At 48.4% G+C, this 144,179-nt stretch overlaps 1 protein-coding gene and 1 non-coding gene across 2 annotated transcripts; one reads left to right on the top strand and one right to left on the bottom strand.

Annotated features, from left to right (window-relative positions):
- Positions 1–48,088: 48,088 nt before the first annotated feature.
- On the bottom strand, positions 48,089–102,913 carry LRFN2 (leucine rich repeat and fibronectin type III domain containing 2). Its single transcript, XM_075554109.1, has 2 exons — positions 101,514–102,913; positions 48,089–49,061 (listed from the first exon to the last, which is right to left on the bottom strand). Exons 1-2 carry the CDS (start codon positions 102,911–102,913, stop codon positions 48,089–48,091), a joined length of 2,373 nt encoding a protein of 790 aa, XP_075410224.1.
- LOC142454095 (small nucleolar RNA SNORA18) lies at positions 85,956–86,089 on the top strand. The gene has a single exon (XR_012785622.1). It is a non-coding gene; the product is annotated as a small nucleolar RNA SNORA18 (small nucleolar RNA).
- Positions 102,914–144,179: the final 41,266 nt, after the last annotated feature.

Here is a 144,179-nt window from a genome sequence, read left to right as displayed (position 1 = left end):
CCCCATCTGTGGCAGCCAAGAACACAGAACGCCACCCCATAGGCCCTCGTTGGAGGGCTTTCTTCCCAAGAGGAGAGGATGGGAGCTTCTTTCTTCCTGCCCTGACGACTTGTTTCTATGGCTGAGTCCCGAGCAGGGTTTGTTAAGAGGAGACAGGGCTCTCAGCTACCTAGGCCCACTCAAGGACTCAGGTTCTGAACACCATTGTCCTTCCTCCTGAGGTGGAGACTCCACACCACAGTGTGAAAGCCAGGAGGTCTTAGGTTGCTGTCCACCTGACCTGCAGCTCAGCTCCTACAGCAGGAATGACCCCCAGAAAGAATCCTACCATTGTCCCCATACCCACCTCCAGAGCTTTGGGTCCAAAGTGTTGCCTTTGTGGGCAAAAATATTCCCTATTTCCTCCCAAAGTACGTGACTGCACTGGCAACAGGGTGAAGAAATGTAACCCTAAGGGTATGCTCAAGAAAAGCAAAGGGCGTCGTGAACGAGAATTGGGAGGAGAGTCCAGATGTGGGCTGGCCCGAGGGCCACGAGTTTATAGAAGATGATTAAGGGACTGAGACAGGTGGGAAGCATGTACCTCCTGGGGTTGGAATACACGTATCAAATACTGATTTCAGAAACTATGCCTGCCAGGAAGGTACGTTTGATTGGGCTTGCTTGTTGAGTGATATGTGTCCCCGGGGAACTGTTGGAAACAGTTGAGCCGTCATCTAGAAATTGCTGTTATTTTGTGCTCTGCAAGTGCTAGCAACCCTGTGTACAAAAGAACAAAGCACTGCCCATCTAGCCATCGAAGGTCTTTGTCCTTGGTCAGGCCCTCCACTTTCCCAGACACCGATGACCTTTGCCAACAATGGCCGTGAAGAGGCATTGAGTCGGTTTCTGACTCACAGCGACCCTTTGTAGCACTGAATGAAACACTGCCTAGTTTAGAGCGCCACCCTCACGATTGTTGTTGAGCTGGAGCCTGTTGTTGCAGCCATTGTGTGAGACCATCTCCTTGAGCATCTTCCTCTTCTCTGCTGCCCCACCCCATTACCAGGTATGATGCTCTCCTCTAGTCAGGAGTGGGGTTGAAAGGATGGAGTGATCAGGAGAAAACAAAACAAAAACTAGTGTGTTACACAAGGCACTTTGTAACACTGGGGGAGAGAGGGACAGGCTTGTGCCTGCCTGAGGGGCAATGGCAGATACAATTACCTGACTCAAATTATCCCATTGGTTACTAAACAGATAATAATAAGCTCACAGTTGGGGTGGGGGTGGGGGGCAGAAAGAGGAAGTTTTCCTTAAAGCTATTCCTCAGATAGCAACTCTTTAGTGTCCTTGTGACCTCCTATCCTCAATGTTAGGTTTCTCTTCAAGAAATGGAGTTTAGATTGCATGCTATTCCCTGGGAGAGCTGACCTGCGCTAACAAAACGAACTCCAATCCCAAACCCATTGTCATCCAGGGGATTTTGAAACATAGATAATCTGAGAAACATCTTCCAAATGCAAACAATCATGGACACACGTATTGTGCAGATAGACAGGTGATAGATAGATCTGGGTGTATATGTGTATATATTTTCATACTCTGCATATCTCTGCTCTCTAGTGATGGATTTTATAGCTGTTTCTTCTCATTTTGAGTCATGATCCAAAAGAAATCAGGTCTCAGGAGCTTTATTCCATGTGCTGTATTATGGTCAACTCTACTTCGAAAAGGTGGTCCTCTTCCATTATAGTTTAAGTGTCTTCCTGGTGGAGTAGTGGTTACAAGTTAGGCTATGATACTAAAGGTCGGCGGTTTGAAACTACCAGCTGCTCTGTGGGCGAAAGACAAGGCTCCCTGCTTTCACAGTTAAAGACTCAGAAACTCACAGGGGCAGTTCTACCCTGCCTATAGGGTGGCTGTGAGTTGGCATCAACCCAACCGCGAGTTATAGACGGCCAGAAGCACAAACAGATCTGTCTTAGAAGAGGAACAGCCAGAAGAATCCTTAGAAGCATGATGGTGAGACTTCAGCTCAGGTTCTTTGGACAGGCTATCAGGGAACCAGTCCTTGGAGAAGGACATCCTGCTTACTAAAGCAGGGGGATCAGTGAAAAAGGAGTCATGGAGGAGATGGATCGTCACAGGGGCTGCAGCAATGGGCTCAACGGTAACGACGTTTGCGAGCGTGGAGAAGGACTGGGCATTGTTGGTTTCTGTGGTACCCAGGGTCCCTATGTGTTACAACGGGCTGAACACGCCTAATAACATGTTCTTTCGTGGTTGCTCTATAGGTAACAAAGAACATACCTAATGCTTTCGTGACCATAGTATGTTCTGCTTTGAATCTGTTTGGCCTTACCACATGTTTACAGTGATGAAAGGCATGCTGAAACCAACAAAAAATTTTTTGAGACTCTCTGGATTTTAAAGGCACCTTGGTGGCTTAGTGGGTGTGCACTGGACTGCTAACCGCGAGGTCAGCAGTGAGAAGCCACTAGGCGCTCTGAGTGAGAAAGACAAGGCTTTCTACTCCCATGGTGGGTCTTAGGAACCCACTGGGGCAGTTCTCCCCTGTCCTGCAGGGTTGCGGATATATGAAATACTAATCGAGGGGTGTGAATGTTACATAATTTTATGTCAACTTGAAGATGTATCAACGCGTAGGGGTGGAGTCCAACCTGCCAATCATCACAAGCCTGATGCTCTCTCCTTGGGGGTGTGGCCTTCCTATAAGGAGGACCCTAGGACCCTAGGACCCTGCCGCTCTCTCTGCCTTTCCCTTTCCAGTGATGAAAGGCATTCCTCCTTCTAGTCCCCCTGAGAGCTGCTAGAGGCCTGTCATGTTGCCACTGACCTTGGAACCACACGGCCCTGCACCCACTGACCTGTGAATTTCCTGCAGTCTTCATCATTGCATGTGGCTGTGTGAGTCTGAAGATGGAATTATGGACTAGGATCAGACTTATACGCTTGAGTTTAAACTGGACTGGCATATATATATATATATATATATATATATATATATGGCGTATATATATACATACATACATACATACATATACCAAGATTTTATATATCATTATTTCTTGATATAAAGCTCTTTCTTCCACATATATATAGTGTCCCTGGACTTGTTTCTCTGTCAACCCGGCCTAACACAAGGGGATCGGTCAGCTCAGCGCTATCTCCCTGTCTAGAGTGACAGAGGCCAAGACTACAACTATCAGAGGCTGCAGCACAAAGCCTGTGGAACAGAGCAAATGAACCCTGCTGAGACCAGAGGCCAAGTCAAGGAGATCATGAAGCTTGAGGTGGATGGCAGGGAGCCTTCCTGGCCCAAGGAGGCAGATACCAAGGGCTTAGGTGGCTGAGCGGCGGATGACCGAAGAGAAAGACTTGGCTATTGGTTGAGGGAAAGCACGGCTGTGGCCCAATGACTGTCTCCTTACTGTTCACGGATTCTGACGCGTGGGAACCAGGCAACTTCCCTAATAAGTCCCCATACTTGTGAGTTGTGCCTCTGAGTTCTATGTGGCCCTGGTAACAAACTATGGAACCCAGCAGAAAGGTCAAGTGTCATGGGAGAGATAGCTGGCATTAGAGGAGGCACAGAAAGGAGGCAGATGTGAGACATGCCTGCACTCTGTCTCGGGGCAGTTGGCCGTGGGCAGCTGAGGGCATGGATCCCCCTTGTGCCCTGTGTAGCCACAGGAGGTCTGGTAGGACCCCTGGGAGTTTCACAGTCAGAAAAGGGTTACTTTTCACAGTGCATTTAGGATCCGTCATTTTCTCCTTCACTCGAAGGTAGAAATCTTACCAGCACACAGGTCCTCTTTTATGCTAAGCTCGTCTTACTTATTACACCAGCAGACATTGAACATCCCTTTAAACAATGATATCTAAGACAGCACCAAAGATTCCTATTATAGTCTATTATAGAAAGTCTATTATAGCAAGGATAATCTGCTATATTAAGCCAATTTTTCGCCTCTTCTATTTCCTCTTGCTTCATTTTTGATGTTCCAAGTTTCCTTCTGGTACGGTTTCCCTTTGTCTGGCCAACTCTCTTTAGAAATGTTTTTAGAGCCTATCTGCTAGCTATGCACCCTCTCAGTTTTTCTTCGCCTCCATTTCTGAAGGTTATTTTCATTGGAGAGAGAATTCTGAGTTGGTCCTTCTTACCCTTTAATCCTATTAAGATAGTATGCGAGCCCAGATAGCTCAGTTGGCAGAACATCAGGTGTTTCATCTGAGGAACCAGCGTTCAATTCCCTATTAGGACCCTGCCATTTCATTTAATTTTAGATAGAAAAATGTGTTTATTATGGCTACCATGGATAGAAGTGAGGGCAGTGGGAGGAGTGAATGAAGATAGAAATATCACTTTGATTAGGAGCAAAAGGTACAGTCAATGATTATAATTGTTTTTGATATGCCGTAAACCTCTAAAAGGCTGAATTGACAAAAGTTGGGTAACAGGTATATCTTCAAGAGCAAACAAACAAAGGAGCAGCTGCCTAGGCTGCTTATGTACAGACGAATACCTGAAGATATTTGCTTCTTTGGTTTAGAGGTTTAGGATCATGTTTCCATGGGACATGCAAACAGCAATTGATCTTGCTCCTAGGCCATGTTCTTTGTAGAGTGGTTCTATTTTACCTCCTAGGTCACTGCATAAAGCTTGGGGTCTTAATATCTTGTGAGTGGACATTCAAGGCATAATTGGTCTCTATTGGTTTAGAACAACAGAGGAAGAAGGAGAGTTCAGAAAAGGAGGCATGTGTGGTTAATCGTCCCCATGAACAGGTTTGTGGCCAGAAAAACCGGATAGTGCCCAACTACCATGACCAAATATTTTGGTCCCAGATTCCACAGAAAGATCCATATCAAGAGAGAAAAATGTAGACTAAAATTTTTAATTCATATACATATATATGAATTTAAAATTTTAGTATATATATATAGGCTGTTTTCCTTAAACCCATCCTCATTCCAAGTAGAAATCTACAGAAGTTAGAAGCATTGCTCGAACAGTAAATTATTGTTTGGCTTGGGGTGCTATGAAGATTATTTTGTCTATCTTGAATTGAACAAAAAGTTTGATTATGACGTGTCTGCATGTGGGGTTCTTTGAGTTTATCCCGGTGTCATTAAATTTGAATGAACCCCTGAAAATACTGCTGTGAGGTCATCTATAAACCTCACATCAAAAATATCTCCAAAAACCCATCTTAAATCCAAATAATTTAACATGTAAAAAAATGTCTGCCTTAAGCCTTATGTGCTTTTGAGACCTACCTATGCAGGATCAAATCCACAAGAGCAACTTGGGAGTGGCAAGGAGCCTTGGAGAACAGTGGATCTGTTAACGAGGGGAGGGGAGTGGGGAGGGGAGGGACAACTGACAATAGATGTGTGAGAATGATCACACAGTTTGAAGAATGCAGTCAAGAAGTGACGCCCTTTGAAGCCTGTCCTCGGCAGTATCATTAAGCAGTGCATGTAGAATTGGTGCCTGCTTTTGTTAGATGTATCCATCCTCAACAACCACACAGCAAATGACATGGTATTCTTTCATCAAAGCACTTTCTTCTGGCCTTTATGATTTCTAAGCATCTACCATTACTTGAATAGTTGTTCCCTTAGAGTAGGGTCTTGTTGGTCTTCACATATTTTCCATATCTTTGTTTGTTTGCATTGGGTTTTCAACAGTTTCTTTTATGGGGTGTCTATATGGCTTTCAATACTGGAGTCCTGATGGTATAATACTGTTTACACATCGGACTGCGATCGCCATGGTTGGCAGTTCGAAACCACCAGCAACTTCATGGGATAAAGATGGAGCTTTCTACTCCTGTAAATAGTTACCGTCTTGGAAACCCACAGGGGTCGCTAGGAGTCTGCATTGACTAGATGGCAGTGAACTTGGAGTTTTGAGATATGGATTTCATTGAGTTTATTCGGGGCTTGCTGAGTTTCTTGAAGTTAGATATTTCTTTGGCCAAACTTGGGACATTTTCAACTGCTGGTTCTTGACTCTTGGTTCTCTCTTTCAGATGCTCTGATGACTTACACAGGAGCCACTGAGGTCATGCAAAAGGTCTTTGGAGTTCTGTTTATTATTTTTAATCATTTTTCTTTCTGTTGTTCAGACTGGATAATTTCCATCTATCTTCAAGTTTATGCATCCTCCTGTTGTCTCCAGTCTGCTACTGAGTCAATCCAGTAGGCTCCTCATTCTTTTGTTCTTAGCTCTAAAATTTACATGTGGTAATTCTTTACAGTGTCTCTTTCCTTGCCAAGATTTGATTTATTATTTTTTAATCTATTCCAAGGATGTTCCCAATTATTTGTTCAAGTCCTTTAAAAATATTTGCTTTTGTCTTTGTCAGGCAATCCCAACATTGTCGTTGAAGGTATTCTCCCGTGTGAGCTGAGACTGTTATGGCTCTTTGTATGTCAGGTAATTTTAGAATGCACCGTGAACATTTAAAATGTACGTTGTGATACTCTTGAGTCTTGTTTAAATCTTAAGCAGAAGGTGGATATTTTTAAATTGGCAGGCACCTGACCTGGTTACATTCAGGCTGCAAAGTCTAACCTACTTTCTGAGGCTAGGGGTCCACAGGAGCTCTTGGGGAAGCCTTTGCAGGGATGGCGTGGTGGTGGTTGGGCGGGGGTAGGGTGGGGGTCGCTGTTCTCAGATCTGTCCCACATGTGCCCCATCTAGTGGTCAATCTGGGACCTGGGCTGATGGCTACCGAGGAACACCATGTTCAAGGTCTCTGGCATTCTAATGAAGGAGTCCTGGTGGGTGATGCAATCCTTACAGGTTAGCTGCTAATCACAAGGTCAGAAGTTTGATACCACCAGCTGCTTTTCAGGAGAAAGAAGAGGCTGTCTACTCCCATAACGAGTTAGAGTCTCAGAAACCCATAGGGGCAGTATTATCAGGTCCTACAAGGTCACTACGAGTTGTATTAGACTGCATGGCAGTGTTTGACTTTGGGGTTTTGGGGACTGCCAAGTAGGTTCACTCCAGCTGAGATCAAGGGGTAATTCCAGGAGTTCAAGAATGATTTTTGTGGGCTCGCTATCTTCCTTGGTATCTCCCTGGCACCTTCAGGTACCCTGTAAATTTCCTTTCTGAAGTTCTGGCAGGAAGTACCCACTGCTTAGCTTGGGAGACAGAAAGGGGGAAGGGGGACTCATGTGGTTTGCCCCCCACCCCTCCTTTTGGAGCCCTGACTCCTCGAAGTGGACAGGAAGGATGGCCTTTCTCAGAGGTTTGGCCCCTGCGTTGTGTGGCTGGTGTTACTGCAACCACTTTGCTTCTCTTGTGGGTTCCCTTGTGGCCGTGGCCTCAGAAGTGGACATAAATGGAGACGGGAAATGACACACACACACAAGGTCACCTGGATGTTTACCCTATCTGAACTTCAGAGCCTTCTTACCAGAGGTGGAGAGAGTTTCTCTCTCTCTGTCTCTACCGTAGGGTTTTCTTCTGGGTCAGAATACAGAGTTTAGTTTAAGTGAAAAAAAAATAGTAATAAGGTAAACCTACTACCAGTTTGGAATTCTAATTTTCTCTCCCAGTCTAGTATTTACTCTTTAGACACCTCAAAGAGGTGGACATGCATTCGTCTCAATTTCATAGTGGCCAATGATGTACTTAAAAAAAAAACATCGCTCATTGACAAACTTACGGAGTACTGCTCTAGTCTGACAGGTGCAGCGTGGCCATGGGCTGAAATCAACCTTGTGGCAGCTGGTTTATCAGTGGGAAGCAGAGGTCAGCATGCCTTTATGATGTCGTATCTAGAGCTCTAATGTAAGAAGGCTTCAAAGCACTCTGAAATTCTAGTACTTGATCTTTCTCTTCGGCAGGCAGAAGGAGGCCAGCCCTGAATGATTGTCATATTCTCCTATAGTCCCACACAATCCCAATCTTATCTAGTCATTCAGTCATTTTACAACTCGGTCTTGACCACCTGTTTGGTGCTAGCCTCTTTCTAGACACCAGGGATGAAGAGGAAAACAGACAATGTCACTATCAGGCAGGACAGCCCGAATATAAACTCACACACATGTAATCTGTAAATGACTACTGCTACTGTACAGGTCACTTTTTGTGTCTCTCTGTGTGGCAACTGCTTTGAGAATGAAGACCATTCTCAGTCGCCAGACTGTCTACGTTCCAGAGAATGTTGACATTTCCCTGAAGGGGCGCACACTTACTGTGAGGAACCCTGCCAAGGGGCTTCAAGCTCATCCACTTAGAACTCAATCTCCTTGGAAAGAAAAGGAAGTGGCTTTGAGTTGGCAGTCAGTGGAGAGATAGAATGGAATTGACTACAGTCTGCACTATCTGTCATCATGAACAGAACGCGATCGGGGTATTACACTAGGCTTGAGATCCAAGATAAGGTCTGGGTAGGCTCACTTCCTCAAAGTTGCTCTTCAGGAGAAAGGGTTTCTTGTTGAAATCCATAATTTCTTGGGTGCAAAGTCATATATCCAGGGGGACAGATGAAGACTAATGTTGCTCATTCTATGTCTCAAGCCCTGAAAGAGGAGTTAATGCTTGAAGGAAATGACATTGGACTTGTAACAAATTAAGCAGCTTTTATTCAGCAAGCCACAGCCGCTAAATCAAGGGCATCTGGACATTCCTGGGTGTTTCAGTTCATCGGGCTGATGAGTAAGATCTAAGTGGTGTCCTGTGATGCTTTGATACAAAAAACCATATATCTAATAAAATTTTAATAAATAAAAAATGGACAGGTAGAGTCCCTTTAGATGGATTCTCAAAGAATGGTATCTGAGCAGAAAGGAGAAAAAAGTGGACAATGGTCAAGTGCTGGATTTCTAACTAGAAGATCGGCAGTGGAAGCCCACACAGTGCCTCTGAAGTAGGAAAACCTGGTGTTTTGTTTCCATAGAGATTGCAGCCAAGGAAAGCTCATGGGGCAATTCTACTTGGTCACAAGTTGCTGTAAGTCTGAATTGACTCACGGGCACCCAGCAACAGAAATAACCGTGTCAAAGGCATTCCAGGAGAAAGAAAGTGCACAGGCCCGAGAAAGACTACCTGATGTGCGTGAGGAACAGCCAAGAGGTCAGACAGGACTATAGGAAGAGGTGCCCTTCCAGCGCAGCTGAGAATGAGGTCGGAGAGAATGGCACGGGACCTAATGGGTCACGTGTGCCTGTGTAAGCCTATACAATGGTGTGGAGTAAGCACTGGACCTCCTCTAACTTCACCAGGGGATAAAGAATGAAGCCCAGAGCCAGTCCGAGGCTGACTCCTAGGAAGCCGGGGTTAGGCATTCCTCCTCTGAGATAGTGATAAGTTTATTGTGCCAACCTGGCCGCTAATCACATGTGGGGTTAATTGAAGGGCGGAGGGATAAATGACTCGGTGAGCCTCACCTTTCTAGTTCTCGGGTTTCTTGCTTTGTGATGGTCAGACCATGGTGCAGCTGCCTTAGCCAGTTCCCTGCTTCAGCTGACAAGGCTCACTTCCTGCAAGACATCCCCAAGGACAAGCCACATGAACCTACCACGATGCAGTCCTGGGTGCTGGAGCAGCCGTGTGGAGACCCCTGCCAGCCCTGAGATGTTGACACATACACTGACTCAGCTTTCCTCCTGCAGTTGGCGTCACTGTGTGTTTTGTAAGATGAAGGAGGACTTTGTGGATTGGTGTCGGACATATGGGTGAATGTTGGACTTGTGGGCTTGGACAGCACTGGGTTGGGATGCTTTCTTGATGTGCACTTACCCTTTATATAAAACTCTCTCTTATGCATGAGTTTCTGTGGATTTGTTTCTCTAAAGTCCCCAGACTAACACATCTTCTTTGCAACATTTTAAAACCAATTCTGACTCCAGTTGTCCTCCCACAACAGTCTCTACTTCTCTGCTGGATTTGAGATCTCATTGCAATAGCTACCTAAAACTCGGGCAATGCAGACAATTATGGGTTTATTAAGGAAGTAACAAGTTATAGTTCGGGTTAGAAATGACCCAGGATGCAGTTCCTCAATCAGGAGAGTCTCTCATAACTCTTGGGCCTGTTAGCCTGACCTCTGCCTTTCTCAGAAGGGTGTTACGAAGCTCTTTCACTCAGCCCCTATGGGCCTGGAGGCCCCCCACTGTGTCAGTAAGCCACAGCCTGAAGGTGCTCATGTTCACTCCCCAGGCAGGAAAACCCACTGAGACATCTCTTACCAGTCTCCAGGTTCTGTTTCTTCTTCTGCCCCTGTTTCTCAGCCACTGTTTCTGGCAGCCTCTCACTGTCACTGGTATTTCAGCTGTATCCTGGGTGTCAGAGGTTCCCAGCAGGGACCCATTCCCCAAGGATATTCTTTCCTCCTCCCTCTTTTGGGTAGTAGTCATGCCCCCGCCTTATCTATGAGATGACTCATTTTAAGCCTTGCAGGATAGTGACATTGACCAATCTCTTCATTAGGGTCCCCTAGGCCTGATTTACATGCCCCCACTCTCTCAGGATCCTATGCACCTGTTTGCATTGTTATCGAGCTGTCTACTGCCTTTGGTGAGTCAGAAGCACTTCATTTACATAACCCCACCCAATCATTGGAGTTGCAAGAGCTTAACTGGCCAAGGGCATATAAAAGTGACCTATTTTACTACAAGGTCATGGTTAGGCTTTTACTCCCAGTATTTGGTGAATGAGTCCCCCATGGAGCTCTGGCAGATCACTCATCTCCAGCCTTCTCTTCGGGTGGGAGGAGTTTAAGAGTTCGCTTACATTGAGCCTTCAGATCACTAAGAAAACCAGAGGAAGGAAAAAAGCTCAGCACCCACCTCCACGTCTCCTTGCCTCTCAGCCTCCTTACCGACACCATCTGCTTTCCTGATGGTTATGCTGCAGGAACTATGTGGGCTTCTTCCTGAAATTAGTCCCTCCACTGGTGCGCTCCATTCCCTGCCTTCTCCCATCGTCAACAACATCAGTGTCCTGAAAAGTCTGCAGGTGAAACAATGAAGGGGCTTTTGTTTTTAAAGTGTCCTTTGAATTCAAGTGTGCTTTCTAGAAGTAAGAGGAAACCTAAATGTATACAGGGGCCATGAAGATGCCTGTGAAAAATGACTTCGAAGGATCCACGTTGCAACCTAGAATGTACAGCCGTTAGATTTCCAAGACAAAGCAGCCTTTCTCAAGGCTTCAACAAACGCGGCCCATGATACCTACAAAGAAATTTAAATTTTATATTGGTATCAGAATTTTCAAGGCAAACATGCAAAGCAAAGCACGACTAAAGCACCATTTTCAAGGAACAAGATAGAAGGAAATCAATTGTGAGTCAAGGACTTTATATGCAGCAGTCATCATTCAACGGAAAATGTATTCAATAAATAAATTTTGTATGCAAAGAGAAAGCGAATTCTGTACACACGAATTCTTCTTAGAAGATAAACTTTACACAACAGAGGCGACTGGGGAAATTGGGGCAAAACAGGTGAGAGGAATGTGCGGCATCTTGGCATATACCACCAAGACTTAGCCAAGATGAGAAAACCTGGAAAATGGTTAGCCAGGGGTATAGGTTCTGACAAAATGAAAGTCTACAGCTCAGCCTGTCAGAGCAGGACAGAAACAGAAAGAGGAAATAGGTGGGAACCAAATGATATCCATTCAAGTGGACAATCCAGACAGTAAAGTGCTAAGAAAAGTGGTGGGGGATGGGAGATTTAAACGCACAGGTGCAAAGATAACCATCTGAACAAAACAATACATTTTTATGAATTTCAAAATAGATTTTTTTGAAAGAGCAAAGAAAACACTAGACGAAAAATCACAGGGAGGTAGCATATGTGGTAGCTACACAATTCATGTCAACTTGATACAGTAATGGAGGGGTGGAGTCTAGCCTGTCAATCAGGTCACAGCCTGATGGTCCCTCCCTGTGGGCGTGGCCTTCTAAAGATTCTGGGCGCTCACTCTCTCTTGATTCTGCCATCAGAAGAGGGAGGCCACTCTCTCTCTGCTAAACCTTCCTGTTATCCAGTCACATGAAGCTATGCCGATGGCAGCCAGAGCTCTGGAGATGCTTCCACCACCACTGAATCCATAGTCCATTAGTATGATGTTAGCCCATATGCCTGATACTAATCTATAAATTCCTCTTCAGACTCACAAAACACATGCAATGATGCCAAATGCAGGAAGATCCCAGGTCAGTGGGTGGAAAGTCTTGTGTATCCAGTGGTGGTGGAAGCATCTCAGTACTTCCAGGGGTCTCCATGTGGCTTCTCCAGCTCCAAGTCTTTGGCTGCCATCAACCTGTCTCCATGTGGCTTGTCAACAAGAATGTCTCACAGGGACTGAGCATGTATCCCACCTCCAGCAAGCTATTTATCTCCTTAGCACCCCCAAAGGAGGTCTTTAAGCTGTGATGGAATAGACAGGCTAGACTACACCCCTTCACTCTGAATCCTCAAATTGACACCAGATTATGTAACCACCACAGGAACATTCCATGGCTTGGATCAGACACACCTTAGTCCTCAAAGTAACATCCTTGCTCTTCAATACTGTAAAGAGGTCTTGTGCAGCAGATTTACCTAATGAAATGTGTCTTTTGCTCTCTTGACTGCTACTTCCATGAGTGTTGATTATAGATCCAAGCAAGACAAAATCCTTGACAACTTCAACCTTTTCTCCATTTATCATGATGTTGCCTATTGGTCCAGTTTTGAGGATTTTGGTCTTCTTGACATTGAGTTGCAATCCAAACTGAAGGCTGAAATCCTTGGTCTTCATCGGCAAGTACTACAAGTCTTCCTCACTGTCAGCAGGTAAAGTTGTGTCATCTGCCCACCACAGGTTGATGATAATCCTTCCTCCAATCCTGATGCCACGTTCCCAATCATATAATCCAGCTTCTCTGATGATGTGTTCAGCATATGGATTGAACAAGTATGGTGAGAGGATACAACCCCGATGTATGATGTCATTCTCCGGGAACTGCTCTCTGCTGACATGTCCAAAGATGTGAGGCAATGTCTCTCCATCCTTGCTGACTCTACTTCTTCCAAAACAGGCTTGTTTGTTCTTCTTGCAGTTCACGTCGCTTTCTCCCTCTCTCCTTTACCAGCATTGTAACCCCAATACATTGACTGTTCTCTGGTCTCCCTTATTCAATATCCAATTTCACATGGATATGAGGCAATTTAAAATACCATAGCTTGGATCAGGGGCATCTTAGCCCTGAAAGTAACACCTTTGCCCTTGAACACTCTAAAGAGGTCTTTGCAGCAGATTTACTCAGTGAAATATGTCATTTGATTTCTTGACTGCTGCTTCTATGAGCATTGATTGGGGAGTCAAGTAAGATGAAGTCTTTTGACAATTTCAATATTTTCTTCATTTATCATAATGTTGTTTTCTGGTCCAGTTGTGAGGATTTGGGGGTTTTTTTTGTTTGATTGTTTGTTTGTTTTTTACATTGAGTTGTAATCCAAACTAAAGGCTGCAATCCCTGATCTTTATCAACAAATGCTTCAAATCCTCCTCATTCTTAGCAAGCAAGGTCCGGTCATCTGGATATCATCGGTGGTCAATAAGCTTTGCTTCAATTTGGATGTTATGTTTCTCCTCGTAGAGACCAGCTTCTCTGATGATGTGCTCAGTATACAGATTGAGTGAATGTGGTGAAAGGATGCATCCCTGACACGCACTTTTCCTGATTTTAAACGATACAGCATTCCCTCCTTCTGTTCACACAACTAACTGCCTCTGGCTCCATGTACAGGTTCCACGTGAGCACAATGAAATACATCGGAATTCACAGCCTTCTCAATGTTATCCACAGTTTGTTATAATACACACAGTTGAATGCCTTTGCATAATAAATAAGTGAACATCGTTCTGGTTTCTCTGCTTTTAGCCAAAACCCATGCCCTGTCAGCAATGAAGGACCTGTTTCACATCCTCTTCTGAATCTGGCCTGAACATGTGGCAGCTCCCTATCAATGTATAGCTGAATTTTTGTTGAAAGATCGTCAATACAATTTTACTTGCGTTTGATATTAATGCTATCGTTCAATAATTCCCACAGTGTGTAGGGTCACCTTTCTGTAGAATGGACACAAATATGCATTGCTTTCCATCATTTGGTTGAGCTGCTACTTCGAAATTTCCTGACATAGATGAGTAAGTACTTCCAGTGCTTCCTTAGCTTGTTGAAACCTTTCAAATGGTTCTAGCAATTCCCAGAGAGGTTTCGCAATAATGGCTTCAGTGAAATTTGAACTTCTCCCTTCAAGACCATTGGTCCTTGATCATATGCTACCCCTTGACATGGTTAGACATTGACTAGTTCTTTTGGGTACAGCATCTCTGTGTCTTTCTTCCATCTACTTCTGATGCGTCCTGCATCATTCAATATTTTGCCTGCAGAATATTTTCATACTATCTATACCTCAGGGCTTGATCGTTTCCCCCTTCGGTCCTTCAGCTTAAGATATGCTGAGCATGTTCTTCTGTTTGGTCTTCTACCTCTAGGTCTTTGCACATTCCATTACAATACCTTACTTTGTCTTCCGGAGTGGTACCTTGAAATGCACTGTTCAATTCATTTACGTCATCGTTTCTTCCACTTGATTTAGCTACTCGATCCTTGGCCACGCAGGTTCTAGGCAAGCTAATTGATCTGGATATTCTGGTTCTCTCGGGCTACCCAAAGGATTCTGGGTTGCACAGTAGTTAAAGTGCTTGGCTGCTCACTGAAAGGTCAGCTGGTCCTGGGAGAAAAATAAAAAAACAACCAGGGAACCCACTTCTGTAAATATTTTCAACCTAGGATATCCGGTGAAGTAATCTTTACTCTTTCCAATGAGGAGCCAATGAGGCAAGTTTTCTCTGTCCTCTGTGAAGCCCCTGGTGATCTGATGGGCTCAATGCTGGGCTGGGAACTGAAAAGCTGATTGTTAGCACCCACGAACTGCTCTAGAGGAAAAAGATGAGGCAGTCTATTCTGTAAGGATGGGTAGCCTCAGAAACCCGGTGGACCAGTTCTACCCTGTCCTCGTCCTATATGATCACTCTGAGCCAGGCTCAACTGTTTTCTTCGTGTGTATGAAATGAACTTGTTAGTCATGAAAGACTCCAAGTCCACTTCAGTTTTGCTTTTCCTCACTTGTTGGTTTGTTTATTTTTTAGCCACTCAGACCAATATTTAGGTCAGAGGGATAAGGAATCTGGAGGCGTTTGTTTGTTTGTTTGTTTGTGTTTTGAAGTCAACATGCTCTATATAGTTCAATAGCTCATCTCAGCAGATGAAATAAATAACAATATTCCATTAACCCCTGCTCTAAGTGCAGCTCTCTTTTTCCCCACCCCTATCCTTCCTCCCTCCCTCTTCATACTGCTATCCTTTCTCTCTCCCCGCCCACTCCCTCCCTTCTCCATACCCATCGTCCCTGGCCTCCTAGTAGCCATCAAAGTCTTTCCTTTTGGTGCAAAAACACATTTATTTTTCTTTATGATAATGGGGTTATTAAATATTCATCTTTGTAAGATTGACTAAGTTTGCTCAGCGTAATGTTTTCTGGTTTTGCCCATGTTCTCTGGTGTTTAAGAGAGTTGTCATTGTCTTTTATTGATGCATAATATTCCATTATATGAATGTACCAGAGTTTGTTTATCCATTCCTCTATAATCTGAGCCAGAATCAGCTTGGCCACACATAACAATAACATAAAGTAGAGGTAGCAATCTTGATAGAAGCCAATGTAGAATTGAGGCCAAAAAGCATTACATAAGACAAAACAAAACAGTGCATAAACACAATGTAAGATTAAATAAATCAGTTACTAGTATCTATGGACTAGGTTACACAGAAACTGTACAGATAAAATTGCAGCAATGCAAGGATAATTTAAATAGAAACAATAATGATAAGAGTTTTATGCACTGGTCTCAGGAAAACAGAAGAAAATATATCTTCTCCAGTAGACATGAAACAGTCATTGAAGTTTTTCAGATATTAGATCACACACATACAAAAAAATACTAGGAATGTTACAGATATAATTCTTGGATCACAGTGCAATAAAACTACAAATATAAAGTTTTAAAATTCTTTCTAAATGTGGAGACAGAGGGTCCAGATTCACTTGAACAACAGAAAATCTGAGCAAACAACTATTGCTGTTAGGTTCCCTGGGGTCAGTTCTGGCTCATAGAGACCATATGTAGACATGAACAAAACACTGCCCTATGCCACACTCACAGGTATTGCTATGTTTGAGCCCAGGTTGAAGCCACTGTATCGATCACCTTAATGGACCCTATCAAACATGCCCTCATCCAGGTCCTAGTTAGCCCATCCTGATGAAATGCCCAAAGTTCATGAGATGTGGTGGTATCATATTTGCTTCTCAGGAGCATTGGTGGCTGTACTTCTTTCAAAACCACCCGTGCATCCTTCTGGCAGTCTATAGTATTCAACATTTTTCACCAGCATCGTCATTCAAAGGGGACAATTCATCTCCAGTCTTCCTATTCATCATCCAGCTTTTGCATGTCTATGAGATGCTTGAAATGACCATGGCTTTGTGTCAGGTGACCTTAGTCCTCTTTGCTTTGTAGCATATCAAAGAGATCTTGGGCAGCACATTTCCCCAGGGAAATATGTCCTTAGATTTCTTGACTGCTGTTTTCATGGGTATTGTTTATAGATCCAAGTAAACTGAAATAATTGACATCTTCAGTCTTTTCTCAATCTACCATAATACTGCTTATTAGTCAAATTCTGAGGATTTTTTTTCTTTATGTTGAGGAGTAATCTATACCGAAACCTTTGATCTTTATCAGTAAGTGCTTTACATCCTCTTCATTCTCAGGAAGCAAGATTGTTAATGGCTCTTCCTTCTATCCTGATAGTGTATTCTTCTTAAAGATCGAATAAATATGGTGAAAGAATACAATATTGAAGCACACTGTGTTAGTCCGGGTAGACAAGAGAAACACATCCATAGAAACTTGTATGTGTATAAGAGACAGTTTTATATAAAGGGTAATTGTACATTACAAAAGCATCCCAACTCAGTCCAGTCCAAGCCCATAAGTTTGATAATAGTCTATATGTCTCATACCAATCTATAAAGTTCTCTTTAGACTCATGAAACACATGCAATGACGCCGAATGCAGGAAGATCACAGGCCAGTGGGTAGAAATTCTTTGGATCCCGTGGCATTGTAAGCATCTCAGCACTGGAACGGGCCTCCACATGGCTTCTCCAGCTGCCAGGGCAGCATCAGGGTTGGTCCATGTGGCTTCTCCAGCACCCAGGGCAGCATCAGGGTAGGTCCATGTCTTGCAGGGAGTCAGTCTTGTCAGTAGAGAGTCTCCAAGGGAGTGAGTAGAGTGAGATGTGTCCTGCCTCCAAGCAGGAAAAATAGGAGTTCCCAGAATTCTCAGGAGAAGACCATGCCCACAAAGAGGCCTCATTGGTTACATCTTGATTGATGGGTCAGATTCCACCCCTTCACTTGTAACCCTCTCAAAGTAACACCAGATTATGTAACTACCACAGACACCTTTTCTTATTTTAAATAACACGGATCCTCTTGTTCTTTTCAAATGGTCTTTGCATGCGTTCTGCGTGAGGACAATGAACTGTTCCTGAAGTCTCATTCTTCACCGTATTATCCATAATTTGTTATGATCCATAAAGTTAAATGCCTTTATGATCCATAAATTTAAATTCACAGTCAAGAAAGCACAGGTAAACATCTTTCTGGTATTCTCTGCTTTCAATCAAGATGAATTTGAAATCAACAACGATTATTATTCCATATCCTCCTCTGAGTCTTGAATTTCAGATGGTTCTCTCTCCACATATTACTGCAAACATTTTTGAATTAAAGTTACTAAAATTTTACTTTTGTGTGATATTATTGATATTATTAGCTACTTTTTATTATATTCCGTTCGCTCAACTTTCTTTAAAATGGGCACATATATGGATCTCTTCTGCTTGGTTGGCCAGGTTGGTTGCTGCCTTCCAAATGCGCTGACAGAGCAGTGAACACTTCAAGCACAGCCTCCATTTATTGAAGCATCTCAATTGGCATCTCATCAATTTCTGGAGTCCTATTTTTCTTCATTGCCTGAGACATTTTCCTTCAGTGTCATCAATTCTTTATTCCTTCCATTGAAAAAAAAGGTCCCATTTCTTAAACCTTCTACCCATAAACCCTGAGCCATCAGGACAGTTTAAACTCAATGCGACCCCATAGGAAAAAGTAAAATTGCCCCTTTGGCTTTTCCGAGCTGGATGGTTTTACAGGAGCTGCATTTTTCTCCCATGGAGTGACTGGTGGGTTTGAACTTGGCTGTTAGGAGGGACACTCATAACCCGTGATCCCATGGAGGCTCCTTTATTTAACACATCGAGTCTCAAAGGCTGCATTTTACTCATGCTGTTTTGGGGTGCTATCGAGTCAGCTCCGACTCATAGTGACCCTTTGTACCACAGAATGCAACACTACGATTGGTATCCCATCCCCTTCCCCTTTAATCACTACATGACCTCCTTCTCTGGCAGAGGGTGCCAACTGATACTGGATGCCCTGTCTCTACAGATTTCTCCTCCCTAGGCCCTGTCCCCTCTCCCAGTTGCCTCCTGCTCTTTCTCATTTTCCTCTTCTTTCTCTCCTCTTGTTTTTCCCTTTATATCTCTACGTTTCCTTTTGCTTTTTTCTATTCCTCTATTTTCCTCTTATTTTTCTTTCTTTTTTGTTGCTTTTTTCTATTCTCTTTATACATTCTCTTCTCTGTGGCTATTGTGGCTGCTAGGTGCTATCAGAGCATTTCAGGTTCAAGTGCGGCCTTATGTACAATAAAAGGAAACGCTGCTTGGTTCAGCACCATCCTATACTTCTTGTTATCTTGAGGTCGTTGTTGCAGCCACTGTGCCAAGCCATCTCCTTGAGTATTTTTCTTTTCTTTGTCCGATCCTTCTATTTATCATTTTTTGTTTTTATTTTCCTAATTTTTTAGTAATTGAATTATTTTATCACCATTTTTGCTAATTTTCCTTTGCCCTTTTACAAGTATTATTAATTTGTACTTTTCTAGTTTTTGTGTTTTACTTGTCTCACACAGAAGGAGACAGGCACTGTGCCCACATGCACTGTGCTTCAAGGGCCCCTACTCACTCCTGTGCCAACTAATCAGTGACAGACAGTGCCTGGCACCAGCCAGCATCTCCATGCACTGCGATACAGGAATAGCAAAGAGAGAACCAGCTATACACACACTCACCCTCTGTCACACCCACCAGAAGACAGGTGGCGAGTTCCCAACAACCCAACAGCATACATGCATTGAGTACAAATACAAAAACACCACAGTACCTCGAATGACAGATTATTTTATTTCATAAAGAGAAACAACAAACACCAGAAACACTTTCTGAGGAAGAAAGGGGATTGAAGCTACCTTAAAGAAATTCAAAATATTGGTATTTAGGTACTTCAAGCCGTTTCAGTGAAAGATGAAGAAAGTTGTAAGTGAAAAGAAGGAAAATGAGGACAATATTTTAGAATAATGTAGGTAAACACCAGGGGGAAACTGACAAAAATGAAAATTTAGGAATCATAGAAAAATAGCCAATAGAAATCTGCAAGATTAATGCTAAGATTTGAGAAATACATAATGCACTGAAAGGGGAAAAGGAATAGAAATGAACAAATAGAAGACTGATTTAGTGAGATTGCAAACACTTATTTAAAGACTAGTCTGCTAAAGGACCATCATTCAGGATAAAAAGAAGAACGTTTAAGAGGAGTGGCATGTGTAACTGGAATTCCAGAACAGGAAAAGAAACACACACACACACACACACACACACACACACCACAAAGGGAAAAATTTCAAAAAGTCATTGAAATAACACTTTCCTATTACCAGGAAATATGAGGAAAAATTCATTAAAGAAGCTCAACAAACCCCAAATAGGATTTACTCGAAAAGAAAATTACCACAATATGTTATAATCAAACTTCCCAAGCCAAAGACAAGGAAAAACTACTGAAGGGAGTTCAGGACAAAGGGAAAGTTACCTATAAAGCAGAACCAATAATGCTAAGCACTGATTTCTCAGAAGAAACCATATGAGCAAGAAGGCAACAGGGTAATATATATAAAGTTGTGGGGGGAAAATAAAACAAACAGCCAAGAACTATCTAGCCAGCAAAATTACCCCCTAAAGACGATGGGAAAATGAGGATATATCCATATAAGTAGAAATTAAGTAAATTAAAAAACAAAATGAAAAACAGGCAACCCCTACAAGAAATCCTTGGGGATTCTTCAGGCAGAGATTCAACATCAGCAGTCTACAAGCTAAGATGAAAATACAACTGAGAAGTCAACCCAGATATACAAGTATCCAAAGCGAAACAAGCCTACAAGATGGAAATAGGAAGCTAGACATATAATTTTTTAAAGAAGTTTACTAATAAAATAAAAAGAGAATAAACAAAGTTATAGATTTTCAAATGAAGAAGAAGGTAAGTACATTCTATGTAAGAATAGACTTTTTAAAACTTGGAAAGTAATTAATAAATTACAGGGTAACTGCAAAGATATTATTAAATCTTATCATCATAACAAAGAGGAAAATCATAAAGATTTTATCAACCCTAAAACAAAAACAAAGACAAGAAAACCTACAAACAAAACTAACTCAGCATAGAAATTTATGAGTGACAAGGAAACTATCAGCAACATACACACACACACACACACACACACCATAGAACGACAGCAATAAATTCAAACTTATCAATAACTACACTGAATGCAAAGGATTAAATATACCAGTCAAGCAACCACAAAGAGTAAGAGAATGTATAAAAAAGTCCAAATAGACTAAAAACAAAATGATGTAAAAATATATTCAACTAATGGTAATTAGCTGGTAATATTTCTTATAAAATGGACTTTAAGACAAACAACAGATTTTGAAACCAAGAAGGATATTATGTAAAAATTATTAAAGGGTCAATTGAATAAAAGGGTGTAGTAATGCTAAATGCCTGTGCACCCAATGCAAGAATCTTAAAAATACATAAATCAAACTCTAACAGAATTGAAGAGAGAAATAGATAACTCTCAATAATAATAAGACTTAATAATACCACTTTTGACATTCTAGAAAAAATTCAGCAAAAATATAGAATTAAACAACATAATCAATTTGACTCCATCGTCATATGTAGTCGTCTACCCACCAACAACATATACATTCTTTTCCAGCACACATGAAACATTGTGTGTTGCTGACCATAAGATGTCCATAGAGTGAGTTTCAATAAATTTAAAAGCATTGAAACACTACAGAATATCTTCTCCAATAACAATGCTATTACAAGTGGAAAACAAAACTAGGAAGATTGGTGTGTGTGGGGGATTGTAAACATAGAAATTGAAAGCAGCCTTCTTAAAAACTATTGGGTAATAGAAGAATATGAATTAATTCTTTGAGTCAAATGAAAACACAAAATAGCAAAACCTTTGAGATGCAGCAAAAGCAGTTACAGCTCTAAATGACACATAAAAAATGACAGTACAAGCCAATACCCTAATCCAACATCTCCATCTATTAGAAAATGAGTAGAAAACCAAGCCTGCGCACCATAAGAAGACAAGTAATAAGATTAGTGCAGAAATAAATAAAACAAAACCTAGAGAATCAATAGAAAGCCTCAATAGGGCTAGAAGTTTTTTAAAAAATATTTTAAAATCAATCAACTGCTAGCAAATCTAACAGAAGAATATGCAAATAGCATAAATAAGAAATGAAGTATGTAATGCCACAACCACAACAGAGCCAACTGAAATTAAAGTGTTATTGGAATACTATAAAGAACTGCACTTCAACACATTTAAAGAACTAAAATATACAATTTTTCAAAATACACTACCTACATAGATTGGAGTCGAAAATTTGAACGGATTCACAGCGAAACAAGACATTTCACAGGTCATTTAGTAAGTCCCCACAACAGCAAACAATAGAAATTCCTGGGCTCAGTTGACATAACTGGTGAATCCTACAAAATATACATAGAAGAACTGATATCAAGTTCACTCAACGACTTTGAGTGTAGAAAATAGTAGAATACTGAATCAATGTGATGAAGCAACCGTGACTCCAGAACTAGGCAGAGACATCACTCAAAAAGAATATTATACATCAATAGCTCTCATAAACAAAGAAGTAAATCTTCTCAACAAAATGCTAGCCGATGGAGTCCAGTAGCATATTTGAAACATAGTAACGTCATGACCTAGTTGGATTCATAGTCGGCACTCAAAAATAGTCAGTATTAGAAAAAAATCGATGTAATCCACTACCTAAAGAAAACAGATGAAAAGAATAACATGATCATATCAGTTGATACAGAAAAAGACTTGACAAATGCCATTTCTAATAATAAAAAACACTCAACAAAATAGGAATATAAGGGAAATTCCTCCACATAATCAAGGACAGACATACACAACCAATGGCCAAAATTACTCTCAATGGAGAGAAATTAATTGAAAGTCTTCCTTTGCAAATGGGAGCAGGACAAGGATGTCCTTTATCGTGGTCACCTCTTACTCACAAATACTTTTGTCAACAACACAAATGGCAGTGATGCACACGAACTTCTCCAGATTAAATCCACAGAAATCAAATTGAATACATCTATGGGAAGAGACAATGGAAAAGTTCAATATCAGCAGCTAAAACCAGAACAGGGGTTGATTGTGGAACAGACCACCAATTGCTCATATTTAAATTCAAGTTGAAGCTGAAGAAAATTAAAATAAGTCCATGAGAGCCGCCTGAACCTCCAGAACATCTTAATAAAAGATTTGTTGCATTGAATACTAATGACGGAAGATCTGATGAGCTGTGGGAGGACATCAAGAAACTCAGGCATGGAGAAAGCAAAAGGTAATTTAAAAGCCAGGAAAGAAAGAAAAGATAAAATTGGATGTCAGATGAGACTGAAACTTGCTCTTAATCATAGAGTAGCTATGGAAGAAATGATGGAGTCAAATAGCGGAACAGAAATTTTCAAAAGGCAGCTTCAGAAGAAAAATTATTATAATAACGTTTGCAAAGACCTAGATTTAGAAAACCAAAAAGGGAGAACACACTCAGCATACCTTAAACTGAAAAACCTTAAGGAAAATTCAAGCCTGGAGTTGCAATATTGAAAGTTTCTGTTGACAATTTATTGAATGTGGGAAGCATCGAAGAAGATGGAAAGAATACACACCGTTACTGTACTACAAAGAATTAGACAACACTCACCCATTCCAAGAGATAGTACATACTCAAGACCCGATGATACTGAAGAAAGATGCCCACACTACATTGAAGGCACTAGCAATAAGCAGACTCCTGGAACTGACAAAATGTCAATAGAAATGTTTCAACAGCTGATGTAGCACTGGAAGGATGTTGTGTTAGGTAGGATTCTTTAGAGAAACAAAACCTGGACACTTACGATTATATATATATATATATATATATATATGAATAGGTTTATACAGCGAGAAGGAATATACCATCTAATTAGTCCACACAGCAGTGCAGAGGGCTAGGTTCAACTCACTTTCGTGGAAATATACTAAAGGGCCTTCAACTCACTCCAGTTGCTCATCTAGGGTCCAGGAAGCAGATGGCAGAATCTGTCCTCAGACAAGACAAGCATGGTCAGCCAAAGGCAAGCAGGTGGCAGGGTGAGGCAGCAATAGCCAATAGATTGGGGACATAGCAAAGCAGGCCCTGACGGAGTCTCAAGCTCTAGTTATGCACCAAGGCTACACGATCCATGGGTTGGCTCTCCCCATAGGTATTGCAGCACACAGTTGAGGCAAAGGGCTAGCTCAAGCAGCAACATGCTGGTCTAATCACCAGGGAGAAAGAGAGATGGAAGGTCAGCCTTGGAAAGCATTTACCTCAGTCATCCTCCTGTGAAGCAGCAACCTGATTAAACTCCAACCACATGTTCCTATGGAGGCCTAGTAGGCACAATAAACCTATCACATATGTCTATGCTAAGAAATTTGGAAGACAGCTACCCAGTCAACTGACTGCAAGAGATCCATATTTGTACCCATTCCAAAGAAAGGTGACCCAACAGAAAGCACAAATTATTCAATATCATAATTTAACATGTAAGTACATTTGTGAAGAAGATAATTCAACAATGATTATAGTGCTAAGTCAACAAGGGTGTGGCAGTTACATAATCTGTCAACTTGTGAGTGGTGAAGTCTAGACTATCAATCAGTCATAGCCAATGAGGTCTCTGTGTGGGCATGGCTTTCTCCTGAGGTTTCTGAGAACTCCTGTCTTCCTCCCTAGAGGTGGGACACACACACACTGGTTGTCTTCTTACTGACAAGCCACATGGAGACCCTGGATGGAGACAGAGCCCTGGAGCTGGAGGAATCACATGGAGACCCATACCAGTGCTGAGATACTTCCACCAGTACTGGATCCACAAGACTTTTCCCCCACTGGCCTGTGATCTTTCTTCCTGCATTTGGTGTCATTGCATGGGCTGCATGAGTCTGAAGAAGCTTTTATAGACTGCTAACAGACATATGGGGGCTAATATCAGATTTATAGACTTGCTCTAGTCTGGGCTGGGATGTTTCCTTACTGTACAATTGCTCTTTGATATAAAGTTCTCCCTTACACACATAAGTGTCTGAATTTATTTCTCTAGTCAACCCTGACTAATACAAAGGGGCTGCCAGCAATTCAAGCCAGATGGAGAAAAGGGATGTCATTGCTGACATCAGATGGATCTTGGCTGAAAGCAGAGAATACCAGAAAGATTTTTGTGTTTTATTGACTATGCATAGTCATTCAACTGTGTGGATCATAACAAACTGCGGAAAGCCTTGAGCAGATGTGAATTCCAGAACATTTCATTGTGGAGTCTGTACATGGATTGAGAGGCAGTTTTGCACACAGAACAAGGGCGTACTACATGGTTTAAAATTCGGAAAGATGTGTCTCAGCATGTATCCTCTCACCATACCTGCTCAGTCTGTGTGCTAACCAAGAAATCAGAGAAGCTGAGCTACCTGAGGAAGAATAGAGCATCAAGTTTGAGGATGGTATTATAACAATTCATGATATGCAGATGACACAACCTTGTTTGCTGAAAGGAAGGCAGACTTGAAGGACGTGTTGATAAAGATCAAGGATTGCAGCCTTCACTTTGGATAACAACTCAATTTAAAGAAGACCAAAATCCTCACATCTAAACCATTAGGAAACATCATGATAGGCTGAGAAGAGATGGATGTTGTCAAGGATTTCATCTTGCTTGGATCCGCAATCAATACTCGTGGAAACCATAGTCAAGAGATTGAAGAAGGTGCTATATTGGATCAATTGGGTGCACAAGACCTCTTTCAAGCATTGAAAAGCAAGTAGTCTCCTTTGGGGATGAAAGTGAGCCTGACCCCAAGCCATGGTATTTTTAATCTCCTAATTTTCTTGTGAAAGTTAGGCATTGAATACAGAAGGTTGAAGAAGAATTTATGCTTTTTAAATTGTGGTGCTATCCTGGCCCACCAGGCCTTGAGGACAATGACCCCAATTAGAGCAGCCAGTCCACAGAGAAGACCACATGGCCAGCCCCACTATGAGACATGACGCCCCTCACTGACCCATGGCCCTGCGGGGGACAGCACTGAAGACACAGTGTGGGAATTGCACCTGATCTGATCCTGCCACACCGAGGCAAAGCACTGGGGGAGTGCAGTGGAACAGGAAGGGAATGGAGCAGTAAGGTCCTTAGGGAATGCTAAAGGTGGACTTTGGGGCCAGGGTGTGGTGTCCCAACAGACTGGACTGGAAAATACACCTAAAGGCCAGCAAATGATCCTTGAACTAACTACAAGCTTTTCTTTCTTTCTTGTGTTTTGTTTTGTTGTTTTTTTTCCATTGGTTTGTTGTTGCTGTTATTTTGTTGTATATTGTTGCTTGGTTTTGCTCTGTCTTGTTTTTGTGCATGCTATTATCTCCGCAGGTGTGTAAATAAGATAGGCTGGATGAACAATCTCGAGGAGAAAACAACGGGACCAACAGTTCTGGGGGGAAATCGGAGAGGGGGAGGTGGGGCATAAAGAAGTGGTGTTAACAAACCCAGGAACAAGGGAACAACAAGTGATCCAAATTGGTGGTGAGGTGGGTGTGGGAGACCTGGTAGGGCATGATCAAGGGTAATGTAACGAAGAGGTGTTGCTAAAACCCAGGTGGGGACTGAGCATGATAGTGGGACAGGAGGAAAGTCCAGGGAAATAGAGGAAAGAGCTGGGGCGCAAAGGACATTTATAGAGGTCTAGATAAAGACATGTATATATGCAAATATATTTATATATGAAGATGGTGAAATAGATCTACGTGCCTATATTTATAGGTTTATTATTAAGTTAGCAGAAGGATATTGGGCCTCCACTCAAGTATTCCCTCAATGCAAGAATACTCTCTTCTGTTAAATTGGCATTCTATGATGCTCACCTTTCCAACACAACCACTGAAGACAAAGCGGGTACATAAGCAAATGTGGTGAAGAAAGCTGATGGTGTCCAGGTATCAAAAGATATAGAGTCTGGGGTCTTAAAGGCTTGAAGCTAAACAAGCAGCCATCTAGCTCAGAAGAAACAAAGCCCACATGGAAGAAGCACACCAGCCTGTGTGATCACGAGGTGTTGAAGGGATCAGGGATCAGGCATTATTGGAACAAAAAAATCTTACCATAGTGAATGATGGGGGGGTGTGCGGAGTGGAGACCCAAAGACCATTTTTAGGCCACTAAAGATCCCCTTGCAGAGGGGTCTCAGGGAGGAGATGAGCCAATCAAGGTGCAAAGGAGCAATGATGAAAAATACAACTTTCCTCTAGTTCCTAAATGCTTCCTACTCCCCCACTATCATGATCCCAATTCTACCTTGCATGTCTGGCTAGACCAGAGGATGGACACTGAAACAGAAAGTAACCAGAAACACAGGGAATCCAGGACAGATGATCCCTTCAGGACCAGTGGTGTGAGTGGTGACACTGGGAACATAGAGGGAGGGTGAGTTGGAAAGGGGGACCCGATTATAAGGATCTACATGTGACCTCCTCTCTGGGGGATGGACAGCAGAAAAGTGGATGAAGGGAGATGTCAGATAGGGCAAGATATGCCAAAATAATAATTTATAAATTATCAAGTGTTCATGAGGGAGGGAGCAGGAGGCGAGAGAGGGGGAAAATTGAGGACCTGATGCCAGAGTCTTAAATGAGAGCAAATGTTTTGAGAATGATGAGGGCAATGAATGTACAAATGTTCTTTACAAAAATGATGTATGTATGGATTGTGATAAGATTTGTATGAACCCCTAATAAAATTATTAAAAATAATAACAATAAAAGACTTTTTTGAAAAAAATAAAATGTGGTGTTGGTGAATAATATTTAAAGTGCCGTGAACTTACCTACCAACACACATCTGTCCTGGAAGAAGTACAGCCAGAATGCTCCTCAGAGGCAAGGATGGTGAGACCTTACCTCATAAACGTTGGACATGTTGTCAGGAGAGGCCAGTCCCAGGAAAAGGACATCAGATTTGATAAGGCAGAGGGACAGTGATAAAGAGAAAAGTCCTCAATGAGAAGGAGTGGCACAGCGGCTGCAACAATAACTGTGAAGATGGCCCAGGACCGGACAGTGTTTTGTTCTGCTGTGCATTGAGTGACTACGAGTTGTAACTGACTAGATAGCACTTAACAACAAGAAGAAATGGCAAACAAAGTTGTCAATATTTCATCTTGCTTGGGTCCACAGGCAATGCTCATGCAAGCAGCAGTCAAGAGATCAAATGATGCATCTAAAATGTCTAAAATCAGGGAGGTTACTTTGAGGTCTAAAGTATGCTAATCCAAGCCATGGTGTTTTTATTGGCCTCGTGTGCATGTGGAAGTGGGATATTGAGTAAGGAAGACTGAAGAAGAATTGATGCGATTGAATTGTGCTACTGGTGAAAAATATTGACAGCACTACAGGCTGCCGAAAGAACAAACAAATCTGTCCTAAAAGACGTACAGCCAGAATGCTCCTTCAAAGCAAGAATGGAGAGACTTTGTGCCACGTACTTTGGACATGTTGTCAGGAGAGTCATGGTTCTTGAGAAATAGAGGGGCAGTGAAAAGAGGAAGACCCTCAGCGGGATGGATTGGCATACAGGCTGCATTAATGGCCTCAAAAATAACAACTGTGAGGGTGGTGTAGGGGTGAGCAGTGTTTTGTTGTACACAAGGTGCTGTGAGTTGGAACTCACTGGATGGCACTTGGCAACAACAGCAAATTAACTGATAAAGTAGAAAATTAAGAAGAGATGATTTTTGACAATACAGTAAACAACTTTGACTAATACTCCATTTGCTCTTAAGTGTAAATGGTACATAAACTAGATTATTCTGGGACATAAGACAAATCTCAAGGTATTTGAAATCGTTCAAATCAAAGTACATTCTCTGAACACAATGGCACTATAGTAGAAATCAGTAACAGAAAGATCATTAAAAATCTCCATATATTTGAAAACCAAATCCCAGACTTAAGAATGATGGATGGCTTAAAGAATAAATTTAAAAGAAAATTAGAAAGTGTTTGATCTCAATGAAAGAGGAGCAAAAAGTAAAAATTTAGGAATGCTTCTAAAGTATTTCTCAAAAGAAAAATTGTAGTTGTAGAGGTAGCTCTCTTTATATAAAAACAACAACAACAACAAAAATGCCCTTAAATCGATAAAACTTACCAGACTGAGAGGAGAAATAATAGAGAAAATACATTACTAATGGCAGAAATAATAGCAGTGACATCACTGTCGATTCTATGTATATGAAAAGGATAATGATGGACTATTTTGAGCACATTTATGTCATTAAATCTGACAGCTTAGATGGCATGGATAAATTTATTGAAAAATTCAAACTTCCAAACTTTAGGCAAGAAGAAAAAGCCAATCCAGAATAATCTACATCAATTAAACAAATTTAACTTGTAACATCAACATTTAATTAAAATCACTTTTTGCCTGAAACCTTCAAAGAAGCCACTGTGGTTCTGTACCAAAAGCACCTGGCTGCTATCCAAAGGTGGGCATTTCGGATCCATCGGCTACAGATGAGAAAGATGTGATAGTGTATGTCCATAAAGATTGCAGTCTTGCAAACCCTGTGGACCAGTTCTACTCTGTCTTATAGGGTCACTGGGTTGTAATGGACTAAGCAGTTATTGTTTTATTTATTTTAATCTTCAATAAAATAAAAGATTTTCAAAAGTAGCTGTTTTCACTAGTAAATTATACTATTTTAAAACAAACAGTACCATATTGAAATGACAAATATTTTCTTATATTTTTATCACAATTCGAAAAAGAAAGGATGCTAATCCAACACTTTTCCAGAAAATTGAAGAGAAACCAATTTCCAACACATGTTGGAAGCCAGCATTACCTATAATTTCACCATGTTTATTCAACCTGTCTGATGAACTATATGAAACTGGTCTATATGAAGAACAACACAGTGTCAGCTTTGGGTGAGTGGGGGAGGGGCACACTAATTTAAGGCCTGTAGTAGATTGATGACACAATCTTGCTTGCTCAAAGTGACGCTGACTTGAAGCACTTACAGATGAAGATCAAGGACTGTAGCCTTCGGTAGAGTTACATCTCAACATAAAATAAAATCCTCACACAATAAACAACATCATGATAAATTGCATAAAGATTTAAGTAGGCAAGGATTGAATTTTGCTTTGGTTTCACAATCAATGCTCATGGAAGCAGCAGTCAAGAAATCATATAACACATCTCATATGGGCAAATCTGCTGTAAAAGGCTTCTTGGAGGTGTTGAAAAGCAAAGCATTGAGAAAGAGTGTTGGCTTGAGACAAGCCATGGTAATTTCAAAAAGCTGGACAATGAATAAGGGAGATAAAAGAATGGATGAATCTGAATTATGGTGTTGCTGAAGAAGATTGAATATAGTACGTTGTTCTTGTTGTTAGGTGCCATCCAGTCAGGTCCAACCCATAGCAACCTTATGCAAAACCTAACAACACATTGCCCAGTCCTGCACATCCTCTAAGGGGTTCCTTTGCTGCAGTCCATTGTCGCGGCCACTGTGTCAATTCATCTCACTAAGGCCTTCTTCTCTGATGTCCGTCTACTTTATCAAGCATGATGTCCTTCTCCAGGGACCGGTCTCTCCGGACAACTTATCCAAAGCATGTGAGGCGAAGCCTTGCCATCCTTGCCTTTAAGAAGGATACCGTGCTAAGGAACATACCATAGATGATCAGAAAGAAGAATACATCTATTTTGGGAAAAGTTGGCAGGACTTCATCTCATCTACTTTGGATATGTTATCAGGAGGGACCAATCCCTAAAGAAGGACACCAGGCTTGGAAGGGAGTGAGTAAAACAGAGGAAGACGCTCTAGGAGATTGACACAGTGGCTACAATGGGATCAAGCATAGCAACATTGACTTTAGTGGTTGGCGTATAATTTGAATAATATTTTGTCTGATATTCATTGCAAATGTACAGATATTATTTTATTATAGTCAGCGTTAACCTCGAAGGTAAACTTGGGAATACTATTTTTGACAATGAAGTCAAGGTCATTCCTCTTCAATATGTCATTCCTGGCATGATAGACCACATGATTATACCATTTACCATTGCCAGTACCAATCCATTTTAGCTCATGTGTTCCATTTCACTTTGTGTTGACTTCTAATTTTTCTATATTCATGCTTCGTGTGTTCCATGTTTGATTATAAATGGATGTTTTTAGCTTTGTTTTCTCATTTTTGAGTTAGACCTCATTGTGATACTAAAATTTTGTGTTAACGTGGCTGGGTCAGGATCCTCAGTAGTTTGACACTAAATCCTTCCCCATAATGTGATCCACTCAACTCCTTACTAAGGTCACCGCCCGATGATGTCTCCTTGGGAATGTGGTCTCTTTCATATACATAAATAGATGAAATGTCTCTGTCTCCCTGTCTCTGTTTCTCTCTCTCTTGCTGGTGTGCATCCTGAGTCTGTTGCATTGATCTTTGGACTTGGGTTGGTGGCCGCCATGCTGACTGACAGCCCGGGGAGCTGTTACAGCCTGCCATGTTGCCTGTCATCCTTGGAGTCACTCAGCTCTGTCTCCATTAGCTAATAGTCTTCCAGCTTCCTGGTTTGTCTCCCAACTTCTAAATTATTGGTGCCAGCACCTGTGTAAGTCAAAGGGCTTCCATCTAACCACAGACGTGAGCCAGCCTGGGCTTGCCTTGTCTGCAGCTATGTGGGCGACTCTCGATATGAATTTCATTCATATACATGTATATGACTGATTTTGTTTCTCTAGAGAACCTAGCCGAACACACCCATTAACAAATGAAGATCTCATAAGCTTTTCTCCGTCCCCGTCATTAAGGTCAACTCTACTTTGAGGAGGCAGCTCTTCCCCAGTCATATTTTAAATGTCTTCCATCTCCAGGGGCTAAACTACTGGAACTGAGTGTTCTGCTCTAGTCATAATGTCCCCAGTAATCGCTCCCTCAGAAGTGAATAGGCTAGTCCTTCCTCCTAGTGTGGGCTTAGTTTGGAAGCTCCACCGAAACCTATCCACCATGCCAGTATTCAAATTACCAGTGGCCCAGCTTCCAGCGTCACAGCAAGACAAAAGCCACCAGAGTATGACAAACTGACAGGCGAGTGGAGAAAGATTACCTTATTTCCCATACTGGTCATCAGGTTGCAGAAGGGAGCAAGAGAGAAAGCAGTACCCCTTGAAGGACATGGGTTCCCCTGGGCTTTCTGAGCCTTTTCAAGCCTTTCAGAGATGTCTTTTGTTGATGGGAAACAGAAGCTAAGATGTTGACATTCAGACGGTCTGAATTGCCACCCAGCTGCCAATTCCTGTGTAGTCTCAGGCCACGTGTCTAGATGACACCTTCTTCAGTCAACAGGAAGATGGGCCTAAAGAATCACATGTACCCTGTGCTTATTAATAGGCACCATCAAGTCTGTTCCTACTCAAAGTGACCCCATGTACAACAGATTGTAGCACTGCCCAGCCCGGACGCCATCCTCACAATTATTGTGTTGAAGCCCCTCGCTTCAGCCACTGTCCATCCATCTCCTTCAGGGGCTTCCCCTTTTTCACGGACTTTACCAAGCATGATGTGCTTTCCCATGGACCGGTCTCTCCTGGTAACATGGCCAAAACATGTACGATGGTATCACCATGCTAGCTTCTAAGGAATATTCTACTGCACTTCTCCAAGACACATTTGGTCCACAGGAATGTCAATATTCTTCACTAACCTATGTTTCAAGTAAAGCATAACTCCCTAGAGTGGTGTCACATGTACAAAGGGGAGGGGCTGCAATCACAGCCGACACGCAGGCCTCTCCTCTTAGAGGTCAGACCATGACTGAAACCTACTCTGAAGATATAAACCCACACTGCAGGATCAACCCCACATCCTCACTGACTTCTCCAACAGGTCAGGGCTTGGTTTATCGATCTCTACTGCCATCTGAGGAGCTTCTGCCTTTGAGCGACTATCAACGTCAGTACATTTCCCAATACTACATGTCTTCTCCCCCTCCAGAATCTCGTTGATGATTATTAGAAACTGTGAAAATTTCTCGTAGGTTCAGGGTTCCTGCCCTCCAGTTAAAGCTACAGGGTCCGTGCACAGAACTGGGTCTGAGTGGAGGAGGCTGGCTTGGTGGGCGGGGCCAACCACAAGCATGACAGTTATATTGGCAGTTCATTTACTCCCTCATTAAAGTAATTTTTTTTTTGAAAGATGGGGTCAACCTGACTTCCTAGACAGCACACCACCAGAGGCTCAGTTTGTGAGGACCTGCCAGGCCATCCCTCTTCCCTGAGACTACTTGTGGAAGAAGCTTCTAGATCATGTTCCAGTACCACTGTCCTGCCCTGGCCATCTTGCTGTGGAGTGTGGGCCTCCCTGCCCAGGCAGTGGGTCAGGCTTTGTACAGGAGCCCCACCGCCCCCACCAAACCACTTGTCTCCTCCTTTCAAGCTTTCTCCTTCCACCGCTTTATGTTTTTCTCTTGTAAAGAGAACTCCCTTCTCCCATCCCAAGAATGACAGGCTCCTGAGGGTTGTGAAGGAGGCCCTGATCTCAGGGAACAAGTATGTGCCTTGACTCTCCTTGTGTTTGTGTGTATTTTCCTCTGAGATGCCTCTCTCACTCCCCTCAGTTCTCACCTCTGCTCAGCTCTGACCCAGAGGGTTTTCCATTTGCCATCAACATGGAAATGTGGCTCTGTACATGAACCTGTTTCCCCGCTTTTGTGTATCATCTTGCTCCTCCAAATGGTCCTGTGCCGGGGACCTGTCGGACTCAAAGACCTGCTCTTTCTGTTACCCCGGCCCCAGTGAAGGCCCTTATATTCCAGGATTCGGTGGAAAATTTGCTTTAATAAAGATTTCACTCCATTATTACTGCATGGATTTATGATTGGTGTGGTGACTCAGAAATAAATGCCCAAGGCCCTGTTTTCCTTCCCACCTAAAGTTGGTGGCTTTAGTTGGTTCTCCAGGGAAATGGGCAATGCAGGGGATGGCAGGGCTGGTATAGGTACTTCTTCCAGGTCCTCCGCCTCTTCCTTTGAGTGATGCTCACTACCATCTACAGGAGGGGCCTCTGATCTACATCCTGTCAGCAGTCAATTTACCAGCCACCTGGAAGCTCCTTCCGAGCATGTCCATTACTATAGGATAAAAACAAGGAACAAGTGTGTCCACTGGAAGGTCAGCTCACTCTGAAGTATGTGGGAGGGGATAGTCACACTGCGGGACTGTTACTTTAATTGCTATATCTTCATGACTCGAGCGTTCTACTCTGACACACCAGGGGTCGCTGTGAGTCAGAATGAACCCCATGGCAACTGGTGGGAGGTTCTCAGTGGTACAAATGGTTAACTCAGCTCCTGAATCAAAGGCTGGAAATAGATTTGAGTCCATCTACTGGTCCCTTGGAAGAAAAGCCAGATACTCTGCTTTCACGTTAGGCAACGTTGACAATCCAAAGGAGCAGCGCTAGTCTGAGCCACATGGGGCCACCATGAGTTGGAATCAACTCGATGGCAATTAGAATGTTTTTATAACTTAGTGCATCCATACTTTGGACGAGGGCAATAGGAGACGCTGGTGGTTACATAAACTGGTGTCAATTTGGGACTTGAGTGGATTAAGAGTGAAGGAGTGGAGTCTAGTCTATCAATCCAGTCATAGCTATTGAGGCCTCTGTGTGGGCATGGCCTTCTCCTGAGGATTCTGGGAACTGCTGAATTTTCTCTTATAAGGCAGGAGACATTTCTCTCTCTCTCTCTGTTCATTCCCTGAGCGATGCTCTACTGACAGAACACATGGTGTTACACCCTGGGAACTGGAGAAGCCACATAGACTTACCCTGATGCAACCAGACCTCTGGAGCCAGAGAAGCCACATAGAGGCCCCTGCTGTCACTGAGATGCTTATAATGCCACCCTATCCACAAGACTTCCAACCCACTGGCATGTAATCCTCTGCATTCAGCATCATTGTATGTATTTCATGAGTCTGAAGAGGACTTTATAGATTGGTATCAGACATATGATCTAATATTGGACTTATGAACTTGATCTGGACTGGGTTGGGACATTTTCTAAATAGTCTACCCAGACTAACACAGAGACTTATTAGGAAACACATTACTCATGGGAGGGAGTTGCTTTCATTACAATGTGCAGGAAAGAGTGCTGGTGTCCCATTGGCCTGAGCTGGGAAACTGGGAGGTACTGAGTGACTCTCTGAGACCTCCCAGTTGGTAGTGAAAGAGTAGAACTCAAAGCATCCACTTAGGAGGACTTCGGCGGTTGCCCAGTGACCTTGTCACCCTTTCACTTTTTTGCTTCTTTTTTTAATGTCGTGGTCAACATAATTGGTTTGTCAAGAGAATAAGAGGCATCCCTAAGATTTCCAAGACTCCCCAGGGTGCTCACAGAAGAGCCAGGGAGTTGCCTTTTGCCATGGCTCTGTGGTCTTCAAAGTAGCAGTAATGGTGGCATTGGTGGCAGAAACGTAGGTCCACAGTCCATAATAGCCTCAAAGCGCTCCCTTCTTCAGAGGGATGGTGAATTCAAGCAAGAGAATCATGCGTGATCAGAATAATACCATTTGACTGGGCTATGGATGCTTATTTGGAGATCACGGATCTATTTCCATCCCTGAGACTCCATGGGTATAACACATGTATAATAAGCATTAATGCCCTGTCATTTTTAACAGCGCTATCATTGATTCATTACACGAATTACCATGAGTCAATGAATTCTCAAATCCACAGTCTCAAATCCTATGAGTTATTTGTGGAGCGAGAGCGAGAGCGAGAGCGAGAGCGAGAGCACCGGAATCAGGGAAAGATTTTCAGCTCTTGTGAAGGAGAGGCTATATGGAACGGTGGCCTTGGCTGAGGAGGGAATTCCCATTCTGTGCAGCTGTATTTCTGCTCCCACTGTCCTCTCCTCCCGCCAACCTCTGCGTTGAAAAGCAAACCATGACCCCGAACTATGTATTGCCCAGTTTGTCAGAACACATTTACAGGATCTCATCACACGAGGAACCGCAGCAGACAGAGGGATACCATTAAATATTTGCTCAATGTGTTTCTTCCTTCTTCTTTGCTTATGGTAGGCTGGATCTTTTATCGTCGTTCACCTCACGGGCTGTGATTCCTTCCACAAAACTCACTGACATCTCACTCTCCTGGACAATTCGTTAGGGAACTTCAGGACAATGCCAGTTATCAAGTGATCCCCCCACTTTCCCCTAACTAGCCATGTGACCTTTAAGAAAGGACTGAACCTCTCGGTCTCAATTTCCTCAGCTGTAAAACGGCCGATGAATTCGGATGTCCCTGAGATTGGTGAGGATGATGAGGAAGAGCCCATCTAGAATACATGACATGTTTACCACCACATCTGGCAAGTAGCACAAGCTGCCTTTTCCCTGCTTAATTGGCTCTTTCATTCAAAAGAGCCTTGCATCCATGGTGCCTCACAAGCAAGAGGGGGAAGAATTGGCTGTCTCCCATATATGACTCCTTCCGTGTCTGGTGGTGGTTCAAGTTCTATCCAGATGCTATCAAAATTTCTGAAAAAATTCTACACCACCACCCCCCTGGCCCGCCCACTCACCTCCCCGCGGCCCCCGCCCTCCCTCGTAGAAACAGTCTTCAAGAGGTCTGAATATGGCAAATGGATGCAGTCTGCAGCAAACTGGAAAGCTGGAGCTGCGTACTGTCTGTGACATGATAAATGGGGCTGTGTCCTGAGCTCTCTAGCATTCCAGAGAAAATCTCTATCGGTCTTTCAAATGCAATGGACACACCCCTGGCTTCCTAACGTGCATCTTTGATGGAGTTGAAAGTCTTTGCCTTCCCACAAAGAGGAACTCAAGTCTCAAAACAGATGTGACGAGGAGGTGGGCCCTCCTTGTCTCTTGACCTCACCTATGGGGACTAATATGGTCCAACCCTGCCTACACCCAATCCTTCCCCAGCACTCTGCCCTTCCTTCTCCCCCATACAGAGGTGGGGGATGGATGGGTTCGATTCGCATCCTGCATCTGGAGAGCTTCCGATTCTGCTCCTGGTACCTGGCTGGTTTTTTCTCTACCGAATCTCTCTTTATTCCCATTTTGCTCTTGTTGTTTTTGTTTTCTGCATAGCCAACAAGGGACCATGCTTTTTGATCTCGGTAATAGCTGGACCGGCCCTGAGAGCTGAGAGATCCTGTGTCCATGGAGAGCTCTGGGCAGTGCTGCCCTTCTCCACCTCCTCTGCAAACTCTCCAGGGCTGTACCCTGTGCTACCCTGATTGCCCTGCCCCTTTGTGTGGCTATTTTCTGTCCTAGTTGGACGCTGCCCTCTCAGCCTCATTTCCTGCCTGTTTTCCTACTGTGGCAGCCAACCGTGGCAGTAATGACTGCTTGCAAGGGGGCAGTGGTAATGATAGAGCTCCAGTCCTAGAGCCGGACCATTGAGACCCACTTCTGCCCCATTAGTTCCAGAAGGACTTCTAAAACAAACCAAATGACCAACCTTGATCTTCCATTTGGAAACCTTGTAAACTAGGGAAAGCAGTATTGTGTAAGCCGCAGAGCTTTGAGGAAGGAACAGAATGAAATCATTTTTAATTCTAATTTTTAACCATGTGAGGTGGTACAATCTCTCTGACTCTGCCACTGCCTTCCAGTTCATCCGGTGTCTCCATTCACGTTCCCCTTGGGAACGATGCATGCGCACCACTCGGCAGAGAAGGCAAGATGGAGGTGGCGCCAGTTGACCATCCCAGGACTCTGGAGACCTTGCCTGATCTCTCTATCCTCAGCTTAGGGCCAGCAGTGTCCTTGATTACCTCTTCTCCTGCCTGGCACAACATCCCATTTTCTATAAACCCCATGAAGGATGGGAAACCCCAAGCCCCAAGAGAAAAGTCCCAAGAAAAATCCCAAGGCTGTACAAATGTAAAGCCAGTTCCCTGACTCTCAGAAGGTGGGTTCTCACCAGGAGACCAGTGAAGAACTGGCCCTGCTTCCATGATGGCTGTTGAGACCCTTTCCCACCTCCTCCCTGTCCTCAAGAATGACCTCACCGAACCAGACTCACTGCCATCAAGTTGATGCCAACTCACCGTGGCACTATAGAACAGGGTAGAATTTCCCCCGAGGCTTTCTGAGACTGAAGCGCTTTATGGGAGCAGATAGAGTCTTGTCTCTCTCCCTGAGAGCAGCTGGTGGATCCAAACTGCTGACCCTGCAGTGACCAGCTCAATCCTCTCTATTCACCTGCAGCACAAAAACCAACACATTGCATGCATTGCCTTATTCTCTTCACACATCCTGGTACCCTCTAGCTCTAAATTCTGAAGGGTCAGCTGCACCCAGAGGACCCAAAGATACCTCTTCCCCCATGTGCACTCCAGCAGATGGGTGCGAAAAGGCTTCCCTCACATTCCTTCTCCATTTAAAGTGGAATAAGTGAGAATGCAGAAACCAAGCTGGTGCCAGTTGTGATCTTCCCATTTCAAGCATGTGGGTAGTCTCGGAGTGAGGCAGCTCCTGGGCAGAAGCTGGGGCAAGAAGGGCCGATTCATGGACTGCCTGGGCTCTCCAACTCCCCTAAAGCCCCCCTCACCCGGCAAATGCTCCCCTCCTATCTCAAGAGGGGGCCTCTCACCCTGTCAGCTCTCAGCAAAGTCAGACTCCTTTGCTTGTGCCTGCAGTCTTTCCATGCCCATTCCTAGTCCAGCAGAAATAAAAAAGCAGTTCACTTAATGGAATGAAGTAAAATTTATGGGAGGCTTTGGGTATCAATATTGGGTTGACCCAAGCATCCTGGTTGCTATGTTTGGCCCATTTGGTTGGGCTGGGAACAAGTTTGAGCATGTATTCAGGTGAGGGGGGGTGTCTGATGAGGTAGGGGTTGTTGTTCTCAGTGTGTGACCAGGAATGTAGTGATGTACATAGCTATCTTTGCTTGCTGTACACCAGTTGTAAAGCCTGTAATTTTCCAGTCCCTGGTACTGGGACTGTGGTTCTCGATGAGTACAGGCACATCAGCAGCTGCCGATTTTACCATGCGCTCTCTGGCCCTTCTTGGACTCCTTCCTTCTCTGGGCATCATGGTGGCCAGGGCCTCATTGGCATGACAACAGCAGAGCCCCTGTCTTTTCCCAGCCAACTTGGCTCAGGATCTAGTTGTTGAGCTCTGACGACAGTGGTCTCTAAGAGCTGGGTGCCACTTGGGTTCTGGGTTTCCTCTGAAGGGCCAAATGATGGATCTAGGGTCCCCCAGAAATGTGAAGCCATTACTATCAAGCTCTGGTTTGATTGCAGTACGGGAAGTGACTCCCTGCCCCGAGTGAATGTGAAGTTCATCATGCACCAGCCTGCCCGTTATAAGATTAATAACTGTTTTCATGGATATTGAGCAAGGGATTGATTCTAATACCCGTTGAGGGCAGCTGGAGTGAATGACCTCTGAAGTCTTTTGTCAGCTCTGAGATGATCTGAGCTTGACATACCTAATAAGTACCATTAATATGCCATAATTTATAGTAATACTACCAATGATGCATATCATTGATAATAATGACTATCATCACTCTGCCTTTTCCTTTCAGATGTGTGATCGACTCTGCAGGCACATTTATTAAAGTAGATACTAACCAGTGAAACTGGTAAGTAAACCAAGGCCAGAAAACAAGCTCTTCAGTCCCCTCCTCCTCCTGCACAGCAGTCTCTCTCAGGAACCACGTACCTGCCTTGAACTCCTCAAGACTCTCCAGTTCTCTGCAGCCTCCCCTCTTTCCCAGCACAGCCCTCCAAGACTCCTTGGACACCTAGAGTCATTTCCTTCAGGTCCTGCTTGTCCAGGTACCAAATTTCATTCCTCACAGGGCCCAAAGCCATCAGTCCCTTGCTCATCCCAGTTCTTAATCCCCACCTCTGTAGCAAGAGTCAAGGGGGACCCTTTGGAACTTAGAGTCTAGTGATTTCTTCCAGGTAGAGGTACCACCTTGGGCTGCATGACTCCAGTTGACCTATCCATCCATCTCTTCCCAGACAGCAGGGCTTCCCGGAGTCAACACTTACCTTGAAACAAATGGGAACATGCTTTTTGGTGCAAAACAAGGCACTAGAAATCAGTTGATGTTCTCAGTCCTCAGTGAAATTTAGGCCCTCAGAGGAAGGCAATGTTTTCTGCTTTTGTTTTTCTTTCTACCAACCTTAGGCATGGGGTTGGGGCCACTGTAGCTCCAAACTTCAATGTTGAATGGGCCAGCACTGGCTTCTCTACCTCTCCCCTTTTCTGCCAGGCTCAGTCAGCTCAGTCTTCTAAAACTCAAAACTCCCATATGAGAACATAGGCCTTGGACATGTGTCCCCAAATGGTCTGCATGTCTAATGGTCTCTGTGTCTCCATATGAAACTTCAGAGCCAATTTATTCATTGAGTTTTTACCCAACTCTGTTACTCATCAACTGTGTGATCTTGAACAAATAACTCAACCCCTTTCTACCTTAGCTTCCCAGTGGGGATGGTCATAATCATATTGTTCCCCCCCTTCCTACTGTTGCTTTGACTGGGATCATCCACAGATGCTCCAATAACTGTGCCTGACACCCGGGAAACTCTCAATAACTGTCAGCTCTGATGATCCGTTTGATTTTGTAGTGCTATATCCACCTGGAAAAAAAATATGCCCACGCAAGGGATGAGAGTCGACAAGGCAACCCGCTCCTTCTTGGTGAACAGACAGAATGGTGTCCTCTAGGGGCGAGTAGAAAGAGCATGACAGCGGTCCCAGGAGGGAAATATTAGGCTTGATGGGTAGAACGGACAACTTCAATCTCCTCTTCTTGGTAACAATCCTTCTCGACTGGCAAATCAGATCCCTACCTATCCCCAGGACTCGCAGAGCCAGTGATGAAGAGAACAGGGGTGGGGAGTGGGGAAGGTGTCAGGAGTCTGTTCACAGACTGACCTAACTGGTTGTGCGAACAGAGGACATCTTTGCTGTCACATAGACGATCTGACCTATCTGACTCCTGCCATCGAGTTGATGCTCACTCACGGTGACCCTACAGGACAGGGTGGAACTGCACCCTGTGCATCTCAGGGACTGTTACCCTTGCCAGAGTAGAAATCCCCATCTTTCTTCCATGAAGCATCTGGAGGTTTCAAATTGCAGACCTTTGGGTGAGCAGTCCCACATGTAACCAGCACACCACCAGGGCTCCAACATAGCATATAGCATAGGGGATTCGAGGGAACGGCCCTTAGGATCTAGAGTTGTCACTGTATGGGCCAAGAGCAGGTGACAAAGACAAGGGGGCATGCTCATCATCACCTAGCCAACTCGGCAGGTGGGAGAAAGGGGCTCTGACTGGCTGTAGACCGGAGAGAGGTTTGGGGATCCCATGGGGGTGGGAGAAATTCCTGTTTATCTTTCTCAGCAGGAGAGAAGCAAGTGGGAAACTGCAGGATCGATTTGCCTGCTGCTAAAATGATACAAGAAATCAAAGGTCTCAACAAGCATGGGCAAATGGCATGGGAAGCTGAGTATGCTGGGGGACCCGGGCTGGCTCAGAATGTTAAGGCCAGCCCTCTCGCGGGTCTGTGGGGGAAGCCTGCCCATTTCCTTCTGCTAAGAGAGCTCCTGGATGCCTGGTGTTGTGTTTATGCATTGAACTGCTAAGACGAGGATTTCCACCCCTGGATAGGCTAATAGTCCATGAAGCCCACAGGAGCAGTTCTACTCTGTCCCACAGGGTTGCTATCAGTTGGCACCGACTCGATGGCAGTGAGTTTGGTTTGGAGCTTGGAAAAATGTCCCTGGGTGGTGGAAACATTGAAGCACTCGGTCGCTGGCTGGAAGGTTGACGGTTTGAACCCTTCCAGGGGCATCTTGCCAGACAGACCGGATGCTGCTTGTGCTGTTTCCTCTGCACTACATGAGGTCACAGGGGTGGAATGGACTCGACACCACTAACAGCAGCTGCAGGGTGGGGAAACCCAGGGGCCTTGGGGTTGACTGATTCTCAGACGGGGACCCTAATCAGGTGGATGGCAGGTGAGAGACAGAGATAGTTGGCTTAAAGGCTGAAAGTATAACTACTCATAGATAATGTTTCCGCTGTGAAAGGGGCAGCGTTCTTTATAGATGCGGGAGGTGTCACCTGGATGATTCTAATCCTATTAAGCAAAGGTAGAAAAGTCCGGCATTTCTGAGAGAAGCCTTTTTGTCACACCAAACTTCTGCCGCTGCCAACTGGCTCCCATGCCGTGGCCGGGCTCCGGGATGGAGAGGTGATATTTAACACAGCCTGTTCTTTACCGCCAGGGCTGTCCGTAGAAATCCCACTGGAGGCTGCACCGCCTGTAGACAGACCTTCCCCAGGGAAATGCTGAGAACTCAAGACCGAATGCTCAGAAGGTACTGATGAAAAATCGATAGCCACAGACTTGGGGGAGGAGGGGATGCCGTTCCTTTCCATTTGGGAAGGAGGTAATCCAACACACTGACCTTTCTCTTAGCTGGCTGAAAATTATATCATATATATATATATATATATATATATATATATATATATATATCTCCTTTTGGAATTTCAGAACTGTCACAATAGCAAATAAGAAACATCTCTTTGAGAGGAAATCAGAGGGGTGTATCAATCCTAATAACTTGGGGGGAAAGCGGTTATGCTGTTCCCCAGAAAGCTTTAACAACTGGGCTCACAATGTATCCGGAAGACACCCCTTTTCTGCTGGACACTGGCTTCTATGAGGAGAGAGAGCCTGAGGTGGGTGAGTCCCTCTTCTGAGGACAAGGGTTCGGGTGTGAGAACAGGTGGGGTCGTAAGTAGGTCGGGTCATCAAAGGAGGCTGGTGGGAGGGAGAGAGCCTAAGGAGAAGCTGCAGGCTCTCTGGACAGAGGGGTCAGGAGTGGAAGTGATCCTGAAGAGGCTGGAGGTGAAAGTCCCGCTCAACAAGGCCCTTCTAGAGGTCACAGGTGGCCAGCCGAGGGACTGTGCTCTAAAACTGAGATGGGCCAGGAGTGGAGTCAGTCTGAGGTCAGAAGAAACTGCATAACCCGGGAGCCATCTGTGTGACGTCAGCACCCCAAGGGTTGTTTCAGACCTGGAGGCCAAGCCAAGGTCTTCCAAAATAGCCCTTCCATTTGAATAGAGTCAAGTGTTTGCTATACAGAGGGTGACCGAAGAAAGAAAGGATATAGGAGGCAGTGTGATGCAGAGGTCAGGCGTTGGAGCCAGACTTACTCTGTGACCTTTGGCTAGTTACCTACCCCCCTCAGAGCCCCACTCCCTTCATTTGAAAAACAGTCCTACTAGCTACCTTGAAAAACTGCAAGGAACACTGGTGGCTCTGTGGGCCAGGCATTGCCTGTGCTACTGCCTCTAAGGCCGGCAGTTCAACCCCAGCAGCCGCTCCATGGGAGAAAGATGAGGCAGTCTGCGCTCATAACCTCAATCTCACTGCCATCAAGTAGATGCAGTGACTCATGGCACGGGTGACATTGTGCTTACATGTTGGGCTGCTAACTGCAAGGTCAGCAGTTCGAAGCCACCAGTCACTCCATGGGGGAAAAGGCGGCTTCCTATTCCGATTAAGAGTTACAGTCTTGGAAACCCACAATGGCAGTTCAACCCTGTCCCAGAGGGTCACTGTGAGTCGGAGTCTCTAATGATTGACAGCCTTGGGAACCCTAAGGAGCAGTTCTACTCTTCCTTACAGGTTGCTGTGAGTCAGAACCCGCTCGCCGGCAGTGTATGGGTGGCCGTGTTGGTGGTGAGATTTGGGGAGGATCGTGTAGAGAGCACCCAGTAGCTGGACACTGTAGCTAGCGCCCCTTCGAGTGTTATTTTCCTTTCACTTCCAGGCCTGGTGATGCGTCACTTGCTGTGTGTCTAGAATTGTGCTCGCACAGATGGCAGCCAGTTGATGCCGCGTGGGCCTCAAACCCTTTAAAGGAGGCCTGGTGGTGGGACGGGTTAAGCGCTTGCCCCCCCCCCCCCCCCGCCGCCCAGTGGCTCAATGGGAGAGAGATCTGGCCACCTTCTCTCATAAAGAGTATAGAAACCTTTCTGGGGCAGTTCCACTGCGTCACATGGCACCGCTGAGAGTGAAGTGACTCAATGACACCCAGCCCCTGCAGTTGGAATTGAGATGTGGCCCAAGTGTCCAATATACACCAGATTTTTAAAGACTTTGAACAAGAAGAAAAAAGAGAGAGAGAGAGAGTATTTTCTAAATGACTCTATGTTGAACTAATACTATGTGGTAGTCACCTAATCTGGTGTCATTTTAAGGATGGAGAGTGTAGGGGTGGAGTCTAGGCTGTCAATATGGAGAGAGCCAATGAGACTTCTGTGTGGGCAGGGCCTTCTCCTGAGAATTCTGGGGAATCTGGTACTTCCTCCTTGGAGGTGGAAGACACCTCTCTCTCTCTCTCTCTCTGCCACTCCCTGGGAGACATCGCAGAAGACAAGCCACATGGACGCAACCAGACCTCTGAAGCCAGAGAAGCCAGAGACCCCTGCCGGCGCTGAGATGCTTACAATACCACTGGACCCAAAGGCTTTCTACCCACTGGCTTATGATCATCCTACATTTGGCTTCATTGCATGTGTTTCGTGAGTCTGAAGAGAACTTTATAGATTGATATCAGACATATGTGCTAATATCAGACTTATGGACTTGATCTGGCCTGGGCTGGGATGTTTTCTCAATTGCTCTTGATTATAAAACTCTCCGTTATATACATATGCGCATTTATGAATTTGTTTTTCTATTCCACTCAGACTAACACATACTATTTCAAATCTTCTGGGTTACCTTAAATGTATTGAGATTAATGGCAATGAGTTCTCTATACTTATGTGGTGGTGGTTTTGCTTTGGGCTGCTAACTGTAAGGCCAGCAGTTCAAAACCAGAAGCTGCTTCATGGGAGAAGATGAAGCTTTCTAAGGGTTACAGTCTAGGAAACCCACAGGGGCAGTTCTGTCCTCTCCGACGGGGATGCTGTTGAGTTTGAGTTGACCTGATGACAGAAAATCTCAAGGGCCGGTGAGGCTTCTCACGTTATTTTTATTGGACAGCACTGATCTAGACTTTAAAGGTAGGGCCTAGACGACATATTCCAGAAGCCCATGGCCTTCTCGACTTTGTGTGTTTTGGTTTGATCACCCAGGGTTCCCGACTGAAGGGTCCTTTTGAAAATTGCCACCTGAGGCTCCACCGAAATGGGTGGCAGATACCCGTGTGCCTCTAGTGGCCAGGTGTGGTGGTGGCCACAGCTCAGGAAAAGAAGTGGAGGAGATCAGGCACTAGGGACTTCCGGAGGGACAATCAGGGCGATGATGGGGCTTGGCTGTTTCCGCCTCAACCTATAGATGGCGCTGCCATTTTCTACTCGGAAGGACAGTCCCCTCCTCCCTTATTCCAGAAGGTTCCTGCACCTTGTGCCGCCACTTAGGAAACAGGCTCCCACCGCGAACTGACAGGTGCACAAGCAAATGCCACTCAAAGCCATCTGTAGTGAACTCGTTTCCAGAGAAACGAAACCACAGACATTCACAGACATGAGAACGCTCATTCCCCACCTCCCTCCGGCCCGTCAAGAAGTGTGGTCGGCTCTCGTTTTACAAACTGTATATTTGTCCTTCCCCCGCCCCCTTCTCTTTTTCTCTTCCACCAAGGTGGGCACTGGGAGGCATATTCTGACCACAGGGATGTTGTTGCAGTGGACACAGGAGCAAGTCCATGTCCACGTCCGGACAGAGCGGCGAGCTGCGGAGGAGAAAAGTCAGGGAGAGGCTTCTTCCCTCGCTTCTCAGCTGTCTGCCTTGCTCCCCCTAGGGTGCCCGGGCCCACAGAGGAGAGGGAGACAAAAGCAAAAGGAAGAAAGGGTGTCTGGAGCGGCTCCCTCCGTGGCTATATTTATCAGGATGATTGGGAAAGGTGCAGAGGGCGGGGGGGGGGGGGGGGGGAGAAAGAAAGGGAAACAGAAAGGGAAATGACAGAAGGCAGGGGAGATTTCCTTGCAAGCTGCCCAATTCTGTGGAGTCCGCCGTGACTGGGCTGTCTGCAAAATTCATCTGTGGTCTCAGGCAGAGGGTGGCTGGTCAGTGCTAGGCCTCACCAGGGCCCCAAAGGGTAAAGGAGAGGACAGCCAGCCACAGGAAGAAGACAATGAAGGCAGGATAGTGGGAGAGAGGTGAGGGCAGAAGGGAGGCGCAGTGAGGGGAAGCAGCAGGGGGGAAGGGGAACAAAGGCATTGAGTTTGCAGGCTCCAGAGCTGGAGCCAAAAGGCAAGCTGTCTGGACTGTGCCCCATCCTTCGCCGAGTGCCCCTGGAGGCCAGCCGTGCAGTGGCAAATACGAGTCCACTGGGACGTGTCAGGGTTCAGCTGTGTTTTTGTAACATGACAGAGAGAAGGGGCCCAACAAGAGGAGATGCTCGAGAAAGGGCAGGAGGAGCTGGGAAGACCAGGGAGGAGGTAGTGTGTTGACAATGAGGTGAAGCTGAGAAGAAAGCAGAGCCAGAGATGCCCCCGAAGAAATCTCTCCAGGGGCCCTGAGGCCCTGGCCTATCTCCAGCCATGGCTTGGGAAGTCAGAGACTAATCCTCTGTCCCTACTCTGCATCCCTTCCCCCCAACCCCCACCCTCTTATTACCCCATGGGGATCCACCTTCAGGGAACCCTGCTCCACCCTAAGCCACCCTTCCCAGAAACCACGCAGACCGGCCCTCTCCGGGATGAAAGCAGGGAAATGCATCCCAAACGCTGCCTCCGGGAATAATTGTCCCGACTTCAAGACCAACTCGCTGAATGTGCTTTGGCTTATTCCTTGTGCGCTCTCTGAAGAAGGGGGCAAGGAGGGAGCATTGAGAATGGGAGGATTGGAAACAGCTCCCAAGGTTTGCCACGTTTAGATTCTAAAGCAATTCTGTGCTACCCCCTCCAAAGCCTCTACAAGTCTTGGCTGCCAAGCATTGGAGGTTCAAACCCACCAACCGCTCTATGGGAGAAAGAGCACAGTCTTCCACCATACAAGACTGTGTCCTGGTGTCGGGCCCGTGCTGACTCGTAGCAACCCGAGGACGGAATAGCAGGCCCGGAACGTTTCCAGGGCTGTAACTATACGAAAGCAACAGCCCCATCTTTCCCCACAGAGCAGCCCATCTCTGTGACTGAGCGCTTTCTGAAGCACCACCGGGGTCCTGCCTAAATGATTACAACCGTGGAAACTCTCCAGGACAGTCCTAGTCTATCCTCCTCCAGGGTCCCGGTTAATAGGAGGAAGCTCCTCAACTGGCAGTGGTTTGGGTTGAGTCTGGGCCAGTCAGAAGGCTGGGAAAAGGCTTTTCTCCAGCTTACACCCCTGGAAACCCTGAGCTGGTGACCACATGCTTAGGACCAAGAGGGAGCTGTTACATATTGGATGGGAACTAGAGACCTTCTAGTACAACCTCAGTATATGAACCTTACCCAAGTTGTTCGTCCGGTTAGTGAATTGAGGCTCTAGACCCCAACTTCTGAGCTTTGACCTAAAAATTCAGAATGCTCTCTGTCACCCACACAGCTTTTCTTGGCCTAGCGCACCTGTCCATGAAGCCATCCTGTCCCTGCTTCCCACAAGAAGTGAAACTCCATACGCAACTCCAAGCACTAAGCTCCCTTATCCCTATAGTCCCTTCAAGATCTTCCTCCTCTCCCATCCCCACACAGGAAGTCTTGGGCCTTCTCCTTCCGGTGAAAGCTGATGGGATGACATAGGGTATGGTTGAGAAGCAAAGGGAACTGGTATACTGCATCGGTTATGTAGGTGGTTGGGAACTCCAGAGGTCTGGGCAGGGGCCTTCTTAAGCCAGTGTGGAACCAGCACCATCCCCTTCTTATGTGCACTGGTCCCCACTGGTAATGACCTTTCCTATGTGGGGCAAATTCTTGGTCATCTGCGTGTGAATGAAGAAGAGGAGTCCAGGAAATGGATTAAAAAAACAAAATCATTATGAAATCGAACAACACCGGGACCATCAGCAATCTGAAGCCACTTGCTCATCAGCTCCATTTGTGATGGGAAAGGCAGGCATCTGGTCTTTCCAAACACCTGTGGCTCAGTCCCACATTCCAGCAAGTTCACTTTCCCTGAGCACACCCTGGCTGGGTGGTCGTGGGTGGGGGGGAGGGATGGGCCAGGTAGGGTGCTGTGGGTGGTGTGTGGGGAAAGAGGGTATTGACAGGGAGATGAAGCTGTCCCTGGATGTAAACATCGCCATGGAAACCCCACAAAGACTTGCCAGTAAGGACTCTTTCCCCTTGTTGGTCGTAGGAGGATGGGTGAGAGTGTGCCCTGCCCCACCCCAGCTCCCAGGCCTACACAGTGCTCTCCATCACCCACTCGGAACTGCCGAATGTCCCCCGGGCCCCCACCAGGTCACTGTCCTCAAAAGGCAAGAGCATGCCATTGACGGAGAGGCTGCGCTTTGTCCAGATGTTCGAGACCCTCCGAGGGGGGCTGTAGCCACCAGGGGCAACCCCTCCAGCCGCCGCGGCTGCGAAGTCCCCCATGTCAAAGGAGTGGCTGCGTTTGGTCTTGCCCTCCAGGGGCAAGGGGAGCAGACTCCTGGCCCGGGCTGCGGGGGGACCCAGCAGGGGCTCTCGGTCCGAGTGGTGGCCCCTGGCAGCTGTGGCGGACCCACTCCCGCCTGGAGTCCTGGAGTCCAGCAGCTCCTCCTTTCTCTGGCTCTTGAGGTCCAGTGAGGCAAAGGCCCCCATCAGGCGGTCAAGGTTGGGCTTGGGGCGCGTGGCAGGGGGTGGGAGCCGCCAGGGGCCCCGTCCCAGTCCTGTTGGGTCCCCGCTGCCCAGGGAACTGGAGGAAGAGGAATCACTGCCCCGGGCCAGGCTGGCACTGAACTCGACCAGCTCACTCCGCACCACCACCTTGGGCGGTCCCGGCGGGGGTCCCACACTGGGCGCGCTGCCCAAGGCAGGTGGCTGGGCCCCGTTTGTCTGCGAGTACACGTTGCTGACGGCAGCGGCTGCCATCTTGCTGGGGGCGTCGTGGTTGCAGACTTTGTAGCGCACCATGAGGATGACGATGAACACCAGCAGCGTGGCCACGATGACGCCCCCGATGACCAGGATCATGGTGCCGCCCAGGAGCTGGCTGTGCATAGACTGGCATTGCGGGTAGTCGGCCTTGGTGAAGAACTGGGCGCAGCCCACGATGTTGGTGGCCGTGAGCGTGGTGGCCGTGTCGTCCCACATGGCCAGTACGCACAGGTCATAGCCGGTCCCCGACACCAGGTTGTTGACCACGAAGGCCTTGCTGGACGCTGGGATCATCCTGGGGGCAGAGGGGGCAGGCGAGAGGGGAAGGCAGAGGTGCAGAGGGGGCAGCCGGATGGGGTGCAGTGGGTAGGGTAATGGGGGAGAGAGAAGCAGAGAGACAGAGGCAGGAAAGACAGACAGAGGGTTGGAGAGAGAGAAACAAAGTCAAGGACAGAACAGCAGAAAGAGCAGCCCAGGTGAAGAAACACCCGGCAGGGGGCGGGTGGGGGGATTGGTGAAAGAAGGGCCACCAGGCAGGGCGTAGAAATAGGGCACAGGACATGGTGACAGAGAGGAGCGGGGAGACCCGCATAAGGGCAACAGAGAATCATGGTGGAAAGTAAGCGAGATGCCCAAGGCAGAGGGAGGCATAGATCCACCGAGCAAGGTACATTGTGAGCAGACGCCGAAATCAAATGGTCATCAGAGAGAGAAGGAAAGAGGAGGATTATGAGTGGGAGGGGGTGAGGTTTAGAGGTGCAGAGGAGGATGGGGAGAGGCTCAAGTGGGGGATGAGCGGCAGGAGACAGGGAGAGGCAGGAAGGGAGGGAGAGAGACAGGTTAAAGGCCTGGAGAAGCAGAAATGACACAAAGGGCACATTTCTCCCACCACGTCTGTTGCAAAAAGTCCCTCGGTCATCTGGGCAGTGGGGGCTGGAGTCAGGTAGGCCCTGGTCCACCCCTGGCTGGGCCCTGTGCGCCTGAGGCCCTTCTGTGGGCCAGACCTGTGCTGTGTCCCTGATGGGTCTTTCCTGAGGAGCCAGCATGTGCAGGGTCTCCAGGAGGCTCCCTCAGAAGGGTGGCCCTTTGCGGCCCAGGCTAGGGGATGAGGGACATGAGCAGGATCTACACAGAAGAGGACTTGTGGCAAGAGGGGTGCAGCTTGCATGGGGGTGGGGTGGGGTGGACAGTACAAATTTGAAGGGGATTGTGCATCCCAGAGGAAATGGGGCCTCCTGGGGGTCCTCACAGGCCAGGATCATTCAGAGATGGGGAGAGTTCCCCAGGGTGCTGGAGACCCTGACTGGTGTCTATCTCTGCCTTGGGGAAGGGACCTCCAAGCAATGTGACAGCAACCTTACTAGCTCCCTCAGGCCTTTTTCCGGGGGGTCCTGACTTTTGCTGTCTCTTGAGGTGACATCTGCATCCCCACAAACACTCCTGCAGAAATAGGAAGGAACTTCAAAAAGTGAGTGGGAAAATTCCATTCTCTTTTAAATCCATTTTCTTTCTCCAAAGGTCAACAAAAGAACACGGATGTAAAAGTGAATGGATACTCCCCATCCACTTTGTGAAGCCCCCTTACTGATGCATAATGGTACCCCCTGCAGCTCTACAGACATGGAGACATGACCTCCCTGACTTCCACAGAGCCCCCATCCTCCTGCCCCTGCTACTTGAGAAGGACCGGATTCCATCGGTTCCTGGCAACCCCTCAAACCCAGAGCCGGGCAGTGTAATTGAGATCTCCAGTATGAAATACCAGAACATGAACACTTCCACCCAGGACTCACTGTGAGGATGGGAGCTGACGGGAAGATACTGGCATCCAGTCAGGATCAGCCCTGCAGGCCACTGCCTCTGCCTCACCCACCGGCCTGCTCTGCTGATGGGGAAGCCAGCAGAGTCCCTAAAGGTCCTTCGGCCCCAGGGCTTGATCAGAAGGGGATTAAGAGGCTAGAGTGTGGGAGCAGTGGAGGGCCCAGCAGGCCTGTGTGAGGAACCTGCCCTGCCTCCACAGGCCCACCTGAGCAGAATGGCAGTTGGTGAGGGCAGGGATCAATGCTCCCATTTCACAGAGAGGGCAGGCCTGAGGCCACACCATGGAGCTTGCAGGATACAGCAGGCTGGGCTCCTTCCATCCCAGGTGACAGATCATAGGGAGATGTTTCCCCCGTGTCATTGCAAAGCCAGCCCTTGTCTTTGGTCTGTCAGCACCCTTCCCTAGACACCCTGGCCTGCAGAGGCTGGGGAAAGGGTCCCATGGTCATGGCCCTATCAGGAGCCAGGCCACACGACAGGGCCTGCTTTGCAGGATCCAAAGCAGTGTGTGTGTGTGTGTGTGTGTGTGTGTGTGTGTGTGTGTGTGTGTGCATGCACACACTTACGACACAGCTGGAGCCCCATGAGATCACACAGTTCCTGAATTCAGGTTTGTCTTCCCCGATGCCCTTCCTAAGCAGTGTTCTGGGATCGCTGAGAAGTTTCACCTGCAGTATCTCCTGCAGCTTCCTGACCTGGGCCTGCTGTCCTTGCTCTGCTCCCCACCCAGTGGAGGTGTTCACTGTGGTTTGCACTTTCCCTTGAGGGATTGGTGGGGCTGAGCCTGGATTGGGGACCATTTGAGTTCTCATGGTAGGCAATGAAGAGTATCAAGAGCTCAAGACGATCATGGCCCCTGGGCAAGCTCTGGAGGCAGAGCTGAATTCATCTCCCACCCTGTGCCTCCCCCTGCCCCCTGCCCCATCCACTTCACCATGCCCCACAACACAAGCCAGATCCGGGCAGCCAGCCGCCAGCCCTGCCTTCATACCCACATTCCAGCTCGGCAATTAGTAAGTAGAGTCAACTTCTGAAACATCTCCCTCATCTCCATGACTCATGTGTGCTTTTGCCTCAACCTTGTCATTTCATGGAGGACTGGGGGCAGAGGGGGTTGCCTCCCAGCAGAGAATGTGGTTTCCCCCTCCTCAACACCCCTTCTAGCACCACTCATTCCAGAGGGCTACATCCAAGGTGCAGCCTGCCCTATTGGGACACTCACTCTTCAAGGGCTAGCTGTGGCTGCCAGGAGGTGGTGGCACACAGTCGTGGCTCCTCACAGCCGGGCTCTCCCATGGCTTTCACTGAACCCTGGACCAGGTGCCCTCTCGCCACATTGCCCCCATCCCCACCCCACCCCCCACCCTCTGTATCTGCCCACAATCTTAAAAGCGTGCTGAGGTGCAAAAACCCCTCTGGATCAGTGAGGGGACTTTCAGGAGCAGCAAGTCACAGTGGGATAATTGAAGGAGGTTTTATGTATTAAGGGACTAATTACAAAGAGGCGAGTAGGGCCTAGGGGACCCACAAGAGAAAAGACATAACTCAGGGTGACTAGTAGCAGTCCCTGATCATGACCCACAAGGTTGGCCATTCAAGTTCAAACAGACACCTTGAAGTAAAAGCTGGGAGACCCACTTCCAAGTCGCAGCCATTGGAGGCTCTATAGAGCCTAATTCTGCCGTGACCCACGTGGGGGCACCAGGAGTCGGAGGCACAGATAGGTCCTAGAACAGCCGGGCAGGTGGCTGGACCCAGGAAGGTGAGAGAATCATTTAGATCAATGCTATTCAGAGTCTTCGCCACAGCCCACTGCTGGCCCAAGATCCAGTTGTCCGTCCCAAGATCCAGTTGTCCGTGAGCAGACAATGCAGTAATTATGAGTAAGCAAGAAACTTCTTCAGCCATTTGGCTTTGGTTGTGACACCCAAGTGTGTGATTTTTCTGACCGTCGATTTTTATTGTTTTCTTATCAAAGCAGGGGCCTGTGATGGATTGGGAGTCAATCCAGCTGCCCTTCCATTATGAAGAGTTCAAGAAACAGTGGTCTAAGCAGTGTTTCTCTACCTCCATGCTATTGACCTTTGGCCGGATCACTGTTTGTGATGGGGGCAGGGTGGTTTCCTGTGCATTGTAGGTTGTTAGCTGCATCTCCGACCTTTTACTCACTGAGTCCCAGATGCTGCCAACTGCCTCCAAGGGGGGAACCAAACCCTCACCCTGCCACCTTCCCAGTCCCATCTGAGAAGCACTGGAGGAGAGAATGTGGCTGAACACCAAACCCAAAACCTGCCTCTCTGCCTAGTCAAGACTGACTCACAGCACCCCCCTGTGGGTTTCTGAGACTGCAACTGTTTACGGGAGTAGAAAACCCAGTCTTTCTGCAGCGGAGCTGCTGGTGGTTTCGAACTGCTGGCCACTCGGATCACAGCCCAGGATGTAACTACGACACCACTAGGGCTCCTTGGTTGAACACAGAGAGGAACATTCGCCAATAGGAATCAGAGCATGCGCACCTTCCCCTTGCTCTTTCCCCTCAATCAGTCTTTGTTGCTTTTTCACTGCTGAACCCAACCAAATGCCAGTGCTCATGGGAACACACTGCCCTGCCTTCCCGGGCCCAGAGCTGGATGCAGGAAGCGGGAGGGAGGAAACCCGAAGATCAGAAAAACTCATCTGGGGTCACCCGTCCATCCTAGCCGCACTGTGAAAGCTCTACCCCGGGTCCCTGAGAGATGGCTTCCCAGCATCTCAACTAGCAGCAGCCACACATTGCTATTTTAAGTTAAGCCTCTTCACGTGAGAAATTTAATTAAGCCCACGTGCTCCAAGACAGACTTTAAAACCGCATCCCCAAGCAATTCCCCAGGAAAAAGCAAAGTCAGTGGAAGGGGCCGCCTCAGAGCTTGGTGTTTGTTTCCCTGCTAATATTTGTTCGCTCGTCAAACACTCGCAAGCAGCTGACGTCCATACAGCTGATAGTAGAGGCTGGCGAAGAAGCCATAGACGTGCAATGTCATTTCACTTTCCTCCTCTGCCCCAGGGGTACGGCGGGAAGAGACCCCCTGGGCCAGCCCCCTTGGCCCTCAATGTCCAGGCAGAGCTGGCCAAGGAGGTACGGGGGAAAGACTGGACGTTTTGTCCTACAAGTCCTGGTTCCCTGTCCGCAACTGGGTCTCCCCGTGGATTCCAGCACTCGCAGGGAAGTCCCCATGGGACTTCTAGCTCCATCGGGATAGCCCTGAACCTGAGCCTCTGGTCCCTCTTGCTCCTTCAGTCTGTTGTGAGGGGTGGGCAGGGGGTGGGAGGCAGCAGCTCCAGATGATGCTGCATTGACTGGCGGCTGACCCCTAGCCACTCCACTGCTTGTCTGACATAATCCAGACACTGAATTCCCTCTTTCAAAAATACTTTATTTACATTTGTTGTTGTCAAGAATAGAAACAGTGAAACGTATACCGATGTGCAGCCTCTACCCAGAAATGGCACGGAATGCTTACATTCTTTAGCTAAGAAATCTGCTCTCAACCTTCTTTCGGAACTCACTCCTCTGTGAGCATAAATTCACTGCCCTGCCCCCCCCCAACACACATCCCGAGGTTCCCCATCTACTCTTTCAATGAGCAATTTCCAACTTGTTCCTCGTAGATAAATTTTAAAAGAGCATGATGCTCAAGGCAGAGGTTCATACTAGTTATTCTTGGGCTTTCAAAAGATGCCTCTCAACTCTGGAACTCACGGGCACCCAGTCAATACTGACTCATGGTGAGCCTGTAGGACAGGGTAGAACTGTCCCTGTGGGTTGTCAGGACTGTAACTCTTTACAGGAGTAGAAAGCCTCACCTTTTCCCTGAAGAGTAGCTGGTGGTTTCGAACTACTAACCTGGCAGTTAGCAGCCTAACCCTACTAGATCACGAGGGCTCTAAGAAGACTTCAGGGGAATTGGGGTGGGGTTCAGGGGTTAAGGTTGAAAAGATAATCTTCTGGGTAATAGTTTCAGGGGTTCGTCCACCCCCCATGGTTCCAGCCGGTCTGGAGTGTATGAGAATTTGAAATTCAATCCTGCATGTCCTTTCTTTTGATTAGGATCCTTCTCTAGCATCTTTGGAATCACAATGTTCAGTAATGATGGCTGGGCACCATCTAGTTCTCCTGGTCTCATGGCAAAAGGAGGCAGTCGTTCCTAGAGGCAATTGGCCATACGTTCCATATCCTCCTCCTAGTCTTGACTCGCCTCCTTCCCTGTTACTCCAGGCAGATAGGGACCAATAGTTGTGCTTTGGGTGGCTGATTGCAAGCTTGTAAGACCCCAAGCTCTATGCAACAAGCTAGGAGATAGAAGAGGTTATTGGGCTATTGAGCCAATTAATTGGGCTGTCCCAGGAAACCATATTCCAAATAAAATAAAACAAACCCCATATGTTGTTTTTTGGGGGGAGTGGGGGTGGGGCTGTACGTAACTAACCTTAATAACTACTCTTTTATTTTTGGTACAGGGGCATTGTTTTAAACATGAAGAGTGTTCCAAAAGTCGGTGGAAAACCCCCCCTTGACTTTTAATTTCATTTTCCCACAAATCTTTTGGAGTCCCCTCATATAGCTATCACACAACCTCTATTCATTATCCCTGAACAGCTAAAGCAATGTTGAAATAGAAACACAAAGTCCAAGGACCCACCCGTCCTGGTTTGAAAACATCTGCTGCAGTCTCAGCTATTCCAACAGGCGAGTGCTGGTATAACAAGAGACACAAAGACCAGAGAAATAGAATCAAGAATCCAGAAGTACATCACACTTCTAGAGTCAGCTGGTTTTTAACAATAGTGCCAAGTTCATTCAATTGGGGAAGAAAGGATCGCTTCAATAAATGGTGCTAGGAAAATTGGACTCACACACAGAAAAATGAAGCCGCACCATGCCTCACACCACGCACACACACAACAAAGCTGTTTTAGCAAACTAAAACAATGAAATTCTTAGAAGAAAATGCAAGGGCAATGTTGATCACCTAGCTTTTAATAAGGGTGGATTAACTAATATAATAACAAAAGCCCAAACAATAAAGCCCGAAAAACAAACTCACTGCCATTAGGTCCGGTCCAAGTCGTAATGACCCTATCGTACAGGGTAGAATTTCCCGTGTGGGTTTCCAACACTGTAACTCTATGGGAGTAGAAAGTCTCATCTTCCTCCCCAAGAGTACCTAGTGGTTTTAAACTGCTGACCTTGAGGTTAGCAGCTGATTGTGTAACCTACTGTGGCTCCCAGGACTCCCACAAACAAAAAAAGAAAAAACATGGTATCACATAAAAATTAAAGACTTTGTTCATTAGATTGTACCAGAAAGGGAAAGTATTTAACTAAATATTTAATGAAAACCTAATAACCCAAAATTATATGAAACTTAGACAACAACAAAAAAGATGATAACGCAATCATTGAGCGGGCAAAGGACTTGCATACATATTTCATTAAAGAAAGCATTCCAATAGCCACCAAACACATGGGAAGATGCTTCGTGTCATTAAAACCCACACCAAACTCACTGCCATCGAGTCAATTCTGACTCATAGCGACCCAGAGGGACAGAGTAGCACTGCCCCCTATGGGTTTCCAAGACTCTAATTCTTTATGAGGGTAAAAAGCCTCATCTTTATTCCTTGGAGCAGCTGGTGGCTTCAAACTGCTGACCTGTGGTTACCAGCCCCATATATGACCCACTATACCACCAGATAGCCACTAGATAGATGTAAATCAAAACCACAAAAGCGGTTTCACTCCCACTCGGATGGCTGAAATTATAACAAAGCTATAGACACCAAAAAACACAAAGAAGAATATAGCAGAGGTCATCAAGGACGCAAGGAAATTGACCTCTTACCCATTGCTGGTTGAAATACAGGAGAGAATAGCCTTGTGGAGAGAAATCTGGTGGTTTCTCACGAAGCTGCAAATTGAGCTACCATATAACGCAGCCATTCCTTGCTATATACCCTAAAGCTTTGAAAACAGAGACTGAAGCAGATACTTGAACATCTATGTTCACGGCAGTACTATTCATAATAGGCCAAATGGGGAAACAAGCTAAGAAGGCATTAACAGATGAATGCACAAATAATGGAGCACTAGTTAGCTGGTAAAAGAAAGGAAGTCCTGATACATGCTACAGTGTTGAAGGAGCTGGGGGATATTTTGTTGAGGAAAATAAGCCAACCACAAAAGGACAAATACTATATAATATCACTCATACAAAAAGACAAGAAAAAGCAAATGTATAGAGAACAAGGATAACACAGCCCAACAAAAAGGGGTGTTTTTTTTTTTCTTAGTGTCCTGGATTTTAGGTTTTTCCTGGGTTATTTGGGAAACTGATTTAGAAAAACTGTATTAGCTAGACTGCATCAACACTACTTTCTTAGAGATGGTTGAATTAATAAAATTTTAGTCTGCTCAAAGCATCAAAACCCACATGGAAGAAGCACACCAGACTGTGTGACCACGAGGTGTAGAAGGTACCAGGTATCAGGCATCACAGAACAAAATATCATATCAGTGGGTTACCTTCCCGATATGATCACTGAAGACAAACGCGTGCATAATCAAATGTGGTGAAGAAAGCTGATGGTGCCCGGCTATCAAAAGATAGAGTGTCTGGGGTTTTAAAGGCTTGAAGATAAACAAGTGGCCATCTAGCTCAGATGCAACAAAGTCCACATGGAAGAAGTACACCAACCTGTGTGACCACGAGGTGTCGAAGGGATCAGGTATCAGGCATCAAAGAACAAAAAAATCATATCATTGTAAATGAGGGGGAGTGCAGAGTGGAGACACAAAGTCCATCTGTAGACAACTGGACACCCCCTTACTGAAGGGTCACAGAGAGAAAATGAACCAGTCAGGGTGCAGTGTAGCAATGATGAAACATACAACTTTCCTCTAGTTCCTAAATGCTTCCTCCTCCCCCACTATCATGATCCCAATTCTACCTTACAGATCTGGCTAGACCAGAGGATGTACACTGGTACAGATAGGAACTGGAAACACAGGAAATCCAGGACAGATGACCCCTTCAGGACCAGTGGTGAGAGTGGCAATATCTGGAGGGTGGAGGGAAGGTGGGGTAGAAAGGGGGAACTGATCACAAGGATCTTCATATAGATCTTCCTCCCTGAGAGATGAATAGCAGAAAAATGGGTGAAGGGAGATGTCGGACAGTGTAAGACATGACAAAATAATAATAATTTATAAATTATCAAGGGTTAATGAAGGAGGGGTAATGGGGAGGGAGGGGGAAAATGAGGAGCTGATATTAATGGCTCAAGTAGAAAGCAAATATTTTGAGAATGATGATGGCAATAAATGTACAAATGTGCTTGACACAATGGATGGATGTATGGATTGTGATAAGAATTGTACAAGCCCCCAATAAAACGATTAAAAGAAAATTTTAGTCTTCTATTTGAAAGATCTCCTCTGCGGACTCAGATGGCATAACAAGCTTTCTTATTTGAATGGGAAATTTATTTATTTAAATTACTCATTTTGTGTGTGTATGTGTTAGTCCGGGTAGACTAGAGAAACAAATGCAGGGAGACTCATGTGCATAAGAAAAAACTTTACATACAAGAGAAGTTGAATATTGAGAAAATATCCCAGCCCAGTCCAGATGAAGTCCATAAATTTAATATTAGCCTATATGTTCAATACTAGTCCATAAATTCCTCTTTAGACTCACGAAACACATGAAGTGATGCCAAATGCAGGAAGATCACAAGCCAGTGATTGGAAAGTCTAGTGGACCTAATGGCAGTAGAAGCATCTCAGTGCTGGCAGGGGTCTGTCTCCATGTGGCTCCTACAACTCCCAGGTCTCTGGTGGCATCAGCATAGTTCCATGTGTCTTGTCTCAAAGATGTTTCCAAGGGAGTGAGCCTGTATCCCGCCTCCAGTGAGCTATTTGTCTCCTTAGTGCCTCCAAATGAGGTCATCAAGCTGTGACCTGATTGACAGGCTAAACTGCACCCCTTCACTTTTAAGTCTCAAGCTGACAACAGATTATGTAACTCCCACAATGTGTAATGACCTTTGTTTCACAACTGTTCACCGATTCCTTTCCTTTCGACAGGTGGTGCTTATACCTGTTCCACCTTGTTGTGAGCTATCACGGATCCCAGAGGATGAGTCATGCACTTCTGATGTGGGGGCAGTGACAGTCATTTCTAAATAACTTCACACAGTGAACGTTTTGTCCAGAACGAATGACCTGATCAGAGACTTAGATCTTTCCAAGGAGTCTTCGGAATGGCTTGCCTCCAGACAAGAGGGAAAGAATGTACTTTAGCCTGGAACAAAATTCCACATTTTCTCAAAGAAGAGAAGAGGTTTTACTGCCATTCAAGACCGAAGAGAAACACTTAGTATTCTGCAATAACATCGGAAATGTTCTGAAGAAAACTGGTCTCTCAGAATATGAGCCAAGAGAGTGACATCTTTTCATCAGCAGTTGAAAACGTAGTTTGAAATGTGTCCTTTTAAATAATGGCAACAAGTATGCTTCTGTTCCAATCAGTTACTCGACCAGGATGAAAGAGGAGCACAAGGTCATCTCTTTAGTCTTGGAAAAGATAAATGATCAGGAACACCAGTGGGTAGTGTGGTAGTTACATAACCTGTTGTCAATTTGAGGCTTAAGAGTGAAGGGGTGGAGTTTAGCCTGTCAATCAGGTCACAGCTTGATGACCTCATTTGGAGGCAGGAAGAAGATAAATAGCTCACTGGAGTCAGGACACACACACACTCCCTGTGAGTCATCACTGATGATGAACCAGATGAAGCTATGCTGATGCAGCCAGAGCCCTGGAGCTGAAGGAGCCACATGGAGACACCTGTCAGTGCTGAGATGCTTCCACCACCACTGGATCCACAAGACCTTCCACTCACTGGCCTGTGACCTTCCTACACTCAGCATCATTGCATGTGTTGCATGACTCTGAAGAGGAATTTATAAATTGGTATCAGACATTTGGACTAATATCAGACTTATGGACTTGATCTGGGATGTTTTCTCAATAATCAATTGCTCTTGTATATAAAGCTCTTTCTTATACACATATTAGTGTCTATGAATTTGTTTCTTTAGTCAAACCAGACTAACACAGGTGGTATGGCCTTGAAGATGGGTAATTTCTTTCTGCTGACAAAGTGGCTACACAAAGTGCCCTTGTTTGGTATGCCTTTGGGACAGTACAGCCAAACATGAACATTGAGCAAGGAATGATTGACCTCTGAGGGACTATATTGAGGTTGAAGGACAAAGTGTAATCGATGAACCTTTGGTAGCAAGAGATAGAATCACACTGCCACCCCTACATATAAAGCTAGGTCTAGTGAAAATATTTGTAGAGGTTCTGAATAAAGCCAGTTTGTGCATTGAATGTACAGTGCATGCTTTTCCTGGACTCACTGTGGAAACACTGAAGGCAGGGATTTTGATGGGCCACAGATCAGACTGCTTACACAAGACTCACATTTCATAGCATCAGTGAATGAGATCGAATCCTGGGTCTGGTCTTCACTTGTCCTTGTGCAAAACTTCCTTGGCAACAAGAAGGCAGACAACCACACATAGTTGGTAGAGGAACTGTCCTTTCCTCTCACGAGGTGTGGCTGCACCGTGAGTGTTCAGGTCCACTGTCTGCACAGTCCCTGAGACCGCTTTCCAGAGAACCCGAGGCACTTAAGAGAAGAGCAAGGTGAACGATTCCACCATGGCATAAGAACAATGGAAAACCAGATACCGAGGAAGACAGGGTGCGCACAGGATGACAGACCATTGTCCAGGCAGATCCCATGCTCGCAAGTCTTACCAAAGACTCGCCTCTTTGTGTGCCGAATGGAGGGGACTTTGCAGCAGACAACTGTTTGGGGCATGAATGAAATAAGCAGATTTTCATGCAGTATAATTTTCTTCTTCATTTTCAAAATACATTTCCTTCAAGCTTAAAAGATATTCATTTTAACACTACATTGAAATACCCTGATTTCCCCCCTCATTTTAAATACTTTTATTGGGGGCTCTTACATCTCTTATCACAATCCATTGTGTCGGGTACATTTGCACGTATGTTGCCATCATCATTTTCAAAGCATGTTCTTTCTACTTGAGCCCTTGGTATCAGCTCCTCCTTTTCTCCCTCCTTCCCCCACCCTCCCTCCCTCATAAACCCTTGATAAGTTACAGGTTATAATTTTCATATCTTACATCATCCTCTGTCACCCTTCACCCACTTTTCTGTTGTTCATCCCCCTGGGAGGGGATTATATATTGATCCTTGTGATCGATTCCCCCTTGTGATCGATTCTAAGACAACTGGTGATGAGACAGGTGCAAAGGTGGGATGAGCTGATGGCTCTGAGCCACCAGTCTATGAATCTGTTTAGAATTCAGACTTTTAATGCTGACAAACGAAAGGTCTTATTTCGAGAAAAAACTTTCATTATTTTTATGGGCAAGCAGAGTGCAACGTGATTGATTGATGGCATATGCTCTGTATCTCAGAAATGAGAGCTGATAGAGGAAAAACAGGTGTACAGGTCAAATACACCCAGAAACAAGCCTTCACCTTCCAGGCCCCCAAATTCGCGCTGGCTGGTTTTTAGCAGGTGCCAGAACCGGGAGGGCGGTAAGGAGGGAGGAAGAGCAGTGGGTGGTGATGAAAATATCGCACTGATGAAGAGCAGGGTCGCCCGCCGTGCGTTGGCACTTCTATCAGTAAGCTGACCTATCAAACTGCAAACTCCTTCTTTGCAAAGCCCAAGAGCGGTTTTCTTCTCTTTCTTCCTTTCTTTCTCTGGTTTGTGGAACCCTGGCAGATACATGGCGATAAACCTCCCTGGGCATTGACATGCATCTTCTACCTAACTAATCACTGTCCCCTTGTCCTTTGGTAAAAGACTACCATGACATCATGTCACACCTTGGTCTGAAGGCGCGGAACTCCAGTGACAGATCACACCTTGCCACCTGCCCAGATCACTGGTCTTCTCGGCGACGCAGCCTTGACCGCTGTGACTACAGTAATCCCTTTCCCCAGAAACCTTGTCCCTCAGTCTCCCCACAGCCTTGAAGCCCTCCCCCTCCCTGTTATCATCTCTGACCCCACCCAGAACCAGGTCTGCTTGTCCTTCCCTCATCACCCACTCCCCGTCCCGTCCCCCGCCTCCCCCCATCCCCCAGGGGAGAGATCTTTGCACTGGGGCATTGTTTGTTTACCCACATCTCTCTCTGGAGGACAGCGTTTCTGTGTCATTCATTTCTGTGTATCGTCACTGCCAATCAAGATATCTGGCGGAGAGAGCCCAGGCAGAGTCACTATTTACCGTATGATTGAGCAGTAAATGAAACAGGGCGACCACGAAATGTTAGGGCCTATACAAATGGAAGGGCGTCTCATTGAAATGCACCGGCTGACAGTTGGTGTGCTCACAGACACGGCGGCCGAGGTGAGAGCCTTTTGCATGGGGCATCTTTACCTCCTGTGGCCTTGACATGTGGGTAGACGCACAGACACAGGTGCTGCTGGAGTGTTTGCGCGCCGGAGCTCAGGAGGATGGGGCTTTGTGAAACTCATTGCGTGGAGCATGAAGTATCCTCTGGGAGCTGAAGACAATGGTATTTGGGAGTATACACGTCTATACCTGTCAGGGAGTCAGACTGGAGGCGGATAAGCATGGGGTATGTCAGAGGCTTTTCGGTGTTCCCTGGGGTGCAAAGGGGTCAAAGATTGACTACTGGACTGCCCCCCAGACTTGCCTGCAACAAAGGTTTGGAGATCGATTTCCGAACACGCCGTCCTTGAGAACGCTGTGCAGCAGTCCCATCCTGCACATGTGGGGTCACCGTGAGTCACACCTGACTCGATGGTAACTGGTTTGGTGTGCTCCCTCACAAGTTTTTGTCCCAGCCAACATTTGCGACAGCTGTATTGGATTACAGTTGGGATGCTAACCACAAGGTCAGCAGGTCGAAAGCCTGAACAGCTATGTGAGGCAAAGAGGAGGCTTTCTACGACTATACAGAGATCATCTTAGAAACCAGAGGGGCAGCTGAGGTAGAAATGGGGAAGCTGAAAGGTGGGAGGTTGGACTCCACCCAAAGGTGCCTCAGTAGACAGGCCTGGTCTCCTGCTCTGGAAGGTCATGCACTTGAGAGCCCTGTGGCCCAGTTCTTCTCTGCAGGCCCCATTAGGTAGTTAGTTTATTGTGCGAACCTGGCCGATAAACACGTGGGGTTAATTGAAGGGCAGAGAGATAAATGGCTCATTGAGACTTGCCTTTCTAGTTCTCGGGTCTCTTACTTTGTGATGGTCAGACCAGGGTGCAGCTGCCTTTGTCAGTTCCCTGCTTCAGCTGGCAAGGCTCACTTCCTACAAGACATCCCCAAGGAGAAGCCACATGGACCTACTCCGATGCAGTCCTGGGTGCTGGAGCAGCTGTGTGGAGACCCTGACAGCGCTGAGATGCTTACACGCTCACTGACTCGGCTTTCCTCCTGCAGTTGGCATCATTGCGTGTGTTTTGTGAGATGGAGGAGGACTTTGTAGATTGGTACTGGAGATATGAGTTAATGTTGGACTTGTGGGCTTGGGAAGCACTGGGTTGGGATGTTTTCTTGATGTGCACTTACTCTTTAGGTAAAACTCTCTCTTATACATGAGTTTCTGTAGATTTGTTTCTCTAATGTACCCAGGTTAACACACCCCATGAGTTGGATTTGACTTGAGGGCTAACTACAACGGGGCATTTGGGGTATCAGGCAGGACTTCTACGAGTCTTCAAGGACAGGTAGAATTACTCACCTTGGGCAGAAGATCACCCTTCTCCTTTCCCAGGCTTGGGTATCCCCACTTCCCTGGAAGTTGGGGTGTCCATGTGGTTCGTTCTGGCAGATGGGATGTCGTTGAAGTGTAGTGGCAGTATGTCATCTCTAAAGCAGGCCTTCCATATTCAGGGGGTGCCTCCCTCCCCATAATCCCCATTGCCTTCTGCCAGTGGTCCATGTGGTGACCTGTCCTTGACCATGAAGGAGACAAGAGGCCTTTGGGGAGATGGAACCCAGGAGCTTAAGTCTCCGAATGAAGGAGATGGGCTAACCCAATGGTGTCCCTGCCCAGGATGTTCTGAGGGGGAAATGCAACTCATCCCCGGGGGCCTGCCTGGGTCTCTATGCTCTAGCTTACAGCCACTAGCAGCAGCGCCAGCCATATGGCTCCCTTCCCGTAGGGAAGAGGGGTAAGCCTTAGGAGCTTATGATGCAGACCAAGGAAACCGCGCCAGACTCCTTTGCCATTGAGTCAGTACCAACTCATAGCAACCCAGTAGGACAGGGGAAGAATCACCCCCACGAGTTTTTGAGGCTATAATTATTTACAGGAGTGGGGAGCCTCGTCTTTCTCCCATGGAGCGGCTGGTGGTTTCAAACTGCTGATCTCCAGGATTGCAACCCAAGGCGTCACCACTAGGCTGCCACATGGAGGCATGTGAGCAAAAGAGAGAGTGCAAGGGTGATTGGGTAGGGTGACGGAAGGCATGCATCTTCGCGTGCAAACGGGTGTGTGAGGAAGAAATGGGTTCTGCTAATCCACATAACACACCTAAATTCTGTCGGCAATTGCCCTCTCGGTCCTGGACATGTTTCCGCGGTCTCTGCTGGCCTATCCATCCCCCGGCACCAACACTTCTTAGGTGCCCCCACCCCCACCCACTGTGGTTGCCGGCTGAGTCCCAGTACTAATTTGAAGAGACCAATCATGCTTCCCCATTTCTACCTCCCTGGCCCTGCACCCTCATTACAGGCTCTGTACCCTCATTAGTGGGCCTTCACAGAACCATGGACCTGCCAGCATCTCTGGCCGCTCACCTTTCCACTCGCCCACCCGAAAGATCTCAGACCACCACATGAAAGATCCTCATTAAACTGAGGCAAGCAGACCGGGCTCTCTGGCCTCCCCTTCTTTCTGTGAGCCCCAGAGGGGCCTGTTTCCGTCCCTGCACAAACTTTGAGGGGGTTTCCAGGGAGCAGAGAGGTGGGTTCTAGTGTGTGTACATGCATGCGAGTTGTGAGCAGCTAGGCGGGATAGGCACTTGAGAGGCAGGGGCTCTGTTCACGTGTCCACTGACGCTCGGAGGTAGGACTCATCATCCCCATGTTAGAGATGAGGGAAGGGAGACCTGCAAGGGAGGTCACCCACCCAAGTTCGATCAGCTGCTAAGGGGTAAGGCCAGTGTTGTAAGCCAGGCTGGCCAGGACACTAAATGTGGTCTTCACTATACTGTGGTTGCTGTAAGCTTTCATTTTCAACTCATGGTGACCCCACATGGGCAGGGTAGAGCTGCCCCATGGGATACGCAAGTCTGACCAATTGGGGACCAATGGTCATGTCTCTCAGCCAAGGCAGTCTGAATGGCCAACCTTTCGGCTATGAGTTGAGTCCCTAACTGATTGAGCTACCCAGGACTCTGTTCCTATATGCGTGACCTTGAACCACATTGAACAAGATCATATGACAGGAGGAGACAAGTGGAGCCAAGGTGTTGAGGGTTAGCAGACTGTGATAGTTACATAATCTGGTGTCAACCTGAGAATATTAAGAGTGAAGGGGTGGAGTCTAGCCTGTCAATCAAGTTACCACTTGATGACCTCATTTGGAGGTGCGATGGAGAAGAATTACTCACTGGATGTCAGACACATTCTTGCTGCTTCATCTTCCTACTGATGAGCCACGTGGAGCTACACTCATGGAGCCAGAGTCCTGGAGCTGGAGGAGCCATGTGGAGACCCATGCCAGCACTGAGATGCTTTCGCCACCACTGGATCTGCAAGACTTTCCACCCACAGGCCTGTGATCTTCCTGCATTTGGCATCATTGCATGTGTTATGTGAGTCTGAAGAGAAATTTATGGGCTGGTATCGGACATTTAGGCCAATATTGGCCTTATGACTTGATCTGAACTTGGCTGGGATGTTTTCCTAATGTACAAATTTTTTTGATATAAAGTTGTCTCTTATACACATATGAGTGTCTCTGGATTGGTTTCTCTAGTCTACCCGGACTAACACAGAGACCAGTGCTTAATCCACTGCGCTAGCATGGCTCCTATTATTGAGCCCTTATTGCTTCCTAGACGCTCTTCTGAGTTCTTCCCAGGTGTGAACTGATTTAACCTGCACAACAAGCCTAAGAGGGTGGGACTGTGATTATCCCCATTTGCCAGATGAGGAAACCGAGACCCCAAGAGGTTAAGGGACTGGTCCAGGTCTCACAGAGAGGGTGTTTGCATGCACAAAGTGCTGACTTGAACCTGGGACTATGAGATTTCCTCGGCCTCTGCTCCCTGTCTCAGAGAGGGGGCTTAACTGGACTGCTCTGAATCTCATAGCTGGTCTAGGGTAGCGATGGGATTCCAGCAGTGGAGAGAGATGAGGGCGATCACTGCTCAGGTTGGATGCCCATGGGTGACCTTAGAGAGAGCGAGCCATGCAGATGTTCATGGGCAGAGTCTCCAGGCTGGGGGGGGGGGGCGGTGCCCCTGCAAAAACCTTGAGGCAGCAACAGAGGGGGGGGGCAGTGCAGAGATGGAAGTGTGCATGTGTGTGTGTGTGTGTGTGTGTGTGCCTGTGCCCGTGTGCTCCTGCCAGTGAGAAAACCAGGTCGCCAAGGTAGGAGCCGGGAGTCAGGTCCCTGGGGAGTTGCAGGTACTCTCCCTCTGTCTTCACCTGGATGCATTTGCTGGGAGTCATGATGGAGACGAACTCTGAGACTGTGGGGCCAGAAGATATTGTGTCTCGGGTTTGTTGTCCCTGGTCTCCCTAGGCCTAGAGGACAGAGTAGTTGGGAAAGCATCAGACTTATCTGCACCAGTGGTGTCTGCTCCTAAGTACTGGCCCTCGCTTGCCACATGGCCCTGAGGGGCCTGTTCTTTCTAGGGGGTTTGCCACAGAGCTAGTTTGACTCAGTGGGGCTCCACGGCCCCAAGCTTCTCCAGGAGTGAGCAGTGGCCAGGGCCCAGGGCCCAGGCTCTGTTCCTGCTCTACTACCTTGACCTTCCTGAGAATGCAGAGCTCCTCCTGATAGGTACCTCCTGCTGCCAGCAGGTGAGCAGGGCCAGGTCCCAGTCAGCACAAGGACATTCTCTAAACCAGAGCTTCCCCAGCTGCCTCAGTCCACGAGGGAATTCAGACCTCCAGCCCACACCCCTGAGAATGGCAGGCAAAAGGGGGGGATGAAAATTACAAGGAGCTGGCCTCTAGCCATCCTCCCGCAGCTTCTTCTCTGCAAGCAGCCAGCCAGAGGCATCCTGTGAAAAAGCAAGTCAGGTGCTGGCTTCCTCAGCTCACACCCAGCTTCTCTGAGCAGAACCAAATCCTCCTGTGGACCGCAAGCCCCAAGTGACCGGTCCTCTCTTCTCATACCTCCTACCCCAACTCTGTCCCAGTCCTGGGCTGCCCCTCAGCCCCACCTGAGGTGTCATGTCCTGCCTCAGGGCTTTTGCACTGGATGCTTCTCCAGAAGTCCACCGGGACTCTCTCCCTCACCTCTGCTCCAAGGTCACCTCCCTACTCCCTACAGACCGCCCTCTTTAAGATTCCAGACTCCCCTTACCATCTCTACACTGGCTCTATGAGCCTCTTACCCTGCTTTGTTCTCCCCACTGCAATTCTATTGTCTGACCAAGCCCCCCCCCAAAAAAAAAAAACAAAAAAAACCTCACTGCCCTCTAGTTGATTCAAACTCAGTTACTCTCCAAGCACATTTCCAAGGCTGTAAATCTCCACTGGACTAGACAGCCTCATCTTTCTCCCACCAGACGGTATCAGTGACTTATTTACATATGATGCTTACTGGTAAGGTGCCCTGGTGGTGCAGTTGTGCTGTGTTGGGCAGCTAGCTGCAAGGCCAACAGTTTGAAACCTCCAGCCGCTCCTCTGGAGAGAGAAGAGGCTTGCTAGTCCCAGTGATAGTTAGTCTCAGAAATCATGGGATGGGGTGGGATGGGGGTGGGAGCAGTTCTAGTCCATCCTAGAAAGTCGCTAGGAGACAGAATTGACTAGTTGGTGGTGAGTTTGTGTTTTCTTTGCACGCTTCCTGTGAATCGTTTGCTCCCCCCTATCCCCTGCCCCACCTTTCACTAGAGAGTCAGCTCCAAGAGGCAGCGATTTCGATTCTGATCGATTGGGTCCGTATCCCCAGCATCCGCAGTGAGCATTGGCTGGGTCGTGAACAAAAGGAGGCTCTGTATCTGCACTTCCCATGCAGTGCCTGCACATGTCTACTGGACTTCCAACTCCAGTGAATTCGGCTGGAACGCCACGTCACAGAAGGTAGAGACAAGAGCTCCACACTCAGGTTGCTCTACTTGAACAGTGCCTGGTCTGTAGCAAGTACTCCATGTGCCTTGCTGTTGGTTTGCTATGGAGAGCATTGTCCAGGACCGACCACGGCAGAGGACTGAGCCAGATGAGCAAACACACAATAGCAGCTAGCAGGACAGGTGCACAGTCCAGCCCAGAGACCAGTCACCTTGAGGTCCAGCAGTCCCTCCTAGCCCTGGCTACAGGGTCCTGTCTGCCCTCAAGCCAGGAGGCTTCTCCTGCTGACTCATCCAGAAGCCTGCTGCCTCTGATTCTTCCTCGGCCACCTCCACTCAGCAACTGTCAGAAGTCCAGCTTGGGAGGGGCTCTGCAAGTCACCTGGCTCACCAATCCCTCTCACACACCTCTAATGACAGGGGTCTCACTACCTGCCAGGGCAGGCCATCCCAGCCTTGTGTGACTCTGAGTGGTTTAGAAGATCTCCTCTCATGGGGCTGTGGGCTGACATCCTGCCCTGCCAGAGCCATGTGTCCATGCTTCCAAAATTGCGAGACAGCGCTCTCAGGGTGCTGTGGATTTTCAACTTGTCCAGAAGAATGCTTCCTTTCGCTCTGACTCTCCCTGTGGACCAGTTTCTAGTTTGTGTCTTGGTTGCACCCTGCTAATGATTTGCCAGTCTCTTGACCTGGGAGAAGGGGTCTGGACAGCAGAGAAGAGCCAGTGCCCACCTTTCCCATTGAACATCACACCTCCCACCTCTCCAGAGGGACCATTAAACTTTCTGGAAGATAGATCCTGTGGCGTGGGGGGCAAGGGTGTTACACAGTTAGCAAATGTCCCATGATGGTATCCTGTGCCTTCCTCAGGGCCACGGAGAGGTCAGCTGCGATCTTTTCTGAGTATGCAGCATTTTCATCGTGATCTAGTCAAACTCCTCACCCAGGAGAGGCTGCCCCCTCTCTGTCTGTCTTTCCATCTCCAGGTCTCTATGGACAAAGGAGCTTCCACTGTCTGTAACTGCCAATGGCTCTGGAGCCCACGGACTGGGCCAGCGCATTAGAGGAGGGAGCATGGGCTTGGGAATCAGGCAGAAACCATTCTCTGAAAGCCAGCTTGATGACTGGCCAGCTGTGGGATCTACCCCAGCTCTTTCCTCTCTCGGAGCCTTGGTTTTTCTCACCGAGAATCATGGGACTGCGGATGCCAACCCTCTGAATGAAGTGTGAGACATGGAGGTCAATAAGCCTTGACATCCCCGTACTGCCCCTACCAGTGCCCGTCCACGATGAAAATGATGGCAATGACTGCCGCCGTTTGCTGGAGGAGTTGGGAAGAGCTTGTTGTGGCTGCGTGCCCTAGAGTCTATTCCGACTCACAGGGTCCCTATGTGGGTGACAGAGTAAGAGTAAACGCTGCCCCATACGGTTTTCTCAGTTATAATCTTTATATCGCTCTGAAGGCGAAGGTGGACCTGATCCAAACCACAGCATTTTCAATCGCCTCCAACGCACGAAGGAGAAAGACTGTGAAGAATGGATGCATTTGCAATGTGCTGTTGGCAAGTGCCGTGGACTGTCAGAAGGACAAATGTATCTGTCTTGGAAGAAGTACAGCCAGATGCTCTTTGGGATCCAGGATGACGAGGCACGGTCTCATGTACTGTGGGCATGTTATGAAGTGAGACCAGTCCCGGGAAAAGGACATCATGCTTAGTAACGTAGAGGGTCAGAGAAGAAGAGGAATCCCATCAATGAGAGGGACAGACAATAGCAGTGGGCTCAAACAACAGCTGGGAGGATGGCACAAGGCAGGGCCGTGTTCCATTCTGTTGTGCACAGGGTTACAATGAGTCAGAACTGACTCACAACACTTGACAACAGCAATAGTATTGATCGTTGTGGGAACAGAGAATCCCACAGAGCTGCTGGTGGGCCAGAACCAGCACACTGCAGTTAACAGCCAAGCATTGAACCACAGACTCACAGCTTGCTCAATAACAAGTCATCACCTGCAGAAGAAACACAGGAGGCAGCCCACGTATGTCTCATTGTCAAACCAGGAGGCTACAAAATGAACAGTCCCCACCAACCACATCCGCACGGTGCCAGATCAACCAGCAGACGCCAAGTCCCCTTCATCCGATGATGACCCTGAGTGGAGACCCCACGGTGGTCGTCAGCTCTTTTATTTCTTCGAGGTCTCACTCAGAACAGGCTTCCCTGTCGCTGCTACAGAGCACACTCTGTTGGTTGGGCTTCATGGCGAGAGGTCAGTGGGACATGTCTTGTCACCTCAGCATGGTTGGTGCACACTCAGGGATCCCCACTGGCAGGGGGCGTCTGGATCCCGTGATTCAGGGGCTTGATTGGCCCTGTGAGAGTTGAAGACTAGCAGCCTATGGGGACGGGACAGGGAAAGGAGAAAAATAGCCTCTGGCTGTCTACCACCTGTGTCCTGTGGCTTGGGAAATAAGGCAGCTCCCAGAGAAGAACTTGGGAGGAACCCAACACACAGATCAACATGGTGGACGTGAACTTGGGTAGATGATCTAACTCTCTCTGCCTCCATTTCACAGGAATACAAGTACTGACTTCACAGCAGCGGATGGTGGTGGCTCAAAGGTTGCGTTCTCAGCTTTCAGGAGGCTTATGTTTTCCAAGCCAATGGCACCTCACGCCTAGCTGCCACCTGCCAGTCCATCGCTGAGCAAGCTTCCGCAGAGCTTCGAGACTAAGGCCGAATACAGGACAAAAGGCCTGATGATCTATTTCTGAAAAAACCACCCCAAACCCCATCAGTCCCAACTGATCCTGGGAGGACACGGGACTGAGGGACGTTTCCTTCTCTTGGGGACAGGGTCACCACCGGACAAGGAGGAGCCTTGACAGCAGCTAGCAACTACCACAACAGTGTCAGAGCGATGCTGTGAGGACCAGATGGGGTCACGTGTGCTAAGCTCTTGATATGGTGTCCGGTCATTAGCCAGGGGACCGTAAACATTAGACTTTGTGACAGGGGCTAGGGCAAGGTCCGCATTAAGCAACAGGACATGGATCCATCTTTCCTGAAGCTCTCTGTCATTCCAGGGATGGATCCTGGGCTCCCAGTAACCAGACTCTCCTTCTGAAGAAGCAGGCTGTATGGACGGCTGGATTGGGTTAGTAAAGAATACAGTACAGACTTGACTGTAAAGCGAGACAAGAAGCTCACCCAGTTTTCTCAGCTGCAAAATGGGGTTACATATCTCATCTAGACCAATGGTTCTCAACCTTCCTTATGCTGCGACCCTTTAATACAGTTCCTCATGTTGTGGTGACCCTGTAGGCGGATGGCTCTGCATGTGGGCGGACCCATCTGGAGACAGATAGAGGAACAGTGTCTCGGTTCCTAAGACCATTGGAAATATGGTCTTAGGCGACCTCTGTTGAGAACCACTGATCTAGACTTTTTGAAACTAGACCAACAATATGATAAGCACAGGAAAGATTGAAGTCATCAAGGATTTGCCATGCTTGGATTCACAATCAATAGTCATGGAAGCGGCAGTCAAGAGATCAAATAATGCATGGCCTTGGGTAAATCTGCTACCCAGGACTTCTTCAAAGTGTTGAAAATCGAGGCTCCTAACTTTGAAGACTATGGTGCACCTGACCCAAGGTGTGGTATTTTCAATCACCTCCTATGCATGTGAAAGTTGGACATTGAGCAAGGAAGACCAAAGAAGAATTGATGCATGTGAATTATGGTGCAGGTTAAAAACATGGAAGGAACCATGGACTTCCAAAAGAATAAGCCAATCTGTCTTGCAAGAAGTGCAGTCAGCATGCTCCCCATTGGCAAGGACAGCGAGGCTTCATCTCACATGCATGGGGCATATTTTGAAGGGAGGCCTGGAAAAGGCCATCATGTTTGGTAAAGTCGAGGGGCAGCCCAAAAGAGGAAGGGCCTTGATAAGATGGGCTGACACTGGCTGCAACCACGAGCTCCAACGGAAGGAGCGCTGTCAGTCTGGTACCCAAGTGGACAGTGTTCCATTTTGTTGTGTACAGGGTTACTAAAGAGTTTGACACGACTCATCAGCACCTAGCAGCAACAACCAAAGGCAAGGTTAATTGTGCAGGACTCAAAACAGTGCTTAGAAAGTCACGTGACAAAAGCAGCCATGCTGGCGTCTATTGTCTGAAGACTAGGTTCCATCCTGGCCCACCGTCTAACCAATAAGACCCAGTTGCTATGGAGCCAATTCTGAGTGAAGGTGATCCATTGTGTGTTGGAGCAGAACTATGCTCCGTAGCATCTCCAGTGACTGACTTCTCAGAAATTGGTTACATAGATCATCAGACCTTTCTTCCGAACTGCCTCTCGGTAGACTTGAACCTCGTACCTTTGGGTTAGCAGCCAAAGACGTTGGCCATTTGCTCAGCTCAAAGACTCTAGCTCCTCCATCGATGAGGTGAGGAATTTCAAGTGAGGACGCATCACTGCTTCCTTGTATGTCAAACAGACTTGGCCTCTACCGTGTTATTGGGAAGACCAACTAAGTTGTGTGTCTACGACAGGAAGCAGTCAGTTGGTGGTGAAGCATTCACACACCTAAGCTGTTGTCTCTTATACTAAGGGCACTCCGTGCCCACCTGTGAATGCAAGTCCCAGGATAGGACTGGGGATGTTCCAAGCTGTGTGCCTGGAGGTTGGACCATGACCTGGTGACTGGCTGGACATTGAACTGCAGCCGTCATTGTGCCCACTGCCTCACCCTGCCCAGGAACTGTCTATTCCACCTTTTCTGCTCCTGAGAGGGTGTCCAGTGAGAGTTAGCAGAAACGCTGCCTGAGAAGTGCTGAGTGGACCCCGCTGGACCCTCGCTGGACACACTGTGCCTATCAGGAACAGACTGGGCAACAAAGAATTAATTAAGAGGAGGCCAAGAAGCCGATTCTGGAACGGAACTAGAGGAGACTGGCGGGGAGAAAACTCTGGCCAGCCAAGTTCCTAGTACTGGAGCCCAGAGGAGGGAAGATGGGGGAGCAGAACTATCCCTATCCACCAAATAATCAAAGGTCAGGTTGGATGGTGGATTCTCTCATGGATTCGCTGTGTAGGCAAGTTTCTTTGCTTCCCTGTGGTTCAATATCCAGTGGAGGCTTTCTAGAATTTCCCAAGAATATCGCCAGAAGAGGGGGTACAGAGCAAGGGTAAAGTAGGAGGGGGCAGGGGGTCAAGGGCACCAAAGGGCTGGTGGGGTGCATACAGCAGCCCCCAAACCTGAAAGCACCCAGGATTTGGCATCAGAACAGCCTTGGGTTCAATGCAGATCCCACATGTGGTTGACCATAGACTTTCATGTACTTGGCTTCTTATAAAACCAAGTTGCAGACCTAGCTCACAGGGTCATAGGAAGATCAGAAACCAAAGACAAAACTAGCTACATATGCAAAGTCAAGGCATTTAATATAAATGCAGATCATGAGTGCTCCCCTGCTTTATATCTGCCAATCATCTATTTTGCTTTCTTTGGGTTTCGGTGGTAAATATTTTTAAAAACATTTTATTGGGGGCTCGTACAAGTTTTATCACAGTCCATACATCCATCCCTTGTGTCAGGCACATTTGTACATTTGTTGCCATCATCATTCTCAAAATGTTTTCTTTCTACTTGAGCACTTGGCATCAGATCCTCATTTTTCCCCTCCCTCCCTTCCTCACGAACCTTTGATCATTTATAAATTATTATTTTGTCATGTCTTACACTGTCTGATGTCTCCCTTCACCCACTTTTATGTTTCATCAGGCACCATCATCATCCTCACCCTCCGCTGATTTTATAGAGAATACCAACCCATGCACCAGGCTATCTCTCCATGGGCCCACTCACAGAGTCTCAGGTGGGCTACCTGGGGCTCAGGTAATCACTTTACTGAGTGAGAGGATCAGCTTTGCTATGGGATCCACAGGCAAAACCCGTGCAAGCAGCAGTCAAGAAGGCCAATGACCTTTGGCACTGGACATATGTGCTGCCGTTGACCTCTGTAACATGCTAAAGAGCAGAGGTGCAGCTGGGTTGGCCATGGTGCTTTCAGTCCCCTCGTATGCATGTGCAGGGTGGACAGTGAACAAGGGAGATGGACGAAGAACCAACGGATGCACTTGAATGGAGGCACTGGCGAAGAATATTCAAGACACCATGACCTGCCAGAAGTCTCTACCATGGGCTTCCAGACATCTGTGAGGCAGCACCTCAAGTATTCTGGAAGTTATTACGAGGGACCAGTCCCTGGAGAAGGACATCGTGCTTGGTAGAGACTCAGCGAAAAAGAGCAAGACCACCAAGGAGCTGGCCTGAGGCAATGGCTGCAACAATGGGTGGAAGCATAGCGGGGACGTGAGGATGGTGCAGGACCAGCCAGGCATTTTATTCTATTGTGCACTGGCTTGCTCCGAGTCGGAGCTGTCTCCGCAGTGCTGACCAACCACAGTACTTGATTGACACATTAACAAGAGTCTTGAGATGGGCTTGGAGAGGCCCCATCCTGGTTGGTTCTAACTGGGCATGTCAGCAAGCAGCAGTAGCACCATGCTCTCCTTCTACCTTGCCCAAGGAGGACAGCCAGCTCCCCGGGGCAGCAAACACAGAATAGATCGACTAAAGGCACTGCGATGTCCCTGGAGGATGGCCACATGGGCCCCTGGTCTTCCTAGTAATGGAAGCAATCTTGTGAGCCCATCACATTGAGTAAATCACAAATGCCTGCCTGTGTCTCATGGGGAGGTTCGCCAGCACTGTTTATTGAGCTGCTCAGTCTGGGGACCTGGAAATTGGTCTGCTTTCCTCCCTCTGCTGGTCCAGCTGGGGAGAAGCCAACTTGGGCCGGTCGGGGGGTTGAGGCAAGGTAAGGAAGAGCTGCTCTTGTCCCTCACACTCTGCGGTGGGTGGGGGGGCAGCGTGTGAGTGTGAATGGTGCGTGTGAGTGTGATTGTCCACCCATGCTGCCCTGGCTGCCCTGGAGTCTCTAGATTAAGACAGACTAGGAGGAAAGGCCTGGTGATCAACTTCCCAAGAACAAGCTACTGAAAAGCCTGTGCAGGGAGATGAGCCGCTGAGGCTGAGGCTGAGGCTGAGGCTGGGAGGTATTCGACACACACAGTCGCTGTGACTCAGACCAAGCCCAGCGATGGTAACAAGAAGAGCACCAGAGCAGACATTTTGCTCCGTTATGCGCGCGCAGTCACCGAGTGTCGGGGCAGACGTGACAGTCCGCAACAAGCCTGTGTCATGGTCTATTTGTTGACTTCTTCATCCAGCACCCCGCCCCCCGCTTCCGTGCCAGTCTGTCTGCTACCTCCTGGGAACCCAAGGCCAGCAGAGGCATATCCTGCAGGATGAGTTGTTTTTTTTCCACAGGAAGGGAGGGAGGGTGAAGGTTGACCCACCCCTCCTTTGGTGTGTGTCATACGGCAGGGGTGAAGTGCAGGGAAGAAGAGTTTTAGAATCAGACAGACCCAGGCTCAAATCCCAGCTTGGCCACAGAAGGCCATATCACTGTGGGGAAATCACCGAACCTCTCTGTGTGTCCGGTTTCTCAGTTGTAAACGTGAAGGCAATGGTTGACATGACCCTCTCCACAGTGTTGTTGGGCAGATAGGACCCACGGGGACCAACAGGCTGCCTGACCCAAGCTGGGCGCACAGCTCCATGCTCAGGGTTGGCTTTGCACTCCAGTGCAGCATGGAGGTGAGGTTAAATCAAGGACCCAAGCCCAGAACTGAGCATGGTGACCGTCCTAAGAGGGGATATGCTTCTGAAACACTTCTCGTTTCCTCCCACCCCTACCCCTCCTGCCAGGGAAGGAAAATTCTCAACTTCTTTCCATCACAGAAACCAAAACAGTTTGCAGGAAAGTTTCTTGATCTTCCGATATATATATATTTTTTTTTTGCCATGAGCTTTCTGAAGCCTCTTCTGTTTGGGGCTCTTCAGAGGGTAGTGGTTGTGAGCTGGTATGGAATTGGCCTTGACTTACAAGGGAGTGGAAGGAAACACTGCCTGGCCCCGCCACGTCCCACGATCACTTGGGGAAGGGACCATCGTCACCCAGAGGGTTTTCATGGGCTGGTTTGGGGGAGCAGGTCCCGGGTCTTTCTCCCTCGTCCATCGTAGTCTGGGTGCTCTTTGGAAACCTGCTCAGCACCTTCGCAGCACACAATGCACCCATTGCGAGACCACGGGTGGTGATCATGGGTGGGTGCCTTGGCTGGGGTTTGAACCGGGTCTCCTGCATGGAGGGCAAGGGTTCTACCACTGGGCCACTGCCCTTCCCTTTGGGTCAGGACTTCGCTGCTGTGGTTAGGTGTGGAGAGCCTTATGCAAAACAGAAGGAAACACCGTGTTCCTTGCCCTCATTGCAATGTTTTAATGCCCCGTTGCCACCACTATATCCCTCCCTCTCCATGAGGGCATTTCTATTGTGCTATTAGTTGAAAGTACATTTATTACCTTTTTTTTTAATGAAGGGATAAAGGAAGTGGCCCCTTACTCTCACTCCTCCTGGGCTCCCTAGCTCCCCAATCCTAGATCTCCTTACCAGAATGTGATTGGCAAGGCTGAGAGGATTTTAGGAAAGTTCATTGAGCCACGGGAGGATCTGATCGTGGAATTTTCCCACCAACTTTTTGAAGCCCCTTCATTCATCCCTGGATGGGGGTGAGGACAACCCTGACTTGCAAAACCCAGAGCACTGACTCAGGACTCCAGCCTCCAATTTGCCCTGAAACTGAGAACAAGTCACTCTGGCCCCGCACCTGCATTCCCCCGCCCGCCCCACCCAGGTCTCTACTCCTCCCTGGCCTGCTGAGGAGGTGGGGTTAGAGCACCTCTCAGGTGTCAGTGTGCGCCCTCATGTGAAATGTTCATGGGCAGGCTATTGGCCAGGCACTGCTCTGGGCACCAGGGCCACGCAGTGACCGCAACTGACAAACGGCCCTGCCTCCCGGAGCTGGGTGAGGTGGGGAGGGAGGGAAAAAAAAAAACCTCAAACATGGTCAATAACTTATTGAGCGGGTGAGAATGAGGGACGTGCCTTGGAAAAGAAGTGCCCACAGACCAAGTTGGGAGGGAAGGAGAAAATGTTAGGGGTTAGGAAGGGAGGGCTCAGCAAGGGGGCAGTCTAAAATGGCCTCATGATGTAGGTGGCATTTGTTAGTTCTCTCTCTCTCTCTCTTAGTTGGGATTTAATACATTGAAGGAAGGGACATCTTACATTCTAGAATTCTGGGTCTCTTGGTGATCCTCAAAGACCAGTTAGAGTGGACACCCGCTCAGGGTGGCCCCGGGGTGTTCTTAGGGTTGGCAGTGGCTGGCTTTTAAAGAAATAGATTGCCAGGCCTTTCTTCTGAGGCACAGCCTGAACTCGTTGGGGCAGTCTTTTGCATCATCCCAGTGAGTCCCAGCCCTGCTACATTCCTGAGACATCACTAGCTTGGGGGCCCTGGAGCTCCCCCCAGTCCATTCTCCTCCATCTCTGCTCACAGAGACACCGGCTGGCCCAGCGGGTGACAGGGCCAGATGACAGATCACCCAAGTCCCCAAGAGGGCCGAGTGATTTACCACCGCCTTTCTGCACACTTGGATACTTCATGGCTCACGTGGCTCTGATGGAATAAATATGACCTTTTATTCTTCACTTTGCTTAAGACTCAAGGTCAACAGCCCAGCGGTGATCTATCGCCGCTCCCTCCGCTGGTCACCAGAGAGCTGGAGGCCCTTGCCGTCTGAGATTCATGGTGCTGTCCTCTGGGGCCCCACCACCGCCAGCCCTGGGCTGAGGCCTCACCAAGGGAGGAGGCAGCGGCCAGCCGCAGGGGCTCGGGGGGATGAGACTCATTGAGGGCCGAGGCAAAGCCATACATCTCCTCCCTCTCCGCCAGCACACCCTCTCACTAGAATTGAACCTGTGACCCGGGCTTCATTTCAGCCCGAGAAGAAGGCCACGTGGGGAGGAAGAGCAGCCGCCGTTCAAATGACAAGTTATAAATTAAACCACCCCAGGATACCACCAGCCATCATGTCTTCGGAGAAGGGGCGAGGGGCAGGCATCAGACGACTTGCCCACATGGAATTCATCTGCCAGGCCCTTTAGCTGAGGCGTCCTCCTGCCTGCAAGCTTCACGCATCAGCAGGAGCGCTGTCGGGAAGTTCTTCTATTTGTCTAATTGAGAGCCCCCCCTGCTGCACCCACCGAATTCCTCTGCTTATCAAACAGTTCCTGAGTGGGGAAAATGGTCAAGTGGTCCATGACCCGTCCCTAAAGGAGCTCTGGTGGTACAGTGGGTTAAGAGTTGGGCTGCTAGCCTCCAGGTTGGCAGTTCAAACCCACCTGCTGCTCAGAGTGAGTAAAACGAGGCTGTCTGCCGCATAAAGATTCGCAGTCACAGAAACCCTAAGGAGCAGTTCGCCTCCATCACAGAGGGGCTCTGTGAGTTGGAATCACGTCGAGGGGGAGTGGGTTTAGTTTTCTGGATTGACTCGCCAAAAGGCAGGGAGCTGAAACCCACCCAGAGGACCCTCATAAGCGTCCGAAGGTAAAACGGCCACGGCCATTAGCAACCTTTGGGAGCAGCTCGACTGTGCACATGGGGTCACCGTGAGTCAGAAAGGTCTCTATGGCAATAGTAACAGCAGTAACTTCGCATCTGCAGGTGGGCTGGGATAGAGGTGTGCTCACCTGGTCCTTACTTCCTCTGTCACCTCAGGGTGCTTCTGAGCAGCAGGGGACAGGTTCTGGGATTGTTAACAGATGAGGAGGTTGAGAAAGGGGATCATCTAGAAGGAAAATGGGGTCCAGGGCCTCTCTTTTGAACACACCACCCATGGTCCCAAGTCACAAAGTTCTACCCAATTCATTTCTGTCTGCCTCAACCCATGTTCCTGAAGGAAAAGGGACAGCTGGGAGTTTGGAGGAATAGCATTGGTCTTGAGTTTGAATTTGGACTCTGCGACCTCTTGGGTGCAAGACTCCAGGCAGCTCACCCACCATGTCTGATTCAGGCGGGTTCTCATCCCATCTGTGAGGTACACTCTAGTAATAGCTGCCTCCCTGGTGGCCGTGCAGGTTCTTGGGGCCATGGGAAGCACAGAGAAAGCATTTGGCTGCTACCTGTACCTTGCCTGGATTCCAATCCCAGCAGAGACAATGTAGGCACATTTCTTAATCTCTTCATACTTCTGTTTGCTCATCTGTAAGGCCAAGGCAATCACAATGCCTTCTCCCAGGGACTGCGTGAGGATTTGGTGAGCTAATCAATGAAGGCTTAGTGACAGTGCAGAGGGAGAATCCTGGCCTTCCATGCAGGAGACCCAGGTTCAATTCTGAGCCAATGCACCTCCCGAGCAACCACCACCCATCTGCCCATAGAGGTTTGCAGGTGTTGGGCTGCTAACCACAAGGTTGGCAGTTCAAACCCACCAGCCACTCCATGGGAGAAATACTGAGCTTTCTACTCAAGACTTACAGTCCCTGAAACTCACAGGGACAGTCCTATCCTGTCCTATACAGTCTCCAGTCTCCATGAATCGGCATCAACTCAGCGGCAGGGCAGTTGATTTGTGTCTTATGATGTTGAGCAGGTTTCAGCAGAGCTTCCAGACTGCGAAGGGCTAGGAAGAAAGGGCTGGCGATGATGGAAACCCTGTGGGTCATGAAGGTCCACTCCTCTTGTGCATGGGCTTGTCCTGTGACCTTGGCCCCCTGACCAAGGTGTGCCTGGGGTACAGCAGACATGGCATGGGTCCTGGGCATTCCTTGAGGTTTGGGGTGGCACCCAGTAGCAGTTTCTATTTGGCAGCGCAGTCTCCATTCCACAGCTGGCCGGTCGTGTGTGTGTGAGGGAGAGATGTTTCAACAATTCAAAACACATCGTCACAGACTCTATTTCCTGTAGATAAAGTCACAGGTTGGGGAGGGGGGGAGGCATCGATCTACGGCAGCTACGAGGACAATAAATGGAAACCATTTAGAATCATAACTTTCTCAGGAAGGTTAGGTCTCATGATCACCATTGCCAGCAAAGAAACCTAACTGCATTTACTTGGCACTTTGACCCAATTTCCATCAATTGGTTTTGTGATTTACAATCTACTTACTTCTAACAAAAGAGATGAGATGACTCACGGCATAAAAGCACAGATGAAAGGAGACAAGTACAATTGTGAAAGTTTTATGGCAGATCGAGAATTCTCCAGGAGGCTTGAGCCAGAGGAACCTGGGCCCCAGGGTGGCTCACCTCCCCTAACTTGGCTCTGGTCACGTCTAGTGTCCCATCCACTGCTGGACTTCACCCATGAAGATGGATGTCACAAACCTAGGATGGACCAGGGGGTGCCCCATAGAACACACTTCAAATCCTTGCCTGCTCCAGGTTGGCTCCTTCATCTTCAAAGCCTCTGTGTGATATCTTTTCACTGATTGACCTTCTGAGTCACCTCCTCCAGGAAGCCTTCCCTGACTTCCATGGTGTGCCAATCCCCGGGACATGCTGTCGCTACCTAATCGGTAAATGCCTCCCGTGAGGAGTTCGTTATATCTGCCTCCCCAGGAAATGTGTACCGTGGATGGCAAGTGTGTCCAGTTCATGATACTATGTCCCCTGAGTGATTGACACCTGACACCCAGAACATAAAGAATATTTACAGTTGAGAAGCAAGGATGAAAGACAGGCAAGGAACATATGATTAAGACTACAGAGGAGGGAAAGGATTAGGGAATCCAGAAGAATTATCTTGGGAAAATTAAAGGGATGTACTGGGAAGTGAAGGGGCAGCGAGAAAGTGGAAAGCTCTCGATGAGACGCATTGACACAGTGGCTGCAACAATGGGTCCGAGCGTAGGGACAACTGTGAGGATGGAGCAGGACTGGGCAGTCTTTCGTTCTGTCGGGCATAGAGTCGCTATGAGTCGGAACTGACTGGATGGCACCTGACAACAACAACATTGTAAAAGATAAAAAAAGTTTGACTCATCCCTGTACAGAGACCAAGAGGTCTGAGTCACCGTTGGACCACAACTAGGAGGGGTCCCTGGTTTACAATCAGGGAAGGTGTTTGTCCGGGTTGCATCGTTTCCCCCTACCTATCCAATCTGTATGCTGAGCAAATAACCCAGGAAGCCGACCTCTGTGAAGGTGAGCGCGGGCGGTGGCATCAGGATTGGAGAAAGGCTCACTAGCAACCTGGGGCATGCGGATGGCGCAGCCTTGCTTCCTGAAAGCATCCAGGATGTGTGGCACTTATCGAGGAAGACCAAAGATTGCAACCTTTCATAAGGAGAACCCCACCCCATTGAACGAAAGTCCTCACACAATGAAACCAGTAGGTCCATTCGTGGTGCACAAAGAAAGGATGAAGCCGACAAAGATTTCGCTCTCCTTGGAGCCAGTATGAACACTTGTGCAATCAGCACTCGAGAACTCAAATGAGATCTTGCTCTGGGAAACATTGGTTGCACGGATCTATTTAAGCAAAGGTGTCAGTCTGGAAAGCAAAGGCGTCTGTCAGTCTGCGTGTGCACTGAGGCACGCCAAACAGAAGCCAGGGTATTTGGATTCGCTTCATACACACAGGAAAGCTGGGTGGTGAGCAAGCAAGACTGCCGTAGAATTGATTGATGCTGTCGGCCAAGAATCCTGAAAGTACCATGGACCGCCAGAAAAAGAACCAAATCACTCTTGGAATAAAGACAGCAAGAATGTGCCTTAAGGCAGGATAACATCACGTGTTTGAAGATGTTCTAAAAGAAACTAGTCCCTGGAGAAGAACATTGTGTCTGGGAACGTGGAGGGGCAGCCAACCAAGAGGAAGACCCTCGGCAAGATGGATTGACATGGTGGCTGCCACAAGGAATGGCCACAGTGCAACGTGACCACTGTCATCAGAGGGTGGTGCACGTCCAGACAGCGGCTAGTGCTGTTGTGCACAGTAGGGCCACTATGAGTCAGCACCAACTTCACAGGACCTAATAAGAACACAACGTTCTAAAACAATTGTTTCAATTCCCAGTGAAGCTAAAGACAGAGCCTCAGGCTCACTCGGGGCTGGAAGGCAGGCGGTGGATTTCGATGTATGTGAATTCTAGACCGTGAAATAAGAGCACATGAGAAGGATGGCTGAATTCAGAACCACAGTGTCGGGGAGGGATACTGAACACAGCATAGACTGCCGGAAGAGCCAACAAGTCAGCCTAAGAAGAAATACAACCAGGCTGCTCCTTCAAAGAGAGGAGGGCGAGGTCCAGGCTCACTCACTCTGGACGCATCAGGCGGGACGAAGAAAGGACACTGCGCTTGGTCAACTGGAAGGCCCGTGAGAACCAGGGAAGCCCTCCCTGAGACAGGCTGACACAACAGCCCCAACAATGGACTTCAACCTGTCAGTGGGCTTGCAGGTGGCTCAGGCCTTTCAATTACCACTGGCAGGAAACACAATTTAGCCGGGGACCCCAATGGTGATGGCTTAAACAGAATTTTAAACGAAGAAGAGGGCTGTTTTTTGGAGATGTTGGGGTGGAGTGGGGGCATGGAGGCGAGGGGAGGAAATGGAGAGACCCCCCCTAGCATATTGATGAAGGACCATGGTGGCCCTGCATGACCTTCATCTGCCCTTTTCTCGCTCTGGGCCAATTCCTATGGATGCGTGTTAACAAGAATGGGGTCCCTTTAAAAGACAGAAGCACTGAGTCCAAGAGTGTTGTGATGAATAAGCGGTCACATTGGTCCCAGGGACCCTGCCTTTGTTCTCAGCAGCCCCTGACAAAGTTGTTTACGCAGGGAAACAGGGCACTGAGGGTCTTTTAAGGTCCCTTTTTGGCCACCTCTCTTCCTCTTCCTGCTGCCCAGAGCTCAGATCAGCCCTCCATCCCTGCCCCATCACCTGCCAGTGGGTCTGAGAAGACACCATTTTAGCATTGCCCATGTTCCTGAACATTACACATGCAAAGAAAAGGCTCTCTAATGTTGGAATTCCAGCTCAGCACCCTCCCCACCACCAGCTTGTAGGGGGAACATTCTGGGATGGGATTCTCCTGCCAGGCCATTCATAGTAGGGGAAAGAAGAGCGAGGGTGGGGTCTGAACCTGGCCCCTCCTCCATGAGGCGGTCCCCACCCCAGCTCCCTTTTGCTACAGAGCTGAAGCTGAAGCTTGTTCCCTGGTCCGGCCCTGAGGGACAGGCCTGCTGAGTCCCAGCCAGCCAGACCAAGAATGTTCAAAGCCTCCCTCTTCTACTCAGACTTTCCTCAGCGGAGCTACAATCAAAGCAGCCTCTGGGGGAGGCGAGCGCCGCAGCACTAGCAGGCAGCCCTTGGCACGCGCTCAGACGCGGTGGCATTTTGACGGGTGGTAAAAATAGCTCCCTGGTGTTTGGTGCCAGCTGCCGCCGCTGCCACCATCTCAGCTTCCTAGCTCCTGTCTCCATGCCCAGTGCCTTAGCAACCTCCCACCGGGCCATGCACACCCTGGGAGAAGGGGCACAGGCCAAGAGACCCCTGATCACTGGCCACCTGGCACCACACAAGGGCAGCATCCATCGCCACGGCCAAGCCCCAGGCACCCAAAATCGAACAACTACAACAACAAAAAAAAAAAACACACGTAAGAGCCACTAAAGTGATTCATCATCAGAAATACTGCGGCACGCGCCTAATGAGCTAATTAAACAAGAGCATAAATAATTACTCCGTATCAGAGTACGCCGATGGATGCGGGTGGAGAGTCAGGAGGAGGGCAGCTGGAGAAGGAGCCCGGATGCTGATGGTGGAGGAAGGGATGCTCTGGTCTGCAGCCTGCAGTCACACCAGCCTTCCCAGTATCCCAGGCTGTGGGGGCGCGCTTCAGTGTGGTTCCCCAGCTGGCCAAGATATGGCCCCCAAATAATTCTGCCCCCCCCCCATTCGTCACAAACTGCTGAGCGGTTAGTTCATCATTCCCTGCGTATTTCCTGCTTGCCAAGCAAGCCCACACCCTGTCATGCCTCTGCAGGCAATGGCCAGGCTGGGGTGGGAGGAGCCGGCGCTTCCATGTTGTGGGCGTGGACATGGAGCATCCTGCAGGTCTGGAGAACAGGGCTTCAGCCCCCAGCCAGCATCTTCTTGCTGCAGGCTTTCAATCCCCCCGGGCCTCTCACTTTCAAAGCCAAAGCCCTGCATCACCCAGTGCCTGACCACTCACCGGAACCCATCGCTACTGCCTGTCCCTTCTCTCACCTTTCCTCCACTCCACCCCCCAAGGCCCTTTGCCTGGTGATGGTGATGTTTCCTCTTGGCACCAATGTCATGGCACACAGGGACCTTCCTTGAGCACCTGGCCGGGCCTCTCTCCCCTAACAGCACTTATAAGGGCTGATCTCCTGAGTACATGCATTTGCATGTATTAATCAGCTCCTCCCCCAAAAGCAGGTAAGTTCATTGAAGGCAAGTATTGGACTTATCTCTGATTCTAGCCCTTGACCAGAGGCAAGCCCAAAGCAGATACTCAATTAACATTTGTTGGTTGACTAAATGAATACTAGGGGGCTTCAAAAAGTCCTTAGGGAAAAAATGGCATTAAAGATAGTGGGAATTTTCTACCACTGTTTGAAGTTCTTCACTCCCACACCATTTCCTATTCAGCTATCAAAGGTCAAAGTGTGGCTTCTCCCTAGAGACTGGAGTCCAAGACCAGAGTTTTCCGTAGCACAGGTCACCGCTCTGCACCGAACTTGACCCCGGCTTTCTCCCTGCCCAAGGAGAAAGCCGGAAGTCACCTGGTGGGGTCTTGGGTTCGTCCCTTGGCCCCACTGTTGCCAAGAGTCCTCACCTGAGAGATGGCCCTCGTGGGTGACAGCCCCCTAGGGTAGAGTGAGTCACTGATGGTCAGATTTCATGTCATCTTGTACCTGTGTGGAGGTAGATGAGGAGGCTCACCTATTAATCACATCACAATGTAGTGACGTCTCCTTCAGGGTGTGGTCTTTTTAGGAGATGCTGTGAAGAACATCTTGATCTCTTGCCCCTCTTTGACTTCAGGTTGCTCTGGATGTCGAGTCGGGCTCTGGAGGTGCCTCGCCATGTGCCTGTTGATCATAAATCCACCCACCTCTGCACTCACAGACATGAAATCCCCCCACTTACTGCCTTGTCAGCAGGCAGCTGTGTGGGGCTGGAGGGATGTCTAACTAGCATCTGATCTGTAGACTTGAATTGGACTGGACTGGGATGCTTTCTTGGTATACATTTCTTTCTTGATATGAAGTTATTTCTTATACACATGTGAGTGTACCTGGTTTTGTTTCTCTAGAAAACCCAGCCTGACACGGGAACCAAAGAAGACATGGGATACCTTTAGGTGGGCACCTGTCATGTAACTACTAGGTCTTTGAACTGGCTCAGCCTGGGCTCCACCCAGATGCACTGATTCCAAACTCTATATTTGGAGAAGCCCGCCAGGTGACTCTCTCTATATATACATATCCCCAGGGGATTCTTGGTAGGATGGAAAATCTGATTCCATCCATCTTGGAGTGGAAATGCAAATTTTCGGCAGAGAAGGGAATTGGGATGGACTGGTTTGAAGCCCTAGTAGTAACTGTTCAGGAAACACAGCTGTTGTGTGTGGCATCCAAGGCCATCCAAATCTTATCTCCACCTCTGCCATTTATTATTATTTCCCATTCTGCATAGGGGAACCTGAGGCAGGAGAAGGAACGCGAATGTTCTGGAAATAGCAAAGGCTCACAGGCTTTCTTTTTGGTCTTATTCTCCTCTGCTTCCAAACATCAACCCTATTTCTATCGAGTCAGTTCCTGCTCATGGCAACCAAATCAGGGGTTTCCGAAACTCTCAACCCTTAGGAGAATGAAAAACCTCAACTTTCTCCCCAGGAGTGGATGGTGGATTTGAATTATCGGTGTTGGAGGTAGCATCCGACTCCTAATCCATACCACTACCTGGGGTCCGTAAAATCACTGCCACTTGTTGAGGTCTATCCCAATGGGGCTTTCTCTGTAGACCCACATTGCTGGGAAGGCCTCGCAGAGTAAGTATGTACTTTGTTTCACTCTCTGAGCTGCTGGTGGTTGGCTCTGTGAAGAAGAACTACAAGACAAATTTGTAGACAGTAGGAACAATCTAATAGGTCCTTGGTTTTGACCCTAGGTATTGGTGTACCCTGCATATTTCTTAGGGACTGCAGGGATTCCCACTCAGTGTTGAGGGTATCTGAAATGGCGAGGAAGGCCGAATAAAGCAGATCCAAAGATGGCCCTAAAGGGACTAACAGAATTTTGGGGCACGGAATGTTTGACGTTTGTCCATCATGGAGGTTAAAGTGGTGTGACCAGAAGCATCATGACAGATCTGAGATTAATGCACACTGCACAGAATCTTGACAACCGTGGTTTCATCATGGGCTCCTTACAAAGGGCTATGTTAAAGGTGAACTTTTACAAGATTTAGAGGAACTAAATAGTAACCAGTGGATGAAAAAGGAAAGACATGTAAAATTCCTTAAATAGAATTTATTAACATTAAATAAAATTTATAAACTAAAATCGCTTATAATGTAAAAAACAAAACAACACCTCCACCTCACTGCCATGGAGTCAGTGCCGACTCGTGGTGATTCCTGTGGGTTTCAGAGACTGCAATTGTTAACAGGAGAAGAAAGCCCAGTCTTTCTCTCAAGGAGTTTCTGGTGGTTTTGAACTGCCATCCATGCAGATCTCAGCCCAACATGTAACCACTACACCACCAAGGCTCCCTGACTCTCTACTTAACCAAAACCAGATTCATTGCCACGGAGTGCGTTCTGACTCAGAGCAACATTGTAGGACAGGGTGGAGCTGCCCCGATGGGTTTCTTCAATGGGAACTCTCCATGGAAGGAGCGAGCCTCATCTGCCTCCCAGAGAGCAGCTGGTGGTTTTGGTCTCCTGACCTTGCAGCCCAACATGTAACTACTACAAGACCAGGGCTCCCCAACTCTGCATAGGGCCCGGAAAGATTATCCCAGTAACTAAAATGCATGTGAAGTTTTTATTTCTCAAGTATCTACACAGACTCAGTATCTTGGGCGGTAACCTCATATAGAAGCAATTTTCATTTTCATTTTGTTTTGAATATTTTATTGTGAATTTTCTTGTCAAGGTTTACAAGACAGATCGTCAGTTTCCCATTCAACATTCACACATGCTTTGTTTCATTTCATGGTAATCCTTTTTGCTGAACCCGTCTGCATTTTGTCCTTGGGAAAAATACTGCCCTTTTGATATCAAGTGACTGATTATTCTAAGGTACGCAGCTCCACAACCCGGGCTATTGTATTACTAAAACTTCAGCTGTACGCGGGAGTTCATTTCCAGGCTTGAAGGCTGCCGAGCAGCCGTCTTCCCAGGGATTCCCCTAGCCTCTATCGCAGCAGGAAGCCTGCGCTTATCATTTCAGGTTTGGCTCCACATTTTTCTCCTGCTATGTCCAGGAACTTCTAATGTGACCCTTTCCAGAGCAGTTTGTAGTGGGAGCTGGGCACCCCTAGCCCCTCTGGTCTCAGAGTTTGAGAGACTTCGTGCACTGGACAAACTGTATCCATGATTTTCATCACCTTAAACAAACAGACAACAACAGCCAAACCAAACTCACTGCCATGGACTCGATGCCCACTTATAGTGAACATAGAGGACAGGATAGAACTAGGCCCTGTGAGGTTTGAACTGCTGACCATGCAGATAACAGCCCTAGGGATGGGTCCAAGTAAGGCTCAGAGACGTGACAAGCCTGCTGCATGATGGAGGCAGGATGGAACGCCAGCCTCCCTGGATTTTTTTTTTCTGCACCAGAACCCCAGAGATCAAAGGCTGGGACATCAGAGTTGCAGCCCCTCTGCCCACCAGCGCGGCCCAAATCACGCAGCTTGCACCATGAATACACAGGAGAATCTCCTCTGGGCTTTAAAAGCACTGATGCCCCAGTGCTTACCCACCCTGCTGCTGACTCTCCTGGCAGGAGAAAACCTGTCCCCAAGGATTCCGCTGTGCACCCAGTGTTGGGGAACAGTCGGATGGAGAAGCCTCATTGTGGGAGCAGGACCCCTGGGTTCCCCTGCACAGTCACCTCACCATGTAGCAGTCTATCTGTCAGTGAGTGTTGGGTGTCATGCCCAGGACTGCCATCATGAGCGCCATCTCAGGATTCCCAGAGGTTCTGCCCAGGCCACGCCCCATCACCACTAGTAAGCTGCCTTTGGGGTTTTCCTGGCAGGAAATAAACAGCCCTCCCCAAGCCATCAGCTCACCAAACACATGGAAGTCACAAGGGGCTGGTTCTCTGATTCTCTCCTGGAGGGAAACCGCCCCATCTCAGAAAGGAGGCAGGCAGACAGGATGCTCTCAGCCATCCCTTTACCCGCCAATGATGTCTATCTGCAGAGTTGTTCCCAGCCAGCGCTCTTTGAAAGTGAGGAGGGACTGACAAGTGGAGAAATTAGTCACCTCTGAACAGATGCCCTGAAGGATTTGAATCTGAGTGCTGTCACCTGCTTGCACAGAGAGAGAGGGGCAGGATGGGAAGGCAGAGAGATCTGCTTCCAGACACTCTTGGGAGGCACCCCTGGAAAATGTCCCCCCTCTGCACCAACCTGATGTTCCCTTTGCAAGCCTGTGATTAGAAGCTCACTCCTTTGGGACTCCCAGAAATCCCGACCAAACTGCAAGCATTTGGGGAAGGAGTGATACCCTATCTCTGTCTTGATCTCTTCCAACCTGGTCATCTGGTTTTCCAGGTCTGTAGCTTTATGGAGTGAGGTCTCTAAAGAGTGGGAGGACGTAAGGTAGGACTGTGGCAAAGCCCTCTTCGCCCTGTGCCCTTCTGCTTCTCCTCTCTCCTGCCTCATCAAGGGAGATCCGGTCAGTGGAGCTCAGAGCCGGCCTCAGGGACAGGAAGCTTGTGGTGAGAATGATAGTGGGACAGCAAGCCCAAGGAGCTGTTTACCTGACCGCCATGCTTCCCAGAAAACATGACCTGGACTCACTGCCCCTGGATGTCTTTTCCGTGAAAGCAATACAAGCCTTTGTGAATTTAAGTCACACGGTGTTGTGCTTTCTGCTCATCCCTGTTGCCCCACTGGAATCTCACTGCGGACGTGTGTTTCTCCACGATTCCTCCACCACCATTTCGCTTCACAGCAGCTGGCCTGCTGAGACCCACTGTCTGGTTGTTCTGTGGTCCCAACAACGTTCACGACTTTGTGGTTTCAGTTGTACTATTCGTTGCAATGGCTACCCCGAGCTCACAGCCGTTGCTTCCGATTACAGGGCATCTTAAGGGCGTTAAGAGGTTGCACTGCCACTGAAATGCTCAAGATATAGTTCTTCATCAGAACACGACACCGCGTCCTTTCGGGTCTGCTAATAAAGGCCCAAAGAGCATGACACTCAGCTGAAAATCTCAACCTGAATGCATTCAGCACAAGCTCCGTGGGTCAACAAACCCAGCTCCCTGAATTATGTGTCCCAAGGCACTGATTCCAGTAAATCACACTCAGCTCTACCTCTGCAGATCAGCAAAGCTGTCTCCCCCAGTGAAGTGCCCAGAGGCACCCCCCTCCCCAAGCCAGCCTCCTGCCCAGAAACATGAAGGCGTACTTGTTCTTCTTCATGGTCTGGTTCCTGATTTCGCTGCTGTGTTCCTCTGATGTCATAGCTATCTTCGGGATCAAGGAGATTCATTGCACATGGGATCTCATGGTCCCAGGGGATACACTCCACTCATGGGTCTTGCTGGTACCGCGATCCTCCTTTCTGGTTCTCAGGGGGTTCCTCTTATACCCAGCAGGATGACTAATCAAGATAGAGCCTTCAGCACCTGCCCACAGGTGAAACCTCTCAGTGCCCTCCTCCGCCCTCTTACCAGGACCCCTGCAAGGAAAGGTCATTTGGAGTTACAGAGGCTTCAGATAGACGAGCACGTTAAATCATTCACTGCCCTGCATTAATACAGGTGAGTGTTTCTGGGTAAGAACCCAGGTTGTCTCTGGATTCCTTCCCTCCAATCCATCGCTGCTGGCGCATAGAGACAGAAGGGAAGCAGAAAACTAAACGCGACACTTCCAGAATGCTTCCAGGTGTTTACCCATGTCTTTCTGTTTGGTGCCCCTACCCCATGTCCCCACCTTAGCAAACCCTCCTCGGAATGTGAGTGAGAGGTGCCACGCACAGTTGGACAGGGAGACCACCGTTTTGACCTTGGCTTTGCGTCACCTTGAGGCATCTGCTCAGTGCATTAGAGACATGGTTTCCCCATCCATAAAACGGGTGCAGTAGTGTTTGTCCTGCGTGTCCCCAGTGGAAGATGACAGCTGTTAACAGTCCAAGACTATAAAGACCCGGAGAACTTTGTAAAACCCAAAGCAGACTCTGACCAGGGAGCTGTGTCCCCACACCCAGCCGCCCAGCCCCGCTCCATCTTTCCACCTTTCCCCATTCTTCCCTTGCCCCTTCAGGAGACGCTGGGTTATCTGGGCCAGCCTCTGAGTATAAGCTGCCCTGCCCTTCTCGGGGGACAGGTTCATGCCAAGCCTGTCCCCTTCTTTTGGACAACACCTCTGGGTACCAGCCTCTCCTCCTGCGCCCAGGGTCTCAGCATCAGTAGTGAAGTTCCCCTATTGCCAAGGTGACTGCGTTGTCATGATGGAAGTGGGAGCAGCAGATCTCCACTACGGTGTTGGTTGAGGAAATACTGATGGGGTGGGAACTGATTGACTGTGCCCTTTTGCCCTTTCCCCAGATGGGAAACAGATGAGCGGGAGGAGATTCCATCCCCTCCCCCCACCCACCACTGCCTGCTCCACAAAGCTAAATGGGATGGCCCAGTCTCCCCAGGTTCTCAGTGGCATTTGCAGAATGTCTTGATGCCCAGTCCTCTCTAGAAGCTCCGCAGAAGCTTGCTCACCCTGGTGGACCGGGCTGGTATGTGAGATGCTGGAGGCCCAGTTCGCAGCATCAGGGACAGGCAGAGTACAACCCACAGTTCGGAGGTGGGAAACCTGGAGCCTCTCCGGGGGTCAGGAGCAACAAAGGGCCAGACCAGAACACAGCACTGGCACAGCTCCAGGCAGAAGTGTCTCGTTGTCACAGGGGCCACTGCAAGTGGCAGCCAATTCTATGTCCATTATCATCTGGGGGAAGGGGGGGGGTGTCAGGTGTTATGGGAGACTGTCATGGGGGCAGGTGGTGGTGGGGGGATGGGAGCTGCCTTCTTCCCCTCCACCCCCACCCAGAGTCTCTATTTCATCCCCCCCCTCCCCTTCCCCTACCTGGAGATGATGGAAGCCTAATGATCAACAGGAAGAGGAGGCTGCCTCCTGGCTAATTCCACGCTGTGCTTTTAAAAGCATGCTTGCCATTCCCCTGGCTCTCCTGGGGACTGTGGTAACATCACGCTGGTGACAGATGTTCTTGATGACTCTTGGAGACAAGTGTTTGTGAATGTCATTTGGGCTGATAATGACACGCAGGGCTCTTCACTCTCCGTGTCACACCAGGGATGAGGCCCAGCTGTGAGGGGCTGTGCCCTCTCCAGGTGAGGAGGGCCCCTTCCCTGTAGTATCTTTCCATCCTCTTCCCCTCACCCCCCACCCCTTATGCCCTCTCCCTGATGAGACTGCCGCACTAACTAATGCCAGCCGCCTCCTGAAAGGGCAAGACCTGGGCTTGAGAGATGGGATAGCCCACCCTCCTCCATGATACAGGACAAAGGCTAGATCCTGCCCTTGAGCCGTCTATGAGCAGTGTGAGGTCTGCCAGGGCCATTAGGTGATGAAGGGACTCAGTGTACATTCCGTGCCTCAGGCTAACTCCATCCCTTTCTGGTTACCTATGAGGCGGGGTCACCCCTGCCTCTGCTTTCCCCCAACCCTGCCGTGGAGACTAGATCCTGACTGTCAGACCTGGCTCACAACTTCCCAGGGCTACACAGGACGCTGGAGTGGTCAAGGGAGACCTATGTCCAAGTGCAGTTGGTCTCGGGGAGCCTCTGGAGAGGTTCCAGGTGCTAACCTCAGCTCCTGGGACCGAAACTCCAAAAGCCCACCACCCATCAAGTCCATGTGGACTCACAGAGACCCGGGAAGACAGAGCAGCACTACCCCTGTGGGTCTCAGAGGCTCTAAATCCTGATGGATGCAGAAAGAGGAGGCTTTCTCCTGGAGGGTAACTACTACCCCACCCGGGGACCCCTTGCCTTTGGGCTCATTTCCAACTCAGTGGCCTGATGTGGTCTCCAGGGCTGTCAATCTCAATGGGATCAGACAACCTCGTCTTTCTGCCACAGGGCGGCTAGTGGGTTTGCAGATACCTGCCCGGCATCTCCATCAGAGCTCCGATCCACTTCCCTAAGACCTGGTTTACAAGACGCCATTGTGGCCCCAGCTGGCGAAAGGAAGGGGATTGGGCAAGAGTGGCGGCCATGGTACTTTGATCACAGGAGGACGGAAGTCTGAAGAAGGCCCATCGATTATGGAGGAATGGCGTGTCCAAGTGGGATAATGCCACTCCTGCCAGAAGTCCATCTGCCTCTCTGTATCCCTGGCATGAAGGCAGCCCTGCTATGCTTGAAACACGCCCCCCTCCCTTAACTACTTGGGGCGAGCTGTTGCTTCTGCTGCTGCTGAGTGGCTTTCTGAGGCCCCTTTCCATCCTGTTCTGTTCACCGAATGCTGGCTGATCGGCTTTTATGGGCCAGGACTTGCAAAGGGTAGGGATACAGAGATGCATGCACATAAATAGAATGTACCACAGAGGGAGAGAGGAACAAAGCCAAATTATCTCCCTTCCAGACGATGAAGGCCACCACAGAGGTATGCAAGGCTGCTGTCGTGAGACTTCAAAAACAATAAAGCCCTGATATTGCTTTGTCCGTGTGTGTTTTCCCTCCTCTGCTCATCAATTATTCAGCTATGTGAAAAGCAAGCTCATGGCCCCCGGGTTTATCCTGACTCATCACGACCCTCTAGGACAGTGGTTCTCGACCTTCCCAATGCCGCGACCCTTTCACACAGGTCCTCATGTGGTGGTGACCCCCAAACCATAACATGATTTTCGTTGCTACTTCATCACTGTCATTTTGCTACTGTTATGAATAGGGCAACCCCTGTTAAAGGATCATTCAACCCCCCTGAAGGGGTCGAGACCCACAGGTTGAGAACCACTGCTCCAGGTGAAGGCAGCACTGTCCCTGTGGATTTGGAGGACAGGAATCTTTTAAAGGAGCAGGAAGTTACGTCTTCCTCCTGAGGAGAGTGCGGGATTCAAACGACTGAGCTTGTGGCTAGCAGCCCACTGTGTAAGTCACTGTGCCACGGAGCCTCCTTTAGATACGTTAAGAGAGCAATAACTCATTTTCTAAGGCCCCTCACCACCAAGGTAACCTTCACCCATCTCTCACGCACTTCCAGAATCCCATTCTTGCCAACTGGCAGGAGTGTACATGGCAGTTCAGGGGTCTTCAGACTGCACCAGCCCAGATGAAACCTATTACAACGCTGCCGGGACCAGTCCAGATCACTCAGTAGAATCATAACCTCCCATGATCTGAGCACTATACCTCTAGTAACACCACAAAAGACAATATGCATCTTTTGGCAGCTCTGCTATGCTGTTCTTTAAAAAAAAAAAAAAAAAAACCTCACTGCCATAGAGTCGATTCTGACTCAGTGATACTGTAGGACAGGGTAGGATTGCTCGTGTGGGTTTTTGAGACCGTAACTGTTGTTGTCTGGCACCATGGAGTCGGCTCTGACCCATAGCGGTCCTATGCACAACATAACACTGCTGGGTCCTGTGCTGTCCTCACAACTGTCCCTATGCTCGTGCTCACTGTTGGGGCCACCGTGTCCATGCATCTCCTTGAGGATCTACCTCTTTTTCGCTGCCCTTCCACTTTACCAAGCACGATGTCCATCTTTAGAAAGCTTTGCCTTTCTCCCAAGGAGCTGGCTGGTGGTTTCAAACTGCTGACCTTGCAGTTAACAGTCCAATGGGCAACCACAATACCACCAGGGTCCCTGGCTAATTCTCAGAACCTGTGACTCATCTTTCCAGTCAGGCCCAGGTTTCCCCCACTCCTTGAGCGTATGCTCTTGATTCCTTGAATGGCAATGCATGACATTGGTTTTAGTCCAGGGGACTACTTTATCAAGATCATTTAAAGGTTTGTTCTGCCATTGATTATATCGGTCTGTGTTCCCAGTTTTGTAGATATGCCAATTTCCCAAGCATGTCTCCCTGAGTCTTTATCCATATGAAAAACACATCGAGCAGTCCAGAAATGGAGAGAGGTAGAGGTCGTCTGGCATGGCCCCATCAATTTATTAATCATTCAAGTTAGCCAACCAGCTACAAGGCCACATCCCCAGCCCCCCTTTCTCCATTTTGCTCCTAAAGAGCTCTGGTTTGTGTCAAATACCCTATGCAGCTGTGGTGTTCGCTCACCAATGGAAACCCGTGCAATATTTTCAACCAGATCTGCCAGCCCGGAGATTCTGACCAATCCCCAGGGTAATGGGTGGCGGGGTGGGGGTAGGGTGGGGGAGGAGGCAGTCATAGAGAATGGATGTGCATGGAAGGAGGGGACTGGGGCGCCCCCACCAACAGGAACGATGAGGACCAGAGCAAGTGAGGTCTGAGGACAGCGGGCCCACTGTGTCTCCTGGGGATCTGAAACAATGATTTGCCTCACTCTCGTGAACGCATGTTGGGTCCCAGAACTCCGCTCTCTCTTCCCAGGGCTCCCCGCCATCTGTTGAGAAGTCCTCCTTGGATATCTGTGGACCTCCAGGCTCAGCCTAGTGATCGATGCTTTATGGTTCTCCTGTTGACCCCGCCCCAGGCTTGGGCTTCGCTCTTCTGCCCATATTATCTCTGGGTCAATATCACAGGCCTGGGGAGCCCTCCTCTACGCATCCCTTTCATCTGGGGACCGGAACTGAAGTAGGGCAGCACTGTGCACCTCGGTTGGGCTTTAGTTTCCTTGCCAGAATATTGGTCTCCATCTTCCCAGGTTGAAAAGGCCCTGGTGGTGTAGTGGATATACATTTGGCTGCTATTCGCAAGGTCAGCAGTTTGAAACCATTAGTCACTCCACAGAGGAAAGACTGGGCTTTCTACTCCTGCTAAGAGTTCCAGTCTCAGAAATGCATGGGGACAGTTCTACCTTGTCCTATAGGCCTATAGGGTCGCTATGAGTCAGCATGGACTCGCTGGCAGTGATTTGGTCCGTGGTTTCGTCCCAGGTTGGGGATCTGCTCAAACACTCAGGCTGCCTGGATTCAAGTCCAAGCTCTGCCACTTACCCTCTGTGTGACCTTGGGTAAGTGTGTTAATTAGGAAGTGGAAGACTAGGCTCTCTTACTGCCGGGTGTTTTCTGAAAACTAAAGACGTTTAATTCCTCACCGCCCTCTCACCTCACCAGGGCCCTTGAGTCAATTGATTCCAGGTGTCAGAGTGGAGCTAGGCTCAAAGGCTTCCGGCGGACTGGCATTTCCGAAGGAGAGCGCTAGTCCTTTCTTTTAGGATGGACTCGAACCTCCCACCTTAGGGCTAGCAGCCGAGCAGGTAGACCTTCTGTAGCACCCACACACCCTGGGGTTAGAGCCATGCCTGGCATATGCAAGGGTTGGCACAGTGTGGTATTGCCATTGCTGCTGTTCTCCTGGCAGGGGGAGCTGGAAGAAGACGGGCAGTGGAGATGGACGTTTTCTTGCTGGCTCTTGTCTGCGGGCCCTGCACCTCTTTCTCTGCCAGCAGACCTTCGCTGGATCGTCTTCTTGCTAGGAACACGGATTACAAAAGCGCCTTTGGCTGCCTTTAGCACTTCCTGCACGGCGTGGGACCCTTGTTAATATTCATCTCTGGACGCAGGCCTCCCCCCATTCCTTTGCGCTCTTCCTTGTCAAACCCCGAGCCTATCAAAGAGCCACTGTGCAGCCCGCTGGCTTCTTCGCCCTCTTCTGGGGACAATTCTATGTTTGAAAAATTCACATTTTTCCCCCACAAACCCCCAACTTCTCTAAAGCCATATTCCCCTTTAGGATCCCGAGTCCTGTCACTGACGTCAGAAAACCCACAGCCATGGGTCAAGGCTGACTCATTAGTGACCCTATCTGTACAGGGTGTCGGAGACAGTAACTCTTTACCAGGGCAGACAGCCTCATCTTTCTGCACAGAGGGGCTGGTGGGTTTGAGCTGCCAACCTTGCAGTTAGCAGCCTCCCCTTATAGAGCCTCCAGGGCTCCTTGAAGCTTGGGTTCAAATCAGCACTCTCTCTTGTTTGGTGTGTGAGACTGCACCACTGTTTAGTTTCCTCAGCCTTGGGATTAGACCTTTCGATGTGGATGCGATGAAGCCCCAGTGGCATAGTGGGCTAATGGGTAGGTCAGCAGTTCAAACTCACCAGCCTCTTTGTGGGAGAACGGGAGGCTGTCTCCTTGGAAGAAAGATGAAGCTTTCTGCTCTTATAAAGAGGTACAGTCTCAGAAACCCACTGAAAGCATCATTGTGAGTCAGAATCGACTCTGGGGCAGTGAGTTTGTGAGTGATTGTGTATGTTGTTGTTTTTGTGTGCTGTCAGGTCAATTTCAGCTGAAAGGAGCCCTCTGTGACAAAGTAGATTAGGGTCTTTATGGGGCAAATTACTGGCGATTTCTTCCAAATGCCACTGGGTAGCAGTCGAGAGGGTAACTACAGTGCCACCAGGGCTCCTTTGGTGTGTACCTTGCGGCTGTTCAGTGCTATCGAGTAGATTTTGACTCACTGTGACCCCGTGTGGCACAGTACAACTAACCTGTAGGGTGGTTTGAGGCTGGCGTCTTCATGGAAGCAGAGTCCCAGGTCTTTCGCATATGGAACCTGTGGTGGTTACATCATTTCATGTCAACTTGAAGGTATGTCATCGGGGAGGAGTCTAGCCTGTCAATCAGGTCACCGCCTGATGGCGCCTGGAGCCTCCCCCATCCCTCTCTGTTTCACCTTCCTCTGGTGAGCCATGCTGAGACCCGCATGAGTCCTGTGATGACCCCCATTGGCTCCGCAGCACTCTGCACCCCACAGCCCGTGATCTTTTTGCATTCTGCATCGCTGCATGTGGCTGTAGGTGTCTGCAGAGGGACTTGCGGACTAATCTCAGACTTATGGACTTGAGTTGCACTAGGCTGGGATGTTTTATTAATGGATGATCGCATCTTGATATAAAGCTCTTTCTTACACATAGACGAGTGTCTCTTTGTTTCGCTAGCCAACCAAGCCTAACAGAGCCATTGCGTGTGTTCGAACTGACAACCTCTAGGTTAGGAGCAGAGTCCTTAAATGCTTGTCCAACTCAGTGGCAAGCACACAAGTAGCTCACACTGTTGCTCGTTACTGTGACTGTCACCTTTCCTTGGGGCTTCTCTCTATTCCTTTGGATACCTCTTTATTAAAACAAAGAGCCACTGTGCGTTGGCTGGACCCTCTGTCTCCTTGGGGGGGAAGATGGATGAGATGGTGGCCTGACTTGACTTACGGTGACTCCTCTTACTTGCCTTCCGTGGCCTTATTGTGACTCCCACGGTCTATTATTCCAAATAATCAGTATTCCTTGAGGAGTCCCTGAGTAGCATACATGGTCACTGTGCCCAGCTGCCACCTGGAAGGTTGGAGGTTCTAGCTGGCCTAGAGGTGCCTCGGAAGAAAGGGCTGGCACTCTACTTCTGAAAAATCAGTCCCTGAAAAACCCTATGGAATGCCTCTCCACCTGGACCCACATGGGATTGCCATGAGTCAGGGTGGCCTGGACGGCTGCTGGGTGTTGGTATTCATGAGCACGTTCTATGTGCCTGGACTATTTGGAGAGCTAGGCTGCGTGAGCGTGAGTGGAGGAAGTCACCATTGCTACCTGCGTCGTTTGTACCCCCAGGCTTTTCTGGCTTCCGTTTTGCGTGTGTATTTATAAACCTGGTGTCTCCAGTCTCTCAATCATAAGTGAAAAGCCAATTGCGTCACCATGTGGAATGACTCAGAGCACAGTCCCTCTCTGCTCCCTGCACCTCCCGGTGTTTCTGAGACCCGCCAGGGCGGGGTGCCCCTTGGGCCACCTCAGGATGCTGACATCTCCTGTGCCTTTTGCTCTGCCCGTGCCAGCCTCAGACCTGGGAGCATTTTGCCTTTTCAGTTTTTATCAATAATAAGTCCGCAAGCGCAAAGAAATATACTTATTTCCAAAAGGTCAGCCTCACAAGTTATTAAAGACATGCAGATTAAGGCAGGTTTCATTTTCCACCTATCAAATTGGCAGAGATGAAAGCAATGACGTATTCAATATTGGCGAAGTGGTGGTCCAAGCGAGGGCTGTCAGCTCCCACTGGTGAGAGGCTAAATGAATACTTAGATGTCACATGTCACGATTATAATTCACTCGTTAAGGTAGTAATTCGAACCCTAGGAACATATGCTACAGAAACTGGCGGCCCCGCACAAATCCCTCTGTGTGCCTAGATATCCTTGACTGTGCGATTCTTGGTGTTGAGAAACAAGAAGCCAATTAAATATCTAACAGTAGAAGATCGGTTAAATAAATTACGTTACAAAGACATGAAAATCACTTAATGTCATGGGAACGAAGTAAGGTATCATGTTGAATGGCAAGAATGACAATTCAGAAGTGTATTCCAGATGGATGGTAAGATTGTTTGGCATTTCAGAAAAATTCACTTCCCAAATGTTTCAGGTTTCTTTGGATTGGGGAGATTACGAATCACTTTCATTTTCCCCTGTTTAATTCTCTCAGCTTTTCAAATTTTCTGTCTTCAATACTTATTACCTCTATAATTAGGAAAGTACAAATCTTATCTATATATTCAAATTTTATAATGTGTGTGTTCCATTTCTAATGTTGCATTTTAGATTTCCTTCAAAGATTATACATGTAAAATAAGTATGTTTTAATTTAAAATAGGTGTGTCTTTCAGTTTTACCGCTGGTTTTCAAATTTCCTACACAATATATTATATAATTGTAATATACATAAAACTATAGATATTTGGTTATTCTTTCATCTGTAATTTAATTGTAAAATAAACAGAATATATATTTGATTTGAATCATGTACGGAATGTGTTCCTGTGCACCCATATTTGTGTATATTTAGGGTTTAATACTTCTTTTGGCATTTACTACAAAGACTATTATTTTTATAATTACAAAACTGCATGTATATTTGTGTTTAATAATATGTGAGTGGGCCGCAAGGGAACGAACCTTTGGGGCTTTCCAAGGCTCCCTGGGATATTTACATATCGCGCAGGCATGTGTGTTTGTTTAAGTTGCAAAGCTGTGTTCTGTACATCTTGAGAATAAGAAGTACATCTGCACAGGCCCCGCAGATGCCAAGGTAGAAGAGGTTTCTGTGTCCATGACAGGAAGAGTGGGTGGCCCATCGCCTCTACGACAGTTTCCATGGAGCATGGTGCTCCGTCAATCACATAATGAATGTCTTCCTTTTGTGCACGCCTTCATCCATCCATCCCCAAGACTTACCAACTCACCAATTCAAAACTGGAAGAAATGTCAACCTCGATAATTAGGTTGCAAGGGTGCTAAATCAGGTTATCCATTAGGCCATGGAGGCACTGGTTCCTAGCCTTACACCCACGGAAGCCGTCTAGGCTTAAGCTCTTTCCTCCGAGCTTAGATAACCCCTTGATCCTCACAACAGCTTTACTGGGCCAACATACCTGAAGTGGACCCTGGAACCCAGAGAAGTCAGGGCAGGTGAGCTGGGTGATGTCCCCTTTTGGATTCAGGGGGCTCATGAGACCTGGGATGGTTAATGAGAACTCATCCAGGGCTTCTGTGGGACCCGGTGGGATAGGAATGCTTGCCACCCTCTAGGGTTAAGAGGGCAGAGGTTGCGTGAAAGTAAGACCAACTCAGAGGAGAACACAATCTAGGGAAGGTACGAATCTCTGGCAAAGAACATTGAGCTCTCCACAGACAGCCGGGGCCACAGACAAGTCTGTGTCGGAGGAAGTCCAAGGAAAACCAGAATGCGCCTTCAAAAAAATGACCCATGAGTCAATGCTGACCCGTAGTGACCCCCTGCGTTTCTGAGACTGCAGCTGTTTTCGGGAGTAGAAAGCTCAATCTTTCACCCAGCGAGCTGCTGGTGGGTTCAAACTGCCAACCATGGGGATCGCAGCCCAATGAGTAACCACTACATCAAAAGGGCTCCTCAGGTGGTCCTTAGAAGTGGGGGTAGGGATATCATCTCATGTGCTTGGACGTGTCATCAGGAGGCACGAGTCCCTGGAGAAGGATGTCTTGCTTGATAAAGTCAAGGCTCAGCGATAAAGAGGAAGATCCTCCAGGAGAAGGGTTGACACACAGCTACAACATCGAACTCAAACATAGCAAATACAACAACAGGGCCAGGCGTTCTGCTGCACATGGGGTCGCTATGAGTCAGAGTTGACTGGACAGCTCCCAACAACAAGAAACTCCGGAAGTCCCTGAATGGTGTAAATGGTTAAGCATTGAGTTCATCTACCGGCCAAAAATGGATTGGTCAGACTCAGGAGAAAAATCTGGCAAGCTGCTTCGGAAAGATCAGAGCCTTGAAACCCCTACGGGGCAGTCTCCTGAGTCAGAATCAACCCGATGGGCAGCTGGCATGAGCAAGCTACTCCGACTACCACACGTTTGCATGGGCGGGGGTAGGGGCGGGGTTTTGAGTCACTTGATACTGAAACAGTTTCCCACCAACTTTTTAATTTCGTGAACCAACAAGTTCTCCCCCAACCCATCTCTCTCTCTCCTCCCCCCCCTCTCTTTATTTTTAAGCCTCCAATATTGTATCCAAACTAAATCTAGCTTATCCTCACTTTGCAGAGGGAGAAACTGAGGCTGGTAGAAGAGGGAAAGGACAAGACATGGCAGAACCTGGATTTGAAGTTGGCTCTTTGCCATCTCAAAGCCTAAACTGTGACCGCCCATGAACCCCTCCCTCCCCAGAGAGGAGCCCTGGTGTCACAGCTGCCTATGCTTTTGGCTGCTAACCGCATGATCAGCAGTTTGAACTCACCCTCTGATCTATGGGGAAAAGACCAGGCTTTCTGCTTCCTAAAGGTTTTCAGCCTCAGAAAAGCAGAGAAGCGCTTCTCCTCTGTCCTGCAGGGTCACAGCACAGGAGAGCAAGCCTTGGCTGAGTTTGCTTTGTTTGCTTGGGAAGGGTCAGAGCCTTCGGCCACCAGGTATTACTCATTGCTCTGTGTCTCCCCCAGGTGGGGTTCTAAACAGAACTTCTGAGCTCACAGCACCACCCAGAAGCCCCGGCCCCCCGCCCACGTATGAGTTGTGTTATCCTTAAGCTGTGGTTGATGTTCCATCCCCTCTTACCTTCAGGAGTCCTCTGGATCCCCACACAGCCCTCTGGGGTGAGAGGTCGGTGGGAACACCTCAAAGCCCTCCCCTTGCCTGTTTCCCGCCGGGCCGTGGCAGCCCCTGGCTCACCTGTAAATCAGTACCTCATCGTCGGAGCAGTTGTACTGCAGCTGGTACATCTTCACCCGCGGGGCGGACTTGCTGACCGACCACTTGACCAGGGCGGAGGTGGTGGTCACTTCGGACACCAGCACAGCCCGCTCCGGGGCGCTTTTGGGAGGCTCCGCGGCCCCACTGCCGCCCCCTCCCCGGCTGGTCTTGCTGGAGCCGGTGATGTCCGAGAGGCGGGACTTGGGGGGCGCCGCGCGGCTGGTGCCGTTGCTGAGGTGCGGCAGCTGGACGATGGACACGTCCACGGCGGCCGTGGCCTCTCCGGCCGCGTTGGCGGCGATGCAGGTGAAGGCCCCACTGTCCTGAGACGTGGTGATGAGGATGTCCAGGGTGCCGTTGTCGTACACGGCCGTCCGCGACGAGTTGCCCACCAGGCGGTCATCGGGGGCCACCCAGTGGATGAGGGGGCTGGGGTCCCCGATGGCCTTACACTTGAGGGTGGCCGCCTGGCCCTCGAGGACCAGGAGCTTGTGCGTGTGCTGGGTGATGAGCGGCGGCTCGCACACGAACTCCTCCTCGCGCACGTGCCAGAAGTAGCGGCCCTTGAGGCCGCCCGGGGAGCCGCAAGTCTCCAAGTCGTCCTCGCGCTCCAGCCTCCGCAGCCAGAGCAGCTCGCAGTTGCAGTGCAGGGGGTTCCCCCCGAAGCTGAAGGACAAGGGCGGGGCAAAGGGGGTGGCGGTCAGCAGGGAGGCCTGGGAGCGGCCGAAGATGGGGTCCGGGGGCAGCTTCTGCAGCCGGTTGGAGGTGAGGTCCAGGCGGGCCAGCTTCTGCAGGTCGGCGAAGGTGCCCTCGGCGATGTGCTCCAGCAGGTTGTGGTCCAGGCTCAGCTGGTGGAGGTTGACCATGCGCCGCACGGCGTCCCAGGGCAGGCCGGGCAGGTTGTTGTAGGAGAGATCCAGGTCTTCCAGCGTCAGCAGGACGTCCTCGAAGGCCTCGTCCGCGATGGCGCTCAGCTGGTTGTTGTTGACGATGAGGTGCTGCAGGTTGGCCAGGCCACGGAGCGTGTCCTCCCCGAGGCTGGGCAGCCGGTTGCTGTCCAGGTGCAGGGAGCGCAGGCTCTCCAGGTCCAGGAAGGAGAAGGGCTGGATGTGGCTGATGGTGTTCCGCGACAGCGTCAGATCCACCAGCCCCGTCATGTTGGCGAAGTCCTGGCGGCCGATGTGGATGATGAAGTTGCCGCCCAGGCGCAGCTCCACCGTGCGCCGGTCGATGTCCGGGGGCACGAAGAGCAGCCCTTTGGAGGGACACAGGGTCCCCAGTGACTCAGACAGGTTCTGGCAGACACAGTACTTGGGGCAGGCGTCGACCACAGCAAACGCCATGCCAAACGCCAGCAAGCCACCAAGCAGGGTCTCCATGATCTGGTCACTCAGGCCACGGCGCCTGGAAGAGAGGGACACAAGGTCAGCGCCGGGTGGTGGCTTCCTAACGCCTTTGGCCCGAGGGACCTCCCACACCCACTCTGCCTTAGGGAACAGCCACTGCCCAGTGGTAGACCACTACTGCTTGGGGAGGGCTGGGGTGGGAGTGGGGCTTTCACATGAAAGGACTCTTATGGGGATGGGCCTCTCGACAGGGCAGGTTGGCCCAGATCTTCGTGTCCCCCAAGCTTCCCACTTTCTCGAATTCCCATGTTATACCAGCAGTGGGCTCTATTTCTGCAGCACTGAAAACAGCCAGTTGAGTTGGACTTGTGAAAACCTGCTGGTTGTGCATCTCGGTGCAGACCAGCCTTCTCCAAAGGGCCTTCTAGACGTGCTAATTAGGGTTCTGCCATAAATAAGTAAATAGATAAATAAATAAATAAATAAATAAATAAGTCTTCTAAAACCAATACGTGGGGGGAGCATCGCCTAGTCCCTCCTGTTCTTGTGACAAGAGAGACTAGAAACACGAGGAGGTTCAGGAGTGAAGAATTAGCCGCGGAATTCAATTCTAGACTGGATGAGTGTTTAATACTGCATGTCTGCCCTGCCCCGCCCCGCCCCTCCCCACCCCTCCCCCTACCTTGTTTTTTTTTTTTTTTACTAAAGGCACTCCTATTTTGAGCAATGGCTGTTAATAGCTTGAGGAAGCAGAGCACCACAGATCCAAGTTTGAGGAGCACCAATAAAGACAAGACAAATAGCTAATACACACACACACACACACACACACACAGAGCCCTGGTGGTATAGTGGTTAGTGATCAGCCACTTCTGTGGAAGGAAGATGTGTGTGTTAGTCTGGGTACTTTAGAGAAACAAATCCACAGAAACTCATATGTACAAGAGAGAGTTTTCTATAAAAGGTATGTGCACATCAAGAAAACATGCCAACCCAGTGCTGTCCACAAGTCCAACATTAGCCCAAATGTCCGACACCAATCCACAAAGTCCTCCTCCATCTCACAAAACACACACAATGATCCTGACTGCAGGAGGGAAGCCGAGTCAGTGAACGTGTAAGCATCTCAGCACTGGCAGGGGTCTCCACACGGCTGCTCCAGCCCCCAGGACTGCATCGGGGCAGGTCCATGTGGCTTCTCCTCGGAACTGTCTTGCAGGAAGTGAACCTCGCCGGCTGAAGCAGGGAACTGGCTAAGGCAGCTGCACCCTGGTCCGACCATCACAAAGCAAGAGATGCAAGAACTAGAAAGGTGAGGTTCACTGAGCCATTTATCCCTCTACCCTGCAATTAACCCCACATGTGTTTATCTGCCAGGTTGGCACAATAAACTTTAACTAATTCAATGTGACAGTCAACTTCAATTCTGACTCATCATGATCCTATAGAATCAAGGACAGTTGCCCCTGTGGGTTTCTGAGCCTTTAAACCGTTACAGAAGTAGACAGCCTCATCTTTCTCCCACAGGGTAGCGGGTGAATTCAAACCACTGATTTTGTGGTGAGTAATTCAACCACACCACGAGGGCTTCCAGGGACTCTGCAGGTTCAGCGCATTAACATGTATTTCACTTGAGGAAAAAGGTGTTGTTCTCAAACTGCTGCCCAATCGAATATAATGTGAGGTCAAAATGTAATTTAAAAGTATCTAGTGATCATGTTTTTTGAAAAATAAAAGAAACAGGTACAATCAGTTTTGAAAATATAGCTTATTTGACTCACCAGCTCTATAGCATTGCCCTTTCAATGTGTAATCAATGTAAAAATATTGAAATATGTAACTTTTGGGGTGCTAATTTCTTAAACATGGGCATGTATCTTACGCCTACAGTACATCAAAAGTGGTCCTTAGCCTCATATATTAGAGCAGGGATTGTCTAAAGCTGGATTGGGCCCAAACCAGCCTTTAGGCTGTTTTTGCAATCACGTTTTATTGGATCAGAGCCAGGCTCTTATATTTCCATATTGTCTAAGAGCTCTTTCGTGGTAATATGGCACAGCCGGGTATCTGTGCCTGATACCCCATGGTTCTCGATGCCTACAATATTTACTATCTGTGTCTTTACAGAAAACGTTTACAGAAGCTCTGTTCTACAAGACGTCTTCCTTTCTGGTTTGTCCTTTCATCTTTATTACTGTCATCTAGTTACAGGCTTCTCCGAAGTGCCTGTTACACACTATTCCTCTATGCCCCTTCCACCCCACGCCCCACCTCCCACCCCCGAGAGTACCCACCCACCCCGCTCGGTCCCCGCCCTCCCCACGCTCCTACCTGAGAAGGAGCAGCCACCCTGGCTCAAGACCAAGCGGTGGCAACCATCCCAGAGGTGTCGATAGATGGAAGCTTTCCACCTACACCTTTCTCTGTTCTCCACCATGTTCTGGCCATGTCCTTCTGCCCTTAACTGGGACCTGTTAAGAGTCTTCTCCATCTGCAGGGGGCCCTTTCTTACTCCGTCCCACAGATCCAGTGTTCATAGGTGCTGGCTCTGCTCTCTCCTCCAGCTTCTCCCTCACCATCCCTTTGCTCGAGGCCAAGCCACACTGGACCTTTCCCACCTCCTTAAATGCCAGGCTTCCTCCAGGTTTCCCCATGTTCTTTGTTCTGCCTGGCTTCTCCCCTATCTCTGTGCCTACTTTTTGCCTCCAGGTCTCTATTCAGAGGCGTCTCAGGGGGAGGGGGGAGGAGGGCAGTGGTTGTGGATCGAGCTGCCATCCTCAAGGTCAGCAGCTGAGAAGCACCAGCTGCTTCTGGGAAGAAAGAAATGGACAGTCTCAGCAACCCACAGGGGCAGTTCTACTCTGTCCACAGGGTGGCGATGCGTCCGGATTGACTTGAAGGCAGTGAGTTTGGTTGCTCTGAAGTTATTTGCTCTTTATCGGTCGATACTTGCCTTACTGAATCCTCAGACTCAAAAAAAAAAAAAAACAACAACAACCTCACTGCCCATCCTGCCAATGCCGACTCATTTATAATGACATCCAGACAGCCATGGTTCACAGAAGTAGAAAGTCCCTTCTTTCTCGTGCAGAACTGCTGGTGGTTTCGAACTGCTGATCTTGTGGTTTGAAGCCAAGTGCTTACCCACTACCCCACTGGGGATAGGGTGGCACAAATGATGCTGCTTGATGACAAGCTGAAACTGATGATCCAAGTCCACCCTGAGGGGTCTGGGGAGAGAAGTCTGATGACCTGCTTCCTAACTGCCACAGCCTGTGCAGGTCCTCTTCTGCCCGGCCATCACACTTGCACCAGGACACTCATCCATTGTCTTTTCAGTGTTTCCCCTTGATCGCTTCCCTCCCTGCCTTCCTAGGCTCGAAGGGCAACAAGGTAGGGATTTCATCTGGTTTGTCCACCCACCACTGACCCTCCAGTGCCCAGCACCTCACCTGGTTTTCAAAGAAATGCCAAGGACATATCGACAGAATAAATGAATTGAAGAAATGCTGGAAGAAGTTTCTAGCATTGTCACCGAGATTAGGAGTTTGGTGTTCCACACGGTCGGGGGCTCACTGGGCTGCCTGGCTGAGAAAGCCATCTTTGCTGAGTGGCAGGCTGCCACCAGAAGCATCTAGAGCATCCCCTGGCAGCCGGCTGGCTGCCTGTCCCAGCTACACCGCCCATGACTCACTTCGGCCCCCGATGGAAGGAGGTCAGGGCATGTTTTTCCAGCGACACCCGCATCTGTGCGAGCTAAGAAATAGCCTTCCCTCCCACGGAGGAAGAAGTTCGTGGGCGGGACAGGTGGGTTAAGCTCGGCTGCTCACCAAAGAGTTTGAATCCATCTGGCTCCTCGAGTGAGAAACGCCTGCTGATTTACAACCATGAAGATTTACAGCCAAAAAGAAGTAAAACAGAATACAAACCCTATGGGGCAGTTCTAGTCCGTAATGAAGGGACACCCTGAATTGGAATCAATGCAATTGTGTGTGTGTATGTGTGTGTGTGTGTCTACTGGGGGAAGAAGCCCCAGTTGCGCAGTGGGTTAAATGACAGCTAACCAGAACCAGAAGGCTGGCAGTCCAAGCCCACCGGTCACTCTGCTGAAGAGTTGAAGATGTCTGCGCCCCTAAAGATTTACAGCCTTGCAAATCCTGTGGGGCAGTTCGACTCTGCCTGTAGGGTCACTCGCCATGAGTCAGAATTGACCAGAAGGTTTGGGGATACAGGGACTCTAATCTAGAGGCCGCTCTGTGTACACGTGTGTGCAGGGAAGGAGGGCGCTGAAAAATCGAATGCCCCCACCAAATAGGTCATCATCCTTAAGAGTCCAAGTCAGTCCATGCTTTCATGTTCCAAGACGCAGCAACACTGGGTCAGATGTGCTGGCCCACTTAGGAGGCAAGGGCATTGGTCAGGAGTAGCTGGGTCAACAACCAAGGAGGCTGTTAGGGTATCGAGTCTGGTCTGTGTGTCCCTCTCCCCTCTCTCTCCCATCTCTGGAGTTGTGTCCCCATGAACTGACCCATGAGGACAATCTAGGGGTCCTCTGGATGAGCAGGGTCCTTCTGGGAAGGCTGTCTGGCAGAGAATGACGGGGCACTTGGGAAACAAAGATAAATGGGGTTCATTGTTTCCTGTAATTTTGTCCCTGCAAATGATGCTAAACCCACACCATATTACAAAAAAGTAAAAGTTTGCTGAGGATTAGCAAATGTCTAATGAATTCAAATCTGTGACATAATAGAGCTGGATAAATATATTTTAGGTAATCAGCGTGGAAGATTACTGACAGAGGAGTGAGTATTGAATCTCAATTAAAATTGCATTCTGAGAACTGTCACTTAATGTATTACGCTAACAGCCAAACAAAAGGCAGCTTAAACCCCAAGTTGTTGGGGGAAGGGTGGGGAGGAGAGGGAACTCACTGGATACCAGTAATCAGTGCACATCCAGGGGCAGGTGGGATGGGATGGATGGGACGGCACTGTCTTCTAAGCAGGACCTTGAACCAAGGCTGGCAGGCTAGCCCCAGCCCTGCTCACCTGCCCCTACAGGAGCATCCTGGAGTGGTGTGGGTGGCATAGGGGAGCCGGGTGAGGCAGAGAGGAGAAGGAGAGGGCTAGTGTCTGCAGAAAAGAACAGGCTTACTGGTGGGCAGACCTGAGCAAGGAGCCCCGCGCAGAGCTGAAGCGAGGCTGTGAAATGGATGCTGGTATCAAATGTCAGAATCAGCCTTCAAAGGAGAAATTCATCTGCAGAGGAGCGGGGCCCTGGTCTGCTCAGAATATCTATGAGCCAGGATGAGGGAGGGGGTGGAGGGTGGGGGCAGGGAGAGAGAGAGGCCTTTTCCAGGCGAGGCAGACAAGCAAGGAGAGCAAGCAGAATTGTCCAGGAGATTCAGCCAGGGAGAAATAGGGGCTCGAAAAATCTTGATTTGATCTCTGTCGGTGTTCCTCCTGGCAACTCTACAAGGTGAGCGCTGCCACCATCCGGAAGGGGCCCCCATGCCGTGCAAGCGCAGAGTCCCTCTGGCTCAGCAACTTGGGCAGTGAGCTACATGCCCTACTGTACCGTATGGACCTATGTATCGCCACACCCGTTTTAGACACCCAGGAAGTGAGGCTCTAAAAGGTCTAAGGCCACCAGGCAAGTCAATGTGGAATCAATCCTGACTCCGGTGACTTCGCTTGTGTCGGAGTAGAAATAAGCACGATTGGGTTTGTGTTGGCTGATCTTTGGAAAGCACTGGTCACCAGGCCTTTCTTCAGCTCTGCCTGGGGATAGACTCCAAAGGTCACCTATTTGGTCGGTTGCCCAATGAGTGTTTAACTGTTTGGAACACCCGGGATGTCTTTGAGTTAGCCTGTGAAGAGCCATGATTTGAACTGAAGCTTATCTGGGTGGTTTCTGAAGTAGAGGAGTTCTAGAAGTCTCCCTGTGCCTGGTGCCCACAAAGAACCAGCCTCAGTCACTGGAGGTTGCCTAGTAACTGGTGATGGCCCAAGGGTTCCTATAAATATGGGTTCTTGCATTTCTTGCTTGGAGATGGTTGTCAGAAAACTAAAAACCTCACTCAATGCCAGGAAGTTGATGTTGACTCATGGAGACCCTATAGAACAGGGTAGAACTGCCCCTGTGGGTTTCCAAGACTGTCACTCTTTACAGAAGGAGAAGCCCCGTTTTCTCCTTACCTTTTCTCCTCAAAAGTAGAGGCCAAAAGACTAATCTGTTCAGAACCCAATGGTGGTCAACCAGTCTCTCTCTCTTTGTCTATGTCTGTGTCTGTCTGTCTGTCTGTCTGTCTGTCTCTCTCTCTCTCTCTCTCTCTCTCTCACACATACACACACACACACACACTCAGAAACATACTGGCAGCAAATCAGAGTAGTGGGAACCAAGCTTATACTCTGTAATCAGTCTCCAGATGGGATTTTATTTTTAAAACAAAAGGAAAGAGAAAGGGGAGGCCAGAAAGCAGGGAAGGAAAGTTCCCCTTCCTTGTTGGAAGAAGACCTCCCACTGCCACCCACCCTGTGGCCTTCCTTCCCCTCCCTGCCCCTGCCTCCCTGTCAGAAACACCTCTGCACTGTTCCGGACAGAAGAAGCAAAATTTAGCAGATGGCTGGCATGATACAAGTGACTTCCCTCCACCCTGATTTCCATTTAAAAGATACCTTAGCAACCAGCCCAGGCACCAGCCGCCCCTCTAGCCTGTAAATCAAGCAAGCTGTCTGCCTCTGCTTCAGGTAGAGAGAAAGGGCCCCTCCAGGGTGCTCTGGGCCAGGAAAGTGTGTGGCGATGGGGGTGTGGGTGTGGGTGTGGGGTGATGTTTGGGTTCTGCAATGGGGGGGCAGCCCCCTTCCCCTTCTTTCCTCACAGCCCCGCCTCTCTCTCCCTGCTCCCCATTAATCAGCCCTCTCAAGGCAAACCCTGGAGGGAAGGCTGTGGACCAGAGGAATGGAGAATGGAAACTTGACTTCTCTGGCCTGATGTTGCCAGGCGGAGGAAATGCCACCCGCGTTGGGCCTGGATGCCAATGAGAAGGCCCCCTCCCTGGCCTGGCCCACTGCCCTGAATGGGCCCTGCAGACCCGCAAAGGCTTCTTCTTCAGGGTTGGGTTTTTTGTTGTTGTTGTTTTGTTTTTCAGGGTTCCAATTAGGGCAGTGATTTTGGAGACCCCTCCCCAATGGTCACACCGGGACTGGACATGGCATCCACCGTCCAGGTCCCTGTGCTGGTATCCTTCTGGAATCTTGAAAGACAAGCTCTCTCTCTCTCTCTCTCTCTCTCTCTCTCTCTCTCTCTGGAATCTTGAGCAAAGAGAGAAGGGGCAAGCTCGTTCTCTCTCTTCTCTCTCTCTCTCTCTCTCTCTCTCTCTCTCTCTCTCTCTCTCTCTCCCTCGACCCCCCTCAGGAACTAGCCCCTTCCTTCAGAACTCCTTACCCCTCAGGGAGCTTCTATTTCCAAGTTGGAATCAGTGTCTAGCTGGCAGAATCCTCCTCAGGGGAGCCCCCTGTCCTCAAGAAGCTGCTAGTTTCCTGCTTGGACACATTTCCCCAGTAAGCAGGCAGGGGGAGCCCCCTCCGCCAGATCCCAGGAGGGAGGGCCATGCGGAGCACAAACAAAGAAAGGGAAAGCAGAGAAGGCAATGAGAGCACAGAGATGGAGAGGGTAGCCGGCGCCCATTTAGACTCCATTCAAACCTTCATTGTGGTGAAAAGCGGTTGGTACCGTAAGTAAGTTATTAAGCTCCAAACTGCTTCCGCTATGGTCTCAATGACAGTCTCATGGCTCCACGGTCGTTTGGATTACGTGGCAATGGCATACGTGTGTGCCTGTCTCCCACCTCATTCACCTGGGAGGGGGTCCCTTGATGGAAGGGACTGTAGGCAGATCAACACAGACTCCCCCGTAGCATGGCCAGTGTCTGCAACAGAGCAGACACCCGGGATCTGCTGGAGGGAGGGAGAAATACGTGAATGAACACGCCAAGTCCAGCTCTGGCGTAAGCAGCCGCCCCCCACCCCCCACCTTTGGACATCCTATACCCTCTCCTTCTCATTGCAGGGCAGTGCCTATCCCTGTGGGTCTGCTGGGGAAACGATGCCCTGAATCAGAACCAGAACCCAAACCGCCATCGAGTCGATTCTGACTCACAGCGGCACTATAGGCCAGAGCAGAACCGCCCCTGTGGAGTTCTGAGACTAACTCCATGGAAATTGAAAGCCTCATCTTTCTTCCGCAGAGTGGCGGGTGGTTTCCAACCACTGACCTTGTGATTAGCAGCCCAAAGTACAACCTGCCATGCCACCAGGGACCTTGAGTGATGACGAATGAAGATTGATCCTCTGACCGCCTCACCTCTTGGGTGAGACAATGCTGAGACACCTCTAGACAGCCTCCTTCAGGTCCCCAGGAAGAATCAGCCCACTTGCCCACTCTTTTGTAGCATACTCCGAGTTGGCTTCTCTCATGCTGTTGTGGGCTGAGCACTGGTTTAATGGTTCAAATCCACCAGCTGCTCGGCAAGAAAACCATGAGGCTGTGTGATTCCGACAGTCTGGGAAGGTCAAAGGAGCTGTCCTCCTCTGTGTTATGGCTATGGGGTCAATGGGGGTCAGAATGGGCTCCGTGGCAGTGGGTTTGGGTAGATTTTGTACTGGCTTCCCTGCTAAGGTGACCAGATGTCCCGCTTTGGGCGGGAAAGTCCCGATTTTGAACAATTTGTCCCACGTCCAGTGGCGTTTTTAAAAAAGTCCCTATTTTTGGAAAGAATGCACGACAAGCTAGGGTAGACAGTTTTCGGCTGCCGTGTGGCTATTTCGCCAGGATATGAGTTTTATCAATGGTGTCCCGCGGGTGTCCCGCTTTACCAATGTTAAAATCTGAGCATCTCCGCTTCTGGTTTTTGGTGTTATCACAGCTAAAACAGAAAAAAAAAAGAATCACTTTCACTCAAGTTCTTGTGTCAGATTTCTTGTGTGGGGAACCCCAAAACTCAAAACCAAACTCACTGCCACTGAGTCCATGCCGATTCACAATGACCCAATAGGGCAGAGTATAAACTGCTCCTTTAGGTTTCTGAGACTGTAACTCTTTACTGGAATAGAAAGCCTCATTTTTTTTTAACATGGAGCAGCTGGTGGTTTCGAATTGCTGGCCTTGTGCTACCCAGCCCAAATGTCTTAAGAACAGGACTACCAGTTGCCCCTGGGTGGACTCCTCCAGCTCACGGTGACACCAGGAATGTCAGAGTGGGCCTATGCCCTCTAGGATTCTCAGTAGGCTGTGCTCCTTTGGAGGAGACTGGTGCACCGGTTATGAGGGGGCTGCTAATGGAAAGGTCATCAGTTCAAATCCAGTAGTCCTTCTACAAGAGAAAGAAGAGGCTTTCTATTCCTGCAAAGATTTATATTCCCAGAAATCCCCTGAGACCATTGTTCTCCTCTGTCCCGCAGGGTCACTCTGAGTCAGACTTGACTCAATGGCAGTGATTTTTGTGTTAGATGATCATTTGGAAGTATGTCACCAAACCTTTCTTCATGAGACCTCGGAGAAGACTGGGATCTTTTGGTTAGTAGCCAGGCACACTACTGGCTTCACCACGCAGGGGCATTGCGGAACAATGAAACAGATGGAAAACAATGATATGAAAGACTTGCACATTGCATGCATCCCTCGCAAACACTACTGGTTTATTAGGGAAAGAAAGGGGTCCCTGGTTACACAAGAAGGGCAGCAAAGACAAGCAAGGCGCTGACCACAGTGCCTGGCACAATGAGCTCAAACCGCAAGCGGGACGATCAGGCAGTGTTTTGCATTGTTGTATATCGATCGAGTCCCTATGAGCAGAACCAGCTTGATGGGACCTAACAACGACTAGTTACACATGGGTCATTGGAGACAGTGTTCTTAGCGGCTGTTCAGCTTCTTGGACTCAAGGCAGCCCCCTGAAGCCCAATAGAGCTGCTATGTAAGATTTCCAATGGCTGATTCTGGGGAGTTGACCACCAAGTCTCTCTCTCCAGAGGCACCTCTGGATGCAAATCCACCCTTCAACCTCCTGGTTGAAATCCTAGGCCTTCACGCATTGTGCACCACAGATGGACTCTCTAGTGATTTGCTGTCATCATTCCAATTGCTTCAAGGTGCCCCATACCTCTACCCAGTGTGTTTCTGCCAGGCACCGTGGAGCCCCCTATCCTGTAGAGACACGTGTGACTCACTGTGTACATGGGTGCTTGGGGAAGAAGAGAGGAAGGCCTGAGCAGGGTCTGTATGTGTAGGGTGAATGTGGAAGTGTGGGATATGCATAGAAAGGTGTGTGTGTGTGTGTGTGTGTGTGTGTGTGTGTGTGTGTAAGCCAGAGGGGTGAGCAGGCGTGTCTGATTGCATATGAGAGCCACCTCCTTGAGTGAATGTGGGGGTGTGGCATGAATAGAGGTGAGGGAGGGAACAGTGTGCCTGCCTGAATGGAATGAAGGGTTGAGTGGGAGAAGGAGGAGGTGCTTTTCCTGAAGGGGCCCCTCATGTGCATGAGACAGCATGTGAGGAAGGAAAAGGGGCACAGTTTGTCCGGCTGTGGTGGGCACAAATACTATTTTGCTGCGGTGTTGTCAACTTCAAACGGATTCCTCCCCAGGGTGGCTTGTGATCGGCCCTGCTTTGGGCACACACACAGCCCACGGGCTGGCAGTTCTCAGCAGCGAGCGGAGGCCTTGGCCTTCCTCCCGGTTCCTGCCTGCCAGCCTGCGCTCCAGCCTCAGGCAAGAGTACAGGGCACTCTGATGTCACACAGCAAGACTTTTGCTCTGAATCAGTCTTGACTTCAGGATTCTCTCTCTGAAATCTTCCCTCCACTATCTCAACCATCTTCTCCAGTCTATCACCTGGTGCCCCCAAAAAGGGCCCACCTCTGGAAACAGCATTTGACTACTCCCTTCTTATCTCAGAAGGAGAATGAGGATACTGGGGGTAGCTTTTCAGCTTCCCTGGCCTTTCCAGTCCCTTCTCCCTCTCTCAAGGTCTTCCCCGGCAGCTCCACAGCTTGGGACCCAGCTCTTGCCCCCTCAGGCTCTTACACAAGCCCACTCTTAGATTATGAACCATTTCCAGTTTTTTTTTTTTTTTTTGACTCACCAGTACACTCCCCACCTCTCTGAGGACCCTCTTTCCTTCAGCTCACACTGACACTCAAGGGGGCAACCACAGTGCTGGGTCCTCCCTAGACCTGGGCTAATGAAGGAGCAGTGGGGCAGATAATTCAAATCAGCAGATAATCCAAAACTCATTTCCATTTGGCTGGGGAATGTTCACTCCATGATTTACTCTCCTCATTATGTTTGGCTCAGGCTAAAATTAAAATTGGCTTTCTTTTTCCCAGCCACCCAGGCTACAGAGTGGGCAAAGGTTGGCTTAGCGCTAAAGTTCAAGTGCACTTTGCCTCGCGGACATAGACATCATGGCTTCATAGCTGAGCCCAATCTCAAACTTGAAGGTCATGAGGCATGGGGGCAAGGGTGGTTATATCTCCCCCAGTTGAGTAGGATGTTTCTTTAGGAGAGGGACTATCTTTTTTCTGCTAGACTGGGGCTCCCGGAAGCAGAGCTATGTCTCCTACTCTGACTGAGGCTCCCTGAAGATAAGACTGTGTCCCCTTTGCTAGACTGGGGCTCCCTGAAGATAAGACTGTGTCTCCTCTGTGAGACTGGGGCTCCCTGAAGATAAGACTGTGTCCCCTTTGCTAGACTGGGGCTCCCTGAGGGCAGGGCTGAGTCTCCTCTTTGAGACTGGGGCTCCCTGAGGGCAGGGCTGTGTCGTCCTCTCAGGCTGGGACTCCTTGATAGTGGGATCAGTGGCTCGTCTGTAAATCTCAAGGTTCTGCATCCTGGGATTGAGGTTGATACTATTGGAATCCGCCTGCTCCCTCGCCTGCTCCCTACACCCCACACTTCTCCTGGAGGCCCCTGCTTTGGGAAGCACGTTCCTGTGAAGCCCTTTCCAAACCTCAGCAGGGGCAGCCCCAGGCCAAGGGTGATGAACCCCCTTCAAGGGGGCTCTGAGAAGGACACCATCTCATTTCACTCGCCTGCTGTGTCCCTGCTGCTCTGGCATGACGCATGTGGCAGGACACCACACACTGCGCATTTAATCTTGGCCTTCTAATAACACCTCTGATTATGAAAATGAAAATACCTTCAAAATTCACATTTGTTTCTTGCTGGCTTCATTTGGCTTGTTTGTGGGGACCAGGGAGGACGATATTACAGTGGGGAGAACAGTTACATATGGAATCTAAGGACATACCCTGAAGAGCAGGATTTTAGAACAAGCTCTTAGAACAAGATCCTCACCTGTTAGCCAATGTGAGCTGATAGAAAAATCAAGACACATATGCATAAGAGCAAGAGGACTTTTCAGCTGGGGTTACCATGATGGTATTAAGCAATTCCCCCCAGCAGGGTGAGGCATGGGGAAAAGGCGCTGGGATGGCCACTTTGTGGGGTTCCACAACAGGCCCCTCCATCTTCGTTCCCCAGACATCTCTGGGAATACGAACACATATTAAGCAGCCCTTAAAGGGGCAGAAAGAGATATGGAGCAAGTCTTCAGGTCTCTGGAGGAAGACAATTGTGGTACAGGAATTACTTAAAATGGCTTTTAGCCATAGGCTTCATTTTGTAATGCATCGCCACTCCTAGCCTCGGCACCATGACTGCGGTCTGTTTGCAGAGTGAGTTGTCTGTTAGATGAAGGAGGCGGGATCAGGGTGGGATGTCTATGACTAGGCTGTGTGGCTCATGTCACAAACCTTCATTTCACTGAGGGTACAGTATGCATTCAACATATATGAATGCACTAGCGCAGTGTTCTCTCTCTCTCTCTCTCTCTCTCTCTCTCTCTCTCTCTCTCTCTCTCTCTCTCTCTCTCTCTCTGGATCCTGCATTATCCTCTGACCTCCGGTCTGGAAGCTTGAGCCAGCAGTCTGTCATCCAACATGATTCCCCAGCTTCTGCAGCCCTGGGAACCTGTCGGTTGACCTGACACCTTGGGCTCGCCAGTCCCTGCCGCCATGTGAATGAGGAGGACCCTCCAGAGCCATGGACCTGCCAGCCCCCACAATCTTATAATAAGCCATTTGTCGGGCCGTTCATGAGTCCATGAGATGTTACAGCCCCTTTCAGAGCTCTGAGATGTTAGGTGGGGGAAAAGGGCGACCGAGGGCAGGAGAAGTGGATGTTAGAGGCAAAGGAGCAGGCAGAATAGCAGCAGTTGGGTAAAGTTGGGCGTTCAGGAAATCGTGAACCTCCAGCTCACAGGAACCAGCCTGTGCTAGTCCTTCAGAAATAAAGTGTCCATGGAGGGTGCGATGCCAGTACACCACCCCTGTTTGCTGTGCACACACGACGAACACTTCCCCGCAGACCAGAGAGAGCAAGTCCCCCTGTTTCCTGTTCCTGTTCCTTTGTTACATCGCCCTCCCAGGTCCTCCAGTTCTGGGGAGAGGAGTCAGAGAGACAAATGATCTGCTAGGAACTTGGGAGGCAACAGAGGACAAGCTCCAGTCTCTTAAAAAAGCTTCATGGAGGGTTAGGTATAGAGCACCGGCAGGGTTAGGGGAACCCCAGAGGGATGATGCAGCATCCCGCCAGGGACTGGCATCAGAGAGGAGTCTGTCCCCTGAGGGCTGAAGGGATGAGAGCAGAGGGGAGTTTCAAGAATCCAACCCAGGACAGAGCCACGGAAGAGGATTGCTCTGATGGAGGCTGTGGATGAATACAACCCAATGAAGCCCAATGGCAAGTCTTAGCCCAGAAGGAGCCACCCAAGGGAGTAAGCGCCTTTCTTTGACCTCTAAGATGCCCCCACGGTGGAGCCAATGGGCCACACGCTCAGATGCTAACCAAACACTTCGAGATTCAAGTCCACCTTGGAAGAAAGGCCTGGCCAACCCCTGAAGAAATCAGTCATCGATAACGCTACGGAGCTCAGTTCCACTCTGAGACACATAAGGGCACCATGGGTCATAATTAACTCATGGCAAATTTTTCGTTTCATTTCATACTTTTGTTCTTCTTTCACCCTACACTCTTGCCTCCCGCTGGTGTTTCCCATTGATCGAAGCCCACCAGAAGCCACCGACCCTACAAGTGATTGTCCATGCACCTGGGCACAGTCTCATACAGAGCGGCACAGATAAAGGCGGGCCACAGGGAGAATACCCAGCAGAGAGAGAAAGAGAGAGAGCCTGCCCGGTGGCAGTTTCCCAATGAGTTCTCAGATAATAAAACTATGTGGGAAAAAAACAACAGAAGGAATTTAAAGAATTTTTTAAAAAGGGGGGTGTGAGGAGAAGAGAGAAGTCATTCCACTGGAAACAATAAACCCCACAGACTCAAGTCTGCAGTAAATATGAATTCAATTTGGTTTTGCCATTTACAAAACCTAGCCTTCTTAAGCACTGACAAGCTGATCAGATAAAAGCTGCTGTTGCCACCAGGACGGCACATTTAAATTTTTATTGCAAACACCAGGCTCCATTACCCTGGGGTTTGCTCCCTGCATTCCTAATACAGTCTTTCATCATGTCAGTACGCCAGCGCCTTGACTGCCTCTCACCTGGAGCCTGAGGCAGTGGTAAGTGGAGGATACAGGTGCTCTGTGATCGGACGCCATGACCTTAGACTCCAGCAAGCCACTTTCCCCCACGGTGCCTCAGTTTCCCTAGCTAAGGAATTTGGGTAGATGAGGAAGATGTCCACAAGTCAAATCCACGTCCTGCCTTGGTTTGATGTGAACGAGTGGAGCACAGGGAAGATTTGGAGAAGCCTACTGCACTGTTCTACCCTCACCCAGCCACCCAAGCATGGGGAAGTGAAGGCTGAGTGGACTGTCCTCTCCATCCCCAAGTCTGAAAAGTTCTCTCAATAGCCTTGTCCATCCTGGTGCCTGTTCCTCTCCACAATCTTCGACCTCCTTCATTTTCCTCTGCCTTGGTCCTTGACTTGATCTCTCTGGTTTCTGCCTTGGCCTCTGCCCTCGGGACTCTGGAATCAATAGCTGGGACATTGGAGTGCTCACTGCCCTCCTGTGTCCTTCTCCCACAGATGCGTGGACATGCAACAATGACTCTGTTGAGGCCCTGCTCCACGTGGGCACAGTGAGGGGCAGGGAATGGACAACTGGATATGACAGCTCCTCTCTCTTTAGGAGGAGCTGACAAACCTGTACTGGGGAAAAATGCAATATAGCAACGTGTTGGGTACCTGACACTCATGATCGCATTGGATCCCTTTGGGAGAGGGGTGCTATCTGCTCACTTCTCTTGTGGAGAAACTCGGGCTAAGGGGTTATGACCAAGGCATATGGTACAATCACAGATGGTACTATTCTCATAGCAGAGAGAAAATAAAAGGACAACACACTATAGGATTTTACAGAGAACATTCTCCACTCTTCCAATGAGGCCTCTGGAAATCTTCTGAGAAGGTGGTGCTGACTGTGGCCTTGAATGATTGGTTGTAAGATTTCAGCAGCAACAAAGCCCACGAAACAGAAGCACACAAGTCTGTGTGAATACGAGGTATTGAAGGCATCAGGTAGCAGACACCAAAGAACAAAAGCGATCATTGTGTGATCACTTTCCCCACATAAATGCTGAAGATGAATGTGTGCATAAGTAAGTGTGGCGAAGAAGGCTGATGGTGCCCGGCTATTGAGAGATATAGTGTCTGGGCACTTAAAGGCTTGAAAGTAAACAAGCGGCCATCTAGCCCAGAATCAACAAAGCCCACATGGAAGCAGCACACCAACATGTGTGATCATGAAGGGCTGAGGGGACCAGGTTTCAAACAACAAAGGCGGCGGGGGGGGGGGATCATATCATCGTGAATGAGGGGAGCACGCAATGGAGAACCAATGCCCATGTGTAGACAACTGGACATCCCTGGCAGAGGAGTAGTGGGGAGATGATTCACTCAGGGTTCAGTGGAGCAATAATGAAACTCACAACCTTCCTCTAGTTCTTAAATACTTCCTTCCCACAACTACCATGATCTCAATTCTACCTTGCAAACCTGGTTAGACCAGAGGATGCACAGCGGTACAGATGGGATCTGGAAACACAGGGAATCTAGGACAGATGAACCCCTCAGGACCAATGGTGAGAGTGGCGATACCGGGAATGAAGGGGGATAGGAAGGGGGAACAGATCATGGGGACCTACATATAACCTCCTCTCTGGGGGATGGGCAACAGAAAAGTGGGTGAAGGGAGACGCCGGGCAGTGTAAGATAAGATAAAATAATAATTTATAAATTATTAAGGGTTCATGAGGGAGGGGGAGCAGGGAGGGAGGAGGAGGGAAAAAAGGAAAATGAGGAGCTGATTCCAGGGACCAAGCAGAAGGCGAATTTTGAGAATGATGAGGGCAACGAATGTATAAGCGTGCTTTACACATTTGATGTATGTGTGGATTGTGATAAGAGTTGTATGAGTGCCAATAAAATTATTTTTTAAAAAAAGATTTCAGCAGCAAGCACTGTTTGTCTTAAAGAGGGTGTTCCAGCAAGAAGAACTGAGATTCTGTAGGAAAACCACAAGCAGTCTGTGTGCTACAGATCGCATTTCTTTTTAAAAAAAATTTTTTTTTATTTTAACAATTTATTGGGGCTGATACAATTCTTTTCACAGTTCATAACAGATCGCATTTCTATGACCTTTCTCACCATGAACTTATAACTCGTAAATGATTGAGTGGGGCTATGCAAACCAGTTGGGGCCAGTTCCTGGAGAAAGAGACCATGCTTGGGAAAGTAGAAGTGCATTTAAAAAGGTGCAAACTCATAATGAGATGGGTTGACAGTGGAGCTGCAACAAGGGGCTCAAACATGACAATTATGAGGATGGTGCCGGAATGGACAATTTTTCAATCTGTTACACACAGGGTCACTGGGCGTGAGAACCAACTTGATGGCACCTAACAACAACAACCTGCAAATAAGGTGCATGGAACCCTATGGTGGTGGTTCATGCAAATAAGGTACATGAAACCCTATGGTGGTTGTTCATGCAAATAAGGTACATGGAACCCTATGGAGATGGTTCATGCAAATAAGGTGCATGAAGCCCTAACAAAGGGATTGGTTCGTCTTGCCATCTTGGCTTAAGGGTTTCTATAGGCCAATATTTAAGTTTCTATAGGCAAAATAGTAAATGATGCAGGAAGCATCAAGAGACGATGGAAAGAATGCAGTCATTGTACCAAAAGAACTAGTTGGCAGCCCACCATTTCAGGAGGTAGCATATGAACAAGAACAAAAGGTGCGGAAGGAAGAAGTTCAAACTGGCCTGAATGCATTAGCCAAAAGCAAGGCTTCGGGAATGTGTGGGAAACCCATCGTAATGTGTCAGAAAGCTGAAGAACAACTGGAAGCACTCACTCATCTAGGCCAGGGAAGTTTGAAGACAGCTACTTGGCCAAGGGAGTGAAAGAGATCCATATTTTTGCTCATTCCAAAGAAAGGTGACCCAACAGCACGCACAAACTATAGAACATTAATGATATCACACACAGTAACATTTTGTTTAAGTTCACTCAATAATGGTTGTAGCAGTACATTGACAGGGAACTGCCAGAAGTTCAGGCCAGATGTAGAAGATGACCTAGCACAGGGGATATGATTGCTGACGTCAGATGGATCTTGGCTCAAAGCAGGGACTGCCAGAAAGATGTGTACTTGTGTTTCATTGACTGTGCAAAGGCATCAGGCTGTGTGGACCATAAAAGTCTACGGATCACCTTGAGAAGAAAGAGAATTCCATCGTGCTCATTTGAAACTTGTACATGGATCAAGAAGCCAATATGCAAACAGAACAAGGAACTCCTCATGGTTTAAAATCAGGAAAGGTACATCAAGGTTGTACCCTCTCACCATACTTTTCAATGTATATGCTGAGAAAATCGTGAGAGAAGCTGGATATATATGAAGAAGAGTGCAGCATTAGGTTTGGAGGAAGGCTTATTAACAACCTGCTATAGGTACTGACACAACCTTGCTCGCTGACAGAGAGATGTTGCTGATGGAGATCAAGGATTGTAGCCTTTAGTATGGATTACATCAATAGTAGGAAGACCAAATGCCTCACAGCTGGACCAATAGGTGAGATCATGATAAATGGAGAAAAGGTTGAAGTTGTCAAGGTATTTCTTACTTGGATTCACAATTAATGCTCCTGTAAACAACAGTCAAGAGATCAAAAGACATATTATACTAGGTCAATCTGCTGTACAAGATCTCTTTAGACTATTGACGAGCAAGGAAGTTACTTTAAGGATTAGGATGTGCCTGAAACAAGCCAATGTATTCTGCATTGCATCATATGCAAGTGAAAGTTGGACACTGAATCAGAAAGACCATAGGAGAACAGATACATTTGAATTGTGGTGCTGGAGAAAATGCTGAAAGTACCACTGACTATTAAAAATGACAAAATGATCTGTATAGAAAGAAGTAAGGTCAAAGTGCTCCTTATAGGCAAGAATGGCAAGAGTTTGTCGTACATACTTTGGACTTGCTGTCACCAGAGACCAGTCCCTGGAGAAGGACATCATGTTTGGTAAAGTAGAGGGATGGCGAAAAACAGGAAGGCCCTCAACAAATCGGATTGATACAGTGGCTAAATCAGGCAGAGGAACAATTGTGAGGATGACACTGGACCGTGCAGTGTTTCATTCTGTTGTGCATTGGGTTGCTATCGGTAAGGGCCAATTCCATGGCACCTAACACCAAGAGGTTTAAGGGAAGACGCAGGGAAAGGAAATGTATTTGATCTCCACCTCAAAGTGACCGGTCTTGGGTGATTGTTGCTGATCGTGCATCTCCTTCCCTCTTGCGAAGGATCAAAGATGACAAGGTCTGATGACAATCTCCATGTCTACAGTTAGTGTCAGGAGTGGGGTCCACTGCCACGGCTCCAAATTCATGGACGCTTGCGATTTTGCAAGAAAAATAACAAAGGGGTGTGGATAGCGAGGCTCTGGATTCTAAGATGGCTACTTTAGTTGTTATTACCTGTAATAGTTGAAACCAAAAGGTGCTATATTGCAAGTAAGAAGAGAGAAATCCTCATCTTGGAGTGGCTTGGACAAGGAAGCGGATGGATAGTCTCATCTGGAACAATAGTCAGGAACAGGAGGAGGATATGGAAAGTGTGACTGACTGCTTCCAAGAGCAAGTGCCTTTTTTTGCCATGAAACCAGAAGTGGATTGTCCCCCGCTTAACCATTACTTAACATTTTGATCAAAGAGCTCATAGAAGAATCCTAATTAAAAGGAGGAAAATGCAGGTCAGCATTCCACATTTTCATTCACGCTAGACATTCTGGAGGCACAAGGGGTGGATGAAACCCTAAAATCACTGTCCCAAGATCATCTTCAAACCTCAAACAAAAAAATCTCTTGAGATCTTAAAACCAGACTACAGTTTTAGCTTAAGTGGTGGAAATGGTCTGCTTTGAGCAGTATGTGCTTTCATGAACTATATGTCTGAAATCAGAATGACGAAAGAGTAATTTGAGAGATTAGATTGGAATCTGAGGGCAAAGTGAGTCTTTGTTTCTGAATCAACCTAAAGCCACTGCCATTGAGTAGATTCAAACTCAGAAGGTTCCTGAGACGATACATCTTTTGGGGAACCGACAGCTTCATCTTTCCTCTGAGGCGCAGCAGATGAATTTGAGCCTCTGTGGTGAGGCTGCTGGTTTGAATGTAGTAGCACTGTGTACAGAATATTTCTTCCTGGGGTGGGGCAGAGATTGGAAGCCTGAGTTGGACCCAGAGCCTTCAGAAGTCAGGGCAGTCACATTTGAAAAGGCAAACAGGTCCACCCGAGCTGCTGGGATACGGGGGCATTTGCCTTTGCAGGAAGGACCTGCAAGGGATGAAAAAAAGAATTGTTTTGATTTTTGAAGTTTGAGATGTCTTCATTGTAAATGTGATTTGCAGCATAAGTTCTCAAAGTTATTTGACCTACCACCCCCATTTCAGGAAAAAAAATATATATATATATATTCAGTGCTCCCTTGGTAAATAAAAATGTTTGTACTTTAGCCCATAAACCAAGATAAAGTGTAGGTATCTGCTTTGGCAGCCCCCCCCCCCCATCATTCCAATGCCCCTAGGGGATGGTATCACCCGCTTTGGGAAACACTCATTTTAGAGGTAAAATGGCTCTCAGCCTCTGGACCTGGTCACGTCCTAGAGTTAAAACTCACCAGTGTTGGAAACCTAGCTTTACTTCTTATGAGCTGCATGACCTTGGGCACATTGCTTGACCTTTCACTACCTCAGTGTCCTCATATCTAGACTAGGAGAGTCTCAGAGAGTTGTTTTGGGAAGCAGCTGAGTAAACATCAGTGAAACGCTGGGCGCAGAGCACATTTTCAAAGCAATGCCATCCAATGTCATCATCCTGCAGTCTTGTCAAAGCTAAGGTGTGCTCAAGAATGGAGTTTAGAATGCTACTGAAACAACAAAGCTAAAACATTAAACAGGCTTGCAGAAATCAGGACACCCAGGAAACCCTGGTCACTAGTTTATGAAATTCAGTCGACAGTCATAGAGGAGGCACGAGAATTCTCAACCTTCTGTGAAGGAGAGCTGAGTTCTAATCTTGCATAGTGTGTGCCTCATATGTAGACATCACCGGTCTGTCGACGAAAGCCTGCCTTCCGTGTTGAATAAACAATCCAAAATCGTCTTACCCACGTATTCAGTGGGAGGTGCAAGATGAGCTTGAGAAAGGTCACATAAAAGTGATCCACTGTCCAACAGATACTAAGGTTAAAATAAAGCTGCAGTGGAAGCAATCATTGACCCCTATCTGGCCTGGCTGCTCCTGCTTAGGCCTGGGTATAATCTGCTGGGGATGCCTTGCCGCTAAGCGGAGACATAACTGGATGTGAGGAAAGAAACCCTCAAGTTAGGGCCAATGGATCCACTAAGCTCTTGGATAGTTAGATTTGCTGTGAACTTGGGTGGGAGAGGCTTCTCCTATAGTATGATGCAGCCCGGGGTGGTTGACTACATGGTGAGATATCTTCTGTGAAGCAGCCAAGCAGTATCTGGTGAAAGTCTCGGTACAATTGAGGGAGGTTAATTCAAAGGGAGGTCTGCTCTCCTATAAATTGACAGTGTGCAAAGGTTAGCTCATTTCTAGGGGTGGATCTGGATCTTACATCTGTTTGATCAACCTTCCATTCTTTACCTGAAAATCCCAGGAGCTATCAGCTGACTGTCAGTCTTAGAGTCACTGGGTAGACATGGATCCATTCAACTCTGTATACACCAGCCTGTGGTCTTCCTGCTTCATCTTCCTGTTTCCTGTTCCTCAGCCCTGGTAGCTCCAGGAGTCAGGAGAAACCTCCAGCTGACATCTGACCCATGGACTTGAACCAGACTGGATTTACCAACCTCTCCAACAGGGTGAGCCACATCTTGAGACAAGTCCTTTCCTCTGTGCATACACCTGCAATGCCATTGGATTTGCTTCTCTAGAGGGCAGTCTAGTCAAACATGGGTACCCTGGACCCAGCACCCACCATCCTTTGAGAAGCACATCAAATCTGTTCACTCTTCAAAATCATTTTGTTTAGATACTGCCAGTTGTTCCCAACTCACAGTGGCCCCACGTGACAGAGCAGAACTCCCCTGTGCTGCACCCTTTGAGGCTATAATCTTGACGGGGGAAGATCACCAGCTTGCCCTACTATGGGCCACTCCTGCAGAGGTGACACTGCTAACCTTTCGGTTAGAGATGAGTGCTTACCCATTGCTCTACCAAGGCTCTACATTTTACGAAGAGAAGAAAAACAATGTCATTCAGACGGGATCACATTCATCTCTATCCCAACATGGTTGCAAACTAGAATTTTTAGGATGTTGAGGAAAGCAAGGGCCCATAAGGGCAAAGTGCTGAGACACCCCCCCCCCATGACATTCATAATGTGGTCCTACCGAGGAGCCCTCAGGGCACAGTGGTTATGCGTCGGGTTGCTAACCGCAAGGTCATCAGTTCGAAACTACCAGCGACCCCGTGGGAGAAGGAAGAGGCTTTCACTCCTATAAAGAGTTATAGTCTCGGAAATCCACAAGGGCATTTCTACCACACAGGCTCTCTGTAAGCCAGAATAGACTCCATGGCAGTGATTTATTTATTTACTTATTAGTTTTTTTAATTTGGGGCACATTCTGCCCATCAACTATGGGAATGATAGATGAGAAAAGTAGCCCCCTTCCCTGCCTGGTCTCTATAGGCTTTTGATGAACTTCTGCCCAGGTCCATTACTCACCACCAATGGCCCTACAGGCACAGCTGCTGTATGCTCTGCCCATTAAGCTTCTGTCACTTGGGTTGTGCGACTTTATTGTGCCAAACCATCTGCGTCTATCAATGTTTATTGAGCACCTGCTGTGCTGGGCTCTATACAGAGCCTCGGGAAATAGTCCCTTTCTGTCCACTGGGAAGACAGAAAGAACCAAGCCATGTTGAAGACACACACAATTAACTTCTTCCAGAGGGAGGGAGAAATGTACAGGACAGGGGCCAGATGCCAGCAACCAAATCTTCTCTGTCTCCTCCTTCAGACTGCAACTCCCTGAGGGTAGGGCTGTGTCTCCCTCAGACTGGGAAGTACTTGAAGGAGACCTTATCTTCCTTCCTCATCATCTCCTACACGCACACTCTCTTTTATCATCTGCTGTGAAATGGGCAAAGATCCAACTGGCTTTCTAATGAACTTCAGGCAAAATATGTCCCCACCTCAGGCTTCAGTTTTCCCTGTGTCAATTTGGGTCGTACTCAGTCTCAAAGGTCATGTGCTGTTCTGAGGAGCCCTGGTGGTGTAGTGGGTCAGCATCAGACTGCTAATGGTAAGATCAGCAGTTCAAAACCACCAGCCACTCTGTATAAAGAGGCACAGTCTCAGAAACTCACAGGGGCAGCTCTGCTCTGTCTTTCCAGGGCATTGGCTTGACACGAGTGTGTTGGGGTTTTTGGTTTAGTGATGTCATGACATTGGCCACAGACCCAGACATGGTCTCCCACAGATGCTCAGTCTCCCCACTTTCCCCAAGTTTAGCATCACCTCCGGCAAAACTGTGCACTGAATGGTGATGTCTTCTACCTTCAGAGCTCCGTGTAATCTGAACTGGGAATGTAAGATCAGAGAATCTTTAAACAATATGCCCCAAATCCTTGCTGTTCTGTGAACCTTTTAGGAAGCACAGGGCTTGAATTTGACTAGACCAATTCTCACTGTTCCTTTCTTCCAATGCATACGACTTTACCATCAACATCTAATAGTGAGCAAAGGTTGAGCAACGGCTCTGTGTTAAACATGTTAAGCTTTAGCCTATTGGATCCTCCCCTGGGGCCCTGGTGATATAGTGAGTTAACCATTGGTTTACAAACAACAAGGTCAGGAATTCAAACCCACCAAATAATTCATGGAAGCAATGGGAAGTTTTCACCTCACCTACAGATTTGCAGCTGCAGAACCTCTATGTTGTTGTTGTGAGGTGTCATCGAGTCAGGCCCCACAGTGACCCAACGCAGAGTAGAAGGAAAGTCCTGCAGCACACGCTCAACTATTCCTATGCGCCAGCCCACTGATGGTTCCAGAAACCTTTTGGAGCAGTTCGTTTGTTTTATTAAAAGATAATTTTATTGGGGGCTCTTATATCTCTCATAACAATCCATACATCAATGGTATCAAGCATCTTTGCACATATGTTCCATCATTATTTTTTAAACATTTACTTTCTATTTTGAGTCTTTGGTATTAGCTCCTCTTTTTTTCCCTCCTTCTCCACCCCCCCCATGATTCTTTGATAAATGATAAATCATTATTGTTTTCATATCTTACACTGACCGCAGTCTCCTTTCCCTCACAGTTTCTGTTGTCCATCCTCCTGGAGTGGTGGTGGTTATGTGTCAATCATTGCAATTGGTTTCCCCTTCCTCCCCTCCTCTGCCCACCTTCCCCCTACCCTTCTGGTATCACTACTCTGATTCCTGTTCCTGGATTCTGTGCGTCCTGAGCTCTTATCTGTACCTGTGCACATGGTCCTGTCTAGCCTGCAGTGAAAGACAGGACTAGGGTCATGATAGTATGGGGTGAGGAAGCCTCAAGGAACCAGAGAAATATTGCAGGTTTCATCAGTGCTTTCCTGCCCCCTTGTTGATCACATCCCTTCCCTGGGACCCTTCTGCAAGGGATGTCCCATTGTTGACAGATGGGTTTGGGGCCTGGGGCAGTTCTATTCTCTTATGTAGAGTTGCCAGGGGTGGCAATGGACTTCACACCTCTTTTCTTTTGAGAACCACTTTACAAGAGGGCTTCAAGGATTCTCCTTATTTTAAAGATGAGGTGGCTGCGACCAAGAAAGGTTCGGTCATTACACAAGATGGCCACGTCCTCGATGATCTGGATTGACACAGTGGCGGCAACAACGGGCCCCAGTGTAACAATTAGGAGGGTGGCACAGACTATTGGACTTAGGGTCACTATGAGTTCGACCCAACTGGACAGGACCGAACAACATGTCTGTAGGTGGCCACTGGGCCATCAAAGAGCTTTGTACAGATTAGCAGAGCCTGGTAAACCATGGCACTCATATATGTTCCTGTCCAGAGAACTGAAACCAAATGTACCCCAGGCTCCAAAGGGCAACCAGGCATGGAGGTCCGTCTTCAGGTGTCAGTGTGCATCACTGGAGACAAGGAGACCGGATCTCTCCTGAGAGCTCAGGAGCAGTGTCCTTGACATCAACACGGTGGGAGGTGAAGAATGTCAGTCCTCCTCAACCCACCCCCACATTTGACTTCAGGAAGCAGGGAGGCTGGCTGAATCCAGAAAGGACCTTAGAGACTCACTCTAGGAGCAAAAGAAGCAGAATAATGACATGCGTTTCCCCAATACCTGGGCATTCATGGGCCTCCATGGCTCTGAATCCCAGCGAGTCCGTCTTTCAGAAGGCTTAGCTCGCTGTAACACTTAAAACAGCCAGATAAATTGATGGCTAAAATATGAATGGCTGATTACATGAATTGAGAAGTCTGCATTGCCTTAACCCAGGGACCCAGTGCTGATGGAACATTAGGCATATCTCCTGATTTGTGGGGGTGATGTTCAGAGAGACTGCCAGGATAGGGAGAGTCTAATAGTTCCTCTTAATTCATGCCATGTAAACGGCTTCTGTCTTTTTACGGACAACGGAACCCGGGAAGATAAATGCTTCCAGCTTGCACGCTCCTGAGGAGCCCGGGAGATTGTCTGGAGACAACATACGTATGTAGGGAAGGAGGATTGACCCTTACTTGCTAAAAGAAGAGCCAAGGACCACTTCCTGTCTGTGGCAGGTGGGGAAGTCAGGAGGGAGACTTGCAGTCTTCAAAGCTATTAGCTCTACTTCGACTCCAGCCCCGCGCTCTTCCTCTGAAGAGGATTGCGCTAAAGCTCATCCTGCTTGGCTCTGAAGATCCATTCTCCTCATGGTCCCAGTGAGAATTCTCAAGTGTTCTTGGTACACAAGCCCATCCGGGACAAAGACTATGTCTCCCAGCCTCCCTTGTCCTTAGACACAGTCATGTGACTAAGTTCTAGCCAATGGGATGGAAGGAAACATGTAGGTGCCCTAAGGTGCCTGGATGGGTTGAATTGTGTCCCCCAAGCTGTGTGGTGTAAATCCCAACTTGTGGTTGTAATCCCCTTGGAGAAGGGTGTCTTTGTTATGTTAATGAGGCAGTACTGGTGTAGGTGGTGTGTCTGAACCCACTGTGACAGCCACTGGGTCAGGCCATCTTGTTGAGGGTCTCCCTCTTTTTCACGGATGGTCTCTCCTAATAGCATGTCCCAAACACATCAGACGAAGTCTCATCTCAGCCTCGTTCCTAAGGAGCTTTCTGACCTTCCTGTTGTACGTAGGGTCCCTGTGGGTCACCGTCTCTTTTGCGTTAAGAAGGCGAACATTAAACAAGCAAGCACAAGTAGAGGGGAAGATGGACACCACATGGGCGTGGTCACCAAGGAATTTAGAAATATTAGTTGTTAGGGAGACAACTGTGCCTCCAATCCCACCCCCAAAATGTGTTATACATCCTAACCTATTATTATAATCCCACTTGGGAATTGGTTGCCTTTGTGATGCTAAAGAAGCAGGATTAGTGTGGAGCACTTGTTGAGCAAAACTCTTAGGAGATAAGAAAGGGGGAGATCAAACTCTTAGGAGATATGAAAGGGAGAGATCAAACTCTTAGGAGATATAAAAGGGGGAGATCAAACTCTTAGTAGATCTGAAATGGGGGAGATCAAACTCTTAGGTGATATGAAAGGGGGGAGACCAAAGGGGTAGAGCTGAGGAAAGACACCAGTGGAGGAATTTAGTGCATTTGCAGTGGTTCAGAAAAACCAAGACCTCACTTTTTGTTGAGTTTGGTGCACCGGTTGTGAAAATGACATTGTGATCAGGGTTCTCTCTCAGGTGGGTGTCTGGGCATCCACCCAATGTGGAAATCGCACGTTTACATTCCTTACTCTTCTTTAACCTTGCACCTTGCACACTGGACACGGGCATTGGTCTTATTCTGCAAACTCAGATGCAGCTTGTACATCCTGCACTTTTTCCAGGAGAAAGCTTTGTAAAGCCTGTTGCTGTTGCGTCGAGGTTGCTTCCTGGAACACCCAGGTGTTACAGAGCAGAACAGCACCATAGGGTTTTCTTTCCCTCCATCTATATGGAAGCTCCTGTCAACTTGCGAAGGGGTGGAGTCTGGCCTGTCAATCAAGTCAAAGGAGGTAAATAACTCACTAGAGGCCAGATACACATGTAGACACTCTGCTTGTCTTCCTGTTGACAAGCCACATGTAGACCCCTGATGGAACCAGAGACCTGGAGCTGGAGAAGCCACCTGGAGACCCATGCCAGCGCTGAAATGTTTCCACTGCCACTGGATCCAAAAGACTTTCTACCCACTGGCCTGTGATCTTCCTGCATTCTGCATCATTGTGTGGCTACATGAGTCTAAAGAGGAATTTATGGACTAGTATTGGACATATGGGCTAATATCAGACTTATGGACTGGGCTGGGATGTTTTTTCCATGTACAATAGCTCTTTGATATAAAGCTCTCTCTTACACACATATGAGTGTCTATGAATTTGTTTCTGTAGTCGACCCAGACTAACACACTGTCTGCCTGGTTTTGTCCCAGGATGCTACTGGGTGGGTTTGAACTTCCCACCTTTAGGTTAGTAGTTGAGCAAAAACTATAGGACAATCAAGGGACTTCATTCTTACATGAGAGAGAAACTCTGCTTTATTGAAGTCACTTCATTTGTTGTTTATTATTCACAACAAAACCCATTTCTAACTGACACAATACCAAACAGCATAAAGTGGAGTTCAGCTTCAGCTCTGGGAAATGCACCTGGGAAGCAGTAGGAGTTGGTACCAGGGCAAGGAACTGCTGGAAAGCCTTCAGGACAATGCGGACAAGCATGGTGTGAGGCACTGGACCTTGGAGTCATCTTTCCCTTGTAGTGGTGTTGGGTGGTTTGGGAGCCTAACTGTTCTGTCCTACCACTTTGTTCCATCTCTAACCTCTGCATCCTCCTCTTGCCATCTCTAGCTGTGCTCATCCCTCTTGGGCTTGAACCACTGCTGAACCTACCCCTCGCCTCCCCAGAACGCGATCCCGCCTGTTCATTTATGGAGATGCTCATTAGTGTTGCCTGTGCCTAGCCCATCCAAGTCACATGTCGAGAGAGAGGAGCGAAAGTGGGTGACATTTGTTGGCATTTTCAATTCGAGTGAAAACAAACAAATTGTACTAGAGTTAAATGTCAAAGGCCCCTGAGCGGATTGTGAAGGAGGGAGGGAGAGGCAGGCACATCTCTTGGGCTGGACTGTCTTTCCTGGGTCCCTGAGTGGCTGTGAGTGAGGGGGGTGTGGAGGGAGGGCAGGAGGAAAGAGGGATGAAATTGGATGAGACTGTGTTGGAAACTACAAGGAAAGCCAAGTGCCTGGTAACTGTCCAATATCTACATACCCAGCTTTACCCTAAGTGGACAGACTGGTTACACCTGGGCAGTCTCCAAGTGTGTGGGTAATGCCCATTCCATATTTATCCATCCAGAAGACATGTACTGAGTAGTTCGTCAAAAGGGGCCCCCAAAAAAGTTGCTCTGTAAGGTACTAAGGATGAGAATAATGCATAACCCTGACTGGCCCCTGCCTCCCAGGGATGACCAATTTTAGACAGCAGATGAGCTACATACGGTACATGGAGAGGAAATATCAGCTAAGAAGGGCATGATGTCTGCATTTTCAGCCAAAGGAGAGACGAAGAAGGAGGTGGGGAAAACTGAGGTCTTCCCATGAGCCCCGAAGAATGAACATTCAGATGGACACAGATGTGGACTGGGGATGCCATTCATGTACAAGGGGGCATCAATGCACCTCAACCCGTGTCAGTGTTGTTGCCGTAGGGGTTACGTGCAGTTGAGTTGGCTGAGACTCATAGTGACCTCCCGTGTAACTGAACAAAGCCCTGCCCACTCCCTCTGGCCACTACTCGTAGCTTTACTGTATTGCTCTCCCCCAACTGGAGGGACGTACACCTAAGGGACCTAGATGCATTTGATTCAATCGAGTAGAAGTTAGTGTCTGATTTTGTCCCTGCTCCTTCATCCATGGAGGGGGTTCTGCGACTCGGTTGTTGTTGTTAGGTGCCACCGCGTCAGTTCTGACTCATTGTGACCGCTCGGTCCTGTGCCATCCTCACAATTGTTCTCCTTGAGACCCGCGATCACATCACTGTGAGTTGGAGTTGACTAGACAGCATTGGATTCGGGTTTGGCTGTGGTTCTTGTTGCAGTTGTGTTTTGTAGGTTTTTGTACATGTATTGAAATGGTGTGCAGAATCAGGCGTGATGCTTCACTTTCCTGGGAAGGGTTTCCAGAGCTTTCTCCAAGGGGGAAGTGATTTGCTCAATGTTAAGAAACCTCTATTCTAGTCCTTGGGGAGGATTAGCAGTTAAGGTGGTTAGCTGCTAACTAGAAGGTTAGAGTGTCCTGTCCACCCAGGGATACCTCAGAAGAAAGTCCTGGTGATTGACGTCACAAAACCAGCCCCTGAAAACCCTATGGGAACGCAGTTCTACTTGAACACTCATAGGGTCACCCTGGCTGGGAATTGATGAGCAACAACTGGTATTCTCGAAGCAGGACTGGCAACAAGCAGGGGCTTCGGCGGCTCTTGTTGGCGTGCATCCACTCCATGAAGAGAAGGCGGCATTTCTCCGGGCACTGAGGCCTGCCAGGCTCTGACTCTGAAGCCCTGAGTTGCAAGCCTAACCTGGGGAGGCTCAAAGCCAGCTGCAGTGGCCGAGGGGGGGATAAGTGGAGTGACAGGGAGAAGGGCATAACAAGCCCTCCCCTGGGGAAGGAAGCAGTGTCTATCCTCTGCTTATGTCTGGCCTGTGCTGATTAAGTTACCAGCCCTTTATTTAATGAGCATTTCTCTGGGCTGACCACGCGGCCTGTGTAGGGGAGAGCTGGCAGTCCATTATGAGCATCAGCGGTGCCGTGTTGATCCTGGTTTCCTGACCATTAGGGCAAGGAGTGGGAACACCAAGCGGCACCCTGTGTTGGCCTTGCCTTGTTGGAAATATACAAGCTCTCTCCCACATCCTAGTCACAAGTGGGGTTCTGTGTGACCAATGGAGGGGAGAAGTCCCTCTGGCAGATCCTAACCGTAGCTCATTTGCATGCTCCTTTAAGTCCAGACCCACTAAACTGTAGTGGGATAACATGCAGGAGAAACATCATGACTCGCTTACAGATTAGAGTGGGCAAAAGTCCCACGGGTGACTGGTATACAATGTCCTTTGGACACTGCTCCTTCAGCTGGGCATTTCCAAGGACAGGTCTCCCAGTGAAACAACCTTATCACTAAACAAACAAACAAAACACAAACTCATTGCTATCAAGGGAATTATAGCGATCCTGTAGGACAGGATAGAACTCTGTCCCTATGGGTTTGAGACTATAAACCTTTATGGGACCGATAGCCTCATCTTTCCCCCTCGGAGCAACTGGTGGATTTGAATTGCTGACTTTGAAGTTAGCAGCCCAATTCCTAATCGATAACACCGCCAGGGCTCTTCTAGATCAGTATAAAACAAACAAACAAACAAGCAAACAAACTCACTGCCATCGAGTTGACGCCAATTCATAGAGATCCTAAAGGACAGGATAGAATTTCTCTTGTAGGTCTCTGAAACTGTAATTCTTATGGGAGTAGAAAGCCTTGCCTGTTCCTGAGGAGCAGCTGGTGGTTTTGAACTGCTGACCTTTCGATTGCAACCCAACTCATAACCATTATACCACCAGGGGCTCCTTCCAGGTCATTATAGATCACCATTGGTTTCCCCTCCCACACAAAGGAAAAGGAACGAAGGAATCAACAACAACAACAAACAGGGGCATCAGTAGGAAGAGTTGGTAGGGACTTTACAAAGATTCGATCTCACTCTCCAGTGAAGACTTCTGGGGAATGAAGGATTCAGTAGGGTCCAGAATTGCTATATTCTGTGGCAACACATGCTAAGCCATCATGTTACAGATCTATGGCATCAGGGTCATGGTTGCTCAACATGGTTGCTCAGAGTCCAAGGCCAACCAATTCCTTGGCCAACCATGCCAGACATTTGCTACTGTGATCCTGTGACAAGCCACGTTAACAATGATCCAACCTCATCCTCTAGCAAAGCCACAAGAGCCTAAATGGTATCACAAGCCTAAATGGTGTCACAAGTCAGTTTGACTGCCACTGTCTGCATTGATGACTTTTGGCTCATTTAGATTCTTACCTCAGGGTATATTGATCAGAGAGAGAGAGTGTGTGTTAGTCTGGGTACTTTAGAGAAACAAATCCACAGAAACTCATGTATAAGAGCTTTATATAAAGGTTAAGTGCACATCAAGAAAATACCACAACCCCGTGCTGCCCAAGCCCACAAGTCCAACATTAGCCCATATGTCCAACACCAATCCACAAAGTCCTCCTCCATCTCACAAATTACACACTATGACACCGACTGCAGGAGGAGAGCTGAATCAGTGAGTGTGTAAGCATCTCAGCACTGGCAGGGGTCTCCACAGGGCTGCTCCAGCACCCAGGGCTGCATCAGGGTAGGTCCATGTGGCTTTTCCTTCGGGATGTCTTACAGGAAGTGAGCCTTGCAAGCTGAAGCAGGGAACTGTCTAAGGCAGCTGCACCCTGGTCTGACCATCAGGAAGCAAGAGACCCAAGAACTAGAAAGGCAAGGCTCACTGAGCCATTTATCTCTTCAACCTTCAATTAACCCCACATGTGTTTATTGGCCAGGTTGGTACAATAAACCACCTCAGAGAGAGAGAGAGAGAGAGAGAGAGAGAGAGAGAGAGAGATGTCTGTCCCTCTCTAGACTCTCCACATGGGAGTTGGAGAAAACATAAGGATTGACCATACCCAAGAGTCCTTGAGTAGTGCACCAGGCCCACCTAGAGGCACCTCAGAAGAGATACCTGGTGATTTACATCTGAAAAAGTAGCCATTGAAAACCCTATGGAGCCCAGATCTACTCTGCCACACACAGAGTTGTCAGGAGTCAGTAACCACCCCATGGCAACTAGCTTCATCAAGTCCAGAGATCTCAGTGACAGTGATGTGGAAGCAGCCCAGAGACGGCACAGCCAATTGGGACAGATAACTGACCGTGTGAGGGAGGTCCCCATGGTGCTGGTTATAAGCACATTAGAGGCGTCTCTCCTGATACTGATCACACAGAGAGGAAAACACTCAACCAGAAGGGATGGGCAGAGAGGATGAGAGGGAGTATGTGGAACTTCAGACGGAGACATTCATTCCAGTATTTCATATTCGCCCCTTAGGGCAAGAAAGCTGGTTGTCATCATGCACTACTATGCAAAATAAGGACTCATTGCCAAGAGTGGGCGAAGAGGCTCCCTTAAGCCCTGCTGAAAGAGTAGGTCATTCCCCGCGGGTAAAGTTCTATAGTCCTGCTACAGGCCAGAGAAGGACATCATCATCGAGCAGAGGAGGACACCAGTTTTTCTCCCATGGCAGCCATTAGGCAGAAGAGATGTGTGTGTGTGTGTGTGTGTGTGTGTGTGTGTGTGTGTGTGTCTGTGATGGAAGGAACTGTCACCCTGGAAGTGGCCATCGGCCAATGTGCCAGGAGGAAAATAGGAAGAGATGAAAAGGGGAGTTGGAGAGTGAGGGGGTAGGCTGCCTTGTGGACGAGAAAAAGGCCTCTGCCTGTCGGGCAGTGACAGTCCCATCTCGTCCCATGAGCCCGTGATGGAAGCATCTTTCCCACTTTACCAACCTGAGACTGAAGCATCATCTAGTCAGGGACCACCCCAACCACCAGCACCATCCACCTGCCATAACCCCCCCAGAGTGGACACGCCCCATCCCCCCCACTTCTATCTCAGCCCTTGGCACTCACAGACACACAGCTTTCTTATGCTTAACTTTGATATCAAGATTTATTTTTTTGTAACACTCTGGGTTAAAAATACAATTCCCCTCCCAGAAGACATTTCCTCAAGGCATGCATGATCAGGACTGGATGGTTTGCAGGGTTTTTTGGAGTTGACTTCCATTTTCCAAGGACATGTTCTGTGCCCAAGATCAATTCCCTCCCATCCACCATGATCCACAGCAAAGGTCAAAGTTGAAAGCACTGTGTTCTCACGAATGCCCAGCCCTGTCTGTCATCCATCAGATTGCAAAAGACCACCTGGTCTGTCCCCTAATCTCTCTGCGAGTCACGGACTCTCCAACCTCTGGTGTGCTTGGGGGGGACTAATGTCTCCCTGCTGTATCTCGTCCCATCAGGACTGGTCCTAGGATTACTGAAGTTGACCCCCTTGTGTAACTGGGTGCTCCATACTCAAGTGTCACATGGTCAGACCAGCCAGAACATGATTATTTAGAAGTGCTCTTAATGTCCAACAAAGGAGTCCTGGTGGCTTAGTGGTTAGAAGTTGGGCTGCCAAGTGCTAGGTCAGCAGTTTGAAACCACCAGCCGCTCCTCTGAAGAGAGATGGGGGATTTTTACTTCCCCAAAGAGTTACAGTCTCGGAAACTCACAGGGGTGGTTCGACCTTGTCCTATAGGGTCGCAATGAGCTGCCATCGACTTGATGGCAGTGAGGTGTTTCTGTTTTTGATTCACAATCAAGGAAACATAAACTAAAAATTTCCCATCTTGTCTTTTTCTCCCCACTGAGAAGTTGGCTAAGACTAAGACCTAAATAATATCTCATGGGGTGAGGCTGTGGGAAAGCAAGCATAATAAAATACTGCGTTTGGAGGAGTCAGTAGAAATTAGGACAGTCCTGTTGGAAGACAATTTGATGATGTCAGGAGTACTTTCAGCGGCACTCACTCTTTACCCCAACAATTCCACATCTAGGACTTCATCTTCAGTCGATCCTGGCACACATGTCTAAGGATGCAATTGCAGCATTGTTCATGCATAACACTGCTAGAACGCTCACCTCAGGCACTGCCTGCATCAGGAATGCTGAGCTGTCAAGCCTAGTGAGATGCCGGCATGGCCCCTCAAAGAAACACCACATACACATCTGTCTACCTGCCTATCTCGATCTGCCCATCTTTGTTTGGTGACATACACTTTTCAAAAGGACACAAAAGCCGTTGGTGTTGCTGAGAACTGACACCGGGTATGTAGAACAGAGAAACAGACTTGCTTTCATGACGCTGTACATGTGCTCTTGTATGATTCCAGTTTGTATCCAAATGCAGTACTTGTGGAAGTTATATAATGTCATGTCGATTTTCAGGGATATAAAAATATGTAGAGGTGGTTTCCAACCTGTCAGTCAGGTCACACAGTCTGATGGTGCCTCCCTGTGGGCGTGGCCTTCTCATAGGAGGACATTGGGAACCTCCCCTCCCTCCCTGCCTTCAACTTCCTGCTGGCTGACGCTGATGGCTTCCAGACTCCTGTGATGAACTGTTACACTGGATCCACATGACTGTACCTACGGCTTGTGATCTTCCTGCATCCTGTATCCTTCATTGCATGTGACTGTGTGAGAGGGACTTAAGGTCTAGTATCGGACTTACGGAGCTGAGTTTGGACTGCGGTGGGATGTTTCTCCATGGAGAATTCCTTCTTGGGAAAAAGTTCTCTTATACACATATGTGTGTCTGGATGTGTTTCTCTAGTCAACCCGCCTTAACAGTTTACTGTATGAATTGTTGAATGGAAAATTGGTCTACTCTGCAAACCTTCACCCAATTCATGATTTAAAACCGACTAGTTAAAAAATTCCTAGAATATATGCTCTCCCTTCCTCTGCATTTCCATGGTTTCTGCCTTTGGGCCACTCTTTGCTCTCTCGCTTGACTTACAGCAGTTGATTTCCGCTCCAACAGTCCCTTTCCATCCTGTTTCATCATGTACATGGCTTCGCAGTAGCATGAGAGCAGTGGCCTCACCCTAGAAAACACTGCGTGGTTCTCCTTCCATGGGCCTTCCAGGTCAGACACTTGCTCCACCTCCTTTGCCACCACGGCAGAAGTTTCTATGCAGATGAGCATGGTTGTAGGCCAGACTGAGCACCGACTCTAGTGTCTGGAGAAGCTCTCCCACATAGAAATCCACAGTAATTTAGCCCCGTGGGGCAAACTGTGACCAATGGAAAAGACAAGACAAGATGAAGCCAGCCAGAACGTGTCCCCTTCTGTTCCTTCCACATAAGCTATCTGGAGATGCTGTGCGTGCCTGAGCAGAGACGTCGGACGCGGATCAGCTGTCTCCTGCGGCTGGTTGTTGAAGCAGGAGTCATGACAGTGATGCTTCACCTGGCACTGGGCATCCTCCCCACCTCGCTCCCTTTTGCCTTCATTTGGGATTTGATAACCTCAAGTCGGTGGTTCAAAACCACTCGCTGCTCCATGGGATAACGATGAGGTTCCTCATCTCAGGAAACTCACAGGGGGCGTTCTACTCTGTCCTCTGGGGTCGCTACGAGTCAGAATCAGCTCAGTGACAGTAAGCCTTTGAGCAGCAAGTCTAGTCATGCTGCGGGCTAGCACTGGGCTGCTAACCTCAAGGGCAGCAGTTCAAACCCATCAGCCACCTCATGGGAGAACGATGTGGCTATCTGCTCCCTTAATGATTTGCAGTCTCAGAAACACCGAGCAGCTCTTCTGCTCTGCCTTCGACGGTTCTATGAGTCAGAATCAACTTGGTGGAAAAGGATGCTGTTTGACAAGCATCAGGATTCAGTTGGCCGCCTTGGACTGCTTTTGGAAAGCTACTAAGATAGGCATTTTGTCAATTACTTATGTCGAGACCTCTTGGCTCTTCCGAATGTAGGGTGTCACAGGGCACTCGGCACTGTAAAGTTAAGGACGAAAAATGCAGACCTCTTAGATACTGTGGTAAGCAGACTTCTAAGACGGTTCCAAAGCCCCACCCTCCATACATTCCTCTTCCTTCGAGTGCAAGGGAGTAATGCTTGAGTATGATGAGGCACCTCTTCTGTAATCACGTTTCATTATACGGCACACGGCAGGTTAGAAATTAAAGCCTACGGACTGATTTAACAAAAAGGGAGATTGTCCCAGTAGACCTGATCCCAATCAGGTAAGTCTTTAAAAAGGACTCAGACCTTGAAGTCGGAAAGATTCAAGCCATGAGAGATTTCTCTGACTGGTCCTGAAACAGCAAACTACCATGTTGTCAGAGGGACCGGTGGCAGGGAACGCAGGGCAGCCTTAACAAGCAGCAAGAAATGCGGAGCTTTAATCTCACAGCGGAATTCTACCAATGATCTGAGAAAGCTGAGAAGCAGGTATTTCCCTAGCTGATTCTCCAAATAGGAATCTATCCGGCAGACACCTTGACCTCGTCCTTGTGACACCTGCAGAGAATGCAGCTACAACAGCCAAGCCTGCTGCCCCACCCCCAACCTCGAGATCCCGTGTCTGTGTTGCTTTGAGGCATTAAGTTTGTGGGAACTTATTAGACAATCATATAAAATAAACGCTGGTACTCCGAAGCACAAATTCACTGGACGGGGAGGCAGCCAGAGGAGAAAACCAGTGAAGTCCAAGGAAGGGGGACTGGGAGGGGACACTGACAAGCCACGTCAGTGAGATGTGTGGCCTAAGCTGGAGATAGGCAGGCTCTGTCTCAACTCTGGGTACTGATAGCTGCTGAGGTCTTTATAGCTTGTGATTTCCTGTGCGGACTAACATTAACCCGATGGCGATGATGAAGATGGCCAGGACATGGGTCGTGATAACAAGGATGATGGGCGTGACGATGACGACGATGATTATAGGTGGTGGTGATGCCACAAAGTCCATCTCCCGGGGTTTTAAAGCTCTTCTAGTTAACAGCCTCCAAGTAGCCCGCGGTGGCTTGCATGACATGGTGAAGCAGGAAGTAGTGCCCCTGCTCTCTCAAACACCATCAGGGTCCACCATGGTGGACAGGTATCCGCAGGGCTTACCCAGATTCAGAAGAAAGGCCTGGGCAGCTACCGTATATACTTGAGTATAAGCTGACCCGAATATCCGCCGAGGCACCTCATTTTTACCACAAAAACCACATGAAAAATGTGCTGAAGAACTCTACTTATACTCAAGTCTATACCGTGTTTCTGCAATTAGCACCTGTGAGCCCTGGGAGGCTGGACCATCCCAATTAGCTTTGCAGAGCAAGGTATGGGCATCTCTTCCTGCTGCTCAGTCTCCCATCTGGGGAGCGGGCAAAAGGGCAGATTCAATCCATTCCCACCCCATTGGCGTCTTCCAACAGCTTCATGGAGATCTGTCCCCACTTCCATCATGACAACGTAGTCACCTTGGCAATGAGGGAACTTCACTACTGATGCTGGGATTCTGGGCACAGGAGGAGGGGCTGGTACCCACAGGTACCACAGGTTGTCCAAAAGGAGGGGCCAGTTCAGGTACAGAGCCTGCCTGAGCAGATCAAGGTAGAGGAGCTGATACACAGAGACTTCCCCAGAGGCCCCAGCATATACAGAAGGGGCTGGTGAAGGAAAGGAAAGCCTTGGAAAAGGAATTGGGTGGATGTGGGGAGGGGAAGTAGCCCCTGGTCAGAGCCTGCCTTGGTTTTTACAGTGCCCTCTATGTCTTTGTGCTGTTTGAGTACTGCCACCTGGTATCCTCAGGGGGGGATACACAGAACAAATACTACTGTGCCCATTTTACAGGTGGTGAAACCAAGTCTCCAATAAGTTGAGCAGATGCCTCAAGGTTAACACAAAGCAAAGCCCAGAACTGTGGTCTCCTTGATCAATGCCCTCCCACTGTGCCTGGTAATTCACCCCGAGCACCTTTCACTAATAATGCCCCGAGGAGCATTTGCTAGCGTGGAGACTTGAGGGACACCAAACCTGACTCTCTTTCTGAGAAGGAGCCTGGAAGCTTCTGGAAATTCCTATTTTAGCTTCTGTGGTTCTCTCCACATTTCTATCCTTCAGCAGTATTGGAGGAAAGGGACCAGGGAACCAGAGTCACCTGATTACCCAGGGGGTCTCACCCAAGCCCCTCAAAGGGCATGAAAACACTGCTGGTAGAATCACAGGAAACAATGATGCTACAGTCAGAGGTCCAGGGTGGTAGCTGGATGAGCTGAGAACTCAGTACTGCATGACTGAAATTCATAAAGTTCATATTGCCCACACATAGAAGATATCCAGAGGTCAACGAGCTTTGGTGCCTGCAAACCATGGGATAGCGTGCCATGTTCAAGGGTGACCAGGTAGTGGGGAAACACCTCACAACATGGATGAACCTGTGTGTGTGTGGGCGGAGGGGGGGGTTATGCTCAGTGAAATCAGTCTACAAATATTGTATGAGATCACGAGCAACAAACAGCTGAGAAATGGTGTTCACACTAAAAGAAGCATGCTTCGATGACTCTGGGGTATGCCACGGGGAGGGAGGGATGGAGGGAAATCACTGGTTAGAGGATAGACAAGTAGTAACTTGGGTGAACGGGAAGGCAAAATACAACCAGAGAGAGGTTGGCAAAAAAAAAAGGTGACGGAGGCAGGGGAAAAGTGTGGGAAGCTGGCGAGAGTGAAAGGCGGTGGAGGCAGAGAGCGATAATTACAAAATTCTTCAATAGTGGCCATCTCGGGGGAGATGCCTGCATAGGTGTGAGAGGGAGAGCAAGAGCATGCACACGAGCATATATGCATATTCAACAAACAGCATTTGTGTATATATATTTACCTTTGCTGAAGATATGTCCACGAATGTGGCAGAGCCTACACGGGGGACGTTATGAAAACTGAGACCTAGCCCAACACCTTGAGGCCATTAGTCACTGGCCTTGGGGAGTTAGGACCTTTGACCCGGGGGACCACCAAGATCCATCGGAACCCCACAGCCCACAAAGACACTGTTCTGCATCCTGCTTGGAGGAGTGTGGTCTGGGGGCTTCAATCTCATGGGAACCTAGTTCTCAGAGGCGTAACTATTGGTCGCTCCCCATGCAGAGGAAGGAAGTGCTGAAAATCCGAAGAGGTCCAAGACTATCCCGCTTGTCCCCCATCCGATTAGGAACTGCATGCACTCACCTCTGTGCCAGAACCATCAGCCATTCCAGATGAAAAGGACAGCATTTTCCCGAACAAAGTTCAGAGGCTGGGAAAGGAGGGGGCAATGGAAACAGGCAACACAGGAGGAAGGCGATCAGTGATGGCCCCTTGATGGGATTGCAGTGGATGCCTTGAGACTCAGTGTGTACGAACAGTCAAATGCAAACCATGGTCTGCTCTGTCAACACTGACCTCATGCACAATAAGAGGTTGCAAGTTAAAAAGAAAGACATCCGGGGGCAGCAAGTCCAGGTCAGGTTTTCTGGGAAGCATGGCGGTCAGGTAAACAGCTCCTTGGGCTTGCTGTCCCACCATCATTGTCACCACAAGCTTCCTGTCCCTGAGGCCGGCTCTGAGCTCCACTGACAGGATCTCCCTTGATGAAGCAGGAGAGAGGAGAAGCAGAAGGGCACAGGGTGAAGAGGGCTTTGCCACAGTCCTACCTTACGTCCTCCCACTCTTTAGAGACCTCACTCCATAAAGCTACAGACCTGGAAAACCAGATGACCAAGTTGAAGAGATCAAGACAGAGATAGGGTATCACTCCTTTCCCAAATGCTTGCAGTTTGGTCGGGATTTCTGGGAGTCCCAAAGGAGTGAGCTTCTAATCACAGGCTTGCAAAAGAGGGGGGACATTTTCCAGGGGTGCCTCCCAAGAGTGTCTGGAAGCAGATCTCTCTGCCTTCCCAACCTGCCCCTCTTTCTCCATGCAAGCAGGTGATAGCACTCAGATTCAAATCCTTCAGGGCATCTGTTCAGAGGTGACTAATTTCTCCACTTGTTAGTTCCTCCTCACTTTCAAAGAGCGCTAACTGGGGGCATCTCTGCAGATCGACATCATTAGCGGGGTAAAGGGATGGCTGAGAGCATCCTGTCTGTCTGCCTCCTTTCTGAGATGGGGCGGTTTCCCTCCAGGAGAGAATCAGAGAACCAGCCCCTTGTGACTTCCATGTGTTTGGTGAGCTGATGGCTTGGGGAGGGCTGTTTATTTCCTGCCAGGAAAACCCCAAAGGCAGCTTACTAGTGGGGATGGGGCTGGGCCTGGGCGGAGCTTCTGGGAATCCTGAGATGGCGCTCATGGTGGCAGTCCTGGGCATGACACCCAACACTCACTGACAGGTAGACTCTGCCACATGCTGAGGTGACAGTTCAGGGCGTACTGGGAACCCATGGGTTCTGCCCCCACAAGGAGGCTTCTCCATCCAACTGCTCCCCAACCCTGGGTGCACAGTGGAATTCTTGGGGACAGGTTTTCTCCTGCCAGGAGAGTCAGCAGCAGGGTGGGTAAACACTGGGGTGTCAGTGCTTTTAAAGCCCAGAGGAGATTCTCCTGTGCATTCGGGGTGAAAAAATGCATGATTCATGCCGCCCATGAAGTGAGGTGACTCGGGCAGTGCTGGTGGGCAGAGGGGCTACAACTCTGATGGCCCCGGCTTTGATCTCTAGGCTTCTGGTGCAGAAAAAAATCCAGGGAGGCCTGAGTTCCCTGCCTGTCTCCACCCCACAGCAGGCTTATTACCCCTCTGAGACTTGATTGCTCCATCTTTAACACTAGAATCAAACCCATTTCTAGGGTGATGAAAATCAAAGACACATAGAAACATTTAGCCTGATTGACTAACAGACCACACAAACATCAGTATGTACAACCCTGAGACCAGAAGGGCTAGATAGTGCCCAGCAACGCCCACTGACTACTGCCTAAGGATCACAGTAGAAGGTCCTGGGCAGAGTGGGAGGGAATGTGGACCAAACTCAAATCATGCAAAAGATCAGGCTTACTGTTTGGGGACAGACTCCTGAGACCCCTGAGACCATGACCCTCAGTCACCCTTCAGGTCTGGAATTGCGCTCACTTCCATGAGTCAACGTTCAACCAATCCATACTCCAAACTCAGTGCCACTGAGTTGACTCTGACTTATAATGGACCTGAGGGACAGGGCAGAACTGACGCTGTGGGATTCTGAGGCTGTAATTCGTTATGGGAGTAGGAATTCTCATCTTTCTCCTGCAGGGCTGCTGGTGGCTTCGAATCACTGACCTTGTGGGTATTAGTCCTATTGGTAAACCCACTATGTTACGCCACCAGGGATCTAGATAGGCTTATAAAGGTGCATAACACTCTAGGTAGGCACATCATAGGAGAATCAACTATGTGAGCTTTTTTTTTTTAGGCAGCATTTACCAGAGGACCAAATTAAGAAGGGTCAGGAGAGGAAGAGGAATACAAACAGGAAAGAGGGTGGAAGAGAGCTCAGAGATATTACACTGAGATGATTGCAATCAGTGAGATCCAACAAAAATGTATATGAATGGAAAACGGATCATCTGTTCTGTAAACCTTCACAAGAAATTTCACAAAAGAGAGTTAAAAACAAAGGCAGAATCCTGATTCCGTGGGAGGTTGCCTGCAAACCCCGGAAACAAAACCAGTAGGTGCAGTTCAAGTACTGGAACTGAGTGGGGTAGTGGTTATGCAATGGGCTGATAACTACAAGGTCATAAGTTCAAAACCACTGCCCGTCCCAGGTAGAAAGTCAAAGCTT

The sequence above is a fragment of the Tenrec ecaudatus genome, chromosome 7 (assembly GCF_050624435.1).
Source record: "Tenrec ecaudatus isolate mTenEca1 chromosome 7, mTenEca1.hap1, whole genome shotgun sequence".
Taxonomy (NCBI): domain Eukaryota; kingdom Metazoa; phylum Chordata; class Mammalia; order Afrosoricida; family Tenrecidae; genus Tenrec; species Tenrec ecaudatus.
Note: the sequence above shows the minus strand (reverse complement) of the source record. Positions and strands in the feature narration are given on the sequence as shown.

What these genes read in the sequence shown, in the direction of transcription:
- LRFN2 (XM_075554109.1), bottom strand. Translation starts at nt 102,913, where the DNA reads ATGGAGACCCTGCTTGGTGGCTTGCTGGCGTTTGGCATGGCGTTTGCT. An exon ending in GATGAGGTACTGATTTACAG is followed by an intron (nt 49,062 to 101,513) that starts GTGAGCCAGGGG and finishes CTCTGCCCCCAG; the next exon opens with GATGATCCCAGCGTCCAGCA.